We start from the raw sequence: 136,762 nt of genomic DNA, 5'->3' as shown, positions 1-136,762 counted from the left end.
TCAACATCACTAATCATTAGAGAAATGCAAATCAAAATGCAATGAGGTATTACCTCACACCAGTCAGAATGGCCATCATCAAAAAATCTACAAACAATAGTTGCTGGAGAGGGTGTGGAGAAAAGGGAACCCCCTTGCACTGTTGGTGGGAATGTAAATTGATACAGCCATTATGGAGAACAGTATGGAGGTTCCTTAAAAAACTAAAAGTAGAGCTACCATATGACCCAGCAATCCCACTACTGGGCATATACCCTGAGAAAACATAATCCAAAGAGTCATGTACCACAACGTTCATTGCAGCTCTATTTATAATAGCCAGGACATGGAAGCAATCTAAGTGTCCATCGACAGATGAATGGATAAAGAAGATGTGGCACATATATACAATGGAATATTACTCAGCTATAAAAGGAAACGAAATTGAGATATTTGTAGTGAGGTGAATGGACCTAGAGACTGTCATGCACAGTGAAGTAAGTCAGAAAGAGAAAAATAAATACCGTATGCTAACACATATATATGGAATCTAAAAAAAAAAAAGGTTCTGAAGAACCTAGGGGCAGGACAGGAATAAAGACACAGCCATAGAGAAGGGACTTGAGGACATGGGGAGGGGGAAGGGTAAGCTGTGATGAAGTGAGAGAGTGGCCTGGACATATATACACTACCAAATGTAAAATAGATAGCTAGTGGGAAGCAGCCACATAGCACAGGGTGATCAGCTCCGTGCTCTGTGATCACCTAGAGGGATGGGATAGGGAGGGTGGGAGGGAGACACAAGAGGGAGGGGATATGGGGCTATATGTATATGTATAGCTGATTCACTTTGTTATAAAGTAGAAACTAACACACCATTGTAAAGCAATTTTACTCCAATAAACATGTTAATAAATAAATAAATAAATAAAGGTGGGGGAACTCCAGGATATTCCACAGGGATCGTAAAAAGGCAGGTATGAGACTACCATTTCGGTGGTTAAAGGAGAAGGTCTGAGACCTTAAAAAACTTTGTTTCTGATCTTCAGTGAGATTGCATGGGATGTTACAATGATAGAACAAGAATCGGCTGCTCTTTACAAAATAGAATAATCTAATATCAAGCGTAATGGCTAAAATTAAAAATTCAGAGGTAATAAATTGAGAATGAATATTGCTAGAAACCAAAATTAGTAAGTTAGAAACTAAATTTCACAGAATTAAAAAATGAAAATTAAAACATGTTTTACCCATCACGTTAGCAAAGATTTAGGTTAAGTATCCAAAAAAAAAAAAAAAAGCATTTTCTGCCTTATAAATTGGTACAATATTTTTAGAGTGTAAGTTAGCAACATGAATTAAAATTCAAACTATTCTGGGTTTGGACACAGAACTTCCACTTCTAGAAATTAATCCTGTACAAAGAAATGGACCCAAGAGTATTTGTTGCAACTTTTTTTTCAAACTTGGAAACAGCCCAAATGTTGATTAATAAGAAATAACTAACCAATATGTCTATAAAATGTAACATCTGCAGCAGTTCAAAAGAATGAAGTACTGACAGAAAAATGCCAAAAATTGCTAAGTAAAGGAAACAAATTGCGTGTAATACTCAAAATGTTTAATAAATGTTCACGTGTGGGGAAAAAAGAAAAAAAAGTAATGGAGAAACTTCTCAGTGTGCGGATGCAAGATCAGCATCAACGTCGAGTCCCGCTCAGCTCAATGCTGATTCAAGGGAAAGCTAAAAGCCTTTCTGAGGACTTGAAGAAGAAACACAGCAAAGAATCAGAGGGCACATCTTTTAATGTCAGCCATGGCTGGTTTCATCGTTCAGGGCTAGAGCCAACCTTCACAATGTAAAAGTAAGTGGCAAGGCAGCGAATGCAGATTCCGTAGCTGCCAGGGAATTTCCTGAATTGCTTTGAGAAATTATTGATGAAGGCGCGTATTGACCCGAGCAGGTTTTTAATGTGGATGAGACAGGACTGTACTGGAAGAGGATGCCAGACCAAGGTTACATCAGTGAGGAGGAAAAGTTGATGTCAGGCTATAAAGCAGCAAAGGATAGGCTAACTCTGTTGTTTGGTGGAAATGCTTCCGGTGATATGAAACTGAAGTGTCTCTTAGTTTATCATTCAGAGAACCCAAGAGCCCTTAAAACATAGCCAAGGGCTCTTTTCCTGTTGTGTGGAAGAGTAACCCCAAAGCCTGGGTTACCCAAGCCATTTTCCAGGACGGGTTTTTCCACCACTTTATCCCGGAGGTAGAGAAATATTGCTTGGAGACAGACATCCCATTCAACATTCTTTTGCTGCTCGACAGTGCTCCGGGCCACTCCCCATGCATGGACGACTTTCATCCCAACGTCAAAGTAGTGTATCTTCCACCGAATACTACGTCACTCAGCCAACCTATGGACCAGGGAGTTACAACGACTTCCAAGAAATATTATTTACGTTACACTTTTCGTCAGGCAGTAAAGGCAAGTGACGAATCAGGAACAACCTTGTGACAATTTTGGAAGGACTATAACATCTACAAGGCTATAAAATCATTGACTTTGCTTGGCATGAGTTTACGGCCGTCACCATGAATGGGGGTTGGAAGAAACTTTGCCCGCAATTTGTTCATGATTTTTGTGGATTTGAGAAGGTGGATGAGGAATCCAAAGAGGTCTTCAGCCACTTAGTGACCCTCAGCGAGAAGCCGTAGCTAGATCTGCAAGAGGACGACTTCATTGAACTCCTTGCTGTGCAACACGAGGGGCTTACTAATGAAGACCTGATGAGATTGGAGGGCCAGAGAAAGGATGAAGAGAGACAAGAGGAAGAAGAAGTAACTGAAGAACCGAAGAGATTCATGACACAGGAAATGGCAAGGGGATTTTCTTCATTTGAGGAGGCACTGGTTTTGAGGCACAGGACCCGAACCTAGAACAGTACACAAAGGTTGCAGCAGCCATTCAGAATGCAATCCAGTGCTACCATGTCATCTACGATGAGAATAAAAGAGCGACTTCCCAGACATCACTAGGTCATTTTTTTCAGAAGGGTGGAATTGAATCCAGCAAGGAACCAGACCTGTGCCATCACTGTCAGGCGTGAGTGAAATTGCAGCTTGCCCTCCATCTCCTGTTGCTGAAGATCCTTCAGCTCTACCATCTCACACCACCTCTCCCTCCGCCAGCCAGTAACTCTTCTTGCCTGTTCACTCGATGCCAGCCCCTGGATGCCAGCTGTTGTACTGGACTGCTGTATTTTCAAGGTAGTGTACTGTAAGATTAAAAATGTTTTCTTCATTTTTTGTGTTTGTTTTTTATGTATGATTTGTGTGAAAAGTATTATAAACCTATTACAGTACAGTACTATATAGTGGGTTGTGTTAGTTGGGTACCTAGGCTAATTTCGTGGGACTTACGAACGCGCTCTCGGAAGGGAACTCCTTCTTATGTAGGGGACTTACTGTATCTGATTTCTTGGAGTTCACAGACTCCACTTCACAGGAGGGTTATGGTGTCCCCTAGTGGCTGGGCCCTTGCAGTCACAGTTTTCCAGCCTGGAGCAAAGGAGCAATTAAAGCAAGACCCAGGTCAAATGCAGCTCCTCTTACGGCAGCTGCTGCCTCTGCTCAAGAACTGGAGGGAAGCTTCCAGAGTTGAAGTCAGGAAAAGAGGAGAAAGGAGAACCTGGCAGGGGAGAGGATAACAAGATAGAAGGGAGTTGGGCTCAGCAGGGCTGTAGCTCGCACTCCACCTACTGAGAGCAGATTGCTGGTTGCTTGCAGGTTTGCCCCAGTTCCACTGCTGCTTTGGGTATCTCCTCCTACAGCAGTAGCCACCTTTAAAGAAAAATCTTCCACAAAGACTACTCAGTTGTCAGACTTTGGTTCTTTGCTAAGGTTACCCTCACCAGCAAAAAAAAAAGGGACGGAAACAGAACAATTAAGTCCTCTCTCTCCCCAGAAGGATCTCTTCCTGATTTAGCTAAATTTACTTCTCTGGCTTCCCTGAGAATGAAGAGGAATGCTTCTTGTGAAACCCAAAGGGGAATCCACATGAAATTTTCATTGGCCTATTTTTTTTTTTTTTTGCGGTATGCGGGCCTCTCACTGTTGTGGCCTCTCCCATTGCGGAGCACAGGCTCCGGACTCACAGGCTCAGCGGCCATGGCTCACGGGCCCAGCCGCTCCGCGGCATGTGGGATCTTCCCGGACCGGGACACGAACCCGTGTCCCCTGCATCGGCAGGCAGACTCCCAACCACTGCGCCACCAGGGAAGCCCATTGGCCTATTTTTATTAGTTAAATCACTTCAGAGACAGGTAACACTACATTCAATAGACTTTTTGAAAGAAAAGCAGGTATTGGTAATACATCTTAGATATATCTCAATTAAAAAAAAGGTTTTAAACATTTGTTTTTTTTAAAAAGACTTTTGGCAAAAAATAAATAAACTGACCTCTGTGTGCCTCAGTTTCTCATCAGTAAAGTAGGGGATAATAATAGCACCTCCTGCGTGAGGATTACATGAATTGACTTTTGTAAAGCTCTTAGAACATATCTACAACTTACTCTATATACCGAGTAAGTTCTATAAAGTGTTAGTTACTCTTTTCCTTATATTACCTCTTTCACCTGCTTGTTTCCTTGTATATTTTCTTCTTTCTTCTCAGCCCCAACTGTTGTGTTTGATCCCCAAGTGGTTGTCTTGTCTTTGAAATGATATAATCTGATTAGACATTACAAAGTGATAAAGTATAAGTGTTGGGGGTGCAAGGAGTTGTGTTTACAGAAATGAAATTAAATGCTTTGGAAAGACTCGACAAAAGCAAGTTAGAAAAAAAAAAAGCCGTCAAATGGCAGGTGTAAGAGACTCATAAAAACTGAGCATGATTCTACAGTTTGTTTATAAAATGTCTTGTTCCCGCTTTATTTTAACAAACCCAAATTAGTAGTCATTGAGGATAGATCACCAGTGTAGAAGAAATTGGAGGCAGAACTGAATCAGAGGGCCCACACCCAAGTAAAAGACTTTGGCCCTGCAGGTAAACATAGGGTACACGAATAGATATAGTGGATACAGTGTATGTCTGTTCTTCTATTTAAATAATAGCACTTCCTGTGTGAGGATTACATGAATTGACTTTTGTAAAGCTCTTAGAACAATGCCAGATACATAGTAAGTTCTAGAAAAGACCCAGGCAGGAGTCGGAGAAGCGAGTGCTCAAGCTGGCCACGGAAGGGTGAATACAAGTTTGCTGGATTGATAAGAATGAGGCAGCCTCGGGGGTGAGGAGGGGGTTGGGTTGGGGGGTCGGGAACGAGGTAGAGAAAGCATCGTATATGAATAGTACAGCAAGTCATCCAGTTTGGCTAACCTTAAAGTACAAAGACAATGAAGATGGATAAGGGTAGACAGATAACCCAAGGCCAGATACGGCCCAGCTTTATTTAATAAGAAAAGGCATTTAGAGTTTATCTCATAGGTCAAAGCAAGACATGAAAAAATGTCAAATGTGGTAGTGACGTGATCAGATCTACATGCTAGGAAGATCATTCTGGTAGCGATGATGTGGGATGGATGTGCCAAAACTAGAAAAGGGAGATCAACAAGGAGTTATTGCAATAGCCTGAGTATGAGATGTTGAGGCCTAAACTAGGGCAGTGGCAGGGTGGGCCCACCACTCTGGTCGTGGTGTTTGTTTCATGGATGGGCACATAGCCCTTCTGGGATATTGGTAGTATAGGAGAAGTTTGCTGTGTGCTTCAGGGAAAGCAGTTTCTTTCTATTCAGGTGGACATGAACAGAGAAGCATGAAGCCCTAATTGTGGTTGACAATCGTTTGACAGCCATGAGCTAGGGTGACCTTGTAATTTATCATCCCAAACTAGATCACATTTGAATGAAAGATAGTGCTATAAATAGTTGTGTTAGGACAATAGATGTAACTGGGAGTGTCCTGGCCAACCAGGACACTTAATGCGCCAACTGAAACTGTGCACCTCAGATTGGGACTTGAACCCATGCGGCTGGGACTCGAACCCGGCCAAAACCCACAGTCTTCCAGCTGAGATCACACACCTGGTTTTAGGACTTAACGAAGCTCAGGTTCTTGATGTCTCATCGCAGAAAGAATTCAGTGAGACACAAAGTGATCGGTAAGAAGTGGATTTATTTAGAGAGAAACACACTCCACAGAGTGTGGGCCATCTCAGAAGGTGAGAAAGGCATCAGGGTATGGGGTTGTTAGTTTTTATGGGGTGGGTAATTTCATAGGCTAATGAGTGGGAGGAGTATTCCAGCTATTTTAGGAAGGGGCGGGATTTCCAGGAATTGGGCCACTGCCCACTGTTTGATCTTTATGGTCCATCTTGGAACTGTCATGGCTCCTGTGGGTGTGTCATTTAGCTTGCTGATGTGAGGCTCAAGGTCGAGTGGAAGTTGTCTGCCATCTTGGATCCATTTGGTTCTAATCAGTTTAAGTCATGTCCTCGGGCTGTGTCATTCTCTCAAAGGTTGTGCCCTGCCTCCTTCCCTCCTGTTTCACGACCATTAGAAGACATGGCCTGAGGATGCAGCAAACACCCCTGAAAGCTACAAGGAGGTCAAAAAGAAACTGAGTCCTTAATCAAACTTCATTTGAAGTTTACCCCATCTCTGAAATTTTTATTTATGAAGTAAAAATTCCCTTTATTTTCATTTCTATTTAATTTTGTTTTTTAAAGTGTAAGCATTTAAAAAGTAGAAAGAATAGTATAACGAGACCTCATAGCCCCTAAATCCAGATTCAACAATTGTCAAGATTCTACCACAATACTCTCTCTAGGGACTTCCCTGGCGGTCCAGTAGTTAGGACTCTGTGCTTCCATTGCCAAGGGCATGGGCTTGATCCCTGGTCGGGGAATTAAGATCCCACACACACACACACAAAAAGTACTCTATTTTCCTTTCTTGGATGAAGTATTTTAAAGCAAATGAAGATACCATTTCAGTTCACCCTGAATATTTCAGTATATTTCCTGCTAAATATGGACGTTTTCTAACATATCACACCATTGAGACATCTAATAAAAATTGATAACTTTTTTTGTCATCTAATATCCAGTTATATCCAAATTTCTCTCGTCGTTACGAAAATGTGTAAATAGCTGATTTGTTCACGTCAGGATCCAAACGAAGTCCGCACACCACAGTTGATTTTTATGTCACATTCGTCTCATTTAGTCACAAAAATTCCTTTCCCCACATTTTTTCATGCCACTTGATGCCAAACCCAACTACGCTGCCTGATGCACAGCGAGGCCAAAAAAACCAGAACATTGGAGTTTGGAGCGGAGAAAGGTTTATTACAGGGGCCAAGCAAGGAAAACAGGTGTCTTGTACTCAAAAACTCTGAACTCCCCAGTAGTTTTGGGGGAAGAGTTTTTATAGGCAAGATTTGGGGGGTGGGCTGCAGGGTGTGTGACTTTCTTCTGATTGGTTGGTGGTAACAGGGTGGTGTTCCAGGAATAATTCTCCACATGGGTGGGGGCCTTAATTCCTGAAGAAGAGCTCAAAGATATTGTTCTGCATATCTCTTGAGGAGGAACAAGGACTCGACTGCTTTTCCTTTGTTTCTGTATTCCCTTGTTGCCGAAACAAATTTGTATCTGCTGGCCAGTCTACTGTACTGACACTGGGCTGTGGTGAAGGAAAGTACCGGTGTTTATTGTAAGGCACCAGGCAGGGAGCACGGGGCAGCAAATGCTCAAATTACCTGAACTCCCCAATGGGAGGGAGAAGAGCTAGAAGTCAGGAGAGAATGGGGCTATGGAAACCAAGAAAATTTCAAAAGGGATGAAATAGTGAGAAATGCCAGATACCTACAGGTAAGGAAAAAAGGTTCCCTTTGAATGTGGCAAGTAGGTGGTTGCTGGTGGAATCTCATCCAGACTAGATAGTCATCACCACCCACACCACATTCTAGAATATTCTAAAGAATATCCTTTTTAAAAAAGTATAAAAAGAGCAGTAAATCCTATTTCTCTGTGTATTGATATCAGACAATTTATATAGCAGGAAGAGAAGGGAAAACTAGCTAACTTGGATTTTATCATCGATCAGATGATTAGGTTTTTAAAATGACTGTTACTCTGTGATCACCTGGGTATTTTCTTAAATGTTCATCCTTCAGAACTTAAGTAGGATGACAATGAACTGCTCTGCCTTCTCCTTAATGATATTCACTGAACTACCGATAACAAGAAAATACAGCTGAAGAGTGATTTCAGCACTGTATTTCTAATCTTACAGGAGATTTTAAAAACAAAGAAGTGAGTCTAAAGGGAATCACTAGGGGATAAGCCAAACAAAAACGTGTTTTCATTTTTTAACTTCAACATGTATTTTCAGTTGACTGACTTCAATAGCGGGAAAGCTGGGTGTACCCTATGTCAAAGGCAGAAAGGTAAGTGCCCTTCATGGAGGTGTCCACTGTCTCATCGTGGAAAAGCGGTATCAGCATCATGTAGATTTGTCTACAACGGTCCCCCAGAGCAGTATCTGCAGCGCAGGTGCCAGCTAGAGATAATCCCATGAAAGAAAACCTGGCACCGGTCCCCATATGTTATTTTCTGGATCCAATTTACCTTTTGTGCTTTTGTCTAGCGGAGCCAAGACAGCATAAACAATGCCAAACCCGGTATTCTGATTATTTTCAGGCTGATTGAATCTGGCACATGACATGGTTTTATCTAATTAACCAACATGTGGTACAAAACAAAACAAATTTGAAATGGAAAGCTCTTTCTGCCTTTATTGAGAGACTGAGGTGAATATATAATTATTTTGTCCTTGTCTCTCAGCCAAAATTGTAGTTGAGAAAGGAGGCCTTTTTCTACTAGATAGCAAAACAAGTTCTGTGTATTACTTACCTATTATAATGAAAATTTATTGTGTTTTACATTTTCCCAAATCCAGCCCTTCCCATGTCCCTCTTGGTCCCCAAAGGAGGAGAAATGTGTGGAAGATATGCTCCTAATTGTGGTACGATAAGATATATATTTGGTCTTTATTCCTGGTTCCTGGCACAAAGCTCCTAAAACCCTTGGAATTTCCAGCAAGGAGTGCCTTCTGTTATTCCTAAGGAGCTCCTTAAGAGTACCTCTGAGTTTAAGCTAAGGAGGTGACTTAGGGTGGGGTCCCTGGGTAGCCTTAGGATGGGGATAGTCAAAGGGATCCGAAGTTTGAAATGTTCAGCCCCACCCGCCAAACTCTAGGAAGGAGAAGAGGGTGGCCTGCAGATTAAGCTCCATTAAACCTCCTAAGAGAGGAGATGTGAGTTTCCACGTTGGTGAACTCATCCACGTGCCTGGAAGGTGGTGCCCACCCCAGCTCCAAGGGAACAGTGTAAGGCCAACTGGCCCGAGGCAGGGGAACACAATCAGATTCACAGGTTGCATCAGACCGAAATTCTCCGGACCACCCAGTTCCAGAAACTGCCCTGGAGACATTCCGGACCACCCCGTTCCAGGAACTGACCTGGAGACATTCCGGACCACCCAGTTCCAGGAACTGACCTGGGGGCTTTGAACCCAGCCCAGCCTTCCCGCCTTTCGAGGGGCGGGACCAACGGTCCCCCAGGATACCTGAAAAGACCCCCAAATAAGGAATACCCTGCGCCCTCCCAGATTCACCACACCCCTTTCCCTTCTTCCCCTATAAAATCTTGCCCAACCCTCGCCCGGGTGCGACGTCTCTGGCCCCTTTCTCTCGGACCAGTGAACCTCGCCCGGGAGCGCTCCCTAATAAAGCTCACCTGAAGCTTTCCTCTGTTTCGCGGTGCCGTTTGTTAAGATCCGACCTTACAAACAGAAGCTCCTACATTGGAGACTCTTCCAGAACTTACCCTGTTGAAACTGAACGGTACCCTGTGGGGCTCCTGGGCACAAAAGCCTTTCTGTGTCCCCCATCTCTTGATAACAGGAAATAAGCTTCATTCCGCCGTAATGAACTTTCCTGAGTTCCAAACTGACAGGTTCAAACAGTTGCTAATTAAAGCCGGGGGCGGGCGGCGCAGTGGTTGAGAGTCCGCCTGCGGATGCAGGGGACGCGGGTTCGTGGCCCAGTCCGGGAAGATCCCACATGCCGCGGAGTGGCTGGGCCCGTGAGCCATGGCCGCTGAGCCTGCGCGTCCGGAGCCTGTGCTCCGCAACGGGACAGGCCACAACAGGGAGAAGCCCGCGTACGGCAAAAAAAAAAAAAAAAAAAAAACGGAGGGGTTGCAGAGACCAGGGAGGAACAGCCAAGAAACAATAGTGCAGCCTTGGGGCATGGTCCTAGTTTCCACTCAAGAGATACACATAATGATATCTTTGAGCTGTTTTGCAGATACTGAAACCCCCTCCAGGTGGGAGAAGTTAACTGTATGCTGCCCACAAGCACGCAGACCCCAGGCTGGTTGGAACCAGAAGGTTGATGTACTGATTCTCACTTACCTCACCACCAACCCATCAGAAGAATGTCCACGTGCTGATCAGACCCTCTTTGAACCATTACTGTAAACTCCTCACTCCCTCTCCAGGTCGGGACACACAGTTCTGAGGACATTAGCCCACTGTGTCCCCCACTGCCTGGCAAAGCAATAAAGCTATTCTTTTCTACTTCACCCAAAACTCTGTCTCCGAGATTTAAATCAGTGTTGGGGTACAGAGGCCGGATTTGGCTTCATTATCACCTCTTCATCTGGCTGTTCATCTGTATCAGTTGTAATATCCTTTATAATAAACTGGTTAACATAAGTGTTTCTCTGAGTTCTGTGAGTCTCTCTAGCAAATAAATCAAACCCATAGAGAGGGTTGTAGGAACCCCCAATTTATAGCCAGTCAGTCAGAAGCAAAGGTCACCTGAACTTGCGTCCGGGGGCTGTCGGTACAGTCTTGCGGGACTAAGCCCTTAACCTGTGAGATCTCACCCTATCACCAGGTAGTGTAAGAACTGAATTTAACTGTAGGATACCTAGCTGGTGTCATGGAATTGTTTGGTGTGGGGAAACCCTTCTCTCTCTCTCTCTCTCTCTCTCTCACACACACACACACACACACACACATGCAATTGGTGGCCCAAAGTGTCAGAAGTGATGTATTCTGTGTGAACAAAGATAAACAGTGTTGCTCACCACCCAGTTCTACAACAGTTAAGTGCACTCAGAGAGGAAATGAAGACAAGATGAGGCACTCTGCTTTGGACAAGCAGGCACCTTAGATAGTTAGATGCATATCACAAGAAGAATTTTAATGACCTCAGACTCTTACATCTTCCCATATATAGAAAAGCATTAAAATCATTAACTTGAGTTAGCTGTTCTTTTTGGTTAGCAGTTATCTTTTACCAAGATGTATGTTTGATTGCATGTATTTCCTAGCCAAAAAATCATATATAAACTGGCTTTGAAAAGCAGCAGGACCCTGTGGTCCTTCCCCCCAATGTCCTCTGCCTGCCTTTGTCTGTGGAAAAACTTTAGCCAAAGAATAAGTTTAATCAGAGAAATGAGAAACTGCAGAAACAAAGGAAAACAGTCCAACAAGACTAAATAATAATAGTTTAGTCATTAAGCATAGTCAAAGACGTTTAGTTCCTCTTCATGGGTTATAGGTAACATTCTGAGCCCTATCCTGTGAGCCGTCTTATAGATACCGAAACCCCCATCAGGTGAAAGAAGTTAACTACATGATGACCAGACTGTAGCCATGACATAAGCTGCCACAATGCCAAGAATTGGCCTCAAGGAAATGAGCACAAACCGACCCTGGAACTGAAGATTAACTGTACTTAAAACAATCAAGATGATGCTGGTCAGACCACCGCATGACCAGTTTCAAGATGACTGTCAGAGCTGACTGTGCTGTTTCTGCATGGAGCCCCCTCCTCCCGTCTATAAAAGCTCTTGTATGCTGATTATTGGGGTGGGGTGGGGTAATTGACCTTTGGACAGGAGTCCATCCCCCCTCCCCTCCCCCACCCCCATTGCCGGCATCTGAAATAAAACAAATTTTCCTATTCACAAACCTTGCCCCTTTATTGGCTTTTGAGTGGTGAGCAGCCAGACCCACTTTTGGTTACAGCTTCTCTACCTCTTTGGAGGAGTTTCCTCAACGCTAACAGTGGCTGTCTCTTGGCTATAGTCTTCCGCAGGACGCTGAATAAAACTTGATGAAATAAAATTCATATTTTATGCAAGACAAGAACATTTTAAACCTAAAATTTGTGCCTTTTCCATCCCCTTTCATGTGTATTGTGTAACTGCATTAATCAAACCTCCTCAGGAGATAACATTCCTTCTTAATCTTGTAAAGGGCCATGATGACCCCATGACCCACTACTCACTTTGTAGTGTAGATCTGAATTGTGTGAACTGTTAATAATACCTCATTTAACCCTTTGTCTCAAAAACTTGTATAACTGTGTTTTGAGCTCTAACTGGGGGTGGGGTGGAGTCCTCAGAGCTTTCTGAAAGACTTTGTCTCCTGGGTTATAATCCTCGGGTTGTCTCAAATAAAATTTTCCATTTTCTTCCTTATGTCAACTATTGATTAATTTTTTGTTGACAAACTCACATCTCTTATGTTGTATGTCTTTAGGTCAACATCCGTGTGAGTGGCAAAGGAGAAACAGGACTGTGTTTTTCCTTTTACTAATAAGCACATGAGCTTGTAGGGGAGCAGAATTTGCCACCCCAAAATATGTCTCTTTGGCATATTAAATATTTTAAGCTGGTCATTTTCTAAGAGTAGACACGGGAAAAACTCTGAAAACCAAGTAGGTGGTACCATTTTGTGAGAGGTATTTACATTTGTAAGAGAAATCTCCATTTGAAAGGGTGTCTCCCTCCAGACCAGGAAGAGAAAGATGCTCAAATCTCTAGGAGGTCTTATCAGTGGGGAAGGAAATGACTTAAATCTGCATCAAAATCACCCTTGTTTACTGTGCTTTTCCTGGTAACCTCCCACAACTGACTATCCCCACTCTCTACACATTCTTTTTTTATAAATTTATTTATTTATTTATTTTTGGCTGCGTTGGGTCTTTGTTGCTGTGCACAGCTTTTCTCTGGTTGCATCGAGCAGGGGCTACTCTTTGTTGCAGTGCGCAGGCTTCTCATTGCAGTGGCTTCTCTTGTTGTGGAGCATGGGCTCTAGGTGCATGGGCTTCAGTAGTTGCAGCACGCGGCTCAGTAGTTCTGGCTCGCGGGCTCTAGAGCGTAGGCTCAGTAGTCGTGGCACACAGGCTTAGTTGCTCTGTGGCATGTGGGATCTTCCCGGACCAGGGCTCGAACCTGTGTCCCCTGCATTGGCAGGAGGATTCTTAACCACTGTGCCACCAGGGAAGTCCTACATTTTCTTTTGTCTTTAGCTGAGGATATTTAAGGTGAGGACTTCGGTCATTTTGACAAGTTATTCAGTTTTCTTTAGCCTCTCCTATGTGTACATGTTATTAAGCTTTGTTTTATTTTCTCCTGTTAACCTCTTTCATGTCAACTTAATTCTTAGACCAGCTAGAAGAACCTAGAAGGGTAGAAGAAAATTTCTTCCTCCCTAACAGGCTGTTTGTTAAAAAAAAAACCTCAAAACTGGATAAGAGAGTCTATCATATTTTGAAGAAGAATGTTAAGCAAAGTAAAAGTTCAGCTATCAATTTAGGGCTGTAATTCTTCCATCCTTACTATATCATAAATGGTGGTCGGAAAGCAGGTGTAAGCAGATATGGTAAGGGGTCCCCGGAGAAAGAGAACCAGGCATGGCTTTCTTGACAGAAGAGAAGTCGTTTTGGCCTAAGCCCTTTTGTGAGATCTAAGCCTGGCCACAATGCTTGCCTTTGAGTTGGTCTCAGTAACTCATGATCTTAAGGGAAGTGAGGGAAAGCAGGAAAGGAAAAGTAGTCAAGAAACAATATTTCAGTGATATAACAGAGCCCTAGGATATACACAACAATCTGATGCGTGTCTTTGAGTTCTGCAGGAACTAAGGCCCCTGACCCAGGTGGAGGATGGAATGATAATGTTGACCCTCATGACTTCAATCAACTAAAGCTTGGATTCTGTCGACCTTTGCCCAATTCTATGCTGAATTCTCCACCACCCAAGTCCCTTCATGAATACATGTGCCCTGAGCTTAAAATATCCCCAATTTTTCTGTTTGGGGAGACACTGCTTTGGGAAAGATCCCCGGTGTTTTCTTTACTTGCTACAATTAATGATAAATCCTTCCTTCTCCTGCTTTTTGCCTTGGTTGTGTCTTTTGGCTCGACATCCAGCAAGAGGTAATCCCAGTTTTTCGGGTAATGCAGGCATTGCATTTATATTCATCTAGAATTGCTTCAGAATGTCTCACACAATGGTGAGTACAGTGGTACTCAGTTAAGTGTTGTTTCCTGTTGACGGCAGCAATAACACCGTTAGAGCAGGAAGTGGTACATAGCCACAGTTTTTTAAGAGAGAAGAACTAGTCTCTAAAATGATGCTAAAAAAATAAAATGTATTTAAACATAACTTTTCTAGACTGGGGGGAGCCATAGTCTGGGGGTAACTTGGTTGGCATAGCCATGATGGATGGTGAGGTCTGGGTTTAGTGTGTGTGATGGGGTCGGGGTGATGGGAGCTCAACCAATGCAACCCGAGTGCTGTGAGGCTGAGGAGATGACCCACATGGTGAAGAGTTTGGTTATATGGAGTAGATTGAGCAAATAAGTAAATGTCTCAAAGATAAGGGAAATCAGGTTATTAATTTTTGAAGGTACAGATCTGAGAAAGGGAAGATTTAAAAAATCCTGTGGTATTTGATTGGAATTAGTGTAAACTCATAGTTTTACATTTATATCAATGTCTGACTGTGTTAGTTTCCTATTGCTGCTGTAACAAATTACCTCAAACTTAGTGTCCTAAAACAACATCTATTTATCAGCTCATAGTTCTGTAGGTCAGAAATCCAAGAGGGCTTGGCTGGGTTCTATGCTCAGGGGATCACAAGACCAAAATCTAGGTGTCATCAGGCTGGGCTCTTATCTACGCTCTGGGAAAAAGATCTGCTTCATTCGCGTTGTTGGTAGAATTTAGTTGCTTGTGGTTGTAGGACTGAGGTCCCTGTTTTCTTTCTGGCTGTCAGCCAGAACCATCCTCAGCTACTTGAGGTCACCTGCATTCTTCAACATGTTGTACCACCATGTTCAAGCCAGCAACAGTATGTTCAAACCTCTTGTGCTTCAAATCTCTAACTTCCCTTCTTCCATCTGGAGAAAATCTCCTCTTCTAAAGGACTCACCTGAATAGGCCAGGCTTACCTGAATAATCATAAGGTCAAATGATATAAGACTATAATTATATCTGTAAAATCCCTTCACAGCAGTACCTACATTAATGTTTGATTGAATAAATGAGAGGCAAGAATCTTAGGGAGGCTACCCCAGAATTCTGTCTACTATACTGTTAAAAAAAAGTGATTAAAGAAGACAATTTAGATCATATGAACAAACTTTATTTAACACTTCATGAAGTGGACAGTCTCTGTTTGGAGAACTGCAAAATGGGGTGGGAGCCAGGGAACTTCTGTAGAATAAAGAGCAAGGAAGAGAAAAATAGAAAATATCTGGCTGGCTGGGGCCACAGAGTCAATCTTGCTTGGGGTGAGAAGGAACAAAGAAATAAGTATAGAGCCCAGAGTGGGCTTGGAGTGTGGGGACTGGCAACTGGATATACTGCATTTCTGGTCAAGCAGAGCATTTACAGGGACATGAAAGTTATCTAAGTTTTGGTTTGCTGACATGGCACGCCGGACAGCTCTGTCTGGGTCTAGAAAATTATTTCAACAATACTATCTATTTATCAATGGGTCAATAAACATCTATATCAATAGATATAAAAATAGAGATGTGTATGTGTATATGTATATTTCCTATTTATGTCTTCTGAAAGAGCCTAGAAGCAATGATATCTCAGGAAAAATGAGCACAACTTGCACCCAGTGTTGGTTTCTAAATACCATTCCCCACGAAAAGGAAACAGATCTCTTTGGAGGAATGGATAATTTCTCAGAAGGAAAAGTATGAGATAAGCCTGAAACATCTTGAACCAGAAAGTAAGGAAATGCTCAAAAAATGATGGGACATGTCAAAAGGAGAGAGGAGCTAGCATGAAGGGTCTCTCACTGGCCAAACATGACAAAATAAATGAAAGTAATGGATTATAACCCATTGAACAAATAAATATCCATGAGTCCATATTTGTATAAATGAATACATAGGGGAAAAGAGACAGCTCTTCCTTAAGGTGGAATGTCACCCAATAAATGTTGAAGGAATGATGGAGTTAGAAATAACTATGTTGCAATCATAAATGATGCAGGCAGGAAACATCAATGGATGATCAGACCACTGGGTAAAAGCTTGATGAGGAATAGGATACTTACATAGTCTCAAAGTATTTCTTCATAAATTGCATATCAGTTACTTATTAATTATTCATTAACTATACAGCTGAGAAACCCAGCATGTACCATCTTAACCAAGCAATGATAGTTAGCGTTGTCAATAATGGGACATACTGCCATCACGTGTTTCCTAATATGATACACTGAGAAAAACAGAGCATCTCTGCTGTGGTATTCCTGCCAAAATGCATAGTTTTAATTCTTGAGGTGACATCAGACAAACCTTTGCAAAGAATACAGCAAAGTTACTGGCCTGCACTCTTCAAAAATGTCAAGGTCATTAGAGACAAGGAAAAATTGGGAACATTTCCAGCTTGAGAAAGATCAGAGACAGGACAACTAAAAGGTCCTAGATTGGATCCTGGATAATAAAGACAAAAAAGGAAAAGGAGGAAAGAAGACTGCTTTTTGTCTGTTTTGTTATGAAGGACTCTTGGGGACAACTAGCAAAATCTGCATGGAATCTTGTGGCTTAGATAGTAGTATGTATCAATGTTAATATCTTGATTTTTATGAGTATACTATGGTTATGTAGAAGAGTGTCTTTATTTTTAGGAAATGCACACTGAGGTATTTAGGTGTAATGGGGCTATAAGTCTACAACTTACCCTCAATTAGCAAAAAAATTTTTTTAACCCTGTTGTGAGTTGAATTGTGTCCCCCAAAGAGATATGTTGAAGACCTAAATCTGTACATGTGAATAGGACATTATTTGGAAATGGGGCCTTTGCAGAGATAATCAGGTTAAAGTGAGGTCATATTGGATTAAGGTGGGCCTTAAATATAATGACCAGTGTCCTTACAGGGAGAGAAAGATTTGGAGACATAAGGACACACAAGAATGAAGGCCAAGTGATGGCAGAGGCAGAGATTGAAGTTTGGCAGCTATAAGCCAAGAGACGCCAAGGATTTCTAACAAACACCAGAAGCTAGATGACAAACATGGAACAGATTCTCCCTCAGAATCCCCAGAAGGAACCTGCTCTGCCATTTTGTTATGGCAGTCCTAGGAAACTAATACAAACCTTTTGTTTGCTTGCTATTAACATCAGCATCTTGTATACATGATTTTCTGGACTTAAATATTCTAAAAGAGCCACTGAAAGAGATATATGAGAATGTGTTGCAATGTACATCTAAGAAAAATGTGTCATTTTTCTATGTACATATCTTTCATTCACTTACCTGCAGGAAACTTGCAAGTGATGTCAGTGTATTTGCTTTGGTTTGAATGTTTGTGTCCCCCACCCCAGATTCATGTTTAAATCTTAACCCCCAAAGGTGATGGTTATTAGGAGGTAGGGCCTTTTGGAGGTGATTAGGTAACAAGGGTGGAGCCCTCATGAATGGGATTAGTGCCTTTATAAAAGAGATTCCTCAGAATACCTTAGCTCAATCTGCTGTGTGAGGTTACAACAAAAAGCCTGTGACCCAGATGAAGGTCCTCACCCAACTGTGCTGGTGTCCTGATCTCAGACTTCCATCCTCCAGAACTTTGAGCAATAAATTTCTAATGTTGGTCTGCAAGGCAGAAATAGAGACACAGATGTAGAGAACCAACGTATGGACACCAAGGGGGGAAAGTGGCGGGGGTAGTGGTGGTGGTGGGATGAATTGGGAGATTGGGATTGACATACATACACTAATATGTATAAAATAGATAACTAATAAGAACATGCTGTATAAAAAAATAAATAAAATAAAATTCAAAAAATAATAAATAAATAAATTTCTGTTGTTTATAAGCACCCGGTGTGTGGTATTTTGTTATAGCAGCCTGAATGGACTAAGACAATATCTTTAATCCTCATTTCCTTGCTGGATAGTATCTCCTTTAAAATACCCAATATGGGACTTCCCTGGTGGGTCCAGTCGGTATCACGTTCCCAATGCAGCGGGCCCGGGTTTTGATCCCTGGTCAGGGAACTAGATCTCACATGCTGCAACTAAGAGTCCTCATGTCACAACTAAAAGATGCCACATGCTGCAACTAAAGACCCCATGAGCTACAGCTGACTCGGCACAGCCTAAATAAATAAATAAATATTAAAATACCCCAATATGATCAAACAGAGCTAGAGAGCGTAGAGAGCAGTAGACAGGGGAACTCGATTTGAAGCCTGATTTTGGAACTAACGCAACATAGGAACAAACACAGTGCCTAACAGTGTTTGACACACAGTAGTAGCCCAGTGTGTGTGTGTGTGTGTGTGTGTGTGTGTGTGTGAGACTGAATAATTCCCTTGAGGTATTTATTACCTTAGATCATTCTGATGTCTTCACAAAAGAATTGACAGCCACTCTCAGCTTCCTCTTTAGCCATTTGAGAGGGCACTTTGAAAAACCAGCAAGTCCTGGCTCCTTTCGTTTAATAATCCTTCATTTGGGTAATCTCTCTCCTCTCACATCTTACTATAAGCAGCAAGAATAAACTAGGCAGGATCTTCAACTTTCTGCCTGGAAATCTCCTTAGCTAGCTCACTCAGTTTATTAGGTACATTTTCTACTGTCCACATTACTGTAGGTAACAATGTTGCTAAGCTACCTATCACCGCATAACAAAGATCCCAGTTCCTAATAACATTTCCCCCATCTTTCACTGGCAGCCTCCTCATAGGCAAACAGGCTTCAACTAACAGTCTCTTCAATGGTTCTAAACTTCACTATCTTTTTCTGCAAAGTCCTTTCAGCTCCTGCTCTCTGTTCCAAAACCAAGCCCATATTTTCAGGTTTTTTTTTTTTAAACTGCACCACACTTCCAGGTACTAAAATCTCTATTAATTGCCTACTGCTACATTACATTTTATCCCAGTTTTGGGGTAGGATGCAAGAATTACTGCAGGCCATCTTGAAACCTGACTACCATAGTATTTAACAATATTTAACACACTGCATATCTTATTTTTGTTAGCTGTCCATCTAAAATGAAAGCTTCATTATGGCAGGGTTTTTTTTTTTTCTTTTTTTGCGGTATGCGGGCCTCCCACTGTTGTGGCCTCTCCCGCTGCGGAGCACTGGCTCCGGACGCACAGGCTCCGCGGCCATGGCTCACGGGCACAGCCGCTTCGCAGCATGTGGGATCTTCACGGACCGGGGCACGAACCCGTGTCCCCTGCATCGGCAGGCGGACTCTCAACCACTACGCCACCAGGGAAGCCCCCCTCAACATTTCTGAGCATCTACTATGTGCCAGTCCTTAAGCTAAGTGCTGGGAATGCAACAGTACATCAGAAACATACTATGCATGCTCTTACAGCCTCATAAAGACAAATCAAAGAATTTCACTGCTGAAGATGTCTCAAAGGTCATAGTCCAGAATTTCCCAATGCCTATTTCATGAATCTGAGAAGCAGATTTTCACCTTCCCTTCTTTACATATATTGTTTGACAGAAGACTCAAATACATTTCTCTCTTCCATCTTGTGATGGGCAAAATTCTAAACTGACCCCCACTATCTTTGCCCCCTGGTGTTACTCGCATGATTGTGTTGTTTTACAGCCAAAGGGATTTTGCAGATATAGTCAAGGTTACTTAACTTGACCTTAAGATAGAGAAATTATCTGAGTGGCCTAAGCTAATCACATGAACTCTTTCGGAACAGAGAATTCACCTACATACTTACTATACAACCATCAAAATCTTCATATCAAATTCATCTCTCACATCCCATTCAGTTTTTACAAAGTATCCAAATAATATCCTTTAGAGTCAAAGATCCAATTTGGAGTTAAATATCGCATTTAGCTGTCACGTCTCTTCAGACTCATTCAACTTGGGACATTTTCTCACCCCTTCCTTGGCTTTTATCATCTTGAAACTTGAAGATCACAGGCCAATTATTTTGGAGAATGTCCCTCCGTTTGGATTGGTCTGGTTTTTCTTCACGATGGTTGTGCATATTGCAGAAATGAAACTGTTTTCTTCTCACCGATTACTATAAAAGAGCATACAATTCTATTTTTATGGTTACTAGTGATGTTAATTTTGATAACAAGGTGGTGTCTGCCAGGATCCTCCATCGGAGTCTTCTTCCCTTTGTAATTTTTTTTAACATCTTTATTGGAGTATAATTGCTTTACATTGCTGTGTTAGTTTCTGCTATATAACGAAGTGAATCAGCTATACGTGTATATATATATCCCCATATCCTCTCCCTCTTGTGTCTCCCTCCCACCCTCCCTATCTCACCCCTTTAGGTGGTCACAAAGCGCGGAGCTGATCTCCCTGTGCTATGCGGCTGCTTCCCACTAGCTATCTATTTTACATTTGGTAATGTATATATGTCCATGCCAGTCTTTCAATTCGTCCCAGCTTACCGTTCCCCCTCCCTGTGTCCTCAAGTCCATTCTCTATGTCTGCATCTTTATTCCTCTCCTGCCCCTAGGTTCTTCAGCGCCTTTCTTTTTTTTTTTTTATAGATTCTCTATATATGTGTTAGCATACAGTATTTGTTTTTCTCTTTCTGACTTACTTCACTCTGTATGACAGACTCTAGGTCCATCCACCTCACTACAAATAACTCAATTTCGTTTCTTTTCATGGCTGAGTAATATTCCATTGTATATATGTGCCACATCTCCTTTATCCGTTCATCTGTCGATGGACACTTAGGTTGCTTCCATGTCCTGGCTATTGTAAATAGTGCTGCAATGAACATTGTGGTACATGACTCTTTTTGAATTATGGTTTTCTTAGGGTATATCTTGGCTTCTCTTATAACTAGGTTTGGCCATGTAACTAAATTTTGTCCAGGAAAGTGTGAGCAAAAGTGACGAGTGCAATCTCTAGGGTGTACACTTAAAAGGAATGGACTTGTCCTCCGGTTTCCTTTTCTCCCTCATCACTGGCTGACTCATTTATGCATTACATACAGATAAGAGAAACACACTAGAGAAGGCAGAGCAACACAGTAGAAGCCTGGACCCTTGACATCATAGAGTCACTTACTAGCCCTGGCCTGCATATGCCAGGACTGGTACCTAAGAGCAAATTTCTAAGCTATTTAAGCCACAGCTAATTTGAGTCTCTACTATTGCAGCTGAACCTAAAGTTTAATCAATCTAAGTTACTTGAGTGAGGGGGGACTAGATAGAAATACAATGATGCCTGCAATAGCCTGAGGAAGTAAGATAATGGTTAACTAGTATCTAGACAATGACAAATATGGAGCCCCTATTATATAGTGGCAGTACACTGTAGGAATTTACCACAGTTTCTTAATCTTTTGTTGATAGACTTGTGAGCAGTTTCTAGTTTTCCACTCCCATGAAAGATGCTTGTATGAACATTCTTGCACATGATTTGGTGAACACATGTACAGTGGAATGGCTGGATATGAAAATATTCAGCCTTAGAAGATTCTGCCAACAGTTTTCCAAACAGGTTGTCTATAATTTACAAGCCCATTAGAAGAGTACGAGAGGTTTAGTTGTTTCACATCCTTGCTCACAATAGTTTTTTCTCTTTAATTTTAGCCCTTCTGTTGAGTGCACGGAGGTATCTCATTGTAATTTCAATTTGCATTTTTCCCAAGACAAATGAAGTGGAGCCCCTTTTCATACATTTATTAGCTATTTGGATATCTTTTTATTTTTGCATGTAAAGTGCTTATTCAAGTATTTTGCCCAGCTTGCAATACACTTGAATAAGCACAAAAACTTCAATAGTTTTTGAGTTTAAATAATAATGATCACTGCATTTATTTATTGATTACACTAGGTTGGATCATGGTACTAAGCACTTTGTACTTACCTAATGTATACAACAACAGTATTCAGTTGGTCTTATGACTCATTCCCATTTTACAGTTGAAGAAACTGAGGCCCTGGATGTTCAGTAATTTACCCAAAGCCTCTCAGTTGTAAGTGGTGGAGCCAAGATCTAAACACAGATCCATCTGACAGACTAAAGTTTGAACAGCAAACCCTTGGTAGATAACATAGGAATCACTCCCTTTCCTTGGGCTGCACGTAACTTCATTACCTTAACCATTTTACTGGTACCTCAAGGAATGGAGCTGCTGACGACCACTCAGAAGAGGCTTGAACTTCAACCTGTGCGGTGTGCCTATGGGGACCCCAACCCCAAATCACACTCCTGGAAGTACTGAAAGGCCATGGGAATTTCTAATATGACTCCTTCTCCAAGTCAAGTCAGATAGGAGAACCCTAGGTTTTATCCATAGAAATGGAACTCTTGTCAGATTCCAGAAGGGATTAGAGATGGAACAGTGTCACAAAATGTCTATGAAGTACTCAGTGCCTTCCAGTTATGCCAAAAGAGTTCCAGTTTCACTGGGGACTGTACTTCTGTGCCAGGCATTTATATGTTGGTAGGTAAAACTATATACTGCTTTATTTCTATTCTGAAAGAGATTTCAAGATAAAACACACTAAGGATATAGCTCTGTAATGTTTTAGCAATAGCAAGCCAAGAGCTGCTGGAACTGAAGTTAAGAACTCTCTGACAAATTTAAGTATTATTAGAAAACATATATAAAGCTCTTGCGTTGACAGCTCAAAAAAAAATAACTTCCATTTATACATCATCAAGGTGCAATTTACGAACCACTTTCACATATGTCATCTCATTTGGCTCTCACAAACCCCTAAAAGTAGATTGGACAGGTGGTATTATGATTAATATTTCCATCTTACAAATGAAGCAACCAAAGTTCAGAGCGTTTTACTGGTTGCCTGAGGTCAAAAAACTCTTGAATGGCACTGTCAGGTCTCAAGGGCAGGTCTTTTGCTTCCCCCAGCCCGCCTCCCAGCACCACACACTCTCTTAATGACCTCGTGATATTTACAAAGGACTGGGAATGCTCACAACAGAGTTGGCTTAGAGTTTAAACATCAGAACAGTTAGGAGCTCCCTAAAAGGGGGCACTTTTGGAAAAGGCACAGTGATTGGATAAAAAATAGTGCTCTAGAGAGTTTCTCTCTGATTCATCATTCATCATAGGTAAAGAACCAGTTCAGGGGACTCTCTCCCCTAAGCCACTGACTTGAGTCTTCTGAAGTTTTTCCAAAGTTAAAGGAGATTCCTTTCTCCCTGCAGCCAGTAGAGGCCTTGTGAAGGCTACTACACAGTGTTAGAACCCAGAGATGGAAGCAACTACCTATTCCTCAGATCTGAATTTACAAACAACGCAATTCAGCCACCTTCCAGAAGATAAGAAATATTACGGAAAACACATTTCTATATTCCTTATTTTCCCAAGTGACAGGACACATTGTCGTCAGAAAAATAGAGGGAACAAATATACATCTTTCCATTCTTAAGTAGAATTCTTTGTGATACACTGTAAAGCTAACTATTTTAACACTGTTAAAGAAAAGGAATTTGAACCAAAATTAGCATGTTTGCTATTCATGAAAATTTGACATGTTATATAAAGTACTGTCATATAGGTAGTTTGATCATGTAATTATAGGAGTGCATATTGGCGTGTTAAGGCTTTTATGAATGTAGATTCTGATACGTTTAGAAACTTTGACACAACTGCTTTGGAAAATAATATACAGCTGATCTTTGGGAAAATTATAACAATTGAGACACGTTCCAAATTCCGAATTTTGTCAAAAAACATTTTTTGTCACAATCATCTTTCAAAATGTAAAAAGCTAGACTTGGACTCAGAAGACCTAAATTCAAGTTCTGGTTCTGCCATAGATTTGTTACATAATGCTGACAAGTCCCTTTACCTCTCTAAATTTCTGTTTCCTAAAATAGGGGGTAGTTAGGTAATCTTAAACATGGAGCTAGAATAACAAGGTTCTGTTTGTTCCCCACTGTAGTGCCCGGGTCTGATAGAGTAGATGACATATACTTATCATTCAATAAATATTTCTTACATGAACTTAAAGTGACTTATTACTGCAGCATTCTTGATTTTATGTTACAAATTTGAAGAATTTCTAAAGAATATGAAATTTTCATGATAGAAATATGCTCATTCACACACACACACACACACACACACTTAAAATGAGGAGATGCCAAGTATTAGGTGTTTCACATAGCTCCTTTGTTAGAAGAGGAAACAAAAGCTTTAGAATAACTGCTGTCCTACATCTAGTGGATTAATCTAGCTTTCTACTGCAGAATCAAATTTAAGGAAGCAAGACTTTTTAGAATTTTCAGACTGTTATCACGGGACACTTAAAAAGAAAAAGCCAAGTCTATGTGTCTCTAATTATATATATTTATTCACACTAATGAAGGAATAATCTAAGGCAACCGATTTAAAAATCAGATATATATTCCCATTTATTTCCTCAGAAAATAAAGACACACTTGGATGTTAGCATTAGACCAGGTAGGTGAAGGTTCTTTTTGATGTAATTTTTGCTCATTGGGCTATAGCTAAAATTGCTCACTGAGGCCTGAATTCCCATTTCCCGACAATGTCTCATTTTACAGCATTTTCTTTTGTTCAGCTTTTGAAATCCTCCTTTTTTCACTCAGCTTCCCTCTTCCCCAACCAAAATGTCTTTTGCTCAGATTAAACTCCTTTACCTAAAGGAAAGAACAAATGATTATTTCCCAGAGGCAGTTCTATTTTAAAAGAAAACCATTTCCTAAACAAATCTCTAATTGGCCAAATTTCAGGCAATTTAACAATCGCACTAGACTTCACGTGTTCCCCAGGTCCCTTAAAACATATAGACAATTGTCCAATATAGTGGTTCTACAAACTTTTAAAGCCTTGGAACTCTTGCTTCAAACAAAAATCAGGTAGCACTCCACTGTATGGAAGAGATAATGGCTAAAGTACTAGGGTGGAAACAGTGATGGGGATCCAGAACCTTCCCTACTCTCCCTGCTTCTCTCCACCAGCATTGCTACAGAGGCGCACACCTCAGGATAACCCATGTAAAGGCCAGACCATCTTCTCATACAAATGCACACTCATAAGGTGAGAGAATGGGTGATAAGCCAGTAGAAGACTCACTTTTTTTTTTTTTAACATCTTTATTGGAGTATACAATGGTGTGTTAGTTTCTGCTTTATAACAAAGTGAATCAGCTATACATATACATATAGCCCCATATCTCCTCCCTCTTGCATCTCCCTCCCACCCTCCCTATCCCACCCCTCTAGGTGGTCACGAAGCACCAAGCTGATATCCCTGTGCTATGCGGCTGCTTCCCACTAGCTATCTATTTTACATTTGGTAGTGTATATATGTCCATGCCACTCTTTCACTTCGTCCCAGCTTACCCTTCCCGCTCCCTGTGTCCTCAAGTCCATTCTCTATGTCTGCATCTTTATTCCTGTCCTGCCCCTAGGTTCTTCAGAACCATTTTTTTTTTCTTTTTAGATTCCATGTATATGTGTTAGCATACGGCATTTGTTTTTCTCCTTCTGACTTACTTCACTCTGTATGACAGTTTGTAGGTCCATCCACCTCACTACAAATAACTCAGTTTCATTTCTTTTTATGGCTGAGTAATATTCCACTGTATATATGTGCCACATCTTCTTTATCCATTCGTCTGTCGATGGACACTTAGGTTGCTTCCACGTCCTGGCTATTGTATATAGAGCTGCAATGAACGTGGTACATGATTCTTTTTGAATTACAGTATTCCCAGGGTATATGCTCAGTAGTGGGATTGCTCAGTCGTATGGTAGTTCTATCTTTAGTTTTTTAAGGAAACTCCATACTGTTCTCCATAGTGGCTGTATCAATTTACATTCCCACCAACAGTGCAAGAGGGTTCCCTTTTCTCCATACCCTCTCCAGCAACTATTGTTTGTAGGTTTTTTGATGATGGCCATTCTGACTGGTGTGAGGTGATACCTCATTGTAGTTTTGATTTGCATTTCTCTAATGATTAGTGATGTTAAGCATCCTTTCATGTGTTTGTTGGCAATCTGTATAACTTCTTCGGAGAAATGTCTATTTAGGTTTTCTGCCCATTTTTGGATTGGGTTTTTTGTTTTTTTGAACTGAGCTGCATGAGCTGTTTGTCAATTTTGGAGATTAATCCTTTGTCAGTTGCTTCATTTGCAAATATTTTCTCCCATTCTGAGGGTTGTCTTTTGGTCTTGTTTATGGTTTCCTTTGCTGTGCAAAAGCTTTGAAGTTTCATTAGGTCCCATTTGTTTATTTTTGTTTTTATTTCTATTTCTTTAGGAGGTGGGTCAAAAAGGATCTTGCTGTGATTTAGGTCATAGAGTGTCCTGCCTACGTTTTCCTCTAAGAGTTTGATAGTGTCTGGTCTGACACTTAGGTCCTTAATCCATTTTGAGTTTATTTTTGTGTATGGTGTTAGGGAGTGTTCTAATTTCATTCTTTTACATGTAGCTGTCCAGTTTTCCCAGCACCACTTATTGAAGAGGCTGTCTTTTCTCCATTGTATATTCTTGCCTCCTTTATCAAGGATAAGGTGACCATATGTGCGTGGGTTTATCTCTGGGCTTTCTATCCTGTTCCATTGATCTATATTTCTGTTTTTGTGCCACTACCATACTGTCTTGATTACTGTAGTTTTGTAGTATAGTTTGAAGTCCAGTAGCCTGATTCCTCCAGCTCCGTTTTTCTTTCTCAAGATTGTTTTGGCTATTCGGGGTCTTTTGTGTTTCCATACAAATTGTGCAATTTTTTGTTCTAGTTCTCTGAAAAATGCCCTTGGTAGTTTGATAGGGATTGCATTGAATCTGTAGATTGCTTTGGGTAGTATAGTCGTTTTCACAATGTAGATTCTTCCAATCCAAGAACATGATATATCTCTCCATCTGTTTGTATCATCTTTAATTTCTTTCATCAGTGTCATAGTTTTCTGCATACAGGTCTTTTGTCTCCTTAGGTAGGTTTATTCCTAAGTATTTTATTCTTTTTGTTTCAATGGTGAATGGGAGTGTTGCCTTAATTTCTCTTTCAGATTTTTAGTCTTTAGTGTATCGGAATGCAGGAGATTTCTGTGCATGAATTTTGTATCCTGCTACATTGATTAGTTGATTGATTAGTTCTCGTAGTTTTCTGGTAGCACCGTTAGGATTCTCTATGTATAGTTTCACGGATGACTCACTGTTGAGCACCCTGAAGAAGCTTTTAAATGTCTATTGCTATTCACATTTTAGAAAACATACTCACATTTTTAAAAACACTTTGAGAATGTAGCAAAGTGAGAAGTGAACAGAATAAGCAATTTAGATTTTGCCCATTATCTTCTATTTCTATCTCATGTTTGAAACGTGGGTGTGTTACATGGTTGTGTTGTAAAATAAATATGGTCAACTAAATGCATTCCTGAAGTCAGTATTACTATTACCAGCTCCTTTAACAGAACTGGTTTTCCCCTAATGGGCTTTCCCCTACTCAAAATTTGAATTTAATGCAACCACCAAAACAACTACTTTCTCTTCTGAAAAAAGAAGTTTCTGTGGTATTTTCCCAGCAGAAGAGATTCTGAAGATCACCTCCAGAAAGGCCACCCAGATCCATTGTTTGCATTTCTCACCCTGCAGTCACCTCCAACCCAAATGTTCTCAAACTCTCACCTCCCTCCTGCTTCATGATGAATGGTTGTGCCACCTACCCATTTTACAAAGCTAAAACCTTAAGGTCACCATAAAAACAGCAACCATTAAATTACTGGGGTTCTTAACTAGACATATTGTGTAGGTCAGGATTTTTTAACCTGATCTACTGACGTTTGGGGCAGGATGATTCTCTGTGTGAGGGGCTGTCCTGTGTGCTGTGTACGGTGTTTAGCATTATCCCTGGCCTTCACTAGATGCCAATAGCCCCACTTCCACCCACTTCTAGGCTTCACAATAAAAATGATCTCCAGGCGTTGCCAAATATCTGCTGGAGGCAAAGTCAACTCCATTTGAGACCAACTGATGTAGATTAACTCTTTACTCCTCACAATACCCCACAGGGTCCCACCCCAGACCTACTGAATCAGAAACACAAGGGTTAGCTCCAGAAGTCTGTTTCAATACACCCTCCAGGTGGTTCTGATGGGCTCTGACATTTGAGAACCCGTGGTCTACTTGACAGACCTCTAACGCTGCAGGTGGCATAGAAACCCTGACCTCCTTCCCTAACAAGTCCCTTGCCTTTACCTTCTCCTCTCCTGTCTTACTCCACACACTGCCCACCATTCATTGAAATCTTTCACTAGCTATCAAACATGTGTTTGTCTTTATTTTCTAAGCACCAGTAATATAAGCAAAACAATCGAACTCCTAAGTGGCTTGATGACTACAGGCTGGGGTGTTCCAGCCATCCCGCCCCACCTGGAGTAGGTACACACCTTGTCAGTGTAAGCCACAAGCCTCCAGCATTGTGCCTCCTTCTTCTTGGTGAACTCCTTGACTTTTGTGGGTCATTCTCAAATGTCCCTTTTCTTTGAATTATTCGGAGGGCTAATCCCTACTTTCCCTGAACATCCAATAGCCTTACACATCTTGTTATTTCGCTTATCCCACGGTGGCATTAACGTTTGTTTACGTGTCTTCTAGAGTAGCGGTTGGGTGAGGGAAGAGCCTTCTTTTATCTTTGGGTAGCCAGCTACACAAAGGACAGTGGTGATCATCGCAGCACACATCAGAGTCATCAGGAGCTATTAAAAAATTGGATGCAGGGACTCACCCCCGGACCTATAGAATCTTGCAAATCCATATTTTAAACTATTCCCATACCATAGTTGAATTACTGCCCAATGTCTTGCACAGAGCAGGTATTTAATCAAAATTTCTTTAATGTCTGATCAATCACTTAACAGGGCTGCGTAGAGAATCATCTCTGCCTTCCCCTCAGCTTGCTGCTCCAGTTCTGCTTTTGCTTTCACTTTTATTTTCACTTTCCATTTCCTTTAACTTGAAAGTACTTGGCAGGGGCTTCCCTGGTGGTGCAGTGGTTAAGAATCCGCCTGCCAATGCAGGGGACACGGGTTCCAGCCCTGGTTTGGGAAGATCCCACATGCCACCGAACAACTAAGCCCGTGTGCCACAGCTACTAAGCCTGTGCTCTAGAGCCCGTGAGCCACAACTACTGAGCCTGTGTGCTGCAACTAATGAAGCCCACGCGTCTAGAGCCCATGCTCCACAAGAGGAAGCCACCACAATGAAAAGCCTGAGCACCACAACAAAGAGTAGCCCCTGCTTGCTGCAACTAGAGAAAGCCCGCGCGCAGCAACAAAGACCCAACGGCAGCCAAAATAATAATAATAAAAAATAAATAATATTTTAAAAAAAATTTTAAAAAAGAAAATACTTGGCAAAAACCAAACAGCAGTCAAAACTGATAAAAGGCCAAATTTTGTTTAGATAATTTTAATTATTGACCTAATCTCTGGAATCTGAAGGTTAATATATTGTTCACCGTCTCAAATATCCTGCAGAAACCTCAAATTAGGGTGACCTGTTAAATAGTCCTAAGTTGTCTTTCAGGATTTCAGTTACCTGGAGGCTACTCCCTACTCCCTGCTTGCATGAGGTCTCCGTGATTGATCATAGATAACTTTATCACCCTTTAAGGTGGCTGTGAGACCTCAAACCAACTCACCTGTAGCTGGCCAGGCGCGCTCCATTCAACATCCCAGGCGGGGCGCGCGGCCGGCGCTGTAACCTGCGATCGGGTCAGAGGGCGCCAGGGAGGAGCAAGGTCGGGGAAGTCCTGGGGGGCGGGGCAGCCCGCGGCTGGTAGCGGGAATCGAAACTCAACTGCTAAACCCGCCGCTCCCGCTCTTCGGAATCGCATCTCGAGACCCGCGAAGCGTCTCAGCTCGGCCCTCATCCTTCCCGCAGCGGCGGCGGCCCGGGACCCGCGGGCTGTGGACCATGTACACCCGCAGTGGGGTGCAGGGCTCCGGTTTCGGAGCCCCCGCCGCCTCCCGCCCGGCCCGGGACCCCGCTGCGTGGCGCGGGGAGCTGGGCCCGCCGCAAGGCCCCAGGCGGGGTTTGGAGGAGGCTCCCGAGAGCCCTTCGCCGGAGAGCCCGGAGCACGCGGGCCGGAGGTTGTAAGTATTTAACCACCTGTCCTGCGGGGCGGAAGCTCAGACCCCAAACAGGCGCCCAGGCTCTTCTCAGATCACCTAAGTTTGAACCACAGGGGCCCCATTATAGGGTCTCTAAGAAAATGCAGGCTCATTTGTCTAAACAATAGCAGACATGAATTACCTTATAAACTGAGTGTGCCGGTCCGGGATCCTTACTGAACATCCGACCGAGCCCGCGTTCCTTTTGAGGACACTACCTTCCTGATTCTTCAAGGCTGGCTACAGGACTAGGCTACTACTGGGTGTGTAGTAACTGCCTAGGCTTCTTACTAATTTTCCAGATATCTCCAGAACTCATGCTCTTAAATAGTATGAAAATATTTTCTTCCCTTCCTATCTTAAAAAAACTGATGCCCTAAATAGTATCTTCACATCAACTGGGAGGGTAAGGGTGAAGAGAGAATGTGTTATTGGGTAGAAATGCAAATGCTGCCTCTAGGAGCCTGCATTCCAACAAAACTCCCGGATAAAGTAGCCCCTTAGGACCAGAGGACTGAGCCGGAGAGGAAGTGAGTGGGTGTAGTGTTTCTTGCCGCGGGTGTTGATAAGTGCTCTACACGGGAACAGGAACTTTATTCCTGGTCTTTGCTTCAGGGACGACAGTTACTATCCTGGAAACATTTATTATGTAAAGTGTCAGTGATCCTTTCCCACCAGTGGAATGAGATGCTTTAATCCAACAGTAGGGTTTGTAAAGACATTACTGCTTTTGAAGTGCTGCTTCTGTGAACTGGAACTTTCCAGATGGTTTCATTTTCATCAACTTCTAGTTACATGAAACACAAACGTTGGTTTCTAAGGAACAGTATATAACCTTATGCCCAATAAACAGATTTTCTTTCATCCCTTAACTTTTGAAAGAATTCATAAGTACCAGGCTTTTTAATATTATTCAGCTTTGGGTTGCCCTTAGGTGGTGTGGGTGATTTCAATTAGAGATTGCTGCATTTCTTTCCTACTCAGAATGGGGGTGGGGGGGCGGGGCGGAGCGGAATTCCCCAGCGGTCCAGTGGTTAGGACTCAGCGCGCTCACTGCTAGGGCGGATTCAAGTTTGATCCATGGTGGGGAACTAAGATACTGCAAGCCGAGCGGTGCGGCCCAAAGAAGAAGCGGGGGATATCTGGCCATAATGGAAGTCCTTTAATTCTGAGTATAGCTCTGTACGCTGTAGCATTTGATGTAACAGAGGTCACGGATGTATGGTTTCACGTTGATGATGAATACCCTCTATGTGCCTTTTTTTTCTATTTTAAAGATCTACTTAGACATAATCATTTAATTGCAAGCTCATAACATCTCATAAACATTAGCAGTTGCATCTGTCTGTTTTCTTATTTGTAAATTAATTGTAAATTACCCCAGAATCTTGCTGGACTAAATTACTCAGAAAGGGGCAGTTTTCTAATTAATTTTCCAGGCCTCAGTATCTGAAGACCTCACTACATTTTGTGATTTCTAATTTGCCAGTAGACCATGAGAGAATACATGGGTGAGTTCAGTGGTGTTTCACAGAACTCACTATTTTCATGTGAACCAGTTGCAATAAGCAGAACATTATAAGATACATTTCCTTCTATGTATATAACAAGTAAGATCCTGTTTGGACCACTCTGAATTCTTCTTACATCTCCAGTAGTCACTTATATCTACTGTTTATTCTTGCTTGTCTCCTTTAATGGAAGCAGGAAACCAAGGAAACTTGTTGAATGGCAAATAACATCTCAGTAAAACTGACCAAAAAGTGCCGTTAAGATTTATTTTCTTGGAGAGAAATTATAAGCATTTTCTGATAGAAAATTAAGAAAAAGGAAGGATAGAGTTAAGTGCTTAATAGTGAAACTTCACTTGTTCACTTTCAATATGAGCTTATTTATATGCTAAAGGGTTGAACTTTGACCTTGTTTTGTGCGCATCCTTCCACTTATTCATTAGGGAAACCCCAACGTGGGAAGAGGAGCTTTGATGCCAGGCAGGCTTGGGTTCAAGTTCTGATTCTGCCATTACTTACTCTCTGAACTTCAGCTACTTTATGTCTCAGTGTCCTCATTAGGTGAAGTGAGATAATACCAACCTCTCAGGGTCTGTGTATGTGTGTGTCTGTGTATCCATAAAACAATTTCATGCCTGGCAGAAAACAAGTATCCAGTAAATGTTGGGTGCTGATAGCCTTGAATTCATTTAACAAATGTTTATTGACCAAGTACTGTGCTGTCACCCTGAAGTGTTTATGCCTTGTAAAAACACACTGATTTAAAACGCTGACTTACATATAAATAGAGAGAAACTTTAAGGCAAGTTGTTAGAATGATTCCTGAGGACCTCTAATAGAATCTAAGGCAAGGCTGAGCCCTTAACTATATTTGGATTTAAGTAAAGTGTTTACTAATAAATATTGGATTTCCTAATTCTTTTCAGTTCGTGATTTTATCTTAAATATTGTAAGCTATTTATACAGATTTAAAGAGAAAAAAAGTTCACACAAACTTCTAATCCAAAGTAATCCTTTACCCTTCCCCCAAACTCTAGATAAATATAAGACTAAGGCATGGGTTTTTCTGGAAGGGAATTTTACCTCATTTTACCCAATTCTGGGCAAAAGGCTCTTGCCTATGATAGCAATACAGGCAAGGTTCACTTTGTTCAGATACTTGTCTATAACCGTACCTAAAGGTGGTCCTCTATCTTGATGCTGTTTGAAGGAAATATAAAGATATTCTGAAAATGAACCCATAATGTGGAATTTCACTATACAGTTAACTTTAACATAATTTGTATACAAACTCAGTTTACCTTAACATATTTGTGGCCAACTTTATAGCAAAAACTGTAGAGACTTAAAGATTAGCAATAATAACGGCAAGCACTTACGTATTTAACTTATGTTTGTGAAAGTGCATTGCATATGTTAACTCTTTTTTTAAAAAAAATTATTTATTTATTATTTATTTTTGGCTGCATTGGGTCTGTTGCTGTGTGCGGGGGCTGCTCTTTGTTGTGGTGCATGGGCTTCTCATTGCGGTGGCTTCTCTTGTTGTGGAGCACGGACTCTAGGCACGCGGGCTTCAGTAGTTGCAGCACGTGGGCTCAGTAGTTGTGGCTCGCGGGCTCTAGAGCACAGGCTCAGTAATTGTGGCGCGTAGGCTTAGTTGCTCTGAGGCATGTGGGATCTTCCTGGACCAGGGCTCGAACCTGTGTCCTCTGCTCTGGCAGGTGGATTCTTAACCACTGTGCCACCAGGGAAGCCCCATACATATGTTAACTCTTTGAATCTTCACAACAACCCTATAAAAAGAGAGGGTTTCTAGCTCTGGATATTTAATTAGAAATACAGGAAAAAATAACTACTCAACCAAAGACAAGCCCTTGTGTAGCTTATAGTCTAATTGATGGGGCAGACAGTTATCAGATAATTACATGAGTAACTCTTTATATGCACTGTGAAGGAAAGCCAGGGCCTGAGCTAGTCTTGGGAGCAGGAAGAGTGTTCCCAAGAGGTGATGTTTGAACTGTGATCTATAGGAGAATTAGGAGTTGTGGGTTTTTTTGGTTTTTGTTTTGTTTTTTTCTGACAAGTATGTTGTTGCAACACCAATTATCTATAATTCAATTCCTTTCTGACACTACTCACAGCTGCTGCAGATGCCACAAGTTAAGGGCTCAGTCCCACAAGCCTGCTCCCACTTTAGGAGTAAGCCACAAGGGGGGCCCCAGGCTACCCACATCTCTGACTACAAATTTGGGGGTTCCCATGACCTCCCCCCGTGCCCAGGTTTGATAATTCACTAGAATGACTCCCAGAACTCATGGCAACCACTATACTTACAGTTACAGTTTTATTATAAAGGATACAGCCGTGGAACAGCCAAATGGAAGATATGGGGAGGGGGGTTGCACAGAGTTTCCATACCCTTTCTGGGTGGGTCACCCTCCTAGCACCTGGATGTCTTCACTAATTTGGAAGCTCCCCAAACCTCATTGTTTGAGGATTTTTATTTAGGCTTCATCACATAGGCATAATTGATTAAATTGTTGGCCCTAGGTGATTGAATTCAGTCTCCAGCCCCTCTCCCCTTCCCAGAGCTGGGGGAGAGGTGGACCTGAAAGTTCTAACCCTCTAATCACATGGTTGTTTTTTATGGCAAACAGCTCCCATCCCGAAGCTATCTAGGGCCCCCACCAGGAATCATCTCTTTAGCATATAATTGACATTCTTTTTTTTTTTGGCTGTGTTGGGTCTTCGTTGCTGCACGTGGGCTTTCTCTAGTTGCGGTGAGCGGGGGCTACTCTTCGTTGTGGTGCGTGGGCTTCTCATTGTGGTGGCTTCTCTTGTTGAGGGAGCATGGGCTCTAGGCACGGGGGCTTCAGTAGTTGTGGCACGCAGGCTCAGTAGTTGTGGCTCACGGGCGTAGTTGCTCCGTGGCATGTGGCATCTTCCGGAACCAGGGATCAAACCCGTGTCCCCTGCATTGGCAGGTGGATTCTTAACCACTGCGCCACCAGGGAAGTCCTGACATTCTTATAACTTAGAATTCTGAGGATTTTAAGGAGCTCTGAGCCAGGAACCAGGGACAATGATTGAATACTTAAACTTTATTATACCACGGTAGTTTAAATAGCCTCTATGGCAGCCAGGGAAGCTTGCTCTTCAGATCTTCAAAAGACTCTACTGTGGGGAGCACAGTCAACTGATAGCTCTAGTTGCCATCCTTTTGAATCCATTGTACCCTTTGCTCTGAGAGCACTCATATTCTGCACTCTTCCCACCAGTGTCTGAGCATTCCAGGTGGGACTCCTTTATGGGGCAGCTTTTGCCAGAAGACTCCCCACTGACCTATCCAAGATTTTCTCAGAACCGTATACCAGCCTGAGGCTCTTCCTACTCAATCCTCCCTCTCTCCCTTCACAGGTGTCAGACCTACTCATGTTCTTAAGGCTTTCCCTGCCTACTGCTGCTTGCTCACCTTTTATCCTTCACAAGCCTTCCTCCCAGTAAATCTCTTGCTTGTCTAATCTCATCTTGATGTCTACTCCTCGGAGGACCCAAATTGACACAGCCTTTAAGATACACCATACCCCTGACAACAGCAGCTTAGACACCATGGCTGTTGGGAGTGCTATATGTCCTGGGGAAACCCACTCCTTTTCCTTATTTCATCCCTTGGGGCTCAGGGGACATTCCCTAGTTTCCTTCCTCTAACTTCAATACTTTGCCCAGTTTGTTGTGCTCCAGGGAAGAAATTGACCCTGATAACTGATACATTTTTTCCCCCTTCATCCTCAAACTCTCAAGGGAGAGTGAAGGGAGAATAAAGAATGACTTGGGGGCTTCCCTGGTGGCGCAGTGGTTGAGAATCTGCCTGCCAGTGCAGGGGACACGGGTTCGAGCCCTGGTCTGGGAGGATCCCACATGCCGCGGAGCAACTGGGCCCGTGAGCCACAATTACTGAGCCTGCGCGTCTGGAGCCTGTGCTCTGCAACAAGAGAGGCCGCGATAGTGAGACGCCTGCACACCGCGATGAAGAGTGGCCCCCGCTTGCCGCAACTAGAGAAAGCCCTCGCACAGAAACGAAGACCCAACACAGCCATAAATAAATAAATAAAATTAAAAAAAAATGTATTTAAAAAGAATGGCTTGGTAAGCCCACTTATTAATGGCCAATTCCTGATTTTTCTCTCTTAAAGAACACTGTGTTATTATTATTTTTCTGCGGTACGCGCGCCTCTCACTGTTGTGGCCTCTCCCGTTGCGGCGCACAGGCTCCGGACGCGGAGGCTCAGCGGCCATGGCTCACGGGCCCAGCCGCTCCGCGGCATGTGGGATCTTCCCGGACTGGGGCACAAACCCGTGTCCCCTGCATCGGCAGGTGGGCTCTCAGCCGCCGGGCCACCAGGGAAGCCCTACTATGTTATTTTAGTATTAAACATTTCGTAAATGTAAGATGAGATATAAGATGGGAAAAATGATAACATAGTCATTAAGTTATATAGCATTAGTTCCATTTTTATAAACATCACTATTTAATCATTGCTGAGTATACTCTTAATCCTGATGTATAATTCATACCCAAGACAGACCATCAAAAACTTCTTAAGTCATTTTAGACTCAGCTTACTTGAATCTGAACTAGCCACATAAAATAGTCTTAAATGAAGCGCAAGTTTTTACAAACTTACGAGAGCCTACAGGAACTGCTTTCCCTATTTTTTCTTCACTGCAAATGCCCCAGATTTCTCTTCTGTCTCCTTTTACGGCAGTGAGAAAATAAGCTTTTGCCTGTAGTTGTTAAATGGCATGAAAGCATCAGGCTATTACCCCTCCTTGGAGATGGAGAACTGAATAACGCCTGAGTTCCTTTTAGTGCTCTGAAATAATGGTACCTAGGAAGAGAAAAATCTGTGATTGATTCTAATGAGAAATCTTCCTGATGGCTGAATATAGATAGCTATTCATTAGGGAACTATTTAACTCAGTCTCCAGGCAAGGCTCGTAAGCATTCAGCAAGTTTGTAAAACAACAGACAGTGTTTAACTCAATGATAATTTTATGACTCAGTGAGCTGGGTAGGTGTCTCTATGGGCAGATTCTACTACCAAACTACTCAGTAGAGCTCTCCTTATTTGACTGCTTTTAGGTCTCACGCTCTTTGGAAGCCTCTGTTTGACTGCTTTCAGAATTAAGAAATGTGACAAAGCACTGCAGTACTGTGGTAGCAGAAAGGAAATTAGTTATGACCTGGAATAGTTAAACTGGGTACTCCGAGGGACTAAAACTGAAATAACAATCAGTACCTCGAACTTTTATGTCTTGAACTTATAACCGCGTGCTACACGCATCATATAATTCATTTTTCTCTTCACAGTAAACACTATGCCCCATTATAGTTGAAGAAACTGAGTCTTGAGAGAGTGTATGATTTCCTAAGGTCTCATGGCTTTTTTTTAGTCACAGAACCAGCCCTCAGACCTGAGTCTATCTACCAAAGTCTGGATCCTGAACATGATGGGGCTGGAGGAGGGAGTGACAGTGCAGCTCGTGAATTTCCTATCAGTGGTCCTATTTTCACATCAAGAAAATAGAATTCCTGTAGACTGAAGAGAGTGGTACCATAGAATCAGCAATGTGACATTTATTTACAGTTTTAAAATGATTTGGATAGAGAAGTAGTTTGTAGGACCAAAGTTTCTGTGGCGATCCTGTTTTCTCTGCTGCTTTTCTTCATGACAGCTTGGTTGGCTTACATTAGAACAGTTTTCTCACTGTCACTGTTTCTGAGCAACCTAAACCCCATACTGCCTTCCAGAGATCTTTCAGACTTCTGACCGCAGCCTAAAGTTAGCAATGCATTTGACATTCATGACCTAGTACATGTATGGGTCTAGGTCATATGTGAGTTTATATATAACTGAAAAAATGTCAGAAAACAGTTCTCACCCTTACTATATGTGATGGACTTTGACTTTTTCTATTCTTTTTTTTTTTGCGGTACGCGGGCCTCTCACTGTTGTGGCCTCTCCCGTTGCAGAGCACAGGCTCCGGATGCGCAGGCTCAGCGGCCATGGCTCACGGGCCCAGCCGCTCTGCGGCATGTGGGATCTTCCCGGACTGGGGCACGAACCCGTGTCCCCTGCAAAGGCAGGCGGACTCTCAACCACTGAGCCACCAGGGAAGCCCGACATTTTCTATTCTTATTCATTAAAAATAAACCCATTAAGTTGATTTCATGGCCCATTAGTGGGTTACCACCTACAGTGTGAAAAGCAAAGCATTGTTCTTTGCATGGCAGAAGAGATTGTTGGAATGGATGGAAAGAAAAGACATTTTGGTTTGATTAGGTCAAATTTACCTTCCTGTTTATACAGGAGGGGAGAAATTATGGTCCTGTTTAGGATGAATTTCCAACTTTTCTGCACTAGCTTCCACTCCTTAATGTGGTATGCATTTGAATTCTGCTAAGTCTTGGGGAGCAATCATTTTTGTTCAAATACAATATCAAAAATGAGTGGGCATTTCTCAAAAAGTCTGACAGCTTTAACAGTGAAGCAATAAATCAACAGGATGATGAAAGCTTGAAAACACATAATACCTATAATAATCGTTTAGAAGCATAGCAGAAATGAGAAAAAAGAAACTTAGTTCAATTACACAGTAAGGTTACTTACTTCAAAGTCAGTAGAGTGCTGTAAGGTTATACTATTGTTAAGATTAATTGCATCTATTCAGAATGTATTTGAATCTGAAACAAAACCTTAACAGGAAAAAAATCATCAAAGGGAGAAGACTGCATTTGAAGGGTCTTCTATATCAGAGAATCAGCCAATGATGGTTCCTTTGTTCTGTAATGTTTGTAATTCACCCCCCCCCCCCACCATGAACACTTAAAAGGCAATTTATTAAAGTCTTGTAGAAAAACTGAAGACATTTCCCATCGTTAAAACTCAAGGGCTGGTATTGCCCAGTGTTTGTTTTGCTAGGGGACCAGTGAGAGCGGAAATCCTGTGCTACCTAGTCCTGTAAGAAAAGCTGAACCCCTGATTTAAGAAGTCTTTATTTTAAATATTTTCTCATTTAATACTCCTTGGAATATTTTTTCATGATTATAAAAGTAAAGTCATATCTGCTTGTTATAAAAATCTAAACATTACATTGGGAATTCCCTGGTGGTCCAGTGGTTAGGACTGAGCACTTACACTGCCGTAGCCCAGGTTCAATTCCTGGTCGGGGAACTAGGATCCCACAAACCATGCAGCGTGGCCAAAAACCCCAAAAAACCCAAAAAACTAAACATTACAAAACTAATACAGAAAGGAAAAGTCCCCTGCAATTCAGATCCTTAGAAATAAACACTTCAAGCTGTTTGGTATAAGGACCTCTTTATCTTTGAAGTGTAAGTTGTTCTTTTTTGACTTTTAATCCAAGTAGAAAGACTTAGAGCCATTATGCCCTTCAATTTCTACCGCCAATAGAAGGTGACAATAATAATAAGTGTCTTATACATAATATGTTATATATAATTATTATAATAAAATAGATATCTCCAAATAGGTGTCTTAAGCATAGACGGCTTTGTTTCTCTCCTATAAAGTAAGTCTGAAGGTAGGTAGTCTGGGGATGATATAGTACAAATAATAGGCAATCATAATAGAACAGTTGTTATTTCCTAGCCTTGTTCTAAGCACTTCATACTCTAAGAGATAGATATTTGTTATCCCCATTTTACAGGTGAAAGAATGGAAAAACTAATTTGCTCAAAGTTATAGTTAGGAAGTAACAGAATTAGGGTTCAAAGCAGGGCACTTTTGCAATAGATTACCACTCGTGTGGTAGTCTTACAGATTGCTTCTTTCTGCTCTGCTGTTTCTGATGCATGTCTTACATATTCAAGTTGCCTCACTGACCAAGATGGTTGCTTGAGCACCAGCTTACACTTCAACCTTCCAGGAAGGGGGGAGGGCAACCAAAAAGCTTTTCCTGTCCATCTGTCTGTCTTCATTTAATGGAGAGTTCCTAGAAATCCTTCTCAATGGCTTCCCCTTATATCTCAATTTGCCAAACTTAATCACACAGTCATATTTGGCTATAAAGAAGGTTGGGGACTATAGTCTTAATGGAGCACATTGTTAACCTGAATAATATAGGAGTGCGTTTAGTAAGGAGGTGGTGAGAATGAATGGTTAGGTAGGCCAGCATCTATTCTGGTTTAGGAATTGAGGAGAGTCAAGCATAAGAGCAGATATTAATCATATGATCAAACTGTCACTGGAACTTTGGAAATGCAAATGGGATATCTACGGAAGAAAATTTTAAATGTAGTCCACATTCCTGTTCAGAGTATTGATTTTAGAGGACTATTAAGGGTTTTCTTCTGGACAATGTTCTGTGCAATCTTTGTTTTATGCTTTGCACATCCTGCAGGATTGTTTATAATAGTGAACAATTGAAACAACTGAAATGGTTAAGTGGGTGGTTATATTAATGGTGCATTGATGTTGTGAATTATTATGTAGCCATTTAATATTAAGCTTGTTACGTGCATAATTGGGAAAACCACTTATAAGTGAAAGCAGCATATAAAATTGGACTTTATATATGATTGCAACTGTGTAATATGTACAGAATATAGATTGAACTGAAATTCACCCAAATAACACTGTAACTGAGATCTCTGAGGAGTGGGGTTATGAGTGACTTTTAAATGTTTTAAAGATAATTTTCTGCATTTTCTTATGTGAGCATATGTTTATTTCAAAATCAGGATGAATTTCATTTTTAAATATTCTATGCAGATATTTAGATATAAGTACCTTGTCTTGCATTTTTAGTTTTCTCCTTTAAGTTACAGATTGCCTTGAGGAGCAGTGCTTAAGACATGTGGACATATTCAGAGCTTAGCCTAATGATAACAATAATAATAAGAGGAATAATAATAATAGAAAATGTATAACAATTTGATAAGTGTTTTCATGCAGATGCCAATTTTCTTATCACTAAGCCATTCTTAAATATTCTCTTGTTGGAAAAGATAGTCCTCCTTGGGCCTCTTGCACTCTAGATGTCTTGCTGGGTATGCCAAGATTGCATACGTGACTACTCTAACCTGGACTATTTCTTGGGGTTGTTGTATAGCTGGGAACCTTGAGAGATGAGGTACATTCTCCCCAGAACAAAGACCAGGCTTGCTTACTATCTGCTATAAAAATGGTGGATTCCACGATTCAGTGTTCCTCAGCTGCAATGCAAACACACTGTGTGTGCAGCATCCGTCATGTTGACTTGGAGCCTGAGAGGACAGACATAAATACGCTGATGCCATGCCATGAATAATAAAGTCTACCAGCATCCATGAAATAGTAACAGCCTAAGTATTAGGCTAACTTTAGCTTGCAAGTAGGTTCAAATCACATCCCAGACCTGACATCTCTATGTTCTGAAAATATGAATTCCTTGTAGTTACTTTTACTGAGGAAGCAATTTGATACATTTTGCAAGTATACTTACCATTTGGTCCCCATCTCTACTTTCATCACTGGTTTTTGCCCTCATAAAGATGGTGAGTCTCTCCGATATTATATTTCATATATATTCTTTGTATCTTTAGAGAGAATCTTTCTTGCTTTTTTTTTAATAGATGAACTTATTTTTATTTATTTATTTAAGGAGATTGAGATTGACACATATACAGTATTTATTTTTAATTTAATTTATTTATTTTTGGCTGCGTGGGGTCTTCGTTTCTGCGCACAGGCTTTCTCTAGTTGTGGTGAGCAGGGGCTACTCTTTGTTGCAGTGCACAGGCTTCTCTTTGCGGTGGCTTGTCTTGTTGCAGAGCACGGGCTTTGGGTGCTGGGGCTTCACTAGTTTTGGCACGCGGGCTCAGTAGTTGTGGTTCTTGGGCTCTAGAGCGCAGGCTCAGTAGTCGTGGCACACAGGCTTAGTTGCTCCGCGGCATGTGGGATCTTCCTGGACCAGGGCTCAAACCCGTGTCCCCTGCACTGGGAGGCAGATTCTTAACCCCTGCGCCACCAGGGAAGCGCTCTTGCTTCTTTTTTCATAGCTTTTTATCATTTACATGTATGTGTTTCAAGTGAAGAAGCACAACATCTTTCAGGTCTATCCTGTATGATTGTGCCAGTTAGTAACTATACAGACTTGCCTGGCTAAGGTAGTAATTTGAAGCTGAAATACATACGAAATCATTTGCCTTAGTGTGGGGTTACCTCCACCTGGCAGAAGGGGCACTTTTTTCTAATTTGCATAAATTTACCACCTCTCACTAAGCCATGGGCCTATGTGAGGATCCTGGGATGGATGTGTGTGTGTGTGTGTGTGTGTGTGTGTGTGTGTGTGTGTGTGTGTGTGTGTGTGTGTGTGTGTGTACCTCTTTCTACTTCCCATAAAGGTATCCTATGAACAAAGGCCCTGATGACCTGGTGGTCTCTTGTTTATCTTTTCCTTCTGGGTGTCTGTTAAGCCCTCTGGGCATCTATTCCACCCTCCAGCAGAAGCTGTGAGTTACAGAACTAACCAGCTTCACATCAGTCTCTTGGGTGTGCAGACTATGTCTGGGGCTCTGCAGGCTCTGAGACCAAAGAGAATTCATTAGTCCTTCCACACCAGAGATGTGGAATGCAGGATCAGGGCTGGTGTGACGGGCTTAGGGGACAAGGATGATTTACTCAGTCTGATCTTGGTATTTTTTTTCTTAGGAATACGGTCTGTCTATAAAAGAAGTTTTGCAAACCCGAATGCCTCATAAGGTTTGATTCATGTTGGTTGAAAACAGTAAGCTTCAGAGTCCTATGTTGAAGACGGTATTAAAAAGATATATAGAAAAACACATCTAGAATCTAAATCTCCATCCAGTGCCTTTGATTAACCAGAAATTTTCCTTTGTTTCAATTTCACCCAAGGATAAGATTTTCTTGAACTATGAAAACCTCAAACCAGTCTTTTGTAGGACAGTAGACTTTATGTGTCTACTATTCTGCTTGAAATGATGTTTGTCACTTAATCTCTTTCTGAATTTTTGCTCTTGAGTACATTTCTTTTTTACTCAAACCAGTGTTGTTCCTAATTAGAAATTTAAATCACATCTGCTGCAGTTTGTACACACCAGGATGTATTTATGTAATACTTTCAGCCAGCCAAGATATTTTTCATGACTCCAACATACCATTTTTTTCATAGAGTGCTTATTGATGAGACCTTATAAAAATGCACAGGAATGTGCACGGAGAGGCAGTTGTGTAGCTCAGGAGAGACTCACAAGGAAGAGATTCCTTAAATATATGTATTTAAGAAATACATGGTACAGAAAAGCACTTCTCCCTCTGTCTTACGCTGTTCTTTATAGGTTCTCCCTTAGTGTATCTCATGGATGTGTGCTGTTGGAAAGTGAAAATAATCTTACAAACGGAGATATTTCATTAAATTTCAATGAGGTAATTAAGGAAACTCATTTTCAAAGATATACATTTTTATCAGTGGCTTGCATGTTGCTTAATCAGGAAATGACCAGAATACTGAATACAGGTAGGTTGGGCTTGTCTCCATCAGTAGCTTTGAGAGTCAGGCTGGGGGCTTCCCTGGTGGCGCAGTGGTTGAGAGTCCGCCTGCCGATGCAGGGGACACGGGTTTGTGCCCCGGTCCGGGAAGATTTGGCTGAAAGCATGAATAAGTTATACTTGTTATTCATGTCAAGGGAAAGCTAAGAGAGAAGGGATGAATATTTGTATCTACCCAGGCATTATGCGCTGCCACAGGATATTAAAAAATAAAAAGCCGATCCTGAGACTTAAGCTCCTCTTCCTATAGGAGGGAAGAGGAATAGAGGCCCCATTGTTTGGCAATGCTTTCTTCTGAATATTATATTTCAGATTTGACATTTTCAGCCAATAAAATATTGCTAAGAAGGTTGCTAAGGAATTCTCTAACAAAACATTTATTACTGGGACCACTGTCCTTGAGCCTGGGGTTATGTTTAAATGCTTTCGATTAAAAGCCTCTGATTTCAAGGCTAGATAATTCTCCCCCTTTTTTCACGGCCCTGTATTGTCTGGGTACTTGTCGGCTACACATGTTGGCCATAGACTGACCACAGAACTATTCCTAAGACGAAAGAGTCTAGTGTGATATTGTCACACTTAATCAGATTAGATATTGCAGAATAAAATCTTTCACAAACTGTTTTTTCTTTTCAAACCTTTCCTGATATTTTTGTAAGAGAGATTCATGGAACTTGGAAAATTCTCTATGAAGCTTCTCTTAGCAAAGTGCTAGCACAGAAACCCTTTTTGCCACTTGAGATCCTATCCTTTAAGCCTCAACTTGCTATTCTCTGAAATTTTCTACTCCTCTGGGGTCTCACTGACTCCCCTCCACCTTGCATCTCTGACTACTTCCATCATCCCACTTTGAGGCTTGTTTGAATATCCTTGTGGTCTGCTCTGGTGGTTTTATGAATTGTTCCTAATTAAAGTGTAAGCTCTGTTAAAGGGGTTGGTGTCTGTTTTTTTGTATCTCCCCTCATGCCTTATAAGCCCCTAACATAACAAGTCCATAATGGGTGCTTGGCTAAGTAGATTTACTTTGTTTGGAAGTCTATCAAGAGGCCGAAGTTAAGGACAGTCATATTTTATGTTTTCTACATTGAGCTGAATACGTAGCTCCAGACACCCACCTGGTCTAAGTCAAAAGTGCTTGGTTTGAGTCTCAGGACTATTGCTTAATTAACCTCATGATCTTTGGCATATGATTTAACGTCTGTGTCTTTATCAATGATTTATGAATCCCTCAATTCCCTTTTAGTCCAAATGTTTGAAGACAGCTTGATTGATCTACAGCACTGGTTCTCAAAGTGTGGTCCCCAGATCAAGAGTATCATCATCATCTGGGAACTGTTAAAAATGCAAGTTATAGACGCCCCCCGTCCCATACCTACTGAATCAGAAACTCAACATTTTACAAGCCCTCCAAGTGATTCTGATGCATGCTGAAGTTTAAGAACTACTGATTTGCAGTGTAGTCAAATCCCTGGTACGGTAAGAAGCTCCGTACCACAATGTTAACGGACATTGATGATTCTGCAGTCATTTCATGGTTGGCATTTAAATCCAGTGTCTCGTTTCATCTTTAAGGTTCTGAAGAATGGCTCACTATTGCATCATACTCAAGTTTGCAGGTACTACCCACAGAACTGCAGCTCCTAAGCTTCTATAAAGTGTGGACAATTGAGGAGTGAAAAATCTTTCTGAGGGTGAACAAAGAATATGCAATGGACAGGGGATTAATTTCCAGCGGCAGCCTCCTAATTTTGTATTCATCCCATTGTACGCATGCTAGGCTACACATGCAACGTCTGCTGATATACGTTAGGTAATTGGGCATCCAGCAGCCCTGTTTGCCTGCAGAGGTGGTTGCACACCTCCCATGTACAACTTGAAAATTAAAGCCCAGTTTGAAGCTGGCTGAAGGCTTACTGCTAGGAAAATGAGATAAGGAAGAAATGGCTTCTGTTAATCAGCGCTTTTGGCCTCTACTGTTCAATCTTTGCTAATTTGTCCTTTGAAACTGTATGTTCCGTGTTGGACAAAGACTTCTAAGAGTATCTGGGATTTTTTTTAAAAAGACCTACATTTATAAGCTGATTGTATTTATCCGTAACATTTCCCCTCACACTGTACCTACATGTACGCTGCAGTCTTGCTGTGCTTATATTTCTGCTCTATGAAGTATTCATACTTCTGTGGGACTACATGTATCATCACAAAGAGCCACCCCCCAGCACAGACTCATGGACTGGGTCTCTGGCATCATTTCATTTCAATTCAGCCCACATTCATCAAGCAGCTACTTTGTGCCAGGGGCTGGGCATATATGGATCCCTCAAGCACCGTTTCTGCCCTCACAATATTGTAACAACTTCTTGCACCTTAGTGGTGAATATTTTTGCTTGAGTGAAGTCTTCCCTGGTCCCCACTCCTCCCCCCCCCCCCCAGAGAATTGAAGTGACTCCTTCTCTGAACTCCTGATTATGCGCGACCTGTGTCCCCAGGAGAATGAGGGGCCCAGTGGACCCCTGCCTAGAAGTCAAAGCCCCAAAACACAAGACTTTGGCCATGTGGCCACTCAGATGGGTCATCAGGAGGAGGTGGCTGCATTGCAGATGGCCCCCTACGCCCAGTGTGTGGGAGCCAAAAATGTGTGAGTGTTTCCTGTACTCCTGTAGTGGGTGACATGGAAGAGAATGCCAGTCATCTCAAAGGGATGTGCCCATGAGCGCCACCTGGAGGCACAGAGGATCCCTACAAAGACAGTTTACCAAGAGCTGACCCTGAAGAAGTCACTTGTCATTCTCCATCAACTGCTTTATATTTCCATATGTGGCCGTGTGCACTTGTTTTAGTTTATCAGATAGATTGTAAGCTCCTGGAGAACACACCTGGGTCTTAAAAGGAATATTATCTTTCCTAGTACCTATTTGATGGTGATGATCATAAATATAGTATATTATCAGAAAGAATGTATGGTGCTTTATATGCATTAATAATTTCTCGTGATAATCCATTTTTTTCTCCTCATTCTAGCACAGGTGCATATACCTTGATAGTACCAAATGAAAAACGAAGAAATGAGATGCAACGGAGTATGTATATTATTTACCATTCAAAATACTTCTCATTTTTCTTTCTTTTTGTTTTTAAACTACAGTTTTTGTTACTTTATTCATAATTTTTTAAAAAATTTATTTTTGGCTGTGTTGGGTCTTCATTGCTGCACGTGGGCTTTCTCTAGTTGCGGCGAGCAGGGGTTACGCTTCGTTGCGGTGTGCGGGTTTCTCACTACGGTGGCTTCTCTTGTCACGGAGCATGGGCTCTAGGCACGCGGGCTTCAGTAGTTGTGGCTCACGGGCTTAGTTGCTCCAGCATGTGGGATCTTCCCAGACCAGGGCTCGAACCCGTGTCCCCTGCATTGGCAGGTGGATTCTTAAGCACTGTGCCACCAGGGAAGCCCAACTTTGGCAGTTTTAATTATACCTTTTAAAATTATTCTATTTTAGTGCTTCTAAATTTGTTTCTCTGTGTTAATAGCAGAGCTCATTGCACGGTTATAAATCTGAGGTTTCTGTTGGGCTTAAACAGTTTCATGCCTATCAAGTTCCTGTAAAATTCGGCTCACTGCAGATGTCCTTACAGGACTTGGAACACTTTTGAAAGAGACAAGTCATATATGAAATAGATTATAAAATAATCTGTCTCTTTCTAGACCTGTCCCATTCCTTTTTTATAAATTTTTATTTTTGGCTGCGTTGGGTCTTTGTTGCTGTGCGTGGGCTTTTTCTACTTGCGGTGAGCTGGGGCTACTCTTTGTTGCGGTTCCTGGGCTTCTCATTGGGTGGCTTCTCTTGTTGCAGAGCACGGGCTCTAGGTGTGGGCTTCAGTAGTTGTGGCACATGGGCTTAGTAGTTGTGGCTCACGGTCTCTAGAGCTCAGGCTCAGTAGTTGTGGCACATGGGCTTAGTTGCTCCACAGCATATGGGATCTTCCTGGACCAGGGCTCGAACCTGTGTCCCTTGCATTGGCAGGCGGATTCTTAACCACTGCGCCACCAGGGAAGTCCCTGTCCCATTCCTTCTTAATGGAATTTTGTTTTCAGTCTCTGTGTTCCCATAATTTTGTAACTATCAGAGTCTACCCTCAGCTGTTTTTATTCGTGACTTCACTTTCCTTCTTTAGATTATAAGCTCTTTGAGGGCAGGGGCTACATCTTACTTGTTTTTGTGCTCCTTGTACCTAGTGGGCATATAGCATGCTTAACTGAAGTTGTACAGTAAAATAAATGCTGCCCTTTAAAGTTACAGTATTATACCTTAGAGTTGGAAGGAGAACTAAAGTTCATTTAATTCACAAAGAAGTTCTGAGGCTTGTTCAAGTCAACTGTAGGGCTAGCACTGAGATTCTGTGCTCTTCTATCTTGATCTTAATAGGAAATTTAATTTTGTAATGACCAATGGACATAAGGGCACAGCAGGAAAACAGCCCTACAAAGGTCTCCACTGGACAGGTAGGCCCCTGGGTGGTCCATCGGAGTCTGTGCAGAGTATGACAATCACAGCTATGCTAACACAGTGACTGTGGGCACTGCCTGCAGGTGACCAACGGAATCCCAAAGATTCTGGCATTTTACAAGTTTTTGATTTAAATAGCTAACAGGAATTTAAGCCTCAGTGCAGTCTGGATTTTTGAGATGTTTCAGAAAGTTTTTTTCCCTCTAATAATTAAAAAATATTATAAATGGACGTTTGAAATAATCACTTCTAATGAGATTCGGGCATACATTGGAAGAACAGAACTAGTATCTCTGGCGCCCCCTGCTGCCAGTCAGTGTATATTTGGGGAATGAGCACTGCTCTACATGGAGTAGGCTCAGCCTAGTGGTTCCAAGTGCCAGGAATCTGAGAGGCCTCGTTCCTCATGGTTACATTAAGCTTGGGGAATATTTAAAATAAAGTGAATACGGGCGTTAGAATTTTATGGGGATTTGTGTTTACTGTGTGTGAAAAGTTCTTATTGACACATGAATGTTTTGCACACACTCTCTATAGGAAACTTTTAACATTAAATGATATAGGGTTTGAAAAATGCCAGAGTGGGAGGAAAAACAACTTCTTTATTTAGTAGGAGTTCAGGTTGTTTTCAATTTTTTAAAAAAATTTATTTATTTTTGGCTACGTTGGGTCTTTGTTGCTGCGCGCGGACATTCTTTAGTTGCGGTGAGCGGGGGCTACGAGCGGGGGCTACTCTTCGTTGTGGTGTGCGGGCTTCTCATTTCAGTGGCTTCTCTTGTTGCGGAGCACGGGCTCTAGGCGCAAGGGCTCTAGGTGCATGGGCTTCAGTAGTTGTGGCGCACGGGCTTAGTTGCTCCGTGGCACGTGGGATCTTCCCGGACCAGGGCTTGAACCCATGTCCCCTGCATTGGCAGGTGGATTCTTAACCCCTGCGCCACCAGGGAAGCCCCTGTTTTCAAATTTGAACCTTCTGTGCAGACTCTTGGAGAGAAAGTGCCTTAGGGTGACTCCAAGGGGTTAGGACTGGGTGGGTGGTATCCTCCTTTCCTGGATATCTCGTCCACTCATGCTTGCATGTAGTTGATTGTACATCTGATGGTGGTTTGTTATGCTTTCAAGGGAGCATCTCCCTTTTCATGCTCTAATAATTGATGAGTTGATATTTCTCACCTGGCTTAGTGGCTGCCAAAGAGCTGGAGGACCTGAAGAGGTGGAAGGAGCAACAAAGGACGAAGCCCATTAACCTGGCACCCATGCAGCTAGGTAAGCCAGCAAGCCAGTTGCTTGCATGCGGAAGGACAGGGCCACCCAAGTATCCTGTTAGCACCTTGCCCACGTCTGTCTTTCAATGTACGTTATAGGTCATTGGACCATTGTGCTGCTTGAAATGGAATGCGTTTAATGTCGCAACATGCACGTAAAGTCAAAAGTATGCAGGTATACCGTTGTTTCTGATTTTCTGCAAGTAGCAAACGGATGATGCCACAGTTATGTGGGAGTAAAAGGATGGCTTAATTGCCAAATAATTTAGAGCCTCTTAGTTGATCAGCTCTGAAGAAATCTTACCTGGGGCGCTGCATATGCCCTGTCGTAGCTTTTGTTCCCATCCTCATTCGTGCTATCACAAGCATATTAATCATGCCAGTTAACTGGTTATGGGAAAAAGAATGGATGGAGGGTCAATTCCAACACTAAGATGCGAGTGGGCTGGGGACGCAGGGTGGGTAGAAAGAGAACATCGCCTGTGTTTTAATTCATAAATAGAGACTTTTGGGCCTCTGGAACACGTGGCAGTGTGATGAATTGTCTGCGCTGCCTTTGCCTGGTGTTTGAATAATTCAACAGGGAAGCCCTCTAATGGGAATCATTCACATCTTCTCTTATCTCTTCCAGAAGCAGCTGAGAGCTTAAAGGGCTAGACACACAGTTCCCACAGATTTAGTTCACACAAATGTTATGAGTCAGAGGCCACTTACTCTCACAGTGTTTTTTATCTATTTATTTATTTTTTTGGCTGCACTGTGGCATGCGGGATCTTAGTTTCCCTACCAGGAATTGAACCCACACCCCCTGCAGTGGAAGTGCAGAGTCTTAACCACTGGACTGCCAGGGAAGTCCCTCATAGTAGTTGTCAAGAAGTATTTTTTCCAAGATGTAGGTAAAAATAACCTAATTTGGTAATCATTTAGTGAGTGCAAGTAATAGTATTATCATCATCATCCCACTGTATTTCATGAGAGGAGTTAATCTCGTGTCACCTTTTTGCTGAGTCAGCTGCATTTGAGGGGTGCAACCTGGAGACAGCTTTGTCCTTCCTTGCTGGCCCCCTCACACCAGCTATGTGGGTCTACTTTTTCTTATGTTCTTTGGATGAAATTAGATTTTTTGGGTATTTCTCAAATAATAAAGTTGTCCAGCTAATTTTAGGCATAAAAACAGTGTCATTTCAGTAATTAAGTTTAGTCCTAAATACTGATCAAAACTCTGTTACTGATAGAGATTAAAGCTTCTTCCTTGCTCCAGCCCAGGTCTATTTTGGATTGAAAGTGCGCAAAGGAAATGGGGTGTGGCTGAATTTTTCACTATTGACTCCACTGTTCCCACATTCTGACCCCTCATGGGTCAAAGGGAGAAGGAGAGGTTAGGGTCCATAGTGCACCGATCCCAGTTTCTTCAAGTTTTGGTGTGTGTTTACTGTGCATCTCACCCCTGGGGTTCTTGGAGTTCTTCAGAGTCCCTCCTTGCCTGCCAGCCATCTCTCACCTGGACTTCCTTGATAGATATGATACTTTTTCCCGCTGGCAGTGCTTGGCTTCACCGCTGCCTCTTGGTAGCTGGACTATCTTTGTAGAGCTCCATTGTACCTCTGGGTGGCCCACATGGGCAAGGCCCTTTTTAATTTTTTGGCCATGCCGTGCGGCATGCAGGATCTTAGTCCCCCAACCAGGGATCGAACCCGCGCCCCCTGCAGTGGAAGTGCAGAGTCTTAACCACTGGACTGCCAGGGAAATCCAGGGCAAGTCCCTTTAAGATGACGTTAGATTGGCATTCTCTTTCATGACAGCCAGATTGGGAGTGCAGGAAACACTTGTGCATTCTTCCCACAAATTCTGGGAATACAGGCCACTTGCCCCGCAGCCATCTTTTCTTTATGACCAGTCTGAGTAGTCACATGAGAACAGCCATGTACCTTTTGGTTCTGACCTTCCTAAGCATGGGTCCACGAGGTCCCTCAGTCTCTTGGGGACACAGATTGAGCCCTTCAAGTGATTTTCATTAAACCTCTCTTACATTGATGTGAAGATTCCTCCTTCCCCAAACACATACACAGAGAAGATGAAATTCACAAAGACATCTTTTCTCTGATTTCTACCTTCCTTTGACCTAGCTAACCTCTTTTATAGACTGAAGGTAGTTGCCAATTAAGGTTCTCCAAACTGGTTTTCAGTTACACCCTTGCAGATCCTGCCTAGGGAGCCAAGCACTTGCCTTGGGGGTTTGGAGTTGTTGGTGCCTACTGTCTTGGGGCCTTAACCAAAAAAGAGCAGGAGTTCTGCTATATGGTGTACCTAGGAATGGTCAAGGGGGAAGAGGGTAGCGAGTAGAAAAGAATTCTAGAACGTTTTAAAGTTTGAGATGAGTTTTAAAGAAAACCTGCAAATGCTTATACATCTTTCTCCATTTTTATTTAATTTAATTTTTTAATTTTTTGGCCATGCCATGCGGCATGTGGGATCTTAGTTCCCTGACGAGGGATTGAACCCGTGCCCCCTGCAGTGGAAGCATGGAGTCTTAACCACTGGACTGCCAGGAACGTCCAACTTTCTCCATTTTTAAATTCTCAACTCCTCCTCTATTCCTCTACCCCGTAAAATATTGGAATGGTTCTAGGAGATACTGAAAGTGCCTGTAACATTAGATAAAAGCCTCAATAGCCCTCACTGTTTCTTTCCTTAGGGCCAAGACCAAACAGGTATTATAGAGCTTTTGGGACTCAGAAGTCTCTGTGGTGTCTTTATCTGTTCAATTATAACAACTATGATGAATGCAAATTGTTTTACTGCATCTTCTGTGCAAGTGAATCTTTCAGAGAACTGACAATTTTAGTGACCAATTCACCGGAGAATTATTTCAAAGGAATCTTTAATATGCACGCCAAGCTTGCATAAACACTGAGAAATCCCTAAACAGTAATTCTTAGATGATTGTCAAATTGCAAGGATTTCTGGCCCCCAGTTATTATAGGTTTAAGAGAGAGCAGACGAATGACCTAACATCCATATTTTTCTCTTGAACACCTAAAGAAAAGAACAATAAATAGTATGGATTGACAATCAATTTTAATTAGAATATTCCCATTGTACTTTTAAAAACTGCGTTATAAAGACTGTATACTCGTCTCACGGCAAGACCTCTGAGGCTTTCCTGAGCTTTCGCTACTTGAATACAGGGCAATAGAGTCAGAAGAAGAAAAACATTGGAAGCATCACTGATCATCATCTTTATTAGGTTAAGGAATGGTCATACTCTAGCAGAAAGAATGTTCTGGAATTTCCAGAGCACTATTTCTTATTATTTAGCATGGACCTTCAGGTGTGATTTCAGTCTAAAGAAAAACTTGAATACCTATGTGATTGAAAAAGCTTAGTAGCATTGTCCTCTTGGTGGGGGAATATGGCCTTATCTTTCTGTCCGGCTCTTACTCTTTTATGCAATTACTATTGTTTAATGTCTTATTTAAAAAACTGGTTATGTTACCGAACCAAATTTGGGCCTGCTCACCCATGCGCAGTAAAGCCAAGCTACTGACACTGGGCTGTGGTGAAGGGAAGTGCAGTGCAGTAAGGCATCATCAGCCAGGAGTTGGGGACAGCTAGGGCTCAAAAAACCTGAACTCCCCGATGGGTCTCAGGAGAGCATTTTTAAAGGCCAGGTGAGGGAGGGGAGTGATCAGCTTGTGCACAATTCTGATTGGTTGACGGTGAGGTAACAGGGCTGGCTGTGTCACAGGGGTTAACGTTATCAATCCTTAGTCTCCAGAAGGCTTGGGGGCTGTGTGCTCATGGCCATCACGTGGTTACATCTTCCATTTGATGTTGGTTTTAGCATCTGTAAAACAACTCAGGAAATGTGCATCAGGTACTATTCTCTAGGTACTTCAGGGAGGAGCTAAAGCAGAGGATACAGGAGAGGGGTCTGTCCCGGGAAGAACCCATAGGGTCTTGCTCAGTTACAGTTCCCCCTTTTCTTTGGTACTCCTTAACCTTGAGGAGAACAGGTGTTGGACAAGAAAGGGAGTCACGTTTTGGGTGGAGAGGTTAATATAAACTCGGCAGAGGAACTCGGTTTCAGTTATGTCCTTATTTCCAGGGGTATGAAAATGTTAAAGAAACTCATGGTGTAGACTTATCATATATTTAATTAGTCTTTGATGGCTGACAATTCAGCTTAACATTCATGTTTCACCTTCATGACTTTTTTTTCCCTTAGGTGGAAACCAGTCAGAGGTTGAAGTCAGGCAGAGACAACAACTTCAACTGATACAATCTAAATACCAGAAAAAGGTCAGAATCCATCTCTTTTAGCTTAAATTTGGCAAGAAATTAGAGTACCAGCACTTTGAAAGTAACCGTGAAATAACACAGTAACTTTACCAAAAGCATAAAACTTTCAAACAAACTGCAAAAGAAAGTCTCAGAAATCAAAGAAGTCAGGATGTGAGAAGTGAAGGGATAAATACTGCAAATTCTCACCCAAGCTGTCTATCAGTCAGTGAGACCTTTGGTAAAGGGGTTTTTCCCCCCTAGTTTAAGTCTCTACTATGTTTAGAATAGTCAGGTTCCAAGAACATGGATTTGTTTACTCCATTCCAGTCCTGAAAGTACTACAAAAATTTTTAATATTCCAGCAATTTTTTTTTTTAACAGTGAACTCTTGAGTTTTATAATTAGTAAAAATTATCTGCCCTTTCTTCTCTCCAACTTGGTGGAGGTGGGTTGGGGACAGAGGAGACAGAAAGACAGAGACCAAGGAAGAAACACAAAAAATTTCATGGGCAGCAGATGTGTCCTGACCATCCTCTGTGATCTAAGTAGCTTGAAGAACCAACCTATAATCATGGTGCGCTATAGCACAAAAAATACTATAATTTGCCTTTCATCATAATTTTTTTAACATCTTTATTGGAGTATAACTGCTTTACAATGGTGTGTTAGTTTCTGCTTTATAACAAAGTGAATCAGCTATACATATACATATATCCCCATATCTCTTCCCTCTTGCCACTTCCTCCCTTGCACTCTCCCTATCCCAACCTCTAGGTGGTCACAAAGCACCAAGCTGATCTCCCTGTGCTATGAGGCTGCTTCCCACTAGCTATCTATTATACGTTTGGTAGTGTATATATGTTCATGCCACTCTCTCACTTTGTCCCATCTTACCCTTCCCCCTCCCCGTATCCTCAAGTCCATTCTCCAGTAGGTCTGCGTCTTTATTCCCATGTTACACCTAGGTTCTTCATGGCCATTTTTTTTTTTTTTTAGATTCCATATATATGTGTTAGCATACGGTATTTTTTTTTCTCTTTCTGACTTGCTTCACTCTGTATGACAGACTCTAGGTCCATCCACCTCACTACAAATAACTCAGTTTCATTTCTTTTTATGGCTGAGTAATATTCCATTATATATATGTGCCACATCTTCTTTATCCATTCATCTGCTGATGGACACTTAGGTTGCTTCCATGTCCTGGCTTTTGTAAATAGAGCTGCAATGAATATTGTGGTACATGACTCTTTTTGAATTATGGTTTTCTCAGGGTATATGCCCAGTAGTGGGATTGCTGGGTCGTATGGTAGTTCTATTTTTAGTTTTTTTGTTTGTTTGTTTTGTTTTTTTGCGGTAAGCGGGCTTCTCACCATTGTGGCCTCTCCCGTTGCGGAGCACAGGCTCTGGACGCGCAGGCTCAGCGGCCATGGCTCACGGGCCTAGCCGCTCTGTGGCATGTGGGACCTTCCCGGACCGGGGCACGAACCAGTGTCCCCTGTATCTGCAGGCGGACTCTTAACCACTGCGCCACCAGGGAAGCCCTATTTTTAGTTTTTTAAGGAACCTCCATACTGTTCTCCACCGTGGCTGTATCAATTTACATTCCCACCAACAGTGCAACAGGGTACCCTTTTCTCCACACCCTCTCCAGCATTTATTGTTTGTAGATTTTTTGATGATGGCCATTCTGACTGGTGTGAGATGATATCTCATTGTAGTCTTGATTTGCATTTCTCTAATGATTAATGATGTTGAGCATTCTTTCATGTGTCTGTTGGCAATCTGTATATCTTCTTTGGAGAAATGTCTATTGAGGTCTTCTGCCCATTTTTGGATTGAGTTGTTTGTTTTTTTGATATTGAGCTGCATGAGCTGCTTGTAAATTTTGGAGATTAATCCTTTGTCAGTTGCTTCATTTGCAAATATTTTCTCCCATTCTGAGGGTTGTCTTTTCATCTTGTTTATGATTTCCTTTGCTGTGCAAAAGCTTTTCAGTTTCATTAGGTTCCATTTGTTTATTTTTATTTCCATTTCTCTAGGAGGTGGGTCAAAAAGGATCTTGCTGTGATTTATGTCATAGAGTGTTCTGCCTATGTTTTCCTGTAAGAGTTTGATAGTGTCTGGCCTTACATTTAGGTCTTTAATCCGTTTTGAGTTTATTTTTGTGTATGGTGTTAGGGAGTGTTCTAATTTAATTCTTTTACTTGTAGCTGTCCAGTTTTCCCAGCACCACTTACTGAAGAGGCTGTCTTTTCTCCATTGTATATTCTTGCCTCCTTTATCAAGGATAAGGTGACCATATGTGCGTGGGTTTATCTCTGGGCTTTCTATCCTGTTCCATTGATCTATATTTCTGTTTTTGTGCCAGTACCATACTGTCTGGATTACTGTAGCTTTGTAGTATAGTCTGAAGTCCGGGAGCCTGATTCCTCCAGTTCCATTTTTCTTTCTCAAGATTGCTTTGGCTATTCGGGGTCTTTTGTGTTTCTATATAAATTGTGAAACTTTTTGTTCTAGTTCTGTGAAAAATGCCAGTGGTAGTTTGATAGGAATTGCATTGAATCTGTAGATTGCTTTGGGTAGTATAGTCATTTTCACAATGTTGATTCTTCCAATCTAAGAACATGATATGTCTCTCCATCTATTTGTATCATCTTTAATTTCTTTCATCAGTGTCTTATAATTTTCTGCATACAGGTCTTTTGTCTCCTTAGGTAGGTTTATTCCTAGGTATTTTATTCTTTTTGTTGTAATGGTAAATGGGAGTGTTCCCTTAATGTCTGTTTCAGATTTTTCATCATTAGTGTATAGGAGTGCAAGAGATTTCTGTGCATTAATTTTGTATCCTGCTACTTAACCAAATTCATTGATTAGCTGTAGTAGTTTTCTGGTAGCATCTTTAGGATTCTCTATGTGTAGTATCATGTCATCTGCAAACAGTGACAGCTTACTTCTTCTTTTCCAATTTGGATTCCTTTTATTTCTTTTTCTTCTCTGATTGCTGTGGCTAAAACTTCCAAAACTGTGTTGAATAATAGTGGTGAGAGTGGGCAACCTTGTCTTGTTCCTGATTTTAGAGGAAATGGTTTCAGTTCTTCACGATCGAGAACGATCCGTGGCATGTGGGTTTGTCATATATGGCCTTTATTATGTTGAGGTAAGTTCCCTCTATGACTGCTTTCTGGAGGTTTTTTTCATAAATGGGTGTTGAATTTTGTTGAAAGCTTTCTCTGCATATATTGAGATGATCATATGGTTTTTCTCCTCAGTTTGTTAATATGGTGTATCACATTGATTGACTTGACGTATACTGAAGAATCCTTGCATTCCTGGGATAAACCCCAGTTGATCATGGTGTGTGATCCTTTTAATGTGCTGTTGGAGTCTGTTTGCAAGTATTTTGTTGAGGACTTTTGCATGTATGTTCATCAGTGATATTGGCCTGTAGTTTTCTTTCTTTGTGACATCTTTGTCTGGCTTTGGTATCAGGGTGATGGTGGCCTCGTAGAATGAGTTTGGGAGTGTTCGTACCTCTGCTATATTTTGGAAGAGTTTGGGAAGGATAGGTGTTAGCTCTTCTGTAAATGTTTGATAGAATTCGCCTGTGAAGCTGTCTGGTCCTGGGCTTTTGTTTCTTGGAAGATTTTTGATCACAGTTTTAATTTCAGTGCTTGTGATTGGTCTGTTCATATTTTCTATTTCTTCCTGGTTCAGTCTCAGAAGGTTTTGCTTTTCTAAGAATTTGTCCATTTCTTCCAGGTTGTCCATTTTATTGGCATAGGGTTGCTTGTAGTAATCTCTCATAATCCTTTTTATTTCTTCAGTGTCAGTTGTTACTTCTCCTTTTTCATTTCTAATTCTATTGATTTGACTCTTCTTCCTTTTTTTCTTGATGAGTCTGGCTAATGGTTTATCAATTTTATCTTCTCAAAGAACCAGCTTTTAGTTTTATTGATCTTTGCTATCGTTTCCTTCATTTCTTTTTCATTTATTTCTGATTGGATCTTTATGATTTCTTTCCTTCTGGTAACTTTGGGGTGTTTTTGTTTTTCTTTCTCTAATTGCTTTAGGTGTACGGTTAGGTTGTTTATTTGAGATGTTTCTTCTTTCTTAAGCTAGGCTTGTATTGCTATAAACTTCCCTCTTAGAACTGCTTTTGCTGCATCCCATAGGTTTTGGGTCTTCATTGTCATTTGTTTCTAGGTATTTTTTGATTTACTCTTTGATTTCTTCAGTGATCACTTGGTTATTATATAGTGTATTGTTTAGCCTCCATGTGTCTGTATTTTTTACAGAGTTTTTTCTGTAATTGACATCTAGTCACATAGCGTTGTGGTTGGAAAAGATACTTGATACGATTTCAATTTTCATAAATTTACCAAGGCTTGATTTGTGACCCAAGATATGATCTATCCTGGAGAATGTTCCATGAGCACTTGAGAAGAAAGTGTATTCTGTTGTTTTTGGATGGAATATCCTATAAATATCAATTTAGTACATCTTGTTTAATGTATCATTTAAAGCTTGTGTTTCCTTATTTATTTTCATTTTGGATGATCTGTCCATTGGTGAAAGTGGGGTGTTAAAGTCCCCTACTATGATTGTGTTACTGTTGATTTCACCTTTTATGTCTGTTAGTATTTGCCGTATGTACTGTGGTGCTCCTATGTTGGGTGCATAAATACTTACAATTGTTATATCTTCTTCTTGGATTGATCCCTTCATCATCATGTAGTGTCCTTCTTTGTCTCTTGTAATAGTCACTGTTTTAAAGTCTATTTTGTCTGATATGAGAATTGCTTCTCTAGCTTTCTTTTGATTTCCGTTTGCTGGAATATCTTTTTCCATCTCCTCACTTTCAGTCTTATGTGTCCCTAGGTCTGAAGTGGGTCTCTTGTAGACAGCATATATATGGGTCTTGTTTTTGTATCCATTCAGCCAGTCTGTGTCTTTTGGTTGGAGCATTTAGTCCATTTACATTTAAGGTCGTCATCGATATGTATGTTCCTATTACCATTTTCTTAATTGTTTGGGCTTGTTATTGTAGGTCTTTTCCTTGTCTTGTGTTTCCTGCCTAGAGAAGTTCCTTTAGCATTTGTTGTCAACCTGGTTTGGTGGTGCTAAATTCTCTTAGCTTTTGCTTGTCTGTAAAGGTTTTAATTTCTCTGTCAAATCTGAATGAGATTCTTGCTGCGTATAGTAATCCTGGTTGTAGGTTTTTCCCCTTCATCACTTTAAATATGTCCTGCCAGTCCCTTCTGGCTTGCAGAGTTTCTGCTGAAAGATCAGCTGTTAACCTTATGGGGATTCCCTTGTATGTTATTTTTCCCTTGCTGCTTTTAATATTTTTTCTTTGTATTTAATTTTTGATAGTTTAATTAATATGTGTCTTGGTGTGTTTCTCCTTGGATTTATCCTGTATGGGACTCTCTGTGCTTCCTGGACTTGATTAACTATTTCCTTTCCCATATTAGGGAAGTTTTCAACTATAATCTCTTCAAATATTTTCTCAGTCCCTTTCTTTCTTTTTGTCTTCTTCTTCTGGGACCCCTACAATTTGAATGTTGGTGCATTTAATGTCTCAGAGACCATCTCAGAGACCGTCCTCAATTGTTTTCATTTTTTTTCTTTATTCTGCTCTGCAGTAGTTATTTCTATTATTTTATCTTCCAGGTCACTTATATGTTTTTCTGCCTCAGTTATTCTGCTATTGATCCCTTCTAGAGAATTTTAATTTCATTTACTGTGTTGTTCATCACTGTTTGTTTTCTCTTTAGTTCTTCTAGGTCCTTGTTAAACGTTTTTTTGTATTTTCTCCGTTCTATTTCCAAGATTTTGCATCATCTTTACTATCATTATTCTGAATTCTTTTTCAGGTAGACTGCCTATTTCCTCTTCATTTGTTAGGTCTGCTGGGTTTTTACCTTGCTCCTTCGTTTGTTGTGTGTTTCTCTTTCTTCTGCTTTTGCTTAACTTACTGTGTTTGGGGTCTCCTTTTCGTAGGCTGCAGGTTCGTAGTTCCTGTTGTTTTTGGTGTCTGTCCCCAGTGGCTACGGTTGGTTCAGTGGGTTGTGTCGGCTTCCTGGTAGAGGGGACTGGTGCCTGTGTTCTGGTGTATGAGGCTGGATCTTGTCTTTCTGGTGGGCAGGACCACATCTGGTGGTGTGTTTTGGGGTGTCTGTAACCTCATTATGATTTTAGGCAGCCTCTCTGCTAATGGGTGGGGTCGTGTTCCTGTCTTGCTAGTTGTTTGGCATAGGGTGTCCAGCACTGTAGCTTGCTGGTCATTGAGTGAAGCTGGGTCTTGGTGTTGAGATGGAGACCTCTGGGAGATTTTCACCATTTGATATTATGTGGAGCTGGGAGGTCTCTTGTGGACCAATGTCCTGAAGTTGGCTCTCTCACCTCAGAGGCACAGCCCTGACACCTGGCTGGAGCACCAAGAGCCTGTCATCCACACGGCTCAGAATAAAAGGGAGAAAAAGAAAGAAAGAGAGAAAGAAAGAAAGAAAGATAGAAAGAAAGAAGAAGATAAAATAAAATAAAAAGTTATTAAAATAAAAAAATAATTAAAAATATATTTTTAATGTAATAAAAAGAAAGAAGGAAGAGAGCAACCTAACCAAAACACAAATCCACCAATAATAAGAAGTGCTAAAAACTGTACTATATATATAAAAAAAAAAAAAAGATGGAGAGACCGAACCCTAGGACAAATGGTAAAAGCAAAGCTGTACAGACAAAATCACACACAGAAGCATACACATACATGCTCACAAAAAGAGGAAAAGGGGAAAAAAAAAATATATCGTTGCTCCCAAAGTCCACCTCCTGAATTTGGGATGATTCATTGTCTATTCATGTATTCCACAGATGCAGGGTACATCAAGTTGATTGTGGAGCTTTAATCCGCTGCTCCTGAGGCTTCTGGGAGAGATTTCCCTTTCTCTTCTTTGTTCTCCCAGGGGCTCAGCTTTGGATTTGGCCCTGCCTCTGTGTGTAGGTCACCTGAGGGCGTCTGTTCTTTGCTCAGATAGGACGGGGTTAAAGGAGCAGCTGATTCGGGGGCTCTGGCTCACTCAGGCCGCAGGGGAGGGAGGGGCATGGAGTACGGGGCGAGCCTGCGGCGGCAGAGGCCCGCCTTCTCCAGGGGAAGTTGTCCCTGGATCCTGGGACCCTGGCAGTGGCGAGCTGCACAGGCTCCCCGGAAGGGGGTTGTGGATAGTGACCTCTGCTCGCACACAGGCTTCTTGGCGGCGGCAGCAGTGGCCTTAGCGTCTCATGTCTGTCTCTGGGGTCCACGCTTTTAGCCGCGGCTCGCGCCCATCTCTGGAGCTCCTTTAAGCAGCGCTCTTAATCCCCTCTCCTCACGCACCAGGAAACAAAGAGGGAAGAAAAAGTCTCTTGCCTCTTCAGCAGCTCCAGACATCTTCCCGGACTCCCTCCCGGATAGCCGTGGCGCACTAGCCCCTTCAGGCTGTGTTCAAGCAGCCAACCCCAGTCCCTCCCTGCAATCCGACCGAAGCCCGAGCCTCAGCTCCCAGCCCCGCCCGCCCCGGCGGGTGAGCAGACAAGCCTCTCGGGCTGGTGAGTGCCAGTCGGCACCTATCCTCTGTGTGGGAATCTCTCCGCTTTGCCCTCTGCACCCCTGTTGTTGCGCTCTCCTCCGTGGCTCTGAAGCTTCCCCCCTCCGCCACCCGCAGTTTCCACCCGCGAAGGGGCTTCTAGTGTGTGGAAACCTTTCCTCCTTCACAGCTCCCTCCTGCTGGTGCAGGTCCCATTCCTATTCATGTCTCTCTTTTTTCTTTTGCCCTACCCAGGTACGTGGGGAGTTTCTTGCCTTTTGGGAGGTCTGAGGTCTTCTGCCAGCATTCAGTAGGTGTTCTGTAGGAGTTGTTCCACATGTAGATGTATTTCTGATGTATTTGTGGGGAGGAAGGTGATCTCCATGTCTTACTCTTCTGCCATCTTGAAGCTCTTCCCTTCATCATAATTTTGTGTTCCATTGGTTCAGACTGAAAAATAGTAACTGCTTTTTGTCTTCTGTAATCTCAATACAATTTAGCTTAAAAGAGAAGAATATATAAGAATCAAGAGGGAAGCTGAAGAAGCCGAAATCCAAAAAATGAAGGCAGTTCAGAGACAAAAGGTAAGACATTGGAGAGAACGGTGAGTCAGCATTTACTGAGGGCTTCTGATGTGCCAGGTTGTCTCCTAGACACTGTTCATATACGAAGTGTTTAATCCTCACAAGAGCCTATGAAGTGTATAATATTCTTATTACCCAAGTTTGCAAATGAAACTGACAGTGGTTTAGATAACTTGCCCAAGGACTCGTAGCCAGTAAATAGAAGTAGGGTTTGAATCCAGTCTGACTGATCTCAGAGCTAGAGTTCTTTGTCATCACACTCTCTCGCCTTCCAGGTAAGTGATCAAAGGAGTAGCTGTATATTTGGCCGGAAGTCATAGCAGTTAGTAACAATGGCCACCAGTGGTACACAATCATATTTATATCCAAATATTGAATTTTCCAGGGTGAGTGTTAAATAGGTGAACATACCTCTCTCACTGATAAAGAAAAAGCATGCATTTACATTTCAGCATTAGTGATATGATCTATTTCAAACCTCAAACTAATGTTTTTAGTTTTGATACTCTTTCTGGGGCTTGGGGGGAAAATCTCTTAAAAATGCTCATCTGCTAGAGAAGGAAGAATGTACTATTCTTCTATCCCCATTACCCCCCCTCCTGCTCCCATCCCCCACAAAGTCCTAAGCTGTAGTAGGTTTTAAGTGTTGGAGGTCTGGGGGCAAGAGGTTGACTCATGATACCTTTGACCAAGTATGACATCTGCTGCAGGTTTAAGTCATGAAAACACAATTCTTTTTCTTGCTGTCTGTATCTCTCTTCATCCTTCTCTTTCTTTTTTTCCTCTTAAAGATTGAGTGTTGGTCAAAATTTAAACCTGGTTACCAAGCAATAGATATTTTTACTAGAGTTAATGAAGCCCAAAGCTGATGGCTTGTGGAATGTGCAAGAGTGTTAGTCTTTTCTTTCCCCGAGGAGCTCTCTACCTGGCTGGGGAGCAACTAAGTCTTTCTTGCAAGGTGTCCTGTTGTGCTGTGTGACCTTGGACAGGCCCCTACCCCTCTCCGAACTATTCCTGTAAAGTGAATCTGTAAGCCCTACCTCCTTGTGTCTCAAGGCTGGGAACATGTGTAGATGTAGAGATGCTACATCTGCAGAGATGCTGCATCTGTAAAGATGTAGGCTCTGGGGTAGAGATAAGACTGGACTTATACATGAGGAATTGAAATGCTGGAGGTATAAAAAAAAAGAGTATAGGCACTTTGTTTACTAAATTTGACTCAGCAGTTCACTTCCAAGTCATCAGCTATTATACCTTCATTGAAAAAATTCTCATAATAACTTTTCAAAGCCTGTCTTTCTCTCTCTTTCTACCTCTCTATTCCTCACTCTTTTCCATTCAACCCCACCCCTGCCCCATTTTTTCCTGCAAAGGAAGGTTCACACTTCAGTCTTGTGATTGTAGAGAAGGTATGCTCTTTATATAGCATAATCATTCTATATTTCAGGTGCAACTAAGAAAGTCATCAAATTTAATTAAGGGGCTTGCAGATCCTGAAGAATTGTGTTGTAGACTCTTATCCTAAAAGTGATTTATTAGTTGTCATTTAATACCCATAATTAGCTGTCTTGTGGGTCATTTATAGCTCATTTTTTCTTTGGTCAAATTATGTATACTATTCAGAAATGTTAGTGGCTGAAACAGTTTTCTTTAACATTGAGTAGAAGCAGCATTCCCTCCCTTTCCAAGTTCTACTATAACACCAGATGTACAGCAATCATTAACTACAGAAATCTTAACTGGGTTGGCTTTTCTAACCTGACAAGTGTAATGATTATTGGTATAAATTTGTCCAAAAGTGAGAGGTAGGGAGAGGGAGTTGCTACGTATAGATCCATCCCATTCACAATGTGGTCCTTGAACCAGCAGCCTTGATATCACTTATTAGACATATAGAATCTCAAATCCCACCCCAGACCTTCTGAAACAGAACCTGCATTTTAACAAGCTCCCCAGGTGATTCTTGTACACATACCGGCTTGAGGAGCATTAATCTAAATTGCCTTACAAGAGAAGCAGCAGCCCACTCTGGTCCTTCCACAGCTTGATTTCTCTGGCTAATTGGCCCGGACTGCCACCCTGACCTAGCTCTCCCTGTTGTATATAAATCTGTTGCCTTTCATACTAGATGTGAGCCCATTTAATAGCTTGTGTCAGATAAAAGAAAAATGGACATTAGCCACCTAGAAATAGCATACTTCACATTGCCAGTGTGAAAATGGCCAAGGGAAGCGATAATGGCTGTGCTCATGGAACATTTATTCCTTAAAATGCACAGCAAACACACACATGGACACCAGCTTACAAAACACCACTGTCCCCCTCAGGCAAATATCTGCTGTCCAGGAGCTATAAGCCAAGTCGAATCCAAGGGCCTGTTGCCACCCGAGAACCTCTAACTTGGCCTCTTGATCGTAATCCCCCTTGACCTTCAGTTTGTCCTCTCCCAGGAGGGGTCACCAGGGAACACTGGGTCTCTTTCTGATTGGTCACCACCTGTGTGTGGGTGAGGGGAGCGTAAACTGTGCTCCCTGCCAGCACACATGGGTCCTTAATACGCACAGAGGTATGAAAGGCAGCCAGCTCTTTAGCCTCTGACCGTGTCAATGGGATCCAGGAAGAGTTAACCCTGTGGGTTAAGGGGAACTTTGGAGAGGGCACCGGGATGCTTCAGTTAAACTTGTATTCCCTACATTAGAGTATGTTGATGTTATGTATTCTTCCAGTGGTGTACTGGGGCCTCCTTGTCCTGGCTCATGAGAGTGGATTGTTCTGTTTTGTGGGCTAGCCGACTTCGTGTTGGTAGACTGAAACTGAGCATGAGGAGTATTTTCACCACAGAAATCAGTAAATGCTGCAAATCAACCTCCCCTCCTCCTCCCTGCTAGAGCTGGTTGGTAAGCTTATCAGCATGCCACTGCTTTGCCCCGAAAGGAAAGAGGTCCTCCTTTCACTGCCTCTGCCCCCGACCCTGCCGCATTCCCAAACCAAGCTTCAGAGGGCTTGGCAGCGAGGGCAAGGATTTTATGAATTATCCGGCACATTATGTGTCTGATACTTACTGATTTAAAAATAGATTACGACCCGTGTTGTAGGCAGAAAAATGCCCCCTCTCCTCCTCTTCCACATTCTAATCCCTGGAACCTAGGGAGATGTTCTGTCACATGGCAAAGGGGAGCTAAGTTTGCAGGTGGAATTAAGGTTGCTAATCAACTTACTTTCAAGTAGAGAGAGTGTATCCTGCATTATTCAGGTGGGTCCAGTGTTATCATAAGGGTCCTTAACTTGGAAGAGGGAGAGAGACGATTGAGAGCATGAAGAGATAGAGCAGTAGAAAGACAGTCTGCCATTGTTGGCTTGAAGCAGAGAAAAGCCATTGGATAAAAGAGACTAAACCTATGGGTAGGAGCTACAAAACCATAACTATGGTACCCCTAACTTCTACACTGAACAAATAGATGACTGACATCTTAGGATAGCAGAGCATGCAAACAGAAGATGTGATTCTGGAAACAGAGTCCTTATTGTAGGGGTAGAAAGAAGTAAAGACCCTGCTGTACTCTTTGGAGGGGACTTATATTGCTAGCTACCTAAAAGCTTTGTGGACATAACAGCTGCTACTGGTACTGGAGTCTGCCAATTTCCCTCAACATCAATATATTATTTTAGCCCCGTTAGACCCGTTTTGGACTTCTGACCTCCAGAACTGTAAGATTATTAACAAATTTATGTTGTTTTAAGCTATTAGGTTCATGGTTGTTATAGCAGCAATAGAAAACTGATACAACTCACGTGGTTTTATAGTGTGTTAATTTCTCTTCCTGGAGATCTGTATGGCAGAGTAATAATTTGATTTTTTTCCAGACTTTCATAATGCCCACAAACTTAAAAAATAAAAATCTCCAATTCCATGTCAAAGACCCTCCCCTCCCTCCTGGAATCATCTTATTCTGCCTTTGATCCTCATATGTTTGAAATCATATTATATAGGGCTATATAGTTTACAAATTCTTTTATTTGATTCTCTCAACCTCTTAGGGTTTATAACCTCAGAAAGGGCAGGAAATCAGCTAGGGATCTGAGTGGCAAACGAAGCCTTTCCTTGTTCTTTCCAGTAAACTATAAAGTCATAAAGCTGATGAAGTTATTTGGAGCCCTGGAGGTCACGGTGTATTACGTAGACACTGAGAAGCATCATTAGTTCGTTTTAATGTTATAAAATGAAGTAGGAACTACTTTGTACCTACTTCATTTCCTATTAGCATAGAAAACAAGGTATGCATATTAGATGCAGAGATGCATCCATATACATGTTTTTTTAGAAAAATTAATTAATTAATTTTTGGCTGCGTTGGGTCTTTGTTGCTGTGTGCAGGCTTTCTCTAGTTGCAGCGAGCGGGGCTACTCTTCATTGTGGTTTGCGGGCTTCTCATTGTGGTGACTTCTCTTGTTGTGGAGCACGGCTCTAGGCGCATGGGCTTCAGTAGCTGTGGCTCATGGACTTAGTAGTTGTGGCTCTATAGCGCGGGCTCAGTAGTTGTGGTGCACGGGCTTAGTTGCTCTGTGGCATGTGGGATCTTCCCGGACCAGGGCTCGAACCCATGTCCCCTGCATTGGCAGGCGGATTCTTAACCACTGCACCACCAGGGAAGCCCCATATACATGTTTTTAAGAAGTCACACTTGTTGCTTATTTCTAGGAAACAAGTACTAGCGAGGGCTAACGGTTCAGAAACGTTTTAGGAATAAAACTCAACATCAAGGAAATTATTTCAATATTGTTTTTATAAACTGGGAAAAGTTTCCATTTCTGAAAACTTTCAAGGAACAAAACAAAACTTTCAAGTATTTCCCAGAAATATGGTTCCTACATCATGTATTTCTTTGTGGATGAACTGGTGTGGGCATTAAGCCTCTGGTTGTTGGAATGCAGTAGGGTCCCATTAATTGACCCCATTAATTAATACCATAATTTTGGGATGTTAATGGTATCTCTGAAATGCAGATGTAGTACCAGAAGGGTAAGCTAGGGCTTCCCTGGTGGCGCAGTGGTTGAGAGTCCGCCTGCCAATGCAGGGGACACGGGTTTGCGTCCTGGTCCGGGAAGATCCCACATGCCGCGGAGCGGCTGGGCCCGTGAGCCATGGCCGCTGAGCCTGTGCGTCTGGAGCCTGTGCTCCGCAATGGGAGAGGCCACAACAGTGAGAGGCCCGCGAACCACAAAAAAAAAACAACAACAACAACAAAAAAAATAAGGGTAAGCTTCTTTATGTTTCACTTTCCTTAGCTGTAAAATGGGTATAATAATATAATAATGGGACTGGTGGGATTAAAGGATACAATAGGTGCAAATCTCTTGGTACAATGGGTAGCGCTCAGTAAGCAGTGAAGAAGGGTGCCCTGACCTAATTATACATGTGAAGAAGTGCCCTAATTCATTCGACTCTACTGTTATATCAACCTCTTGTGTGGAAGGCAGAGAGGATTTTTATTTTACACACGAATTGGATTGGTTTAATTTATTTCTAAATAAAATAAACCCACATGAACTGGGTTGCTGGAGAAAAAACACACTGGCTCTTCCTGTCACACGAAATTGCTGGGCTTCCCTCCCGGCTGGGTCTTTAACAATTCCTAGTGCACAGCACTTTCCTTTGCAGTCTAGGCTCATCTCTAATTACCGACATCTTCCTCCTTTCACATGCTTCTTATTGTCACCTTTCGTTTTCAGCACATGACCTCATTTCCCACCTTCTAGTGAATAAAGACCACAAGGCTGGAAGTACCTATATTTTTCTGTTTCCTTACTCTTCCTTTGCTGTTTCTGCCTCCGTCTCATCTCAGCAGCAATAAGAAAGTGCTCTTCCTTCTTGCTATGATGGATTCTCCCACCCGTGCTTCCCATCCCATCTTTCCTCCATCTCCCCGGGAACATTGCTGCTCCATCCGTTAACCCTCCTTTTCTCCTGTAGCTTTCTTTTTTTTGTGGTACGCGGGCCTCTCACTGTTGTGGTCTCTCCCGCTGCGGAGCACAGGCTCCGGACGCGCAGGCTCAGCGGCCATGGCTCACGGGCCATGTGGGATCTTCCCGGACCGGGGCACGAACCCGTGTCCCCTGCATCGGCAGGTGGACTCTCAACCACTGCACCACCAGGGAAGTCCTCTCCTGTAGCTTTCTTGTCGTTTCTGTTTTTCTCTCTTAGGGTATAATCATACTGAAACCTCTCATCTTAAAAACAAAGTGTCTCTGTTCTGGTTTGCTTTCAACTCCTCCCTCCCAAGCATCACAGCTCAGCTTCTTGAAAGCCTTTTCTACCACATTGGGTTCCTACATGCCAGTATGTAGACTGACACCTTATCAATCACCTGAACCAAAAACAAAACAAACAAACAAACAAATCTCTGTTTTAAACAAAGTTCCCCAGGTGATGCTGAGCTCAGCTAGCTTAGAAACTTACCTTCTTTGCGTCCTCCCTTCACGTGTTTCTTGGTGGGCTTAATTTTGCTTCTGTCTCTAGTAATTCACTGGTATTTATCTAGCCAAGAATCCCTAATGAGCTCTTAGTTGAAAAACCCAGTGGAGACTCTTCAGTTCCTAACTTATCTAAACTGTTTGCAATATTGTAACTATTTAAATAGTATTTTGTCCTTCAAATTCTACCCCTCTGGATTTCGTCCGGATCCTTTTCCTCTGCTTGTTTTTCTGCTATTGATGTTCTATCCAGGTCCCATCCATTCATCTTCTCTCATTTCCCTGTGCCTATGCCACCATATTCTTAGGTGAAAGCCCCCGCATTTCCACGTCTGTGGATTTTGCTTGTGCTGATGATTTCTGAAATCCACATCTCCAGACCATATTCTTGAATCCCAGAACCATATATTTTACTGTATGCTTGATAATCCTTTCTAGGTGTGCCACAGTGTATCTCAAATCCAGTAGGTTCAAAACTGACCTCATATTCATTCTGATGCTCTTAAATGATAGTCACCAGTAATCTTCCCCCCTTTTTTGACTCATTCTATATTAATATAGCCTACCTCCTACTATTTCTTTTTACTCTCTTATTTCTGTCCCCCACGTTGTTCTAGAATTTGTCCTTTCTTTTCTGTCCCTGTTGTCTTAATTTGGGACTCATAATTTATGGCCTGGATTACCGTGAGAAGCACACCATTGGCTTTTATATTTGTGGTCCTTTCTGCGGCTTCTCCTTCGTGTTGCTTTCAGGGTGAGCAGCTTACTATCCTGCTTAAAATAACAGAATGGCTCATCATTGCCTTTAATGAAGTCCAAACTCCTTTACTCGGCATATGAATTTCTTTATAATTGCCTCTTCCTACTTTCTCAACCTTGTCCTCCACGCATCTCCCTACATACCTCTTTGAATTTATCCACAAGCTTCTTGGGGTTTCCTGAACTGGCATATTCTCTTGTGCCTTTCTCTATTGAAAATATTGTATGTTATAGGAATGCCCTTTTCCTATTCAGGGCCACTACTATCCCATCATTGCCTTTGTGCAAATTAGAAACAGATTCTTAATCCAGGCAGTCAGTTCTGTGGGTGCTCAGATTGGTGACAGATGGTACTTTTGTGAGAAATAGAAGAAGACACCTCTGCTGTGATGAAACACCCCATGCTGGGATGCAAGCCTTGGTAAGCTGAATGCTGCCTCTATTTCAGCCTTTTTAACCTCTCTGCTAGGCCTCTGGGCAGTAAGAAACCATACAGTGGAGTGCAGTAGCCTTGCTCCCATCACCTCCTTTTCCTCCTGGAAAGTTCTTGCTTAAGATCGGTCTCTATCTAGAATTTCTACCTCTCATTAGACCCATGGTTCTTATCCTTTTATTTGGTCATCAGCCCCTAGGGAAATCTGAAGAAAGCTATGGACTCACGCTCCATAAAAATGAGCATACTCCTATCAGACAGTTTATTCATGAACCCGAGGTTAGAAGCCATATTCCAAATGTTATTCAAATTTTGGCTAACCTTAACCCTAACCCTAACCCTAACCCAGGATGGGGTCTCCCCACACAGAAGGCACTGAATGAATGTCTGTGGAACTGTTGAAAGCATTTCCCCATTGCCCACTTCTGTGCTTTTTCTTTGTATTCATATTATATACTTGCAAACCTCTATTCCCTAATATATTTTACACACTGCCATCATGGCTTTCTTGTCTGTGTTCCCAGCTAGCTTCTGAAATTTTCCAGAGTAGGCACTGCTCTGCTTTTATTCCCAGCATCTAACAGAACATAGTACTGAGCATATAATAGGCATTTGATAAATGTTTGTCGAATACGTGAGATTCAGTGATATTAAATGATTTGTTTAGGGTCACTCAGTGATGGTGGACCTAGAATTCATTCCATATTTTTTTTTCTGGACCTCATGTTCTTAGATCTTTTATATTATGTATTTGTATAAGTATGGTTGGGTGATTCCTTAACTCACTGTTAAATGGAAAGAAAGAAGTAGTCTGACTAAATCTAAGTATTTGGATTAGTGTATTAAAACAGCTACCACAGTGGTAGGTATGGAATACTTAAATACTCCAGTATTTTGCAAAATACTTCTCCATCAACTCTTGAGGGATAAACAGACCTTTGTTGGATAGAATTTAGCTACTGAGTAACTTTTTTGTAAGTTGAGGCCAATGATGATCTATTAGTGAAGAGATGAAAATCCATGTTCCAATTTCTGACCTTGCTAAAGGAACCCAGCCCTGGTCTCTAAATGCTTGTGTGATTTTCTCACTGTTCTCTAAGTAGCATTCCTAATCCTGGTTTAATCAATACCTTCTGCTTGCTTGCCTGCTGTCTTTTACCTCCCGGCCCCCTTTTCTTCCCCCAGAGATGTGGGGAACTCATCACAATTGACTACTTTTGGTCTCATGAGTCAGGATTTTTTCCTAGATTGAGATCATGTTTGTTCAGTTGTACAACTTTCTGTTAGTTTGCTTCTTACAACTGTGATTCATTAATAATCCAATTGCCTTGTATTATAATTGAATTACAATTGAATTGTATTACAATTCTCTTTGGATTGTAGTAAATTTCCTTTATGTTTTTTCTGAAACTGAAATCATCCATTTTACCTTTCAAAATGGGATGAGTAAATAGTTCTGTGTGAATGAAGACTTTCATGGAAATGAACAATATGAACAGTTTTTTCCTCTCTTTGGAAGATGGAGCTAAACTTACGTTAGAGTTTGGAAGTGACGATTTCTATTATTTCCCTTTTCACAGGTCTTCCTAAGGGACAAGTCCATTTTTTTTTTTTAAAGCAAATAATCCAGCTGCTTGACTTCTCCCTTGGATTCAATGAAAACTTCAAGTGTCTCCTGTGTTGTAGAACTTGTTTCAACTCCCCATTAAATTTGTTGTCTAGGAAGTCTACTTGTTTTTCATAGGCAAATTAAAAAAAATGCAAGTTGTATCATAGTAAAAAAAACACAAGTGTTTCTGGGTTATTAAGTTGGATTAAAATATGCCAGAGCCATGGTGACAGTAATATCAAATGTGAAGTTCTTTAGACTCTCCAAACAACTAATTTAAAAAATGAGAGGATTCTTCTATTCAAGTAGATGGCGTTTTTTGGACATTTGCTGTTCAGTCTCTCAACAGCTTTAAGTATCTCATTCTAAGTCAGAAGGGAATTGAATTGGCTTATTGAAAATCTTTTCCTGAATGCTTTATTGTAATGTGGAGATATATATGTAGTATCAACTATTTAACCATTTATATATATATATATATACATATTTTGTATCATCTATTTAATCATTTATTATAATTTTATTTCATTATTTATAATTTTATTTAAAATTATTATTATAATTTTAATTTAACATGATTGGTGTGGAAATTTCATGTTTTCCTTAGAACATTTTGAAAACACTGCTTAAGATATAAATGTTGCTATCATCTGAGCTAAGGTAAAAATGTGAAATACTGATTCTGTGATTATACCAATCAAGTTGGGAGAGGGGAGCCATGGAAAGAACTTGGAGCCCCTGGCTTTCAGTGTAGGGCACATGGGTTGTGAGACGGTTATCACCTTGGAAGCCCTGATAGGTACCACATTGGACTACTGAGGCCACTTGAGCCTAAAGGTTTTGGACCTTGGGTAACTTTAACATCATGATTCTGCTTAAAGCTTTCCTAATAGATTACATTTTGATACTTGAAATTTCAGAGCAATAAACTAGAGGAGAAAGAGAGACTTCAAGAAAACCTCAGAAGAGAAGCTTTTAGAGAACATCAGCAATGGTAAGTTTATATTTTCAGAACTTTGTACCTTTTATAGACATATTATTCATTGTGCTTTTAAATTCTAGGTGATAGTAACTATTCAAAACATCTGGTGTTGGATTGTTGACTATTAATTATGTAATTGAACTCTAGAAGTGAGGTTCTAAGTTTGGAGATATCTATACTCATTAAAGTATTCTTTAATAGTCAACAGATTAGAAAGAATACTGCCAAATTTGAGAAATTCCCCATTCTAAATAACTTGGAGGGCTTGCTTTTTGGTGATCCAGGTTACTTTTGATTATGAAGACTTCCAAAACACCAATATAAGGAAGATGTTGTTTGAAAGAAGTACGCAAGCAGAATCTAAACTAACTAGGGATTTACCTAATGGACTGAGGACTTATATTATTGTAAACAAGAATTGAGAAATAATTTCACAATTATCAGCACAGCTCCCAATTGGTGGTCATACATCAAGGTACTTTTTCCAGTATGACTTGTGAATTACAGCAGCTAACATGTATAGGGCAACTACTATGTGCTTTATAATGTAGATAATCTACTCTCTTATACAAGCTTTAAAGATAAGTTTGTGTTCAGCTCTAAGTAGCTAGGTTACTTGCACACTGCTTGAAAGAATAGACAAAGCCAAAGAACCATATTTCTTTCCCTAGGTTGATTCCAAATATGGTAGAATTAAAACCAAGCAGATTTGGGTTCAAAATCCTAGCTCCACTCTCCAGCTGTGACATTGGACAAACTACTAAACCTCTTTAAAGCTTAGTTTTTCTAAAAAAAAATTAGGGTTGGTAATATCTCTCCCATCGGCCATTTGTAAGGATTAAATAAAGTATCTTATATAGGGCTTCCCTGGTGGTGCAGTGGTTAAGAATCCACCTGCCAATGCAGGGTACATGGGTTTGAGCCCTGGTCCGGGAAGATACCACATGCCGTGGAGCAACTAAGCCTGTGCGCCACAACTACTGAGCCTGTGCTCTAGAGCCCGCGAGCCACGATTACTGAGCCCGCATGCCGCAACTACTGAAGCCTGCGGCCCTAGAGCCCGTGCTCTGCAACAAGAGAAGCCACTACCATGAGAAGCCCATGTACCGCAACGAAGACCCAACGCAGCCAAAAATAAATATAAATAAAATAAATAAATTTATTTTAAAAATCTTATAAAGGGCTTCCCTGGTGGCGCAGTGGTTGGGAGTCCGCCTGCCGATGCAGGGGACACGGGTTTGTGCCCCGGTCCGGGAGGGTCCCGCATGCCGCGGAGCGGCTGGGCCCGTGACCCATGGCTGCTGGGCCTGCGCGTCCGGAGCCTGTGCTCCGCAACGGGAGAGGCCACAGCGGTGAGAGGCCTGTGTACCAAAAAAAAAAAAAAAAAAAAAATCTTATAAAAAATTTATTTAAAAAAATGGTATATAAGTGACTGAATTTCATGGGGACTTGATATGTAACTTCTTACAGAGGTTCTTGTTGAATGGGATCGGACAGCTTATTTTCTAGACTGTTTAGAGATTTCTGGTTCCACCAGAACTAGTCATTGGTCTCCCACTTTCTGATGGACTGTACTGACTGCCTCCTCTTATCTATTCCCGTTGTTACACCTCATTTGTAGAATTTAAGATCATTTTAATGTTGGGGTGAGCATATGTGACACCCTAAAGTGTGTCCCTCCTCCAAGTACAGCATCCTCTGGTTTTCTCATTCTGCTGAGATTCTCCTGCCTCTACTGTAAGCAACAGCTCCTTGCTTTAAGACTCAGAGGTTGGAATGTAAAAGAAGTTTCTCAGCACTTCACTTTGCCCATTAGCAAGTTGGGTACCTGGCCTCCACTACCCAGACCAGGAAAAGAGTGGGAGATAGAATGGGGTTGGGTGGAAATGCTAATGAATGATGTTATCTTTCCCCACTTTTGTTCTAAGGCAGACATGGGGGTAAGGAAGCTGGTGTGAAGCTAAACACCAGGAGAAGTTGGCTGTCTTAGAGAGAGATACAGGGCGGCAGGCAATAGATTAAGGGTTAAGGTATTATTGCCTCACCCTTCTTTGGTAGAGAATGGATGAGAGTTGACTTCTCGGCCAATCAGAGGAGTTGAATGCCCCCAGATGCCATGGGGGCATTTGTAGTCTGGAGACACAATCAGAACAAATGTATTTATCTTGTGGCATCCTTGTTTACACTGGAAAAGGGAAGACCTGCTTACCAATGAGGGGTCTCAGGTACAGAACTGGGAAGTGGAACAAGTCCATCCTCTGGGGAGTTTTAAACATGATAAAGTGAAGGATGAGAGCTTCTTGGAGTTTTAAAGGATGTGGGAGATTGTGTCATCAAACCTTTTTTTTTTCTAGTCCTCCAGCTTTTTGAGTTTGTGTTTTACTGAATACTAGAGATCATCCTTTTTCTGTAAAGAAAGAAGAGTTCTACCCTCAGGCACCTCACACACTATCAGTGGAGCTGAATTCAATTACACGCACATTTCACTCTTGATCTTTCTTCTGCTTATCATAAAAGTCCCAGTTAACCAAGAAAAAGAGAAGTTGGCTAAAAATGAGAAGTATCTCAAATTGATTGTTAAAGGCTATTGAGAAACACAAGAAGAAGTATATGTGTGTGTTTTTTAAATGTATTTTGTTTTGAAGTACTTTTGATATTAAAAGACCAATAGCTAATGAAATAAATGACCATTATATAGCTAGAAATATGAAAGAAACTTCTTGTATAAGATGGATCCTTATAACAAGCCTTTATCATATTTTCTTAGAATCAATTTATGGTGGAAGAATTGTATAGGAGAGCTATTAGAAATTTTTTTTAACATCTTTATTGGAGTATAATTGCTTTACAATGGTGTTAGTTTCTGCTGTTTAACACTTAATTTTTATTTATTTATTTATTTTTGGCTGCGTTGGGTCTCTGTTGCTGCGTGCAGGCTTTCCCTAGTTGCAGTGAGCAGGAGCTATACTCTTCATTGCGGTGTGCGGGCTTCTCATTGTGGTGGCTTCTCTTGTTGTGGAGCATGGGTTCTAGGCTCGCGGGCTCAGTAGTTGTGGCTCGCGGGCTCTAGAGTGCAGGCTCAGTAGTTGTGGCTCATGGGCTTAGTTGCTCCGCAGCATGTGGGATCTTCCTGGACCAGGGCTCAAACCCGTGTCCCCTGCATTAGCAGGCAGATTCTTAACCACTGTGCCACCAGGGCGGTCCGAGAGCTCTTAGAATTTTAACAGCACAGAGTTTTCACTAGACCAACCTGGCTGTTCCCTATTCCATCCCCTTCACCAAAAAATTAGATTCTCCTGAAGCTGTCAAACTAAGGATCACAGAATAGAAACACAAATGAGGAATTCTTTCAATGCTGTGATATGTGTGTTTCAAATAGCAGACTAGGAGTGGTGGTCTTTGTTTTGTTTTGTTTTCTGTAGAGAAGGGCAACCATGGACTTGAGCAGACTGTAAATCCAAGTTGCTGGAGAAAAAGCTCATGATATCATCCTGGGGCACCACCATGAGAATCTTAATGTATTCTTTCTTACCACCTTGTTCCTGACTTCATTCATTTGCTTCTGATTATTTTTAGTGTTGTCAATTATTTAGCTAACAGGCAGAAAACTAGGCTTTTATTGACATCCAGAGGGACTCTCCTGAGTGTAATAGTGAAAGCAGTTTATTGAATGCCTGTGGGGTTGCTTTCTAATTGTACGCATTAATCTGCCCAAGCAAGCTGGCTGAAAATACACAAGCAGATTGCATGTGCAGATGGAGCACACGGGATGGTTTTTATGAAAAGACCTCTGGAATGTACTTCTGCAGTACTGTCTTTTCCTTAAAAATCAAATGACTGTGACTATTTCAATTGGCGGCTGAGAACAGACCAGATTAATGGTGCATTAAGTCTGCTACTCTGGCTGGGGACAGACTCAAATTTCACAGTGTAGAGTTAGTTATAGGATTCTTTTTTTTTTTTTTTTTTTTGCGGTACGCGGGCTTCCCACTGCCGTGGCCTCTCCCGTTGCGGAGCACAGGCTCCGAGACCATGGCTCACAGGCCCAGCCGCTCTGCGGCACGCGGGATCTTCCCGGACTGGGGCACGAACCCATGTCCCCTGCATTGGCAGGCGGACTCTCAACCACTGCGCCACCAGGGAAGCCCAGTTCTAGGATTCTTGAGCATGAAGGTGAAGGGTAGAAATAGGCTTCTAACCTTGGCATAGTTTTCACCATTATTTTACTCTGTCATTCTTTACTACTTATAAAAATACAAATGTGATTTTTCAGGATGGCTTTTTTAATTAGTCAATATTGCTGGTAGATTTGAGGATTTGAAGTAACAGTTAATAAACCTTTGTGTGTGTGTGTGTGTGTTTTGTTATAATCAAAGAAAGGATGTTGTGATTTAGGTTATTTAAATTTCAGCATTTGAAATTTAAATGGTAATTTATTTTGAGTCATAGTCATCTTTCTCACCATGTGGTTTTTGGATGGATGTCGAGACAGATTTGAATTTTGAGCCCATGTAATGAGTTATGGGGGTTAGGGTAAGATGTGAATCAGATGCATTTTGGGTACAGGTGTTAGGAAAAACAATGTTCTCTTAAGGATTTGCTGGAGAGGTGAGAATTGGGTATATTTTAAGCATTTACAATTTTAACTCATATCTAATAATCATTTAATCTAATAGATTGTACATTTGTATAGTTTTAAAAATATACAAAGTGCTTGGCTCTTTTAAATGTTATTTCAAAGTAATAAGCTGCTGTATTATTGAGAACCTATGGAGTGTCAGCAGTGTTAGGCATATATACATTTTTTCATTTAACGTTTAGATCAACCCTGTTAGGGATATATCATCTTCATTTTACAGGTGGAGGGTTGAGTAATTCAAAGTCACAGATATATTGAGCAATGCAGCCAAATCTTGGTCTTGAGATTTGGAGGACCAGGGATAATGAGTAATTCACAGGTGTGCTGTACTCACAAGGTCAGGATTATCAGGCTAGGGTGGGGGTGATAAGCCCTGTAGCTACACGGGGGGCCTGTGGAGAAGACTATAGAATAGGCCTGTGGAGAAGACTATAGAGTACGTCAGTTCAGAGATAAAGACTTGGGCAAAACTGACTTCTGATTCTTCCAAGGAGGATCTAAATTTTGCCTGCAAGAAGCAAAAGAAAAACTGAGGAAGTATGTCTGCTTTCTCTGATTTTCCTCACACCCGAAGGACATCCTTTCCCAGGTCCGACACTGGATTAATTCCACAGTTAAGCTTCCTGTAGGGTACATGGGCTTTTGTGAGCTCTCCTGGCTGGACTGTACTCCTAGGTACCAATATTTCCAGGGGAGAAGAGCTCAGTTCTTAAAACCTTGGCTGAAAAAGCCCTTGGAACCAAGCTCATTCCAAAGTAGGACCTTCTTATTTCTAAATTGCCAAGCACCACGACCATGAGCTCAGCCTGCCGATGGTAATGTTGGGAAGTTTTCTTCATTTCCGCCATTGGAACCACGCGTCTCTTTAATTTCCATTTGAATGATAGTGCGATTAGTTCCTAGGAGGCACATCTTCATCTGTTTTAATTTCCTAGAGCGGAGGATCCAGGCAGGTCTGCTGAATATGCACGCTTAGGTTCCAAGTTTGTCTTCTAATATGCTCACTAAACTTCTAATGCCCTTCGTGGGAGCTTCCAAAAGACACTTAAGGGCTAAACTGATCCCTTATCCATATGGTAGGCTTAAATCCAACCTCACATTTTATAATCCCAGTAAGGTGAACTGAAAGTCATCCTATTCGTAACTTTCTATCTTATGCTAATGAAGTGAACTTACAGGTACAAAAATCCTCTATTTGTTCAGAATGAGACTGAACAGTTTATCAGAAATCTGAGAGAATCCCTGTCTACTGAATGTTAAATCATGTTGATGGTTAAAATTTCTAGCCACTATCAATTCTTCCTGCAGATGTCCTGTGAATGTTAACTCATTTTCATTCCCACTGCCACTACCTTCATATAGGTATTTATCACATGCCACTTGCATTATGGCTTCTGTCTCCTAGTCATGCTCTGAGTTACTGGAATGGCTTTCTTACTCTCTTTGCCAACAGTCTCTTTTCTCGATTGTCTTATATGTTTGTCAGATTTCATTTTCTACAGTACAGCTTTTGTCATGTCACTATCCTATTCCAAAAGCCTTGATTACTTCCAATTGCTTATGAAGTAAATTCCAAATTCTCTAGCTGCACGATGGGGGAATTGTGAGCCGCCTTAGTAAGATGTCAGAAAGGACTGATTGGGTTTGGGCCTCTGTCGGGTTGATTTCGGGAGAGGGTTTGAGGAAGCAGGGTTTTGTTCTGGGTTGGCTGTTATCAGGAAGCAGGGGTAATAGTGATTAGGTATCAGGTATCTTTTTTTTTTTTTTTTTTTGCGGTACACGGGCCTCTCACTGTTGTGGCCTCTCCCGTTGTGGAGCACAGGCTCCGGACGTGCAGGCTCAGCGGCCATGGCTCACGGGCCCAGCCACTCCACGGCATGTGGGATCTTCCCAGACCGGGGCACGAACCCGTGTCCCCTGCAAAGGCAGGCAGACTCAACCACTGCGCCACCAGGGAAGCCCTCTTTTTTTTTTTTTTAACTTTTTTTTATATTGGAGTACAGTTGATTAACAATGTTGTGTTAGTTTCAGATGTACAGCAAAGTAGGTATCAGGTATCTTAATCTTATTTAAAAGGAGGGAAGATACTTTTAATTAATTAATACTGTACTTGATAAATAAGCAGTAGTCACTCCTATTAGCCAAAATGTTGGGGTGTTTGGTCACTTTTGTGGTTTAGACAAGATTCATGTATCTTTCTTTGTTCAGACATATCATGGAGTGGTCTTTTTTTTCATGATTCATCACCATCATAAAGTGACCTCCTCTGATATTGATATTGTGTGAAATTACTTTCAATAGGAGAACACCAAGGCTTAGCTGTGAATGCCAGGGCAGCTCCTGGATGTCAGGAACAGCTTCTGTCTTTTTCAGGATGTAGTTAATAGTTGGTTAAAGATAAAAGTTGACTGGTGCTTTACAAAACAGTTTCACTTAAGTATCTCATCACTGGAACCTGGTACCATCAGTGCTCCTCTTGGGAGGGTAGATCTAGGATCAGACTGCCTGCCTGGTCTCAAACTTTAACCTCTCTCCTAACATTGAGCCTAGGTTTCCTCATATATAGCATGGGGTGGGGCTAATATTTGCTAACTCGAAGATTAATCAATATAACCCATGTAAGAAATCTAGCATAGTGCTTGGAGGGAGAAGGTAGAGTATAAAGGAACTCCAAACAAGGATAGCAGAGGAAGAAGTAAGAGAGAGGGACCAGCTGACTCCGGCCTTTATCTCCAAGGGTAGAGCCTAAGAACTTTTGGACACACGAAAAGACCCTGGGGCCTGGAAAGTGCTCCTGGTAAATGTACTATACCTGGGGGAATATGTGCCCCCCCTTCCCCCCCGCCATCCTGGAGACAAGCTGCCTGCACAGCCAGCCAACTTTATCACTTTTGTGTGAGTTCTAAGATCTTTACTGAAAAAAACTGCCACAAAATAAACTCTGGTCAAACAAATAAGGAATCCAAGAAAGAGGAAGATGTAAGATATCAGAACAATTATGAATAAAGAAGACAATGACATTTATAGCCAAATATATGATTAGCTTTTTTCTTTTTTCTTATTAAGAATCAACATGATGAAATTAAAATCATGGAGGATTTCAGTGCTATGGAAGAGGCACAAGGGAGAGAGAAGGATAGGAAGTAAAACAATTATTATTTCTTTTGCATGAGTGAATGCTAGTGAATTCCAGATATTGATAGAAAAAAATAAGTAATTATGTGTTTATTATATGTTTAATTGTATTGTATGTACAAATAGGATATATAACAAAAACGTAAGAAGAAAAAAATCAAATGAAAAATTGATAATTACAACAAAAGGCAGAAAAGAGGTGGAAGTTTTATAAGCAACAAGACAGCAATCACGAAAAAGGTATATAGGCTAAATTTCCTTATTTAAAAAAAAGTTCCTGGATTGCAGAAAAAAAAAAAAAAAAGCAAAAATCTAGCTATATGCTACTCTAAGAGATATCTATAAAACAAAAGAGTTGGAAAACAAAGGCATGGAACATATATCCATAAATGCTAGTAAAAGAAGGCAGATGTAGCAATATTAATATGAGACAAAATTGAATGCAAGATGAAAAGCATTCAACAGGATAAAGAATATTTTATGCACATAAAATATGTAATCCCAAAGATAATGTGAACTGTAAATATCAATATAGATTTGAAATATATGAAACAAAAACTGCTGAAGTCTGTAATATAGATTATGGATTTGTCAAATTTTCCTTTTATTCTCCGTAGAAATTAATAGGTCATCATGTGAACCAAAAAACTTCATGAGGAATAGAGGATATGAATAACTTGGCACGATAACATAGACATAGTTACAAAGTGTTGTACCTAGTTTATGAAAATACCTATTCTTTTCAAATATGACTTAACTACCATTGGCCATGACTAAGGCCTCAAAGACTCTCAGTAAGTTCCAAAAATACCCCCAAATCCTATAAAGCCACTATTCCTAAGAAAAATGTAATAAAATTAGAAATTAAGCAATCAGAAATTTTAAAGTCTACCCACTTAAAAATTTTTTTCTAATTACCTTTTTAAAGGATTGTTAGGTTACCATCTGTCACCACACTAGACTTAATGCAGTGATCATTTCATAATGTATAAAAATACCAGGTCACTATGTTTTATACCTGAAACTAATATAATATTGTGTGTTAATTATTCAATTAAAAAATAAAAAAATTAAAGATTCAGGTTCCCTGGGAGGATGGGGGGAGACTATTAGGATAAAAAATTTTGAAACCAAAACTGAAATTACAAATTCCTTTGGGATAAGAGAATATAAATTAACAAGTATTCCACGTTAAAATCCATGGGATGTGACTACCAAATTATTTAGAAGATGCAGAAGTTTAAAAGCTTTTAGAAAAAATGGAAATAAAATAACTAAGCATTTTACTAAGATAAGATTATAGCCATAAAATAAATACAAATAGAAGGGAGGAATAAATAAAGGGGAAAAAGTGATGAAGTTGAATAGAAAAATTTATCATCACTAAATTAAACCAAGAACTAGGTTTATTTGGAAAATTCTGGTAAAATAGATAAACTTTTGACTTGTCTGAGTAAGGAATAAGGAAGAACTCCAAGGATAAGAAAGGAAGTATAACCAAAATTCGAGAAGAGAAATACTATGTCCTACTTCTGTTAATTTTTTTTAACCCAGATTTCCTCATTTATTTCCTAGGAAAATATATGCTATTAGACTTGAAACCTGAATAGAATAAAAACTCTAAATGGAAGGGAAAATATAGTTTGATCTCACCTAAAAAAGACAATAGGCCCAGTTGGTTTGAAAACAGAAGAAGAAGGTAACTTTCTCAGTAAAGTCTGGAACAGGATAAGAAGGGCATTTGCTCTTTATCACTGATACTGATTTTTAGATAGAAAATTAGAGAGAGTTTCTATTTCTAACAAAGAAAGAATTTAAATATTGGAAAGGAAGAGATATAAGTGCCTCTGATTGCTCACCTAAAACCTCTCAAGGAAATCAACTAAAAAATTATTAGAACTAATACAAATAGTTTGACTATCATGAATGAATCTAAAATCAATATGCAAACACTTCTGTCTTTGCACCATCAGACACACCATCAAAAGCTCATTATAAAATATAATTGAAAGAAAAATTTCATTTACAATAATTATCCACACTGTAAAAGAGGTGAGTGTAAGCCTAATAGACCTATACATAAAATAAAATACCTAAAATAAAATGAAAATATTAAATGTAGATCATCTATTTACTATAGAAGGGGAAAAAATCAACATTGTAAAGATAATTCCACTCTTATTTATATATAAATTAAACAGGACCTTTTGTGAAATTTGCTAAAACATTTTTAAAGAGAAAATATGAAAAAAAAATAGACAAACCTGAAAAACTGAAGGGACAGGGAGAAGCTTGTACCAGGTATCGTATACAACATAGGTATGGTAGTAATAACAAAGTGTTATTGGCATTGTAATAAATAAACTTAGTGAATGGGAGAGAGTCTACAAGTAGACCCATGGGTATATGGGAATTTAGTATTTAGGACTTTAGCTATTGATAAAGGTATTTGTTCAATCAGTGTCAAAAGGACAGATGATTTGACAAATTGTACTAATTCAGCACAATTAGAATGTAATGAAGAATGCTTTTATAATTTTGTGGTAAAACTCCTTTCTACACTATATACACAACTTGGAAGCCATAAGAAAAAAAATACAGATTTGACTACAGAAAAAAACCTATGATAGATGACGTAATGAACTACGTTACAAGTAAGTGATAGTCTAGGAGAAACTATTTGCCTCAAAAATAATGGGCAAAGGCTTAATTTCACAAAGAAGCCTTACAAATTAATAAGAAAAAGGCAACTCTAGAAAAATTGGCGAAGGGCTTGAAACAAATAGTTAAAAGAGAAGAAATATAAATAAATGAAATATTCAGCTTCACTAATCAGAGAAACACAATTTTTTTATTTATTACACTGGTAAAAATATAAATGTATTGATAATATCTCACATTAGGAAATGTGCTTTCATTTATTCAACAATATGTACCTGGTATGTGTCAAGCACTATACTAGGTTAGTATATACTAGGTTAGTAAGTTCCTGGTATGTACTGTGAATATCACTGAGTCGTGCTCCTGTTGCCCTCCCTCCATCTAGGCCCACTTCACTCATTTATATCACCGTCTGCACCATGCAGTCATTGGCATTTGTGCGTCAGCTGACAGGAGGTGAGAGAAGAAAAAACTGCCCCATTCACTCCCAGCAAGATAAAAAGAACCAGGGAGATATTTGTCACTGGTATTTTTTCAGCGAGGGTACCTTTTAAATTATGACTAGCTTTAAAATAGGTAGTTTAACATTTTTATTAGTATGTTCTTTTTTGTTTTTGATGTGGACTATTTTTTAAAAAAATCTTTATTGAATTTGTTACAATATTGCTTCTGTTTTATGTTTTGGTTTTTTTGGCCGCAAGGCATGTGGGATCTTAGCTCCCCGACTAAGGATTGAACCCATACCCCCTGCATTGGAAGGCAAAGTCTTAACCACTGGACCGCCAGGGAAAGTCCCTGTTAGTGTGTTCTTATGTGTCTTGTCATGGTGCAAAGTTGGCGGTTACCTGGTGGGTAACCAGGTAGAGGAAGGTGCGTAGCACCTTGTAGCCCTGGGGTGTGATTAGTGGCAGTAGCCTGATTCACAAGCTCCTACAGATCTAAGTGAATGTTTTTAAGCGTATTCTTTTTTAAAATCCTTGCTGTTTATCTATTTTATATATGGTACTGTGCGTCTGTTAATCCCATACTCCCAATTTATCCCTCTCCCCGCTTCCCCTTTGGTAACCAAAAGTTTGTTTTTCATGTAAACTGATTCTTCCATGAACGTTAGAAACCCTAGTTGTCTTTTCTAACTATTTTTTTAAAAAGCCTTGTAGGAATTATCTTTGCATTTCTGTCCTATTTAAATGAGCCAACAGACACACATTTCACTCTCTGTGGCCTTTCCCGTATATTTTATCCTTTCAAAAAAGTCAAAAACTTTTTGATTGATGAATCTCCATTAACATTAATATTCCATCATATTGCAATATAACCAGCCATATCCCTTTCCTTCCCTGACTTTCTCACCCTCAGTTTCTCCTTCCAAACCCCTACCTGTCCTCAAACTACTGGGATAAATGAGTACACGTTTTTATACTCTGGGCCTAGGCCTGATACCAAGACAGCTTAAGGGTGGGTTCCTCCCCTTTCCCACATTCTCCTCCCCTGACTAAGGTTCTGAAATAACTAAGATGCCTAGTTTAATCCTTGAGAATTCTATTCTTCTACTCTTCCTCAGCTCTTCTTGGCCTCTTCTTATGTACTACTTGTGGAACTGATGACCTAAATGGAGAGAGAATTCTCTTGTATATATAAATTTATGTTGTATTACTAGGGTTGGCTAATTGCTGTGATCAACAGACCTCAAAATAAATAGTTGCTTGAGCATTATTATTATTTTTTTCTCATGTAAGACATGGGTGAACAGGTTTGAGAGGAGACCCCCTCCACTCAGATATTCAGGCACCGAAAACTGTTAGCAGTGCTACCACCTTCAATACACAAACGACTTCCAACTTTGTGCTGGGGTTTGCCTCTATCCAGACAGCCAGAAGGAGGAGGAAAATGTATGGAGGTGCATGCGTAGGAAACTTATTATTAGTTCATCCTGGAAGTGGTGTGCATCACTTCCTCATTCCATTGGTCAAAACTCAACCACATGGCCAGCCTTAGCAGTAAGGGAGGCTAGGAAATGTAGTCAGGTTGTGTGACTAGAAGAGGAGAACTTCCATTCTGATGGACATTTAGCAGTCTCTGCTACAATGGGATTATGTCCAGGTGATGCTACCCTGAAGAGACATTTTAGGATAAGCCATGGGCATCACCCTAAGAACAAGTGTCATAAGTTGGAGATGAGTTAAGTAGATCTTCAAAACCAGTCTGTTATTGGTGGTCCATCCTCAGTTGTTCTATGGAGAATAAAGGAAGGGATCCTGTATTTATGCCTGGGTCAAAGTGATAAAGTGGGAGAGGATCACCCCCCTCAGTAGGTGGCAGAGTCACAGTGGTGACAAAGAAAGAACCCTCATGAAAAGGTGACTCAGTGCTAGAGTCCAGGGTTCTTAGTTTTGTTGGATTTCCCGTCCAGTAGATCTTCCTCCTTTTGCCCCTCAAGGAGGTTCATATATTTTGTTTTTATTAAATACGATCATAATTACCTACAGGAATTCCAGTCCAGTTCAGCCAATGTGTAGAATTTACAGTATTGATAGTAGAAAAATGCCATTTAGCCTGGTAGCTTGGAACTTGTCTTGTTTGTATAGTTAATCACTTGGGAGTTATCCACCATTCTTCACAGGCCCCTACTTGTATGCCTCTGACAGTCCTGTGGCCCTGTCATTATGATTGTGGCATGAGTGGGGCAGTGATCGTTGGCACAAAGGCCATGCCTGGTGGTTAGCAACCCAGCCAGCTTAGTGCTTGGCATTGGCAGGTAAGAAGCAACTGTTGGAACACAATGCGGGGCTGCCAGCCTACTTGGTCTGAAGCTCCTTATCTGCTTATTATCATGGTGCTTCTTTTTCACTGCTTTCTCCCGTGGTCTGCTCTCAGCTAAGGATATTCAGAAATCTTAACCAAACTTCTGGCAATACTCTTCTTTTTGCACACTTTTGACTGATGGCTTCATAAAGCCCCAGACAATGGGGCAGCTTCCAGCCTCTGCGACTTCATTAGTCTCCTTGTCTATTCTGGGCAAGATAAGCAATCCTAGACAAATGGAAAACCTGCTTGTCTCAGCTGCTGAAGCCTTGTGTTTCTCAGGGTTATGTTTGTCACTTAACTTTCAGCTCTTCCTTTCCCAGCTCAAGCTTCTGACCTTGTTCAAGTGCCGTGTTCTACCTAAGTAATTATTTGAAGTGATGTTGGCATCTCTTTAACTTCTAATTCCTTTTTGATTCCCCCCCCCCTCACTGGATACCATTTATTTTTACCAGACCATTTGTGTCTCCTTTGATGCCCGTGCCCTAAATGCTTGATAAATTGGATCTTAGCATCAGCCTAAAGTATTAGCGGGAAGCAGAGGGATGACAAAGAAGGAAGCAGAAGGGGAGCAGGGTGCAAGGGTCTGGTGCAGTGTAAGTCTGGCCTTGCTGAGCTATTTGATTGTGCATATGCAGTAAGGGGATCAAAATCCCACAAATTACATGGGGAAAGGACAAAGGAACCGAAATTCATCACTGGTAAGCAGAATGGGGCAGTTGTTACAGTAAGGACTGGGAAACAATTCCAATATTCATGCTTGACATACATGAGGGGAGGACCTGGGATGATGGGGTGGATTTTTAAGGAAAAAGCAACTTATTAAGACAGAGGATTCGTCTAGGTCCATCTATCACAGTCTCTTAGAGCTAAAAAGAGATGCCAGAAATACAGACCAGAACTGGCAGCACTTCTTACCTTCCGTGGAAGGTACAAACCAAGTATAAAGGGGTGTGTGTGTGTGTGTGTGTGCGTGTGTGTGTATGTGTGTGTGTAGGGAGAGGGTCCGTTTCTGCTTTCAGAATTCCAAAGGGGTCCATGACTCATAAATGGTTAAGAGTTATGGATTAGCAGCTCTGTGTATGCTGAGAGTAGTCAAAGCACGAGGGCAGTGAGATGACTAGGAGAGAGACCCCTGGAGGGTGAAGGGCCTAATATGACACCAGTGTGGAGTGAGGTGTTGTAGGGGAGGGATATTCCACAGCCCTACAGTGAAGTCTGAGTGTCACGCTTTAAATGTTCAGATAGGAAATTAGGGCCCCATACTGTGGAATCTGAGAGGACATTTATCTCCATGTCAAAGTACACGAAGCAGAAAAAAATGAAATCATAGGTTCATATTCCACAAACCTAGTTTTACATTTTTCAAACTATGAATGCAGCCTTGCAATAGCATTTTGTTCTGATTTTCTACTCTACCGTGTCCGCAAACTCACCTTTTGTTCTACCTAGGACACTTCTAGTCATCCCCCAATAAAAGTCTAGGCTGGTACCCAAAGGCACAATAAATAATGATAGTTCTACTTTGATGAAGGCACTAACACCTATTTGGGTTGCACTAGCAAAACTGCTGAGTTCTTGAGAAGATTCGACACACAGTCGCCACACAGAGGTACCCGTCCAGTGGCTGTTTGTGACCCACAGTCTTCAGCTTGGGTAAGTGGAACGTCATTCAGGGTGTCATCTGGCACTTTGTAAAGTGGATGAAGATTAAGGCCAGAGAGTGACCTGTACAGCATAGAATTTTGGAAGTAAAGGCAGGTGATCTGAGCTGAAACTTTGACCTCAACTATTGTCTCAGCTGTAAAACAATGCTTGTACTTGTTGCCAACATTATGGACTGAGCATCAGCCTCTGAAAAACCTTTGATCTCACCCAGTCATCCGTCCATCTATCCATCCCTCAAATTTTTATGTTTATATAAGGTCTACCAAGCACATACAGTTTCTGCCTGGAAGGACCTTAGTCAAGTGGAGGAGAGAACCAGGTATAAAGCAGAGTGGTGAGTGTAGAGCATGTAGCAGTTGGAAAGCTGAAGCTTAAAAGATGAGTCAGAAGAGAGTCATTCCAGGTGTCAGAAATTAGAAGCAAGATTAAGGTATAATGGCAAGAAAAAGCATGGCTGTGTTAGGGATGAGTTTTGTGTAGCCACAGTCTAGAAGGGCAAGCCAGAAGGCTGGAGAAGAAATCAGTAGCCATGAGGAGAGTTTCTCATTTGTGGCAGTCTGGGATGGTTCATTGTGTGGGCTGTCGTGGGTAGTGCAGGACTTGTAGCATCCCTGACCCCGGGTACAAGATGCTATCAGCAACTCCCGGACACTGAGGTTCCAGAGATGCCCCACACAGGAAGCTCATGGTGCTTCTGGTAGAACACCACTGCAGACATGTATATGCCACATTGGAAAACTTGAACCTCATTCTGTCAGTACTGAAGGTACTGAACAGTTTTGAACAGGAAAGCCTCAAGGTCAGATTTGCATTTTCGCTGGATCACTGGTAACCAGGTGAAGGATGGGTCTGAAGTAATAGAGAGGTCTCTGAGGCTTCTATATTAGCCTCGGCAAGCAATGATGAAGACTTGAAGTAAGGTGGTGGGTGAGAGGATGGAGATGAGAGTGCAGGTCAGAGAACCACTTAGGAGGTGAACGAGGCAGGACTGACCAACTGGGGGCAAGGAAGTAGTGTCATTAAGGATGACCATTGGAAAGCCTTGTAGTTGAAAGAAAAGATTGGTTTAAGTTTTTAAAAGTCTTAGCTTTTCAGGGTTTGGGCAGGTAAATGAGAGGTTGTTAGAGACATCTGATCTTCCTCTCCACCCAGCGCCTTTTCTTTTTAGTGACCACATTTTAAAATGTCAGGAAGACATTAGGACACTCCTTGGGAAAAAGTCATTCTCCTCTTACCTGCAAACCTCTAAATGCTGCTTCTTTTTTCCGTGCTTCTAAGGCGGTGTTCCAAAGTCCAAATTTACTAGTGTGGGCTCCACAAGTCACATCAAATCCATCATCCCTCTCCCCTCATTGCAGGGCGCTGGAGGAAGGAGTTGAGAAGCTGTAGGTAGTAGAATTAAACCCCGTGTAGAGACGCTCCATGACATCTGTCTGGATAGCCTTTTCATTATGGGGGAGGGGAGGGAAAGCAGGAGTTGGCTAGCTTTACCACCTGGGTGTTTGGCTGGCAGGATGGTCTTGATTTCTGTTTGAGGGCTTCTTGAATTCTGTGGTCGAAACACCTGTGTGCTTGCTCGATTGATTTTGGCTCGTTTCTTCAATTTAACAAGATCATCCTGGAATTTTAATAGTGTCTTCCAAGGCATTAGTAATCTTTCCCAGAGCTGCATTTTCTGTGGATTGATTAGTGCCTTAGTCATAAGATCCTCAGAGCTATTAATAGGAAATATGGAGCAGTATTGGCTCCTTACCAGCAGCATTCAATAGCTGCTCCCATTTTGACACCAAACTATTAATAATTTGTGGGTGTTCAATATATTTAACTGACTTTTTTACCCACATTGTATTCTTCTCATACTGTCTAATCCATATGCATAGAAGTCCTCAGAGAATGCACTGCAGAACCATTTCTTAATGCTTTAGGAAAATCAAGCATGTACACGACACTTCTGCGAAGTTAAAAGAAGACACCTGCAGTTTGCCTTAACTGTGGTCAGTGCACAGAAGGTGAGCACTGCATGGTCTCCATCTAGGTGGGGTGTGAGGAGCCGCACTGTCTCAAGTGTTTTTAAACACAATTTAAATTTTACTATATAATGCAACTTTCCTGAGAAAATTTTTCTTCTTACACTTATTTAAATGTGGGGCTGCCATGGCAGATGGGAATTTAATAAATGCCATATGACGATGTCAGTGAAAAAGACAAGAAGATTCCTGTGGGTGTCACACAGGAGAACTTCAGACAAGAAGAACTTACAGTGTCCACTCACACATGGATGGATATAGTTCTCTGTACTGGGGGTGGGTGTGGAAGCAGAAGTACCAGCATCATCATACCCTCCCCAGTTCTGATCACTGAATGTTTCCAGTTGTACAATTAATGTACAACCCGTCTCTGGTTTGCTTCCCCCTGCCTCTTCTACAGGGACTAGTAATTTTTAAAAAACCTCATCCTGTTCTTCCACTGCCCAGTGGCTCCCTATATCTTCAGGGATCAAGTCAAAATGCCTTAGCTTAAGCACAAAGCCCCCTCTGCCCTCTGTCTTCCTGTGCCTCCATTCTCCCCGACCTCCCACAACTCACCTCTCTGCGGTCCTGCAGTCTAGGTCTCTGCTGCTCCAAGTGTGCTCCAGGGACCAGCAGTATAAGCATCACCTGGGAGCTCCAGACCTGAATCAGCCTGCATTTTTTTTCAAAAATTCTTTTTAATCAATTTTTATTTATTTTTTCTGTGTTGGGTCTTCGTTTCTGTGCTAGGGCTTTCTCTAGTTGTGGCAAGCGGGGGCCACTCTTCATCACGCCTCTCACTATCGCGGCCTCTCTTGTCGCGGAGCACAGGCTCCAGATGCGCAGGCTCAGTAGTTGTGGCTCACGGGCCTAGTTGCTCCACGGCATGTGGGATCTTCCCAGACCAGGGCTCGAACCCATGTCCCCTGCATTGGCAGGCAGATTCCCAACCACTGCGCCACCAGGGAAGCCCTAGCCTGCATTTTAACACGGTCCACGGGTGACTTGTGTGTACCTTAATGTTTGAGGAGCACTGCTCTCTAATTCCCGCCTGTCTGGCCATATCCTCTCACTTCCACTACTCTGAACACTCAGTGCAGTTTGCTTTAATTTTTTACCCATGTGTCACGTGACCTTTAAAAAGTCAACACTGAAAGGCCTACGTCCCTTGCATCCCTTCAATCCTACCTCCATTTCAATTCTTTAAACTCCTTGTATTTTCCATTGCTGCTGTAATGATTTTTTGCCAATTTAGTGGCTTAAAACAACACACATGTATTCTCTCATAGTTCTGGAGGTCAGAAGTCAGACATGAGGATGAAGGGACTGAGGTCAGGGTGTCAGTAGGGCTGGTTCCTTCTGGAGGCTCGAGGGGAAATCAGTTCCTTGCCTCTTCCAGCGTCTCTGGGCTGCCACCATTCTTTGGCTCCTTGGCACGTGGATCACTTTAATCTTGAGGTTTCATCCTCACCTCACCTTCTCTCCACACTTTGACCTTCTCGCCTTCCTCTCATAATGACCACTGCGATTATATTGGTTCCACCTGGATCACACAGGCCCATATCCCGGTCTCCAGATCCTCAATTTCTGCAGAGTCCCTTTTGCCATATAAAGTATAACATTGACAACTTCCAGGGACTGGGACGCGGACATCTTTGGGGGGCCACTATTCATCCCGCCACATTCCCTTAGTTGTGTCTTTTATTATTTGGCTCTAAATATCTGTTAACGTGTATATTGCTATCTCTTGATTAATCAGTGTTAGATCTTATTTCTTTCCCCCATTCTCCCAATATAATCATTCAATATTTCAAGGCTTTCCTTTATTATGACTCTGAAAATATTTTCTCACTGCCAAGCCAGTTATACTCTACATTTTTTTCCTTTCAAAACTTTGAAAAAATTTCATTTTATTTTTGCATTTTCTTGGTTTCCTTTGAACATTTGATGGCCTTCCTTTAGCTTTTGTGGCTGTTCTACAAAGTGCCTCTTGATGAAAATTTCCACACAGTTTTCCACTTTGTGCCTGTCAGATAACTTGTCAATTTTGGGTTTTTTTCCCTTCTGGAAATGTCTGTCCTCTCTTCCTCCTCCCTCCTGACTTAACCTGTGCTGGTTGTTCTTTTAAGCCTCCTACACAGCTGTGGTTCTGCGACTGTCCTTTCACGGAATGATTCCCAACCTCATCTGCACATTGGAATCACCGGGGGCGGGGGGGGGGGGCTTTAAAGTTCCCTGATGCCTGGGTCAGAACCCCCTGAGCTCCTGCTGTATTGTGGCCTGGGCTTCAGGCTTTTAAAGCTCCCCAGGTAATTCTACTCTGCAGCCAAGGATGAGAGTCACGGCTGTAACATCATCTGGGGAGCTGCTCGTGTTGCTTTTCTGTGTTGGGTTCCCTGATGTCTGGTTCTCTATTTTTTAAATTTATTTCTCTGTTTTGGTGGAGCATATTATTTAGTAGCTTGCCAAGGGAAGATGTATGTTCAAGCCCTTGCATGTCTGAAACTGTCTTTATTCAGCCCTCACACTTAGCTTGCAATTTTCTGTTAAGTATTTCAAATTGCAAATAATTTTCCTTTAGCGTTTTGAAGGCATTGCTGTTCTAACTTTGAGTTATTTGTTCCTGAGAAACCCAAGGCCATCTGAATTTCAGTTCTTATATGAGGTCTTTTCTGTGCTTCCCCTGGAAATAATTTAATACCTCCTTTTTTCTGATAGTCTGTGCCTTAGTGGGATGGTCATTTTTATTCATTTTAAGTCTGGAAACTTATCTCTAGTTTTAGATGATTTTCTTGTGTTATTTCCCTTCATTTTCTCTTTATGGGATTCTTATTATTCAAATCTTAGGCCTCCTTGATTTATCTTCTTTTTTGTAAAAATTTTTTCTCCTCTAATTTACCTTTGACTACTTTTTTCCCCTTACTTCCTGGCATATTGAGCTAGAAAAAACCCCAGTCCTTTCTCTCCTGAGTGTCTCCTTTACTCCTGCCCCACTGACACACACACAACACTTCTGAGGCCAGGTGTGTGTGGTGTTTTCCCCACCAAGCAGTCCTGCAACACCAGCTGGGTGTCCTACCATTCAACTCAGTTCTGACACTCTGCCTGGTGATAGCGTCAGATTCCACAGGGTAAGGACTCAGTCCCACGAGACTGCTCCCCACTTCAGTTGCCAGTCGCAAGTGGTAGGTCCCCAGGGTACCCACAACTTCTGTCCAACTTGGCCACAAATCACAAGTTCCCACAACCTGCACCTGGGGTTTACTTAATTTACTAGAGCCACTCACAGAACTCACACTACTATATACTTACTTATGTTTACCAGTTTATTAAGGGGTGGATACAGATGAACAGCCAGATGAAGAGATACATAGAGTGAGGTCAGGGAGGGTCCCGAGTGCAGGAACTTCTGTCCCTGTGGAGTTGGGGTCTGGTCACCCTCCTGGTATATGGATATGTTCACCTACCTGACAGTACCCTGAACCCCCATGCCTCTGGGACTTTTATGGAGGCTTCCTCATGTAGGCATGATCAATTATTAATTCCATTTCCAGCTCCTTTTTCCTCTCTGGAGGATAGGGGTTTGAGACTGAAAATTACAAACATCTAATCATGGCTCAGTCTTTCTGGTGACCAGCCCCCGTGCAGGAGTCATCCAGGAGCCCACATGGAGTTGCCTCAGAACAAAAGATGGTCATTATGCTTTAACCACTTAGGAAATTATGAGGATTTTAAGGAGCCCTGAGTCAGGGATGGGGTCAGAGACGAAATATTAGAACAAGAGATGCTCCTAAAGCTCTTACCATTTAGGAAATTACAAAGGTTTTAGGACCTCTATGCCAGGAACTTGGGGCAGGTATATGTGTATATATATATATAATCATTAGTCTCATTAATCTTTTTGTCTGGCTTCCACACTAGGCTATAAGCACTTGAGGTCTGGGGTCATGTCTGACCACAGTGCTTGTGCATAGGAGGCTGAAATATTGCTTATTGAATTAATATATTATAAGCATAGCTTGTGGGGGAGGATGACTAGAAGTGTATATTTTAGCTGAATAACAAAAAATTTATTATTAATATGTTAAATCAATATTTTATGATAGAAAAATAATGTGAATATGACATAGAAATTTCTGGGACTTAGAACTAAGAAAAATAGTGATCAAATTTTTTTTCCCCCTATTTTTGAACAGAAACTTCCTGTCCTGCCCAGGGATCACAGCAAGCATTAGGACTGCAAGTAACTTTGAACTCTTTGTAGTTGAGATGCCATGTGACTTCCTAGTTTCTGTGGCCTTTTCATTGACACTTTATGTCATTTTCTTTTCTGACTCAAAAACTAGGACCCATATTTTGATAAAAGAACAGCAAAGTGGTTAACTTTAAAAGAAAGGTATACAAATAGGTTCCTCAATAAAGTCATCATATCTGCTTTAACTATCTTACTCCTCCTTTTAGTCCCTTGAATATAAGATGTGCCCCCGGCCCCCTTCCCACCTTTCAGATCTTGTGTGGGATATTTGTGATAAAAACTAGCCTTCTCTAATATAAAAAGAAGGGGTCATTGGAGAATGACTCCCCCTCCTTTGTATCTTATCACAGTCCCCTTGTTTTCAGAATATGGGTACAACAAAGTCCTAGGATATGTGTGCCTGTCTAATGTAGCAGGGTTTGGATATATGTGGGCTTTCTGAACACATCTGGAGCTCCACCTTCCTAATGGGTAGTGCTATAGCTGATACAATTCAGAGAGCCTCTCTCCCTTTCTGGCAAGTGCTTCTTATTATTTGATGGAATATGGGTTTTATAGTGACAGAAATGGGGGAATGAATTAAGAAGTGCTTGAGAAAAATTATGGCAAGAGAAAAGGGGGGATCAGGCTACATAAACTTTATGGATTATTAGTCCAAAGAACTAGGCCTGAAATATGTCACCTGCTGCCGTGATGCTGCTGGTAGTTTTATGAGAAGAATGGATTTCCTACGCATTAGCTTATCAGGCTGGCCTCTCTGCCTTACAGAGGGTGGGCTACAAATCAATGTGAGGGAGAGAAAGTGACATGAACAGATAGGATACTTGAAATCTCATAAATTCCAGCACACATGGTCTCTGCGCCCATGGGGGGAACACTGACGTGGAGGGTCACTGGGACTGAAGGACATCTTACCGTGTGTGCTGGCTCTTCCGAGGTTCCCCCTTGAGGTCCTAATTCAGCCAGAAATGATGGCTCCTGTGCTCCTGAACAGGCTTTGCTTCCCCTCTCAGGAAGAGAAGTGAACTTCAGGTACAGATTAGGGACGCAAAGACCTAGAGAGAAAGGCATCTCTGGGATTACATGGTATCAATCAGCAGCTGACACGCTCTTTAATGGGATAGCGTTAATGAGCAGTAGACACGTCAGTGCTTCTGTAGTCAGTGTCACCATTGCTTGCCTCTGATATTTAACAGCTAGTTGGAATATTCTTGAAAAATATATTTAGCTTTCCTCTGATTCAAATCCTTCTCATTAGAAAGAATAAACTATGTCGATTATCTCTGAGGGGATATTTTTAAAGCTTAATGAAACAGACATTTAGATCATCCTTTAAAATGTGCTGGATGACTGTGCTTATACTCACCTTCTTTTTGTATATCCCAAGGGGCATCTGCAGACATATGCATAAATCACTCAGTAAGCAACTGTATGTGGAGAGCTTACTACATGCTTAGTATGAGGTTAATTTGTTAGAACCAGACCCATGATAGGCAGACCAGTACACTGTTGTGATGCTTTTTTCCCATGATTTTTTTTTTCTTATACCATTACAGGCCAGAAGACAGGCTTATATGGATTCTATAAGGGAAGGAACTAAAAAATTGCAAAAGATGAAGGATGAACATAGCCAGAAGGTATTCAAAGACCCAATTAGCCACTGCTAATTATTTGCTTGGGGTACTAGACAATTTTGAAGGGTTTCGGAACAGAAATTCTTACATACATGAAAATTCCGAAAAAAAAAAAAAACCACAGGTGTTAAAAATGGTGAGATGTGAATGTGTTTTAAGAGTATGGTGGTGCGGTGGCTCCTTCTGGTCAAAACTCTCGTGATACTTAGCCTCGTAGGGGCTACAGTGTGTCTGCCGTAGTTGGAGCCAGCATCTCATGGAGAAGATGATAGAACACTTGGGAACGTACGATCTACAAAACATAACCAATGCCACTGCCATTTTTTAAACCAAAGATATATGATATTGCAAATAGTGTCCAGAGACTACTATAATGCATAACAAACAAAGCAGACATACAAAATCATGAAACTGGCTTAAATGTTCATCTAAAAATATACATAGAATGAAAAGTAAGGATACTCTACACGTATACACATATGTGAGGCGTTCCAAACAAAACATAAAATTCCAAATAAAACGAGCAAGAGAAATCAGTGAAATGAATACAGAACCTCCTAAGAAAAGTACTTCAAGGGTAATCCTTATTAGAATATGAAATTTCTGGCATGTAACTAAAAACAGTGTTGTGACTTGATGGTCATACCTGCCTTGATATGTAGGCTCAGTGGTGCCAGAGGCTCCTCAACAAGGGCTGGGAGCGATGGGGAAGATGGGAGTCAGCTCCAAGGGGCCACTTCATTCCAGGTCCTTTAAAAGAGCAAAATAAATTATTCAGCTAGTTGAAGACCATTATATTCCCCATCATTTTTATTTTCCAGCTTTTTTCTTGCTGTGTTTATGGTGATATCCTGTCATTTCTTCCAGAATATCTTTTTTTAAAAAATAAATTTATTTATTTTTTTATTTTTGGCTGTGCTGGGTCTTTGTTGCTGTGCGCGGGCTTTCTCTAGTTGTGGTGAGGGGGGGCTACTCTTCGTTGCGGTGCGTGGGCTTCTCATTGTGGTGGCTTCTCTTGTTGTGGAGCACACGCTTTAGGTGCGCGGGCTTCAGTAGTTGTGGCACATGGGCTCAGTAATTGTGGCTCGCGGGCTCCAGAGCACAGGCTCAGTAGTTGTGGCACACGAGCTTAGCTGCTCCATGGCATGTGGGATCTTCCCGAGCCAGGGATCGAACCCGTGTCCTCTACATTGGCAGGCGGATTCTTAACCACTGTGGCACCAGGGAAGCCCTCTTCCAGAAAGTCTCTTAAATCTGTTTCTTCAATTATACAATTAACTGAATTCTAACTCCCATTCTGAGTTCTTTGATTTCGTTTAATTTGGTTTTTTTCCATTATGTCTTTGTTGCACAAGGTAACTTATTATAGCAATTGTGGGTGGAAATCATATTACGAAATATGTACTAATTGTCGTTGCGCTAATTTGACCCTTTTTTTTTTTTTTGCCGTACGCGGGCCTCTCACTGTTGTGGCCTCTCCCATTGCGGAGCACAGGCTCCGGATGCGCAGGCTCAGCGGCCATGGCTCACAGGCCCAGCTGCTTCGCGGCATGTGGGATCTTCCCAGACCGGGGCACGATCCCGTGTCCCCTGCATCAGCAGGCGGACTCTCAACCACTGCGCCACCAGGGAAGCCCAATTTGACCCTTTTGAGTGCTATCCTCCTCCCAAAAGTGGCCAACTTCTTACTCTTTCATAATTTCATCCAGCGTATGATATAAATGACTGTGTCGCTGAGCTGTTTTGTGCATAGTACGTAGTAATTAAATTGTTGAAAGAAATAATGTAAGTTGCCAATTTAGTTATTAAGCTACTATATAAACAATAAAGAAACCATGAAACATTTTTATCCCTTGGTGTTTAACAATTTTTTTTTCTTCTGACAAAGGCCTCATATTGAAATCCACAATTAAAGAAGCAATGTTATAGTAAGATTCTAGTAATTAGCATGTGGAAACTAAATCTGGTATACACTCATGTTGTATTTTCAGTAATGTCTGTTAAATCACAGGAAATGTTTCTGTGATCTTTTAACTTATTCCTAGGACTTAGATACCGAGGGGAGTGTTGTGAAATCATTGTAGATACGATTTACTTTAAAATAACTTTTAGTGAGTTTTAAATAGTATTTTATAAAGTTTGGTGTATATATTCAGAATGTGAAAACCATTAAAAGTAGAACATTTTATAAAGAGAATGCTCAACAGATTAGAAAATCAGATCTGGGATTTAATTTTCAGGTTGAGCAGTTACTTTAGACAGTGAAAATTAAGCTTTTTATTTCTTAATCTTGTTTTTCTTCTGGAGTTAGACAAATATTGATACATACATATTTTCTGGTTATTGATTAAACATTTTTTTTACATAAATTATTTCCCTTTACTTACTGAAGCTTTCAGTAAAATGAAGTGCGAGCGTATAGATAATTCCATCACTAGGGACTTCAATAAGGGTAGAATATATAAGGATATTTACCTCGTTTTTGCTTCTCTCTCTTTTTGCTCAGTCTGTCATTGTTGGAAAATGTCCCCTGGAGGCATTTCCTGGCTGGTAGAGTCTGTTACTCCTTATCACTTCAATGGTTTACCTTAAGAAAATGAGAAGAATTATGTTTATGGTAGGAAGATACAGAAAATAACACATTCGAATAAACCTACCTAGGGAGACAAAAGACCTGTATGCAGAAAACTATAAGACACTGATGAAAGAAATTAAAGATGATACCAACAGATGGAGAGATATACCATGTTCTTGGATTGGAAGAATCAATATTGTGAAAATGACTATACTACCCAAAGAAATCTACAGATTCGATGCAATCCCTATCAAATTACCAATGGCATTTTTTACAGAACTAGAACAAAAATATGTTAAGATTTGTATGGAGACACAAAAGACCCCGAAAAGCCAAAGCAGTCTTGAGGGAAAAAAGTGGAGCTGGAGGAATCAGACTCCCTGACTTCAGACTATACTGCAAAGCTACAGTAATCAAGACAATATGGTACTGGCACAAAAACAGAAATATAGATCAATGGAACAAGATAGAAAGCCCAGAGATAAACCCACGCACCTGTGGTCAACTAATCTATGACAAAGGAGGCAAGGATATACAATGGAGAAAAGACAGTCTCTTCAATAAGTGGTGCTGGGAAAACTGGACAGCTACATGTAAAAGAATGAAGTTAGAACACTCCCTAACACCATACACAAAAATAAACTTAAAATGGATTAAAAACCTAAATGTAAGACCAGACACTATCAAACTCTTAGAGGAAAACATAGGCAGAACACTCTATGACATAAATCACAGCAAGATCTTTTCTGATCCACATCCTAGAGTAATGGAAATAAAAGCAAAAATAAACAAATGGGACCTAATGAAACTTCAAAGCTTTTGCACAGCAAAGGAAACCATAAATAAGATGAAAAGACAATCTTCAGAATGGGAGAAAATATTTGGAAATGAATCAATGGACAAAGGATTAATTTCCAAAATATATAAACAGCTCATGCAGCTCAATGTTAAAAAAACAAACAACCCAATCCAAAAATGGGCAGAAGGCCTAAATAGACATTTCTCCAAAGAAGACATACAGATGGCCAAGAAGCACATGAAAAGCTGCTCAACATCACTAATTATTAGAGAAATGCAAATCAAAACTACAGTGAGGTATCACACCAGTTAGAATGGGCATCATCAGAAAATCTACAAACAACAAATGCTGGAGAGGGTGTGGAGGAAAGGGAACCCTCTTGCACTGTTGGTGGGCATGTAAATTGATACAGCCACTATGGAGAACAGTACGGAGGTTCCTTAAAAAAGTAAAAACAGAATTACCATATGATCCAGCAATCCCACTACTGGGCGTATACCCAGAGAAAACAATAATTAAAAAAGACACATGCACCCCAGTGTTCATTGCAGCACTATTTACAACAGCCAGGACATGGAAGCAACCTAAATGCCCATCGACAGATGAATGGATAAAGAAGTTGTGGTACATATATACAATGGAATATTATACAGCCATAAAAAGGAATGAAATTAGGTCATTTGTTGAGACGTGGATGGATCTAGAGACTGTCATACAGAGTGAAGTAAGTTAGAAAGGGAAAAGCAAATATCGTATATTAATGCATATATGTGGAACCTAGAAAAATGGTACAGATGAACCGGTTTGCAGGGCAGAAATAGAGACACAGATGTAGAGAACCAACGTATGGATACCAAGTGGGGAAAGCCGCGGGCGGGGTGGGCATGGTGGTGTGATGAATTGTGCGATTGGGATTGACGTGTATACACAGATGTGTATAAAATTGATGACTAATAAGAACCTGCTTTATAAAAAGTAAATAAAACAAAATTCAAAAAAAAGAATCACATTTATGGTAGGAAGATACAGAAAATAACACATTTGTATCATTGCGTCTATTCATGTGTTTGTTCATTCCATTCATTCAACAAGTATTTATTGAACACCTACTGTGGAGTTGGAGAGTAGATTCTCTAGGTTAAGTTGAGGTGACAGCACATTGATCCTGCCCTGTATGTCCCTGACTTTCACGTTCTTACATTACTCTGGTCTCTGGTGACAGTAGGTTCTTCCTTAAGTTTAACTTCTCAGTATTTTACATTTGATTCAATTCCCTCTTCTAGAAATTTAGTTACAATTCCTTTACCAAACTATACCTTCAGTAGATTCTTCTCCACTGACTACTACATTTTTTGTCAACAAACATGCTGACTCTTGCCATTCTAAATAAAGAAGCCAACCAACTCCTTCCTTGATTCTGCTATCCTCAGAGCTAACACCTTTTCTGCTTCTACCAAAACAAACAAACAAAAAGGACAGAGGTAATATTACTGTAATCATACCTTTATTGCCCACTTTGTCCTTAATGCTTTATGTTCTGGTTTATATTCATAAATGTTCTTACTGAAACTGCTCTCTAAAGGTAAAATCCCTTCTCAACATTCAATGCAGTGGTCTTTTTGCAATCCCTCTATCCCTGTAACTCTGACATTATTTAACACCATATAAAGCTTTCCTTTTCTGGCTTTTTTTTTTTTTTGGTACGCGGGCCTCTCACTGCTGTGGTCTCTCCCATTGCGGAGTACAGGCTCCGGATGCGCAAGATCAGTGGCCATGGCTCATGGGCCCAGCCGCTCCGCGGCACGTGGGATCTTCCCAGACCAGGGCACGAACCTGTGTCCCCTGCAAAGGCAGGCAGACTCTCAACCACTGTGCCACCAGGGAAGCCCTTTTTTTTTTTTTCACTTTATTATTCTGGTTGATCTATCTCAGAGTAATCCATCCCAGTATTCATCCATCCATCCATCCTGTCAACAAACATGTATTGAGCTCCTATTATGTACTGAGCCTTCTGCAAGATGCTGGAGCTCCAATTAGTAACAGGATGGACAAGGTCTCTGCTCTCCTGAAATTTACTTTTTCATGGAGAAGATGGACAAAAGGAGACAAAAAACATTGCACTTTTATTTTATAGTGATTAATCATTTGGTAGTAATTAATGCTATACAAGAAAAAATTGTGTGTTATGATAACTTGAGTGGTGTATAAAATACTGTCGATTGCCTAATTCTCTCCTAAAACCTTGTTTTTTTCCTTCATGTATTCATCCTACTTACCATGGCCTGTGTTTCCAAGAAGTCAGAAGAAATCAGTCCAGGGATCCATTTGCAAATGGTCTAACTGATCATGGAAATTCTAGTCTCCTTAACTATGATTGGTTCAGCCATTGACATGGGAAGTAGTTCCAACCAATGAGACTTATGAGAAGCCTACCTTTTAGTACAGATTTTTATTAATATGTAATATACTACTCTTCCCATTTAGTGATTTTTAGCTTTATGTTTTTGGTCTTTTAATTTTGTCTGATTCTAATATATTTTTCTGCCATCCTTCTTGTTAGAATTTAGGTGGCAATTTCTTTTTCCATCACTTAACCACTGTGTGTCACTTGGCTTAAATTAGATTTCTAGTGACAAAAATGGCTGATTTTCATTTTACCCAGTTTTGTAGTCTCTTTTAATATATTCTCATTTATTGTGATTGCTAGTGTATTTGCACATATTCTTGCTACATAATTTACTTTTTTTCCCTAATATCTTTATCGGAGTATAATTACTTTAGTGTTAGTTTCTGCTGTATAACAAAGTGAATCAGCTGTATGCATACGTATATCCCCATATCCCCTCCCTCTTGCGTCTCCCTCCCACCCTCCTTATCCCACCTCTCTAGGTGGTCGCAAAGCACTGAGCTGATCTCCCTGTGCTATGCAGCTGCTTCCCACTAGCTGTTTTACATTTGGTAGTGTACCTATGTCCATGCCACTCTCTCACTTCGTCTCAGCTTACCCTTCCCCCTCCCTGTGTCCTCAAGTCCATTCTCTACGTGTGTGTCTTTATTCCTGTCCTGCCCCTAGGTTCTTCAGAACCACTTTTTTTTTAGATTCCATATATATGTGTTAGCATACGGTGTTTGTTTTTCTCTTTCTGACATACTTCACTCTGTATGACAGACCCTAGGTGCATCCACCTCCCTACAGATAACTCAATTTCATTTCTTTTTATGGCTGAGTAATATTCCATTGTATATATGTGCCACATCTTCTTTATCCATTCGTCTGTCGATGGACTCTTAGGTTGCTTCCATGTCCTGGCTATTGTAAATAGTGATGCAGTGAACATTGTGGTACATGACTGTTTTTGAATTACGGTTTTCTCAGTGTGTATGCCCAGTAGAGGGACTGCTGGGTCATATGGTAGTTCTATTTTTAGTTTATTAAGAAACCTCCATAATTTTCTCCATAGTGGCTGTATCAGTTTCCACAAAAGGTGCAAGAGGGTTCCCTTTCCTCCACACCCTCTCCAGCATTTATAGTTGTAGATTTTTTGATGATGGCCATTCTCACCGGTGTGAGGTGATACCTCATTGTAGTTTTGATTTGCATTTCCCTAATGGTTAGTGATGTTGAGCATCTTTTCATGAGTGAGTTGGCAATCTGTATATCTTCTGTGGAGAAATGTCTGTTTAGGTCTTCTGCCCATTTTTGGATTGGGTTGTTTGTTTTTTTGATACTGAGCTGAATGAGCTGTTTGTGTATTTTGGAGATTAATTCTTTGTCAGTTGCTTCGTTTGCAAATATTTTCTCCCATTCTGGGGATTGTCTTTTTGTCTTTCTTATGGTTTCCTTTGCTGTGCAAAAGCTTTGAAGTTTCATTAGGTCCCATTTGTTTATTTTTGGTTTTATTTCTATTTCTCTAGGAGGTGGGTCAAAAAGGATCTTGCTGTGATTTATGTCATAGAGTGTTTTGCCTATGTTTTCCTCTAAGAGTTTTATAGTGCCTGGCCTTACATTTAGGTCTTTAATCCATTTTGAGTTTATTTTTGTGTATGGTGTTAGGTGGTGTTCTAATTTCATTCTTTTACATGTAGCTGTCCAGTTTTCCCAGCCACTTATTGAAGAGGCTGTCTTTTCTCTATTGTATACTCTTGCCTCCTTTGTCAAATATAAGGTGACCATATGTTCGTGGGTTTATCTCTGGGCTTTCTATCCTGTTCCATTGATCTGTATTTCTGTTTTTGTGCCAGTACCATACTGTCTTGATTACTGTAGCTTTGTAGTATAGTCTGAGGTCTGGGAGCCTGATTCCTCCAGCTCCACTTTTCTTTCTCAAGATTGCTTTGGCTATTCGGGGTCTTCTGTGTTTCCATGCAAATTGTGAAGTTTTTTGTTCTAATTCTGTGAAAAATGCCATTGGTAGTTTGATAGGGATTGCTTTGAATTTGTAGATTGCTTTGGGTAGTATAGTCCTTTTCACAATGTTGATTCTTCCAGTTCAAGACATAGTATATCTCTCCATCTGTTTGTGTCATCTTTAATTTCTTTCATCAGTGTCTTATAGTTTTCTGCATACAAGTCTTTTGTCTTCTTAGGTAGATTTATTCCTAGGTATTTTATTCTTTTTGTTGTAATGGTAAATGGGAGTGTTTGCTTAATGTCTGTTTCAGATTTTTCATCATTAGTGTATAGGAATGCAAGAGATTTCTGTGCATTAATTTTGTATCCTGCTACTTTACCAAATTCATTGATTAGCTCTAGTAGTTTTCTGGTAGCATCTTTAGGATTCTCTATGTAAAGTATCATGTCATCTGCAAATAGTGACAGTTTTACTTCTTCTTTTCTGATCTGGATTCCTCTTATTTCTTTTTCTTCTCTGATTTCTGTGGCTAAAACTTCCAAAACTATGTTGAATAATAGTGGTGAGAGTGGGAAACCTTGTCTTGTTCCTCATCTTAGAGGAAATGGTTTCAGTTTTTCACCATTGAGAATGATGTTGGTTGTGGGTTTGTCATATATGGCTTTAATTATGTTGAGGTAAGTCCCCTCTATTTCTACTTTCTGGAGGGTTTTTATCATAAATGGGTGTTGAATTTTGTCACAACCTTTTTCTGCATCTATTGAGATGATCATATGGTTTTTCTCCTTCAATTTGTTAATATGGTGTGTCACATCAATTGATTTGCGTATATTGAAGAATCCTTGCATTCCTGGGATAAACCCCACTTGATCATAGTGTATGATCCTTTTAATGTGCTGTTGGATTCTGTTTGCTAGTATTTTGTTGAGGAATGTTGCATCTATGTTCATCAGTGATATTGGCTTGTAGTTTTCTTTGTGACATCTTTGTCTGGTTTTGTATCAGGGTGATCCCAAACTCGTAGAATGAGTTTGGGAGTGTTCCTCCCTATGCTATATTTTGGAAGAGTTTGAGAAGGATAGGTGTTAGCTCTTCTGTAAATGTTTGATAGAATTTACCTGTGAAGCCATCTGGTCCTGGGGTTTTGTTTGTTGGAAGATTTTTTTTTTTTTTTTGCAGTATGCGGGCCTCTCACTGTTGTGGCCTCTTCCATTGTGGAGCACAGGCTCCGGACGCGCAGGCTCAGCGTCCATGGCTCACGGGCCTAGCCGCTCCGCGGCATGTGGGATCCTCCTGGACTGGGGCACGAACCTGTGTCCCCTGCATCGGCATGCGGACTCTCAACCACAGAACCACCAGGGAAGCCCTGCTGGAAGATTTTTAATCACAGTCTCAATTTCAGTGCTTGTGAATGGTCTGTTTATACTTTGTATTTCTTCCTGGCTTTGTCTCAGAAGGCTGTGCTTTTCTAAGAATTTGTCCATTCCTTCCAGGTTGTCCACTTTATTGGCATATAGTTACTTGTAGTAATCTCTCATGATCCTTTGTATTTCTGCAGTGTCAGTTACTTCTCCTTTTTCATTTCTAATTCTATTGATTTGAGCCTTCTTCCTTTTTTTCTTGATGAGTCTGGCTAATGGGTTATCAATTTTGTTTTCTCTGTGTTTTCTCTTTTTTTTGTGGTACGTGGGCCTCTCACTGTTGTGGCCTCTCCCGTTGCGGAGCACAGGCTCCGGACGCGCAGGCTCAACGGCCATGGCTCCCAGGTCCAGCCACTCCGCGGCATGTGGGATCCTCCTGGACCGGGGCACGAACCCGTGTCCCCTGCATCGGCAGGCGGACTCTCAACCACTGCGCCACCAGGGAAGCTCTCCCTTTTTTTCTTGATGAGTCTGGCTAATGGTTTATCAATTTTGTTTATCTTCTCAAAGAACCAGCTTTTAGTATTATTGATCTTTGCTACCGTTTCCTTCATTTCTTTTTCATTTATTTCTGATCGGATCTTTATGATTTCTTTCCTTCTGCTAACTTTGGGTGGTTTTTTTTTGTTCTTTCTCTAATTGCTTTCGGTGTAAGGTTAGGTTGTTTGAGATGTTTCTTGTTTCTTTAGGTAGGATTGCATCGCTATAAGCGTCCCTCTTAGAACTGCTTTTACTGCATCCCATAGGGTTTGGGTCATCGTGTTTTCATTGTCATTTGTTTCTAGGGATTTTTTTTTCTTCTTTGATTTCTTCAGTGATCTCTTGGTTATTTAGTAGCGTATTGCTTGGCCTCCATGTGTTTGTACTTTTTACAATTTTTTTCCTGTAATTGATGTCTAGTCTCATAGAGTTGTGGTCAGAAAAGTTACTTGACACGATTTCAATTTTCTTAAATTTAACAAGGCTTGATTTGTGACCCAAGATATGGTCTATCCTGGAGAATGTTCCATGAGCACTTGAGAAGAAAGTGTATTCTGTTGTTTTTGGATGGAATATCCTATAAATATCAATTAAGTGCATCTTGTTTAATGTGTCATTTAAAGCTTGTGTTTCCTGTGTTTTTTTCATTTTGGATGATATGTCCATTGGCGAAAGTTGGGTGTTAAAGTCCCTTACTACGCTTGTGTTACTATCGATTTCCCCTTCTATGGCTGTTAGCATCTGCCTTATGTATTGAGGTGGTCCTGTGTTGGGTACATAAATATTTAACAAGTTTTCTATCTTCTTCTTGGATTGATCCGTTGTTCATTATGTAATATCCCTGTCTGTCTCTTGTAATAGTCTTTATTTTAAAGTCTATTTTGTCTGATATGAGAATTGCTACTCCAGCTTTCTTTTGATTTCCATTTGTATGGAATATCTTTTTACATCCCCTCACTTTCAGTCTGTATGTGTCCCTACGTCTGAAGTGGGTAGACAGCATATGTATGGGTCTTGTTTATGTATCCATTCAGCCAGTCTATGTCTTTTGGTTGGTGCTTTTAATCCATTTACATTTAAGGTCATCATCCATATGTATGTTCCTATTACCATTTTCTTAATTGCTTTGGGTTTGTTTTTGTATGTCTTTTCCTTCTCTTGTGTTTCTTGCCTAGAGAAGTTCCTTTAGCATTTGTTGTAAAGCTGGTTTGGTGGTGCTGAATTCTCTTAGCTTTTGCTTGTCTGTAAAGGTTTTAATATCTCTGTATAATCTGAATGAGATCCTGTCTGGGTAAGGTAATCTTGGTTGTTGGTTCTTCCCTTTCATCACTTTAAATATGTCCTGCCACTCCCTTCTGGCTTGCAGAGTTTCTGCTGAAAGTTCAGCTGTTAACCTTATGGGGATTCCCGTGTATGTTATTTGTTGCTTTTCCCTTGCTGCTTTTAACATTTTTTCTTCGTATTTAATTTTTGATAGTTTGATTAATATGTGTCTCAGTGTGTGTCTCTTTGGTTTATCCTTATGGAATTCTCTGTGCTTCCTGGAATTGACTATTTACTTTTCCACGTTGGGGAAGTTTTTGACTATAACTCTTCAAATATATTCTCAGACCCTTTCTTTTTGTCTTCTTCTTCTGGGACCCCTATAATTTGAATGTTGGTGTGTTTAATGTTATCCCAGAGGTCTCTGAGACTGTCCTCAATTCTTTTCATTCTTTTTTGTTTTTTTTAATTCTGCTGGAATTTATTTCCACCCTTTTATCTTCCAGGTAACTTATCCATTCTTCTGCCTCAGTTATTCTGTTATTGATTCCTTCTACGGTATTTTTAATTTCAGTTATTGTGTTGTTCATCACTGTTTGTTTGCTTTTTAGTTCTTCTAGATCCTCATTAAATGTTTCTTATATTTTCTCCATTATGTTTCCGAGATTTGGATCATCTTTACTATCATTACTCTGAATTCTTTTTCAGGTAGCTTGTCTATTCGTCTTCATTTATTTGGTCTTGTAGGTTTTTACCTTGCTTCTTCTTCTGTAATGTATCATTTTGTCATTTCATTTTTTTTTTTCTTTTGATCGTTGATGCGGTATGCCTGTCTTTCTGGTTGTTTGGCCTGAGACGTCCAGCACTGGAGTTTGCAGGCAGTTGCATAGAGCTGGGTCTTGGTGCTGAGATGAGGACCTCCAGGAAGCCTCACACTCTGGTGGATATTCCATGATTTCTGAGGTTCTCTGTTAGTCCAGCAATTTGGACTTGGAGCTCCCACCACAGGATCTTGGGCCCGACCTCAGGCCTGGGAACCAAGATCCTGCAAGCTTCATGGCATGGTAAAAAAAAATAATAATAATAAGGAAGAAAGAAAGAAAAAAGGAGCAGTACAATATCAAAGAATTAAAATACAAAATAAAATTAGAAAGATAAAACATATATTAGGAAAAATAAAACTATAATTGAAACAACTGCAACAAGGTAAAATAAAACCAGAACAGAAAAAAGAAAAAAAAAAAAAACGGGGGAGGAAAAACACGCCAAAAGGAGAGCACAATAACAAAGTATAAAGAATTAAATAAAATTAGAGAAGTAAAAGATTTATTAGGAAAAATAAAAATATAAAAGAATCAACAACAATGAATCAACAAGGTAAAACAGAACCCCAATGTAAAAGAGGGAATAAAAAAAAAGAAGCCTTGGCTATTGGTGTGGAGTTTAGCGGGGGTGGAACTTAGGCAGGGTTGCGGTTTAGGGTGGGGTGGGACCTAGATGGGGCGTGACGTTTTAGTGGGGGGCAGGGCCTAGTCGGGGTGATGTTGAAGCATGGGGCAGGGCCTCTGCTTAGGACCTGCACGTAAGGGGAAAGGCCAGATGTCGAAAGGAGGGCCTCTGGAGTGTGGAGTTCCGGAGTTTGGAGGTAGGGCGCTGAGTGAGGTTGTGTGGGTGGGGTTTAGCCCCAGCGCATTGGAAGGGGTCTCAGAGGGGGTCTCCAATTGTAGAGGTGGGGCCCTGGGTGGGGGTGTAGGGGTGGGGCTTGGGCTCTGCGGGGCAGGAGGGAGGCTCTGAGGGCAGAGGATTAGGCCTGGGAGCCCAACAGTCTTCCTGGTGACTAATGGATAGGGAAAGCACTGCCCCCATTCCCTTCTGTTCCTTCACGCCCCTCCCCTACCATGTCCTCCAGGGTCTCCCCCATCACTGCTGGATCCCTAACCATGGGTGGGTCCCGCTGGGTGCAGGAACTCCTCCTCTCCCCCTAACCACCCCTCAGGGGTGTTGGTCCTGGAGGTCCGGCCTTTACTTTTGCTCCCCCTTCCTTCCCTCCCACTCCCTCAGGATCCATGCAGCTGGAGGAGGCATAGGTGGGCAGAGGATCAGGCCCAGGATCTCAGCAGGTTCCTGGGGGCCCAAATGGGCAGTGGAAACCTGGCCACACTCCCTTTTGATCCTCTGCCCTCCCAATGGTTCCCCAATTTGCCCCTTTGGGCGTGGGATGCCTTTCCCTCCCCCAGCCGCCCCTCAGGGCCACCAGTCCCATCCCACCTCCACTTCTCCTCCCCCTTCACTCCCCCCATGCCCCACATCCTACCCGGTTGCTGGGGGTTCCTCCCGTCCCCTTAGATGTCCGTGGTCCCCCACTGGTGCCTGGTAGGTGCCCTAGTTGTGAGGAGATGCGAATACTGCATCCTCCTAGTACGCCATCTTGACTCTGCCCCTCCTACATAATTTACTTTTTAACTACATTTTCTTTCATGCTTTCTGATTTTTATTTTCTTGACTCTGAATTTTCTGTTCCATTTATTCATTTTTCCTCTTTTCTCTCCTCTCCTTTACTCCCCATCATAAGAAATTTCACAGTATTTTTGTTTTAAGTTTTGTATGACCTTTGGTTGGCCTATTTAAGCTCAAAATATAAATCTCACTCCAGTTCAGGGAAATTTCTATTTTCCTTTCACATTTCTTCCCCTGTATTGTCTCTTCTGTCCATTTCTGGGTTATGTATCAAGTGGCTTTCGGAAATTCTATATCTGTTCTCTATCTCTCTTAGTTGTTTTTCTTATACTTCCTGTCTCTTTGGCCTTTTCCGTTGCATTCTGAAAGAAACCTTGAGCTAGGTCATCCTGTTCACTGTGTTACTTCATGAGTGTCCATTCTGCTTACTTGGCACATGCATCAAATCTGTTTATTTACCAAGGTTGCTGACTTACTTTTTCATAGCCACGTTCTGTTTTATAAGTGCAGTAGTCTTTCTGATCATTGATGGTAATTATACAACCATTAAAATTTTCTATTTACTATTTTAGCAGTACTTTTTTTCCTTTCCATTTTAAGTTTTATCTCGTGTAGTTTTCTTTCTCGAATGTTTGGTGATTCTTGGTTATCTCCTCATGTTTCTTTGGGCACATGGCCAAGTGAGATATACAGGAGCCTGTCTTCTGCGTGTGGCAGCCTCTTGTTCTCCTAAAGTCAGCAGGTACTGGGACACTGTCCTGTTTCTCTGAGCTCAGACACCCTTCCTTCATTCACTGTTACCCAAGGGGCCGTGTCAGTGCTTGCTGCTATGTACACAAGCATGGGAGGGGAAGAGCCCACTGCCAAGCTCATCTCAGTGTAGTTCTCCAGCTGGTCATCTTCATGAATGCCTCCCAGATCTCCTTCAGAAACACAGCTAACTCAGCCCCGGTTTATCCTGCATGCTTGTTTCTCCGTATAGTTTATTTTGTCTCCTTTCTACCTTCTAGGAATTCAAAAATTTTTTTCTGATAGGCTGAGTGCACTTACTGATTTTGCATGGTTATTGATTTTATATAGTCATTTGGAAAGTAAAAACAAACCAAAAAATGAGAACATACTTAAATTATTCAATGACAGAGAAAATTATCATAGAATACACTAGAAATCGTGGTGAGAGCACTTTATGGGGAATGCATTCAAAGCTGTACCCTGAGATGCTCTACTCAGAGAAAGAAAAATCATAACTTTAAATCCAATCAGTATTCAAAACAGAAATGAATTAAGTATCCAGCCTAAGAATTTAGAACAAGAACAATAAACTATACTGAAGGAAGTAATTAAGAACAGAGATTAATAACAAAACTTCAAGAAACAGCTGTTATAAAAATCCAACAGCTTGTTCTTTGATAAGGTCAACAAAATGAACAGATCTCTGGTAAGTCTAATGAAGAAAAGATTACACAACTGCATTTCTACTGTTTCTACACAACAGTAGAAATGAGTGGCTAGAACCACAGTTTTAGAAAAGATTAAGTTTATATTACTATATAATACTATGCCAATGAATATGTGGATTAAGTGAATGGTTTTATGAGAAAATGTAAAACTCTAAAATGATTCAAAGAATTAAAATAAAGACAAATGAAGATGTGAGTGATTTCTAAAATTTTCTGAGAATTACTTCTCCCTAACAAGCTAAACTTGGATAATTTTCCAGGCAAGTTCATCAGAATTTTCAAGAAACAGATTGTTTTTCTATGTTCTACGAATTGTTTCAGAGAAAGGAAAAAGATTAAATAATTTAGAATTAATATTATTTAACTGTCATCCCCATGATGTCACAACCTGGTAAAGGGAGAAGACACACAAACACACACACACACATACACACCCAGAGATTTATAGATATTAACATCTGAAAGAAAATTCTAACCTAATGGGATTTTTTTTTTCTCTTAAATAATTTACCAAGACATAGTAAGGTTTTTTCTTGGAGTGCAAAGATGACTAGCTATATATTATAACTTTTTATATCATATCACTGCAGATATGATAGGTCATGAGAGAAAAAGAATTTGACTACCTCTGTAGTTGTAAAAAATGGGCATTGGTAAGTTAAAATCTATCAATTAAAAAAAACATAGTGAGCTAGAAATAAAATTTTTTCTCTTAAGATACATATAGTCTTCCAAAGCAATAACCAACATTAATGTCAGTGGTAAAATATCAGAACAGTGAACAACATAAGGGTATTTGCAACCCCTACCGCTAACCAGTGTTGTTCTGCAAATACTAATCTAGTGCTTCTCGATGTTATTTGATGAAAAGCTCTTTTTAGTGAAGGGGAAAAAACCTTCAGTTTTGCGTGGAACAAGGTTTGGGACTTGTTTTAGTCAACTTGATAAGACAAAAATAAAAAAAGGAGTTTGTCTAATTATTGGAAATAAATAATTTATAGATGACAGCAATCTGCCCGTACAACCCAAGAGAATCAACTGAAAAATACTTAGAACAAATGGAGTTAGAGTTGGTTATAAAACATTTATATAAGAATCAACAACTTCCTCAAATATTAGCAAAAAATTAATTAGAAAATAGGGGATAAAAAGATCTCATCAAAAAGCAACTATGGGGACTTCCCTGGTGTCACAGAGGTTAAGAATCCACCTGCCAATGCAGGGGACACAGCTTCGAGCCCTGGTTCGGGAAGATCCCACATGCCATGGAGCAACTAAGCCCGCGCGCCACAACTACTGAGCCCGTGCACCACATCTGCTGAAGCCCGCGTGCTTAGAGCCTGTGCTCCGCAACAAGGGAAACCACTGCAATGAGAAACCCACACACCACAACGAAGAGTAGCCCCCGCTCGCCACAACTAGAGAAAGCCCGTACACAGCAATGAAGACCCAATGCAGCCAAAAGTAAAATAAATAAATAAATAAAATTAAATAAAAAATAAAAAAAGATTTAAAAAGCAACCATGTAAAAAATTGCTCAATCCCTAAAAAAAAGAACCCCCCAAAACCCCCCAAACCTAACCCCCCCCAGAAAACCTGAGAACTTTCCTGTGATCCATTAAAGTAAATTTGAATAAAGTAGAGATGGCTGATACCCCTTAGTGGTAAAATCAATACTGTAATAACTACAGTTCTATCCAAATTAATTAGTGAGTTAAATGGAATTCCAATAAATATCTCAATGGAATTTGATGTAGGTTGAAAAACTATATCTACACTTCAACTGGGAGAATAAGCACAAAATTAAACAAGAAGTTTATAAAAATACGGATAATAATTTGTATGTTTGCTGGGGCAAGGAGGGCTTACACTATTAGCTATTAAAAAACATTACAGACTCCCTTGTACTGCTGCTGGTAAAAGGGGAACTGAAGGGCTATCTGACGATACCAAATTCTAAAGAGTTTCCTAAATATAAAAGTATTAGATCTAAAAGGTATACATCTATTCTGAGGAAATAATCAGAGATGCACACAAGTTGTTTATGTAAGAGTGTTTATTTTAAAAATCATCTTAATGGAAAATTTGAAACCATTTGTTCAGCAGTAGAGGATTTGAAGATTTTGAAGTTTGGAATACAATGCATCAATTACTACTGTGTTTTAATGACGTAGGAATATGCTCACCTACGTGAAACTGAAAAAAGGCAAGATTATAAAATAGAGTCTGGGTGAGTTTAGAAGCCTACGTCTTCTTCTTATGGTACTTTGTGTGTGGATTACTTCGTGTCTCTAAACCTTATCTGTTATGGATGATAGTGATGTTATTTACCTCATGACATTGTTTCTAAGATTACGTGAGAGAGAGCACGTGGAGAGTTTATCCTATTGCCTGGCATGTGGAAGCCTGTAAGTGTGACTCGAGGTGTTGATAAGCAGTTATAATTTCTGTATGTATGTAAATCAAGAAATGAGGGAAATATACTGACATGTTAAAGGAGCTTATCTCTGGGTGGAGGGTTTTAATGAGTGATGATTATGTTTTCCTTCATAGTTTTTGTATTTTCTACATTTTTGACAACGTATAAGTAAATTTCATGAGAAAAAAAAATTTCTTAAGTTAGAAGGAAATTTAATTTCTTAAAAAATTTCTTAAGTTAGAAGAAATTTAATAGGAAGTATTTATGGGTGGGAGATAGAGAGCTGTGTGATTCAATGACTATTGTAGCTGAAAGTCTACAATAGTAGACTTTTCAGAAAGCTGAAAGTTTCTTTATATTAAAATGATAGAATTAACAATAACTAGTAAGAAAGGAGTACACATTATTAATGCTATTTTTTCACTCTCCTACTTTACCCATGAGTATTTACTTCCTTGGATTTGGTTGGTCTCCTCTCGATATTTTGAGGTCATTTCCACTTTTTCTCATAGCCAAGGACATCTTTGTTCTTCTGGGCAAAGTTACTACTATGGGGAGCCACAGAACCAAGACTCCTCTAAGCTGTCCCCGGCCCCAAACTCTTCTCCTGTTTTAAAAATCATTCAAAGTAGGGGTTCTTGAACTTCATGGCATTAACTCTCCTGCTTCTACTATGCTTTCCCTCTCGTTGAGTTGAGAGAACACTCTCTCCCGGGAGAAGTATGTCCTGCCCGTGTGATGGCACTTTCATGTTTACATAAAGCAGTCGAGCTGAACCATGTCAGAACACGTCCCACCGGAATTCAAACATGATTTCAAAATGACCCTATCCTAGTCTCCAGTTACTACAGCCTTGCTTTGGAACATGCCTTTAAACTCATCAGCTTTCTCAAGCATCCAGCCTTGAACACACCTGTTTGTTGTATAGTTGAGCCTTTGGTAAACTGCAACACAGAGAAGTGATTTCTATAACCTCTAGCAGGAGATGGTGACCCTTTTCCTTCTTGCTGTTAGCTTGGGCCCCAGCACTGATCCCTGGCAGCCCTTCCTCCAGTGAGAGCAATCCTGGCAGGGTGGGCACAGAAAGTGGCACCGTTTGCAGTGTTGTCCTCATTGACCAGTGTTTACAGGAGCTTCTGCTCTTGGCATCTCCAAGATGATATTTTGTTTTTCCTGGTACTTAAGTACCTTCTCCGTATGGAGCTCTGTCTGAATGCAGGGAGATGAGCAGAGCAGTGAGAAGACACACACTCTTTCCCCTGGGAGCCTTCATGGATGCACTTAAAACGTCGAACATTCAGGAACATTTATTCCTTGTCTCTCATTTGCATTCCTTCCTTCGTATTCCTGTGTCATATTGCTTGAACTTGTATTCAGTAATGCATCTTTTTGTTTTGTATCACAGTTGTTTCTGGGTCTGTCTCTCTCATTATACTGTGATTTCCTTCAGGTTGGAGCTGGGTCTTCCTTGCATCTGTACCTTCAGCCTGAATCCAGGTGTCTGGAAAACGGTTGGTGCTTCACAAATTTGTGTTGAGTGAGATAAGATTTGACAGTGTCTCAGATGCTGTGCGTCATGTCCCTCTGGCTTAGAGTGTTTTGATTTTCTTAATGTCCAAAGCTCAGTCCTTGGAACAGGAATGACTTATTTTGTATCTGTCCAACGAGGTATTGCACTTATGTGTGAGAACCGCATCAATGAACCAGGAATACGCTTATAAAGCATGCAGATGCATCTGCAGTGGCTGTCAGTTCAGCAGAACAAATTAATTAGTTGAAATAATCCTTTGTGGCACCAAAGGAAAACCAGCCTCTCCCTAGTAAATATGGTTTGCTGCTTATAGAATAATAATCCTGAGTGCAGTGGAGCTAGAGCCCCCCCTTCTGCCACCTGGAGCAGTGGTCTTGCATGATGATGCCTCATCAGTTCCCTTACCCTTCCCTCCTGCTCTGTTTTCTCCTCTCCCCTGTCCTTGCCTCTGTAACAGGATGCTGCGTGCTCTTCTCTTCCCATCCTCTTTACTTCTTCCCTGAGAGTCCTTGGCTTCATGATGTAGTATTTTGCTCTTTTACATTTTTACATATTAAAAACTGTATATCCACTGGGATTTTTAAATAAAGGAAAGCATAAAGAAACAGAAATGGTCTCCCACACAGATAAACCTTCTTGATGGTTTGAGGAAGTAATATATTCACATGGTTCAAAAATTAAAAAAAAAACACTACTTATGATATTAAAGTTTCCTTCCTCTGCCTATCTACTCGCTAGGCTTTTATCTCAGTGATAGTTATAGTTAGCATTTTAGTATGTGGTTTACCATAAAAATGTCTAAAATATGATGTACACCAGCATATGAGTTAAAATGGATGTATGTATATCTTTTCTATTTACATGGAAGAGTCCCCCACAAAACTGCTCTAAACCTAACTTTTATTATTTAATGTGTCCTAGAGATCTCACCATAGGCGCCCCCCTCAGTCTATCAATTCTTTGTAACTGCTGCATAGTATTCTGTTGTGTGGATGGTCTACCTTACTGTGCCAGGTCCTTGTTAATGTGCATTAAGACTTTCTCCTGAACTTTTACTGTTTCAATAATACAAGTATGCCTCTCCTTTTTTTTTTTTTGCCTCTCTTTTTATACATATCTTTGAACACTTCTGCAAAGGATGTGTACATTTTACATATCAATGTTTATTGCTCTCCAAAAACGAAATTAGTTTTTATTAACTTAGACACTCCACCGAAGTGCTAGGATGTACCTGATTCTCTATCATACTTTTCCAGTTTCTCTCACTGTGATAGAAGAAAAAATTTATCTCATTGTTTTGATTTATATTTCTTTGACTTTGTGTGAAGATGATGACTATGTTTAATTTACAGGCAGTCTGTAGTTTATCTGCCAACTTCCTCCTCCTATCCTTTGTGTGAAGATGATGACTATGTTTAATTTACAGGCAGTCTGTAGTTTATCTGCCAACTTCCTCCTCCTATCCTTGGCCTTTTTCTGTTTGGTGGTTGTGTTTTCCTTGTTGGTTTATATAAGGTCTTTAGCTACCTCCTCAGGCCTTCCCTGAGACTCCATCTAAAATAGGAACTCAGCCACTGAGCCTCACAACAGTGTGTTTAATCCTCAGCATAGGATTACGGGCAGATATTTTTCTCACTTATTCATGGGCTTCGTTTTTTCCAGAATATAAACTCTTAAGGAGCAAGGATCTCATCTGTCTTGTTCATTATCATTTCTCCGTCTTGTAGATCCAAGCCTGCCTCATAATAAGCACTCAGATATTGTTGAATGACTGAATAAAATAATTGAATTAGCCTATGTATGTCATAAACATTTTTTTAAGTTTTTTTTCCCCCAGTTGAAGCTTTGCATTTTTATACAGCCAAATTTATTAATCCTTTTCCTTTATGATTTCTGGACCTTCCTCATTCCAAGTTTATAAATAAACTTACCCATGCCTCCTTTGGAAACTTCTGTGGTTCCATCTTTTAGATTCAAATCCTAGGGCTCTATAAAATTTATTTTGATATAAAAATAAAGGATCTTGTCCTAATTTTCTCACAGTAGTTGGCTAGTCCATCATCATTCATTGAACTCTCTCTCCTGCAAGGGTTTAGCACAACAACTTATGATAAACTGTGTTTCCATGTAGTAAGTCTTTACCTGGACTCAATCAGATTGTTTTAATTACTGTAGTTTCATGATATGTTTTAATATTTAGGGAAGCTGGTTCTCCCTCATTTCTTTTTTTTTTTTTTGCGGTACGCGGGCCTCTCACTGTTGTGGCCTCTCCCGTTGTGGAGCACAGGCTCCGGACGCGCAGGCTCAGCAGCCATGGCTCATGGGCCCAGCCGCTCCGCGGCATGTGGGATCTTCCCGGACCCGGGCACGAACCCGTGTCCCCTGCATCGGCAGGCGGACTCTCAACCACTGCACCACCAGGGAAGCCCACAAAATGTTTTTTAAAAAGGCACAATAAGCCAGTATGTAGAACAAAAGAACAGGCCAGGAGGCTGGAGCAAAAAAAACAAACAAACCAGGATATCAGCACAATTTCAAGCTGGAAAGTAGAGCAGGAAAAGGCAGAACTCATTTTCAAGAAGTGGTAACACTGAAGTTGAAGCAGTCCCGATACAAGTGTGGAATTGGAGGCAGCTGGTATTTCTGAGGGCTAGGGTTGAAAGAAGGATGACTTGGAAATCTAACTCAGGAATGGTAAGATCCCTAGGACCCTTCCCCCACCTCACTGAAAGTTTAAAAAAAAAAGTTGTAAGGATGAGGGATGAGGATGGTGGTGTACCAGGAAGGGAAGTTGGAATTGGGATGGAGGTAGTAATAGAGATATAAATCTTCTCCATGGTAGGAAGCCAAAAAAAAAAAACTATTTTTTTTTTAAATTAAGAAATAGAATATTCATGCTTTGAAGGAGATAAATGACAGATGAAACCACACACAAAAATTGAACATGATTGTGTGGGTGAGGGAGAGGACTGGAGCTTCTTTTATTTTAATATAAGCCTAGTATAAGTAGTACTGTTGCTTGGTAGACTTTTAAACTATGTTCATATAGCGACAAAAATTAAAATGAAAGACTTTATGCCATTGTAGAGAATGGGTCTCTAGCACAAGGCTTGGCATCTAGGTATTTAATAAGTACTTGTGAAGTGGCTGAATGAATATTATTCAGTTATTTAGAAAAGTCTCCAATTTCACCCTTGTCATTGGTGCTAGGTAGAAATTAGAATTAAATAATGTGCTTTAGGGATTAATGAGTAGCATATTTGGATTATCACAGTATAAGAAACCAGTCTTTTTATTCTGGAGACTATAGAATGTTGGAAGGCCTTTGAGTATAGTTAAAAGAACAAAATGTCAATCTGAACTTTGAATTTATTTTATACTTTTCATCATGGAAGTATGGGGGTTAAAAAAATACATGTGTTCGTATGTGTTTATCAAGAGGTGACAATATTTTCTCTCTCAGAAAACCTCTTTGACTTAGGCACTAACTTATGACGTGGGCCTGATAACTTCCCTCTGCCTTTTTCTGTCTTTGACATGAGGTTATAACTTGGTCTGCCTCAAGATGTATGCAGTTGAGTATTGAGATTCTCTGGCACCTAGTTCTTTGGTTTAATACTGTAAACACAGTAACTGAGTGTGGAAGTTGTTGCCTCTTCCAAGAATATAATCAGAATGTCAGAAACTAGAGATTTAGTTTTAGTAACATGATCTCCTATTTGAAGCAAAGTATCCTCTCCAGGGAGTCCAAAGTTCTGCTAGTATATGAAGTAACCAGTCAATGATAGGTGAGTATTATTCTCCAGAATGGAAAGTGTTTTTGGAATTGCTCTACAGAATCAAGTCCAATATATATTTGTAAGTAGCCATGAATTTGTTGGGAAAAAGAAGCTTTTTTTAGAGAAATTGCCAAGAAATAGTATTGTGTAACATTCGTTAAGGAACTAATTTGTTTTTTCTTTGTAAGACACAGGTGAGCTTGGCTCACATTGTGTTTTCCTCTGTGTTACGTTGTACCGAATGGTCTAATATCTTGAACATGCACATTGGCTTTTTAATCTCACAATTTTACACTCACAGAGTTATTATTTGACTAAGGCACAATTATTTTTGCTACCTGGTTATGTAAGAAAATAATTTTACATGGAAATGGTACTCAAGTAAAAGTTTCAAAAATGAAATATTGTACCAGCTAAGGTCAAATACTTAATTGATTTGGGTGTCTTCTGTACAACCATGTTAATTGAAAACCATATTTTAAAATTTCATTGTTCCTAGAGTGAATTACTGGAATTTAAACGAGAGCAAGAGGAGGAAGAAAGAGCCAAAATCCAGCAGGCTGAACACAGGAGGTATAAATGGCAATAAAATGAGCATCCTTGGTTAAAACACTACCTATAAAGTTTTTTCAATGTTTTGGGGAAACACTTAAGTAATATTGAATACAGTTTTGGAATCTATATTACCTTTGAATCTTTATATTATTGGGGTGTGGTATTTGTGAGGATGCCAGCTGCTTTGCGTGCACACACACACACATACATGTACAATATCCAATTCTTCTGAACTGGTGGCATAAATTGACACTAGAAAGTGAAATCAGCTCTCAAGCTATATGTTTATTTAGGTCATACTTAATTTTCCCCCCATGGAACAAAGCATATTAATCCTTTGATATGATGCTTTACCATATGTAGACTACTTTAGAATGATTGAACTAGTATAGATGGTAAGATACTCATACTTGAATATAAAAGCTCAGACAAGAACTACCATTAAAATTGTTTTATGTTGACTAACATATTAGGGAAAAAATCTTAAAATAGAACTAGTAAGTAATTTTTAATAGTGGAAATAGTCTCTATCTTATTTCTAATGTCAGGCAGTAAGAGTACCCAGAATATCATGTTGATGTTGGACCAGTGCTCGTAACTACCATAGATATCATTATTCTAGATTTTCCTAGGGAGCAGCTGGGTTATTTGAGTTTACTGCAGTGTGATTGTCTCAGGAGAAGAATTTAATGTAAAGGCTTTCATGACTTAAAGGAGCAAATTCTTTTGAAACTGACTGGCTTCACTTATGTGTTTAACCCTCCCACTATCACTAAGGTGTATTTTTAAATTGTGGTGGTTTCATTTTGTAAATGAGACTTTAAAAAGTGTTAATGGAAGCTCCCAGTTCTGCTGCAGCTGCCAACCGTGGATGTGTACTCATGTTATTTTGACTGGATTTTTCTGCTTCCATAGCCCAGTCAGAACAGTTTTAAAATATCAAATGTGAATTTATGTGTTCTTCTCTGGTTATAAGGAAACATAAAAACTCTGATACACTGGTTAGACTATTTTGTTGGGTAAAGGGGAACTGTTACTGCTACCTATTTTATAATAAAGTAGGTCATGAATTAGTCTTTTACTTTTCTTTCTCTTTAAAAGTCTTCCTATTAAAAAACCTGATATTGTATTTCTATAACACTGGTTAGTAGTAGCCAGTTACTTCTCTGAATTTCTGAGAATTGGATTATAAAGCTTTAAGCATTTTAAAGATAGTGGTATGTCACATTAATAGGTCCCATTGCTAAGAAATTAATCTTCAATGGGCACCCAATAAAAATGCATTATTTGATTAGAGGTGGAAAAGATTACTTTTTTGTTACAGGAACCTTGACCCTTATTCTTTATTTCCTTATTGCTGAACACCTAAATATTGGTGGCACTATTTATTTCCTACATCTCCTATTCTTTCTATTGATTCTAGTTAAATGTAGATCCAAATTTAATCCAATAGGAAATCTCTCTGGATAATAAACTCAGTAATCAGTTCTGAAGCAACTGATCAAGTCTTTAAACATATTTTATGCTCTCTATCAGCTTTTGATAAAACTTATGTTTGTATTGTCCTTTGGAGTTTATAGTGAGCTTTTCTATGTTATATGAAAATACTCGTTCAGTTGTCTCTTAATGAATAAAATAGCTGTGTCCATTCCTGCTGAGGGCAACAATACAGACTATGTAGTTTGAGCATATGGGACAAAAGTTAGGTTTTCTCCAGGGACATAATTTTATTGGAGACAAAAAGACAATGTGTTTCCTACTGTTTGGAAGTTCACATAGCAGAAGGTGCAGCCCTGAGTTTTATAACAGAAAGCTTGTAGATTCCTAATAAGCTTTACAATGAATCCCATAATGATTGAACCTGATTGCACCTGAACCTGACCCAGTGTAACTTTTTGAGTAAGAGAAGAAAGTTGAAGCTCCAGTGGGAAAAGACGGAGCACTGTGGTCAAGGACTTGAAAGGATCTGGGCCACAAGCTGGAAATTGGAATGAACTGAACTGATTTATTGAAACTTGGACCATCCTTGAACAATAGTTTTTATCCTTAGAAGAAAATTCAGAGCACTAGCTTGACAGCAATGAAATGTATGTATTTTGTAACACTAGTAAACAAAAATATAAACTGGTACTTTTTTCCCCTATTTGAATTTGTTACTGAGTCCAGGCTCGTACTTCTCGTCCCATGACAGGCCAATAAATCAGAGACGAGGTGCTGGGGCAAGGAATAGCGACTTTATTCGGAAACCGGCAAACTGAGAAGATGGTGGACTCGTGTCCCAGAGAACCATCTTGCCTGAGTTAGAATTCAGGCTTCTTTTATACTAAAAAGGGAGGGAGTAAAGTCAAACATTTCCTGGTTCCCGTCAGCCTCCAGAGGGGATGTGTTAATTTCTTCCTCCCTGCAGTCATTCACAGGTGGGCCTGGTCAGGATGCTTTCTGTGAGCTAAACAGGTATTTTACCTCATTATCTGAGAGGAAGGGTTCTCAAAAATGGGCCATTCTGTATAATTTAAGCTTATTGGCAACATCCCTTTAGTGATTAACTTGTAGTAGAATACAAAAGATTCTTCCCTATTACAAATTCTTGATAGAAATTGAAAAAGGTAATCTGTTTACCACCCATGATCTCTAGTTGACCCACTCTGCTGTCCTCTTAGTAACATGCTTAAAAGTGAATCACATCACCTTGTGTGCATCACAAGTTATCCATCTTCAAAGTGTTTGAGTGAATTGAGTGCAGTGGACAGTGAACTACATTCACTACCATGGGAAATTTCACAATGCAGCTGCAGTCACAGAAGCAGGCCGAGGTGGGGACCATGCACCTGGACAATTCATTCATTCACCTCTTACATATCAGGGCACACTCTGTGAAGCCTTTGTTCTAGGCACTGGGAATAGGCGTAAACAAGGCAGAGAAGGTCCCTGACTGCATGGAATTTACAATCTGGAGGAAAGAAACAGAAGTCAACAATTTAACGGCGAGATTATTTCAGACAGTGATACACACCAGGAGGACCACGTCACAGAGCAATGTTAAGAGAGAGATTAGAGACGATAGTTCCTCAATGAAGAGGTGACATCCAAAAACAAGAGCTGGTCACATAGAGATGGGTGGGCGCAAATCATACAATGGAATGCCCCCTCTTATCAAGCATAGGAACAAAAGCAAAGGCCCTAAGTCAGGAATGAGCTTGGTCTTTCTGAGTCCCAAATGATTTGATTATAGATGGTGAGGAAGAGAATAATACAACATGAGGTAAGAAAGGTAGGCAGGAAATAGAAGATTCTGTAAGCCAATGATTTTATTCTAAGACTAATAGGAGTCATGGGAGGGTTTTAAACAAAATTCCGGAAGGCATGATCCCTTTTATAATTTAGTAGGGTGGTTGTATGGAGAACACATTGCAGAGGGCAGGAGTGGAGGCAGAAGCAAGATGAGAGACGACAGGGATTTGTACTAGAATGGTTGTCATCAAAAGAAATGGGTGATTTAGGATGTGTCTAGTGGGTGAAGCCAACAAGAATTCTAGTGGATTGGATGTGGGGTGGGATGGGGGATACTGAGGGAAAGCCCATCTTTGTTACTGACAAAAAGACTGGATAAAAACAGCCCCAGGCGTATGGACCATCCAGCATACCATTGGTTGTGTAGTTTTAGGGGGATCAAGGTCAGTTCTGTCTTCCTTAATATTCAAGTCTCCAGCTCAAGTATCTTATTTCGACCTGCATGCTGAGAGGTCTAGAAAAGGTGACTTAAACATTCAGTTCTGCAGTGAACCAGGCTGACCAGAATATGGCACCTGGGTAGATTTTATGGTGAGAGATTAAAAAAAGCCTTCTGATAACTAAGATGTGACCACTGCCAGACGCGGCTTGGAGTTGAGGAGAAAACAGCAACCCCATAAGCCAGAGACTAACCTGGGTCAACATGCAGTTGGCATTTTAGCTGGCACACTGAGCAAGACCGCTAGGCAAACCCCCAGGCTCTGATTTTGCCACTCAGCAGTCATTATCCTCAAAGTTCCCAAATCTCCCACAGTCGCAGACCTACAGCCACCCACCATGACCACATTCGCTAAACTTCATGACTAAAAAGGAGGCTAACTTGACTGGGTCCTGCCTAGCCTCCCTTCCACAAGCATGGATTGAGTGGTTGCTGTGTTCCAGGCACTCTTTCTGCTGAGAAGCCTATGGTCTTCATGACACTGTTCCTCAATAACCCGTTCACATCATAGGGTACCTGTTACAATGCTGTTTCTCCAGCCACCATGTCCCTGACTCTACTCAGCCATACATGGGCAACTCAGAGCATGGTGTGGCCTTTTTCTTTTTTAACTTCAAAAAGTGTAAGATATAACACACAGAAAGTCCATGAAATGAATATTTAGGATGATTAATTATAAAATGGACATCCAGGTAACCAGCTCCAGGAATAGAATGCAACCATCATCCTATAGGTAGCCTTATCCTGACCTTTATGATAATCACTTCCTGCCTTTCTTTATCGTTTTACCTCCTATATGTTAAACTTAATTTCTGAAATTGGTTGCTGCAAGTATGACCGAACATCAGGGAAAAATGTACCCCTCCCTTCTTTTGAAAGCTTGGGTTCCCTTCTTCTGATATTTCCCTTTTCCCACACTCTCTTCCTATTTTCCTTCTACTTTTCACTAATGGGATTTACCTTAGCAAGACTGGCAATGGGGTACAGGATATATGGGAGGGACATCTGTCTTGTAAAAACAACACCACAGAGCTATGTTTGGTTTCTCTTTATGTTTTAGCTCTTGCTGAAGCTTCCATCTTTCCTCAGCTTCTGGGGTTCACTCCTGGCATGGCCCTGAGGGGTGTGGTTGCTTGGGTGACCAAGGCTCTTGTGGAACTGGTAGAGGTGGGTAAGTGAAACTCTGAAGTTAAGAATTTATGCCCCTTTTGGTCTGAGCCAAGACTGGCACCGGCTCCACCAAAGGACTGTTCACAGCGTGTCATATGGTTAATGTGAAAAGAAGTGTCTGTAGATTTCTTCTGAGCTGAATGGGGGCAGCAGTCCCCACAGTCAGTTCAGACAGCACATTAGGTTCTCAGAAATCTCTCAGCCCTGCAGCAAGCTTTCCACTTACACACATTTTTCATTGTTTTAAAGGGTAAATAATGCTTTTCTGGACCGACTCCAAGGTGAAAGTCAACCAGGTGGCCTCCAGCACTTTGGAGGCTATTGGAATATGAATAGTGGTAACAGCTGGGTGAGTTTTATTTTTATTTTTTCTAAAAAAAATCTTTCAAAGTTGAAGAATAAAAACAATGAGAGTTTTAAAAATATGTTGTGGCCTTCTTCCCAGATACTATTTTTTTTTGGCGTGCTATTCAGCTGTGTGATGGGCAGTCAGCCAGGGTGATTACTGTAAATTCCACAATAGCTTCTGAGAGATGGAGAAGGTCCTGATTTCAGCTCCAGTCAATGCCAATCACAATAAAAAATGACACCTGCCCTTTGTTTGCTGTGTGATTGCCTGGACTGCAAGGCTTTTTAAAAAATCACCCTTTGCCCAGACCTAAAACAAAAACAAATGAACATTTTTTTTCAGGAAGATTTTCAGTGACATATGGTTATAAAAATAGTAAGCATTCTCTTGTAATATATTCTTTCAGTGAAACTAGCACGTCAAAGAAACCAGCATTTAATTTTTCACTACAAAATGATTTTTAGAAACCCCTACAGCAAAATGCACTTTTTGAAAATGAAATGTTCTTACAGATTTCCGTGAAGAAAACCTTGCAACTGTGTTGTAATATGTGTGTAATGTGTTTTGTGTGCACAATATATTATTGAAACAGCACCAAAGCTTTGGAATGTATGGGATTGTGGGGTTTGCAATGTGTACAGAATCAAAACTAACTACAGTGGGTTTTACAATTTAATTGAAGCCCAAGTGTATATGTACCTACTCAAAAAAACCAGAATGGATAGAAACCTTTAAACTGGTAAAATACAACAAAGTAATCAAATGCTTGCTGACCTGGAAACTCTAGAGGAGATCACCCCTTAACAAATACTTGATGGACAAAAGATCATTTTTGAGAAGACAATCTGTTAGAAATCTTATATGCATGTTTCCTTGGAATGCATCTAGTGGTTAAAATTTATGGATAGATTTCAAAAATGTATCTATATATTGAAGATAATTAAGTGTAGACAAATTTGTAGAGAATGCACAGTGGATGTGTCTATTTATAAGGTATGCTCATGTGTATCACTATGGCATTCAGAATAGGGACAATGTACAAGAGAGAAAAAGGAATCAAAACACAGTATCTTTGCATCTTGTGTGAAATTGACATATTACTGACTTATAAGAATACACGAGTAAGAGTCATGTGGAAAATAGGGCATTGGGAATTTAAGACTATCCAAGTTTATAGAATTTATAAGTTGTGAAATGTGATTGAAACTCAGATTTTGGACAGGACTTGGAAACTTGCTGTACATTTTCTCCTCTACTTAATAATTCCTCCACCACCACCACCACCAATTTAGAAGGTACATATACATAGAAAAATACCTGGGATTGAAGGGAAGATGATGGGAGAGAGTAAAGGAAGACTGCATGGGCTGCTGTTAGGAGAATGAGGATATGGGAGTCTGGCTCACCACTGACTATTGGTAGGTCTTAGGTAAGTGAGCTGTGAATCTCCACTTAGGTTCCTCACAGATAAGAAGAGAGGAACGTTGCTTTCTTACGATGTGATGTGAGTGAGGATGATTGAAGATTCCTTAGTAAGATAGGCATATCCAAGTCCAAAGTGTATACTGGCTTCTCCCTTGCGTGAAAGAAGCAGTGACACAAAGGTAAGAACTTGCTCAGTCTCCCATCTCCACCTCACTTACCTACACACATCTCTTCCTCTATGTCTGCTTTTCCTTATGGACCAGATTCTATCTCCCCCACCTACTGGGGAACTTTGTTCTAACAATGTTCTTCTCTCTCTCCTGAACTGTCAGCTGTCATCTTGACTAGAAAATTCCCATCAGCAGAAAACTTAAATAAATATACATTATATATTGAAGCCCCTTTCCCTCTTGCTACTGTCCTGTTTCTTTGTTCCCCTTTAGAGAAAAACTTTGGGGTATCTATCCTGTCTCCAATTTCTTTCCTCCCTTTTCTCTTAAACCCAGTCTAATCGGAATTTAGACCATATCTGTCTAACCACAGTGTTCTTCTCATGGCTCCTGACATTGTCTACATTACAAAATCAAATGGTTATTTCTCAATTTTCATCTTTTGACTGATCAGCATCATTTGTCATGGTGAATCACTGCCTCCTCTTTGAACCTCTTTTTTACTTGGCTTCTGGGACACTGTACTCTCCTGGGTTTCCACCTATTTCAGTGGCCACTCCTTTCTGTTCTCCTTTGCTGAATCCCCTGTATCTTTCTGTCCTCTTAACTGGAGTGCCTCAGGGATCCACCTTGGACCATCTTCTTTACATTCATTTAATACCTTCATGGCCTCATTCATTCTCATGAAATTAAATACCAATATGCTCTGTACTCCCAAATTTCAATTTCCAGCCTAGACCTCTTCCTCCAGACTTGCAGATCCATTTGTCTACCCAACATCCCTACTTGCATGTCTAATAGACATTTCAACCTTAATATGTCTAAAACTTCACCTTTGATCCTCTTTACCCCAATGCTCTATCTGCACTTTTTCCTGCTTGAGTAACAGTACAACCCATCTCTCACATCCTCACAGCTGACCCATCATCAAGTCTTCTTGACTCTTCCTTCAAAATAGATCCCAACCTCTATCACTGCTCATCTCAATTCTTGAAATAGTCTCCTCGATGGTTTCCTTGCTTCCACACTTACCCACCTAGAGTCTGTTCTCAATATGAAACTGAAAAATAAGTCAGACCCTGTCACTCCTCTGCTCAAAGCCCTCCAATGGCTCTGATAACTCTCCAAATGTTTGGAGTAAAAGCCAAAGTCCTTAGAGTAAAAGCCAAAGGATTTCTATTTACTAACCCTTACAGGGGCTCCATGATCTAGACCCCACTCTACTCCTCTGGCACTCTCCTCCTACTGCCCTTCTTCCTCATTCCTCCCAGCCATGCCAGCTTTCTGGCTGTTCTTTGAAAACTTAAGAACTGGCTGCTCCCTCTGTACTCTTCTCCAAAGTGTCCAAATGATTTGTTCTCTTTCAAGTATTTTCTTGAGTTCCAAGCATTCCTTGGCCATTCATTTAATGCTGCCACCTGTGCCCTTACCCCAGGCTCTTGTCATTCTCTTTGCAGTCTCCATTTCTTTATTCAGTAGCACTCTGCAACTTCTAACCTAATTTTCTAACATCATTTTCTTAGATGTTTTGTTGACTAATTACTCTTATTCTCTCCCTGTGGTAATTTATGTTCCATCTTCCATCAGAGCAGGGCCCTTTGACTGTTTTGTTCACTGATATATCCCAAGCATAACACAGTGACTGGAACTTACCACAAGCACAGGGAAACATGTGGTTGTGGCTGAGGTCACCAAAATGACAGAGATTTGGAACCAAATGATGTGTAATAATAAAATGATTAGATACTGAATTTAAAATAACTATGTATAAAACATTTGATGGAATAAATATTGGATTTGAAATGATAAGCAAAAACAAGAGATACAGACAACCAGGAAGATTTCAAAGAGAGCAAAACAGAACTTCTAGGAATAAAAAAATACAATCTTTGAAATTAAAGCACCCAATGAATTTATAACAAAAAGAATACAAATTAAGAATTAAACCAAAATATCATTTTTCATCTATTATTTGGCAAAGCACAAGAGACTGACAACATACTCTGTTGGCAAGATGGGGGAAACAGTCTCTTTCACACTTTGGCGGTGGGAATTCAAAATGATTTAAACCATATCTAGATTAGTTACTGTCTTCCCATAAAATAAAAACCAGGCCTACACATATCACAGAAAAGTTTTACTAAATGTTCAAGAAGCAGATTATTCCAAATGTCTGGAATGTTTTCCAGATAAATGAAAAGGAGGGAGTATTCTTCCAAAGGATTAAGCAGGTGAATGTAACTATGAATCAAAATCAAAGACTATATAGAAAATAAGTTATAGCCAGTCTCACTCATAAACATAGATTAAAAAAATTACAACAAAATTTTAAGATTCAATAATGAATTTCTTAAAAAAAGCATAGTATATCCTTATCAAATTATATTCATCCCAGAAATACAAACTTGGCTTATCACAAATAAACAAACCCCCAAAAATCTCCAAGATAATTTACCTCATAAATTATAGGAGAAACACCATATGATCATCTCAATAGATACAGAGAAAGCACTTGATAAGTTTCAATACTCATTTGCAGTAAAAACTTCTAGCAAACTAGGAATAGAAAAGAAATTTCTTTAGCTAATACAGGGATCAAAGTTCTATAATAAAAACACATCAAAAGCTTTTCTTTTGAATCAGATATAAGCATTGAAAAGGAAAACATTTATAAATCACAGATGATACAATTATCTACTGAGAAAATCCAAAAGAATTTATATTAAAATTATTAGAATAAACAAGGGCCTAGCCATGTTGGTAGATAGAGGATCAATATATAAGAACTAAGTTTGTCTCTACGCGTAGAGAATCAACAAAAAAACCTAATAAAAAGGTAAAACCAAAGATGTATATTACCTTTAAAATACATATACAATTTTATAGAAAGACATTAAGGAATAAATAAATGGTGTTTCACCTTGTTAATGGATATGAATGAGCTCTCAAATAATCCGTTGATTTAGTTAAATTCTAATCAGAGCAAAGAACCAAGGATAGCCAATTCACTCCTAAAAATATAGAAGTACATATGGGACTTAATAAAATATTTAATATGGTATAGAATTGGCACAGGCAGACCCAACTATTTCTAGAATTTTGTTGTATGACAAAAGGTAGAGCCCATCATAAGGGGAAAATGGACTCTCTTCAACAAATGCTGTTGGGACAATTGAGTACCCACATGAAATCATTAAAAAAATCAATTCCAGGTAGAGTAAAGCTTATAAATAGAAAGGAAGACTTTTTAAATTCTAGAAGAAAATAGACTATTTATAAAATTGAGCTAGGGAGGATTTCATAAGACCCAAGGTATAAACTAAAAAGAAATGATAAATATACATTAAAATAAAACATCTGTTCATCAAAGGACACCATACAAAAATAAGAAAAGTTATAAACTAAAGTTTTAGTGTGGATATGTTTTATAAATAACAAGTGGACAAGAGGTTAGTATACAGAATATATTTAGAATGTGGCATTTGTTTAGAAGTTGGTAGATGACAATTAAGCTCCTACAAGGAATCAGAGAGGAGAGCTCACAGGTGGGGCTTGGAGGATGTGCTGGAATCAGTAAAAAGCCAAAGACAGAGAAAGAATGGAGGAAGGCAGAAAATATGATAAAACTATGATGAAAGCCAAAGAAAAACTTGTTTCTTGAAACATCATATGGACACTTAAGTAGTAGGCCTTTGATCAGCATATTTTGGGTAGAAAAATTAGACCGATCTTTATTTTTAAAGCTTTTTCTAATTTAAATCACATTCTTCTCAGGTTACTTAATACATATTTGTTATTTGATTATTTATAATTTTTATTTTTTAAAAATTTTATTGGAGTATAGTTGATTTACAACGTTGTGTTAGTTTCAGGTGTACGGCAAAATGATTCAGTTATACTCATACATGTATTCATTCTTATTCAGATTCTTTTCTCATATAGATTATCACAGAATATTGAGTAGAGTTCCCTGTGTTATACAGTAGGTCCTTGTTGGTTATCTATCTTATATATAATAGTGTGTGTTAATCCCATGCTCCTGATTCATCCCTTTCCCTCCCTCTGGTAACCATACATTTGTTTTAGGTATCTGTAAGTCGGCTTCTGTCTTGTAAGTAAGTTCATTTGTATCATTTTTAAAAAATTAGATTCCATATATGAGTGATATCATATGATATTTGTCTTTGTCTGACTTACTTCACTTAGCATGATAATCTCTAGGTCCATCCATGTTGCTGCAAATGGCATTATTTCATTCTTTTTTATGGCTGAGTAATATTCCATTGTATATATGTACCACATCTTCTTTATCCATTTTTCTGTCGATGGACATTTATGTTGCTTCCATGTCTTGGCTATTGTAAATAGTGCTGCAGTGAACACTGGGGTGCATGAATCTTTTCAAATTATAGTTTTCTCCGGATATATGCCCAGGAGTGGGATTGCTGGATCATATGTAATTCTATTTTTAGTTTTTTAAAGATGCTCTATACTGTTCTCCATAGTACCATATTCTTTGATAATTTAAAATTGCTTTTATATTAAAAATTTTTTTTGGGTCTTCTAGAGTCCTTTATTACTTTTCATGATGCATCTAGGGTAGGATGTTTAAAGAATCACTTCAAACGATCCCTTCTCTGATACCAGTAGGTGAGACCCTTTGAGATGCTGTGGCAACACTGAATCCAGTGTCTTCAAAGGCAGTTAAGCATTTGCCATGACCCATGAGGCAACCTGAAATTTTAGTTTCCCAGAATGTTAGAGCACCAATAGTCTGAATCCCAGGTGTACCTTGGCCTAGCAGTCTGGGAGGCCTGATGGAGATGTCATGACTGTTTGCACATAGTGGGGGAAGGGGACTCATTTAAGTCTATCTCCTTTCCTCAACGTCCCCTTAGAAGTCACCTTCCTGCTGTATAATACAGTGCACCTCTACTCCATACAGTTCCATTTAAATTGCTCTGCTCCATACTATATTTGCCCTGTCCTTGCTGTAACTATGGAGGCGGGTGACAATATTTGTGAACACTATTAGTTGTGACCCGTGTTAGCCTATCTCAGAACACAGCTGATGAGCTGTCGTTCAATAAGCCATTACATTGTTGACAGAGACCATTTTGTGACTCAAAATGGAACTTGAAAATTAAATCACTTCACTGGGACTTGAAATCATTAAAAAAATAGTCAGGTAGAGTGTTTTTTTGGAGGAACTTCATTTTGGATTTACAAAGGCTTTGAATTTTGTTGCTGGTACTAATTTTTGTTTTCTTTTTCTTCCAGGATATATGAGAAATATTTTGCTTACAACTGGCCTTTGTCAACTGACCTTGAAAAACCACACGAGATGTTTTTCCTTCTTGCAGTTTTGTTCAGCCTGTTTTTACCTTGCCTTCAACTGCCCACCCACTCAGCTGAGCAGCTGGGGATGACTGGTTTCTCCCTGTCATTATTTATGCATGTTTGTAGGAGCTGATTACTGAACTCATATTTAATCTCTACTGCCAGTGAAATGCTGCATTATTTTTCTAATTGGTTTCACCTCGTATTGGAAGTATAATTATAGACGTGTTAGTAAGATAGAAAAGGAGGGAATCATTTGATGCTTTCAGGTTAGTGAGAGCTGTGGGTGCTGCATGCCTGTCTCTCTAAACAGCTAATTCTTATCTAATTCTCAGATCAGGTTTGGGGAAGCTTTGGCACCTTTAGATTTGAATCCCTGCTTTCTTAATTCAGGGCACAAATGTGAGCAAAAGAAAAAAATAAATCTTTTATATGCTTTTAAACAAATTTATAAATAAAATTTGAACTGCTTCTGTGTAAATGGCTTTTGGTTTTTAATGAAAAGCTCTTGAGGGGTCTCATTTTTATATTCTCCTCTACAGTCCATAGAGATCAAATGTAGTACTATTATCACTATTGGATTTGGCTTTGGTCTTGACTGACTTACTAATGCTGTTCTTCTGGTTTCTCAGAGTGGGATAGTTCATTTCCTGAAAGGCCATGAAAAAAATCGGCTAGACACAGATACCACGTGTGGTTTGTGGGTATTTTGGAAACTTGTCTTTGCTCATGCAACCTATTTCCTATTACTAATTCAGTAGGTTTTCCTGTTCTACTTTTATGACCTTGAACCAGTTTATAGACACTAGTGTGAGAATATTGGTTTTCCACACTGCATGGTCTGGCCACCCCCATCCCCCCACGTTATGTAGGCGAAGCACTGTAGCATTGCATTTAATCTTAGAAGGAAGGTTGGAAGAGTAGATAATTTTTGCAGCTGGACACGAGTAGACAACACTTTGCAGCATTTAAGAGATCTTCTGTGTTACCAACTGCTCTGTTGTAAGTAACTTTCTAAACGTATATTTAGGGCAACACTGGGATTTCAGGTCCTTGGGCCGAGATTGAGGGAGCTCACAGAAGTGGGGTGAGGGTGTGGTACAGAAAGAGCTGCACTGGGTGGTGGTGATGGTGGTGGTGGCTGACAGCAGATGGTGCTCAGCTCGTTTCTTTGGAGTAAATAATGCAGACACTCTTGGTTTCCCTCTCTTCTGCCAGCTGAACCTACGTTAGTGCTGTTGACAGTAATATAAAATGTTTGGTCCATCTAAATCTTTGTCACTGCCTAATATGGGGAAAATGAAATCCCTCAGCCTGGGTTGGAAACACCGCCAAACTGATTGTAGGTGTGTGGATGTCACAGGCATTTTACTGCTGTGGCATGCAGCCATTTCAGTCCTACACCTGCCAGCCTGGCTACCTCACAGTCCATGGCCATGTTCTGGTTTTTGTGTCTACGCTTGGCCTTCCTCACTTGCCGCTATTTTCCAGTGTGTAACCTGGAGTCAATATAGGGGAAAGAGATGCTTTCTTACTTTGGGGAATCTTAGGAAAGTTGGTGTCAATTTCCTTTCTACTGCCTGCCATATCCTGCATTCCCAAAGATTTTGTTCAGGTGTCTGGTCTCATAAAAAAAATCATTGTGCGGGTATGGAAAATTGTGACTTTATGGCCCAAATTATCTCGACTACATATGGGATGGTAAACATCTTCCTTGAACAATTCTCTGTGTAGGTAGAAGTAACCAGAAATGAAGCAAGAGTTGCTGTGTAAGGGAGCCTACCATTTTGCTTTTCATATTTAATCTGCTCTTGATTGGAATACAGTTTGACTTTTGGGTAACCCTGGATAGGAATCCCAAAGTTCCAATCACCTTTTCTATGCTTTTAAAGTACATTTTCTGAAAAAGAGAATAAAAATGAGACAAACTGTTACAAAAGTAGTAAGTTTTTGTTACAGACACTTGAGATATACAGATGAGTAATAAAAAGGAAAAAAATTGGTGATTTTTTTTTTCAGGTTTTATTTGTTGATCTTCATACCTTAGTATTTTGGTATGCATCCTTCCAGATATTTTTATCTGTATGTGTATCAAAATCCCTGCAATAAAATCCTTACAGATACTTGTCTAATGATTGGATGAGGACAAATACCTTGAATTAGAACTTTTTTTTTTTTTTTTTTCCGGTACGCGGGCCTCTCACTGTTGTGGCCGCTCCCATTGCGGAGGACAGGCTCTGGACGCGCAGGCTCAGCGGCCATGGCTCATGGGCCCAGCCGCTCCGCGGCATGTGGGATCCTCCCGGACTGGGGCACAAACCCGTGTCCCCTGCATCGGCAGGTGGACTCTCAACCACTGCGCCACCAGGGAAGCCCAGAACTGGTGGTTTTAAGGAAATCCACATTTATAGGGGTTTTAATATATGTAGTTAAATTACTTTCCCAAAAGTTGACATCAGTATTTACTGCCACCAGAAGTATGCTCTATACCCTCCCTCATCCTGCCACTATTTTTAAAAAATCTTCCCTTATAGACGTAGAGAATGGACTTGAGGACACGGGGAGGGGGAAGGTTAAGCTGGGATGAAGTGAGAGAGTGGCATGGACTTACATATACTACCAAATGTAAAATAGATAGCTAGTGGGAAGCAGCCGTATAGCACAGGGAGATCAGCTCGGTGGTTTGTGATCACCTAGAGGGGTGGGATAAGGAGGGTGGGAGGGAGGGAGACGCAAGAGGGAGAGATATGGGGATATATGCATATGTATAGCTGATTCACTTTGTTATAAAGCAGAAACTAACACACCATTGTAAAGCAATTATACTCCAATAAAGATGTAAAAAAAAAATCTTCCCTTATATGTTGAGTGAAAAATGTCATTTGGAGAGCTTAATCCCTCTTTTCTTTTTCCTTAGGTCTACTCGTCATTTTTTATCTTCTTTTGTGTGCGTGCGTGCGTGCGTGTGTGTGTGTGTGTGTGTGTATAGTTGATTTGTAAAAGATTTCTCTGTTGAGATATTACGTTGTAAATATTCTAATTTTTATAAATCTTTTAATTTAGTATTTAATTTAGTATTGGGTTTTAAATATTTGTGTATGGGGATGTATCATTCTTTTTCCTTTGTGGTTTCTTCTTGGTGTTATGTTGATAGATTTTAAAATGTGCAGCAAGGCAGCAACCCACCCGATGAGAAAATTAAGGACTTCTCCTGGGTGTAGTTATGGGTGATATGGGGCAGAAGATCTTACTCCGTTCATAGCATAGACCTGAGCTCACAGGTTTGTTTTATGTATTTTTACACTGAAGAAATATTTCCTGTGGTCCCTAAACACTTTGTTTAGGTTGAAAAAAATTAGATTCCTTCCATAGATTGATTTTGTTAAACATTTAAAAAATTCTCTAAGCTGATTTTTAACTTGAAGATTTGTTTGTCTTTTAGAAAGTATCTTTAGGAAGTTACATTATAGTTATAGTAAACATAGAAATATTTCCTTCCAAAATAAAGCATTTGGCATTTATAAAAATGAAAACTTCAAGTTAAAATTCAAAGTTTTGATAACTCTAGCTAAAAATTTTTAATTGATTTTAGGAAACATAAATCATAGAGACAGTGCCTGCAGGCTGAATTTTAACTTCCAGAATATGAAACAGATGGGCTGCCATTAGCTGGACCTTCTCCTGTGAAAGGGCGTGTTTGGAGCTGTGGCTGCCAGAGGAGGAAACAGACATTGTGTTTGAACTATTAATAGGTAGAAGAAAATAGTAAGAAGGCTGTGGGCTTTTTGTTTTTAATTCTATGAACCAATGTACATAGTAGGTAGCTCTGGGCCAATGTCCATGAAATAAGATTGGAGTGATGAATAATATACTTACATGAGGAAGAAAAAATATGCCTTTCGAGTTACTGTAAGGATTACAGAGAGAATTAGTACACGTTAGGAATTTCAGGTAGAGGCTCTGTGTTGCACCCTTTTCTTTTTGAATAGTCCATTGTTTAACAGTGGCATTTAAAAAGGATCATAGAAAGAGGATTTTTTTTTTCTCACAGAATCATATGCTCAAAACGGAGGGTTTTTAAGGCATATGAAGGCAAATGGCAGAAAAATTTTATTACATGTTATTGTGCCATCTGCTGGGGCAGAGGATACAGGGAGACCTGCGCTGTAACACTCACTTCCCCTAGTAAGCTGATTATTATAATCCCTTTGCCCTACCACTCAGAGCTTCATACCCATGCTCCAGCCTCCCTTACTTCCCCGAAGAGCACTGCTACAGCTGAGCTGGAGGAATTGTTCACTCAGTCATCAGAGGGTAGACCTCTCATTCTCCACAAAATGTTACGTGAGTGATCAACCCTGGACTATGAACTGGTTAGAAATTTTAATTTTTATATTTTAGAAACCAGAATTGTGCCAAAATGGAGCAGAAAGTGTGCTTTAGTAATGAGACAGCAGAAACAGATGAGAGAGAAATATCTGAAATTGCACATTGTGAATTATTTAAATACAATGTTTATAGTCTTTTATTTTTTTAAGATTTATTTTTGGATGTGGACCAGTTTTAAAGTCTTCATTGAATTTGTTACAATACTGCTTCTGTTTTATGTTTTGGTTTTTTGGCCGCGAGGCATGTGGGATCTTAGCTCCCCGACCAGGGATCGAACCTGCAACCCCTGCACTGGAAAGCGGATTCTTAACCACTGGACCGCCAGGGAAGTCCCTCTAGTCTGTTTTGAATATGGCACCATGGAGACACAAAGATAAATGGTACTGTTCCTGTCCTGAGGGAATGGAGTGGTCAGGATAGACAAGGTTATGCGACCGTAGTCAATCCCCATATCTCAGTGGACTGGTAGTATTTGTTTCTTGATTATGCTACACTTCAAGTATAGGTGAGCAAGAGGCTCTGCTCACCTTTGTCCCTCAAGGGCCCAAGCTGATGAAGCCTCCATTTCCCTGTGTGCTTCCCCTACAGCAAGGGGAAGAGATAGTAGCAGTATCTTGTATTGGGTAATTAAATGCTTTCCCAGGAAATGGTGCACGCTATTATTGTTCATATTTTATTGGCCAGAACAAATCACATGGCTATATCCAACTTTAAAGGGAGTGGGAAATACAATTCTACAATGTTCCCAGAAGGAAGAAGAGAACAGAAACATTTGTAAATAGTTCTAATGACTACCCCCAAAAATGCACTGTAAGGTTGAAGAAGAAACACCCATGAAAACTTAAGACATACATATAGATGCAAAACAACAGTAGAAACCCAGTCCAGTTAAAAATTTATTAAGGGGCTACTATATGCCAGGTACTGTGCTAGGCATCAAGACTACAAAGATGTCCAAACCAGCCATGAAAAAACTCTGAGTTAGGGACACAGACACACACAGAGAACTTAGGAAAAAAATGAGATAGGAACTATGTAAAGCAATGAGGCAAGAAGTGTAAGACATGATGGAAGACGGAGGGCTTTGTGTACCATATCAAGTAGCTTGGGCTTTTGAAGGGTTATGAGCAGAGAATGGACCTGATTAGATTTTTGTTTTAAATAAATCATGAGAGATCTCATGGAAGGCAGATTTCAGGGAGGCAAACCAGAGGCAGAGCAACTAGTAAGAGGTGACTGCTTCAGTCCAAATGACCCATGATGAGAGTCCTAAGCCAGAGCACTGAGTAGAGATGGGGAGAACAGAATAGGCATGTGGAATTCTTAGGATATAAAAAACCAGGACTTTGTTAGTGACTGAATATAGATGGAGAGTGACAAGTGAGAGATGAGTTTCATATTTCTAGCCTGGGTCTCTAGTTAAGGGGAGAGAGACCAAGATGGCAGAGTAAGAGGACATGGAGCTCACCTCCCACCCATGAACATATTTCTAGCCTGGGTGAATGTGTTGATGGTGATGTGACCACAAAGACAAAATCTGTGGTATTTCAGAGGACAGGGAGCCCTGATGTGATCAATAAAGAGTTTTAAAGACTATAGATTTAAACCTGGTGAGCTCAGGGACTTTGTCTTGTTCAATGCTGTATTCCCAGTGTCTTGAATGGTGCCTAGCACATAATAGGGATTCAGTGAATATTTGGGAAGTGAATAGGTTTGATGGAGGAGTTAAGATTTTCAACGATTAAGAGAAATAAGTATGATGGTGGTTGGCGGAGGACTGGGTGCAGGGACATTTAGGGCAAGTAACCCACAGCAAGGCAGTGGTTGTGGTTAAGTGTGTGGGAGGGGAGGACAGGAGGGAGAAGGAGAAGTGGGGGAAGGGGGGCAAGAGAGAGAAAAAGAGAGAGTGAGGGGAAAGCTATGTTAGGGGACTAATAGTTGTTGCTCAGTGTGAAAGGAAGTGGGAAGATGAGAATTATGAGAGGAGAAACACTCTGAAAGAGCTTCTCTTGATGCTTTGGGATTTCTCATAGCTCACTGACCAACCCCAAGTGTGGCAGCCAAGGTTGGAAAGATTCTTGGGACGAGGCTACCAGACTAAGCTAGTCCGTTCAGGCCCTGCCACTGGCAGCTGCTGACACAAACCAGTGCTGGCTTTGCCTATTTGTAATTCAAAAAGGATGCTGGTGATGCCTGTCCTTTAATGCCTACAGATCATTAACAATGCCATGAGCCATAGCATCCGGGAAAAAAAAGGAGAACCACTCAGGAGACGTGGGAGTCTAGCTCTGTCAGCCACTAATGTTGAAACCCTGGACTACT

General features: G+C 40.6%; 1 protein-coding gene and 1 non-coding gene across 4 annotated transcripts; both read left to right on the top strand.

Moving 5' to 3' along the window:
* Positions 1 to 30,117: 30,117 nt before the first annotated feature.
* Positions 30,118 to 130,532, top strand: EPSTI1 (epithelial stromal interaction 1). 3 transcript variants are annotated; one of them, XM_027116182.1, is made up of 11 exons: positions 30,126 to 30,417; positions 46,541 to 46,599; positions 49,201 to 49,284; positions 53,512 to 53,585; positions 61,636 to 61,719; positions 71,912 to 71,985; positions 86,773 to 86,866; positions 94,699 to 94,779; positions 117,812 to 117,885; positions 123,017 to 123,116; positions 129,992 to 130,532. In XM_027116182.1, exons 1-11 carry the CDS (start codon positions 30,239 to 30,241, stop codon positions 129,998 to 130,000), a joined length of 912 nt encoding a protein of 303 aa, XP_026971983.1. In that variant the 5' UTR covers positions 30,126 to 30,238; the 3' UTR covers positions 130,001 to 130,532. The 3 variants fall into 3 exon arrangements, with proteins under 3 accessions (XP_026971982.1, XP_026971983.1, XP_026971984.1); XM_027116181.1 differs by lacking the exon at positions 129,992 to 130,532 and having other exon boundaries at positions 30,118 to 30,417; positions 123,017 to 127,139; XM_027116183.1 differs by lacking the exon at positions 94,699 to 94,779 and having other exon boundaries at positions 30,131 to 30,417.
* TRNAV-UAC (transfer RNA valine (anticodon UAC)) lies at positions 39,110 to 39,181 on the top strand. Its single transcript has one exon. It is a non-coding gene; the product is annotated as a tRNA-Val (tRNA).
* Positions 130,533 to 136,762: the final 6,230 nt, after the last annotated feature.

Source organism: Aethalodelphis obliquidens, unplaced genomic scaffold (genome assembly GCF_003676395.1).
Source record: "Aethalodelphis obliquidens isolate GAN/ISIS:26980383/991018 unplaced genomic scaffold, ASM367639v1 scaffold16, whole genome shotgun sequence".
Taxonomy (NCBI): Eukaryota; Metazoa; Chordata; class Mammalia; order Artiodactyla; family Delphinidae; genus Aethalodelphis; species Aethalodelphis obliquidens.
This window is presented reverse-complemented; position numbering and strand designations above follow the sequence as displayed.

Coding starts and splice junctions, on each gene's coding strand:
- EPSTI1 (XM_027116181.1), top strand. CDS start 30,239: ATGTACACCCGCAGTGGGGTGCAGGGCTCCGGTTTCGGAGCCCCCGCC. Junction 30,418..46,540: donor GAGCACGCGGGCCGGAGGTT/GTAAGTATTTAA, acceptor TCCTCATTCTAG/CACAGGTGCATATACCTTGA. Junction 61,720..71,911: donor AGGCAGTTCAGAGACAAAAG/GTAAGACATTGG, acceptor TTGAAATTTCAG/AGCAATAAACTAGAGGAGAA.